Raw genomic sequence first — 144,179 nt, forward strand, 5'->3', positions numbered from 1 at the left:
TAAAACAGCTGGATCCAAAGACGGTTTCTTCAGAAGGGGTCTCACCACCGCTGCCTTAAGCTCGGTGGGAAAGTGCCCCTCCCGAAGAGATGCCACAACAACCGCTTGGATCCAGCCTCGTGTCACCTCACTGCTGTTGGCAACCAGCCAGGAGGGACACGGGTCCAGTACACAAGTGGAGGTACTCACAGCTCGCATAGCCTTGTCCACATCCCCAGAGGCAACTTCCTGAAACTCAACCCAGAGATGGTTTGCCAAGTCTTTCCCCTGTGTCTCAGCTGGCTCTGCAAGAGTGGAGTCCAGGTCCGCTCGAAACCGGGCAACTTTGTCCGCCAAGAACTGAACATACTCCTCAGCCTTACCCTGTAAGGGGTCCTCCGTCTCCCTCCTATTTAGGAGGGAGCGGGTTATCCTAAACAGGGCGGCTGGGCGGGACTCGGCGGACGCTACCAAGGAGGCAATGTGTGTTCTTTTTGCCGATCTTAAAGCGCGAGTATACTCCTTGGTGCATGCTGTTACAAGTGCCCGGTTCAATTCGGACCTGTCTGATCTCCACAGGTGCTCTAGGCGTCTCCTCCGGCGCTTTATCTCCCGGAGCTCCTCGGTAAACCAAGGGGACCTCCGGGGGCCGCTGACCCGGAGGGGCCGTAGTGGCGCAATCCGGTTTAGAGACCCCGAAGCTGCCGAGTGCCAGGCAGCGACAAGGGTCTCCACCGAACTGTGGGTGAGAGTATCTGGAATAACCCCAAGCTCCGTCTGGAACCTAACAGGGTCCATCAGTCGCTTGGGGCGGAACCACCTGGTCGGTTCCTCCTCCCTACGGTGGGGGTTTGGCCTCCGGAAGTCTAGCCTCAGTAGGCAGTGGTCTGACCACGACAGACCACTAAGATAGGCTAAGCCTATCTTTGTTATGTAGAGTAAACTAGCTCAGGGCCCCTAATGGCCCACTGAGAAAGGTGGGGGCTAATAAGAGTGAGTCTGTTTCCTGCCTAAAAACATGTTTCTCCATTTCTTATCCAGGGAAATATAATATTCTGCCTTTTCAATATTTCCCAGGATATTTCATTTTTCTAGGAGAGAGAGGTGAGTGCTAACTTCCTACACCACCTTCAAGGCTCTGGGATGCAGGAAGCTGGAATAAAAGTAGTAAGGCTTAAACACCATTATAGATATCTGTTACCTATAACAGGAGTGTCAAACTGACAGCCCGTAGGCCGGATGTGTCATTTGCAGGCCACACCCACCTCAGCTCCTCAAAGAGAAAAAAACATCGCCAAACGTCACGTGGTGGCAATGTGACGCCGCGGGTTTGACACCTCTGCCTTATAACAATAACACTAAAATGACAAGTAGGGGCTCACGCTAACTTATTCCCCTGGTCATCATAATAAAATATCATATCCCCAAAGTTTTTTCAATAGCAGATACATTTGCATCAGTGGTGGGATTCAGCCAGTTCGCACCTATTCGGGAGAACCGGTTGGTAACTTTCTAAGTAGTTCAGAGAACCGGTTGTTAGAAGAAATCTCCTTTTGTTTTTTCCCACTTTACAGGGCTGTAAGGAAGGCAGGAAGAAAATATTCTGGTGTTTCTAGCCTAATTTTTATTGTCCTGCTTACAGAAACTGCCTCTCCAGTTAACCCTTATGACATTGGAACAGCTAAGGCGAAGCGCCCATCAACCTGAGTGACCTTGAGTTGGCCACGCCCACCCAGTCACATGACCACCAAGCCCCACCTACCCAGATGGTTATTAGGGCAGAGAACCGGTTGTTTAAATTATTTGAATCCCACCTCTGATTTGCATAGGCTGCTTTTGTCAATTTTTACTAATCCAAAACTCCATCACATGTATATTGTGCATGTACAACTAAGTTCCCTGAAAATTGCACAGAATGTATTCCAGACAGTTGAAGTAAGTCGTCGAAACTCACTAGCAGCCCAAAAAGGAACAAGATCCCAAATATGCATCATGAGAGTCTGCATTTTGATCTTGCACCTAAGTACTAAGAGCCACATTTTGTTGCTCTTCTCACTCCATTCTTCCCTATGGCCAACTTTTTCTCCCTAAGTTGATGTGTACAGGTAGTCCTCAACCGAGCCCGAAATTTCCCTTGCTAAGTGAAACATTTCTTAAGTGAGTTTTGCCCCACACCTTTCTTGCCATCGTTGTTAAATGAATCACTGCGGGTATTAAGTTAGTGACACGGTTGTTAAGTGAATCCAGTCCTCCCTGTTGACTTTGCTGATGATGACCCCACGCGGCACTGCAACCGTCATAACAGAGCCGAGGTGGCGCAGTGGTTAAATGCAGGCTACTTCAGCTGACTGCAGTTCTGCAGTTCGGCTGTTCAAATCTCACCGGCTCAGGGTTGACTCAGCCTTCCATCCTTCCGAGGTGGGTAAAATGAGGACCCGGATTGTTGTTGGGGGCGATATGCTGACTCTGTAAACCGCTTAGAGAGGGCTGAAAGCCTTATGAATTGCTAACTGCTATAAATGTGAGTTAGTTGTCAAGCGTCTCATGATCATGGGGTTGTGTCAAAGGTCGTAAGTGTGAAAAACAGTCATAAGTCACTCTTTTTTTTACTGCGGTTGTATCTTTGAATGGTCGCTAAATGGACTGTTGTAAATCGAGGACTACCTGTTTAGTGTAAGGCTGCAATCTTGTGTCCTATACCGGAACATAAGGCCTACTAAATTTCATGGGTTCCACTACTCAATGAGTAATTAAGCGTATGGTAGCACTTTTCCCCTCACACATAAATATCGGACAAATGGCCCATAAACTTTACTTGCCTTAAATATGGCCTTCTGATCTTCCCCAGTCCCCACTTGTGGCAGCTTTAAGTCTTCTTAGCTTTTCTGTTTTATAGTAATTCTTGCTGAAGTAGATAAGCTGTGTTTGGGTTACTCTCTTTCAGACTACAAATGGGGAATTATGTGATTTAGTGCTGCCAGAAAAAATTCTCTGTGCACAGTGGACTAGTAGGTACCAAAAGCAAGTTTTGACTATAATATCTGGTTTTCTATACAGAGATTATATGCAATTCATGTTTTTGTATTGGGGGGTGGGGTGAGAAAGAGAGAGAAAAAAGAGGACATAATTCTTTACAGTCCAGGTAAAGCCTTGCTCCTTCAGCGAAGATTAAAATATCATCATTGCAGAAGATCAGCTATCAAAATCTCATAGGATTTTTTTTTTTAAAGTTAATAACAGTTGTGGAAAAGAGACATAAAAGCAGGATTATGGCCTAGAAAGGCGGAAGAACTTCGTGGCATTCTCCATGCTACTTTTCTCCAATTTAAGACTCCTCTATGAAATAGTCTTGCTTGAGTGATGGGGGAAAGAGACACGTAGGTTGACCTTCAATCGGAATAGAACTAGAAAGGACCTTTGAGGTTTTGTCGGCGCGCTGTTGTCGGGCGCGCTTTTGTCGGGTCACGCTTTAACTGACATTCAACTTTCTCAAATCATATTGTACTGCCATGGGTGGAGTTATTATATTAGAATTTACATATCAGCATAGCAAAAAGGGGGACTTAACTACAGTGCTAAGAGCACATGTCCTTTCATTTCTATCAGTACGTATTAGCGGATTACATCCAACAGTAAGCAACATCCTATAGATAAACTGTGGGAGAATACAAAAGGTTGGGTAAAAAAAACAGAGACCCAGGCCACCAAACCACTACCGGTTCGGCCGAACCAGTAGGAACCGATAGGAACCCACCACTGCACCAATTGCTTTTGGCTCGTGGACAATAGAATAAAACCTCAGGTTAACAGATGTTACCCACAGAGGCTTTAGCCTCCCATTTCCCCATCCAATTTTCATTTAGATTCCATCCTTCCATTAATTAAATTGATGGTTTATCTGTGAAATCAAAGTTTTATGTCAATTACACAATTATGCAGCCAATGCCAATTGACCCAAACAATTCAAAATTGGATTTAATGAACTTTCCCTTCCCGGAATGGTGTTACCTGCATCTATCTCCCTCCCCCCCACTACCCCAAGAACAAAGGCCCCTTAACAAACCAAGCCTTTGGTCTTCTAGGCTGATGTACTTAATTACCTTTGCCCTTTCAATTCTGCAATCTGGCTTGTCATTCTACAGGAGGTTAAATACCAGTGACTCGCCGCTAGCCAGGAAAATATTGAAATCCATTGGAAAGAAAGGATATGACTTTTTGGAATATTAGAACATTGTGTTTATACTGGCAAAAGGTAATACTATAACTGGACCCAGCAGGAGAGTAATCGAAGGTGTGATCTCTCTCTCTCTCTTCTTAATTTAATACATTTATGGACAAGGCCAGCAAGTAGCTTATGGCATCCCTCGCTGAGTTCTGCAACACACAAATGGTAAGGTGAGAAAAACCACAGATGTTTCAAGGACCACTGCAGAAAAGGAATGTTTGTTTAATGAAGCATTCCGTTTCTCATAGCACAAATCAGGGATGGCACCCTGGATGAGGAGCAGATGGCAGCCAGTGTGTTTGACAGCATGTTCAGACGTAAATCTAGGCAAACATGCTATTGTATTCTTAATCCAAAACTCATTGCTTAGAAGTAATAGTCAAAGGATGGAATATACCGCATCACATTTCCATGTAACAGCACTGGGGTTGGGACGTTAGAGTCTCCCAGCTGCGGTAATTTTGCTGGTGCAACACACTGCTGGAGAACTGCTGCAGAGTTTGTGTGCTCACTATCATCTAATGGAATTAATTTTATTACATCAAGATGAATATTTTATTTTATTTATTTAATTTGTCAAACCTGTCCAAGATAACAGGTATTAGTATAAACATGGAAAATGAACAAAGGAAGTAAATACAGATAAATGGGGGACAGTAGGACCGTAGCACGACAAAACCGCCTTCGTCAAAATAGCGGTGATAAAATTGCGTCACTAAAGCGGCGACGTCATCACCGCGTGTCATCACCGCTGCGACAACAGCGCGGTGACAGAAGGGCGCTTTAAAACAGCACGGTGGCAGAAAGCGGATTTAAATTAAGGTAAGTGTTAGGATTAGGTTTAGGGGTTTGTTTTAGGGTTAGGTTTAGGATTAGGGTTAGGGTTAGGTTAGGGTTAGGTTTAGGTTTAGGTTTAGGTTTAGGTTTAGGGTTAGGTTTAGGTTTAGGGTTAGGGTTAGGGTTAGGGTTAGGGTTAGGGTTAGGGTTAGGGTTAGGATGCTGAGTGCTTGGGAATGCGTGGATTTGCCCTCCGTGATTATGTCATTGCGGTAGGGTCGCATTTTTCCTTAGCGCTTCGAAAGGCGCGAATTAGTCTTTGCGCTTATGTCTCCGTGGATAAGGGCTTTGCGGATTTGTGGTGGAACCCAGTAGGACAGGGATGGTAAACATGCTGGTGCACTTATGCACACCCCCTTTACGGACCTCTTAGGAAAGGGGTGAAGTCCATGGTAGGCAGTTTGAGGTTAAAGTTGTGGGGGGGTTGAGGATGTAGCAATGGAGTCAGGTAGAGCATTCCAGGCATTGACCACTCTGTTGCTGAAGTTGCATTTTCTGCAATCGTGTTTGGAGCGGTTTACCTTGAGTTTGTATCTATTTTTTCCCATATATTATTGAGGTTGAAGCTGAAGTAGTAATTGACAGGTAGGACACTGTACTATGCTTAAGTCAGACCGTATGCGGCATAGTTCCAGGTTGTCCAAGCCCCAAATTTCAAGCCTGGTGGCATAAGGGATTGCATTGCAAGCAGAGAAGTGGAGTACTCTTCTCGTGAAATACTTCTGGACCTGCTCAATTGTATTAATGTACGATATACAGTGTGAATTCCAGGCAGATGAGCTGTATTCGAGAATTGGTCTGGCAAAGGTTTTACATGCCCTAGTTTGTAGTACAATGTTAACAGAGAAGTTTCACAAAATTAGGTTAACAACTCTTAATGCCTTTTTGGCAATGCTATCACAGTGAGCTCTGGGGCTTAGATTGTTTGAGATGAGGACTCCTAGGTCCTTGACAGAGTAAGGGTCATCTACGAGGTCGTATCCACCCAGGTTGTATTTGGTGTTTTGATTTTGTTGCCGATGTGTAAGACAGTGCATTTGTTAGTTGAGATTTGGAGTTGCCAGTGGCGTGACCATTCTGACACATAACCAAAGTCGTTTTGTAGGGCATCGTCAATGGTGTTAAATCATTTTATCTCATCCAATTCCCTTTCTGTTTTTTTATCAACAACAACCCTTTGAGTAGGTCAGACTGAAACATTAGCTGGCCAAAGATCACCTAATAAATTCTATAGGTGAAGGGAGAGGTGAAGAGTTGATAAAAAGTCTGGAGACTAAATCATACAATGAACCGTTAAGGAAACTAGGTATGTCTAGCAGCTAGCTTAAAGATGATGTGGTTTACAGAGACATGATAACTGTCTTTCAGTACTTGTGGGCCTGTTACTTATTCTCCAAAGCATCTGAGAGCAGGACAAGATGAAAACTCCTTAAAGAGAGATCCAAATTGGAACTAAGGGTAACCTTCGTGGTTGTGAGAACAATTAATCAATGGAACAACTTTCCTCTTGGAGTTGTGGGTGCTGCATCGCTGGAGGCCAGGAGAATGCTGGGAATTGTCATTTATTTTATGCTGCCATCGCATAAAATACTTCACATGGTTGTTGTGATGATGATGATGAGGCTAAATTCCATGAAAGTTTTATGTTGTGGCCCAGCAGGAGCCGTTGGAGCTGCCACCAGACTCCGACAGCGAGGGGCCCTATGAGTCGGCCCTGGAGGATGTGGAGGACCCTGGACAGGGTTCCGAGTCCAAGCAGGTCGCAGAGAGACTGGTTGGCCACCAGGTGGCGCCTGAGCCTTAGATCAGTGGGGAGGAGACAAGAAAGAGTGATCCAGAAACCACCATGAGTTGTTCCGGGATGCACGCCGCCGAAAGGCTACTCGGTGTCAAGAATAACTACGTAATTATAGGAGGTAATTACGCTCAGCTGATGGTCATTAAGCTTCTCTCCAGACTATAAAAAAGACTGCTTGTGCCACGCCCTTCTTGCAGAAGTCAATGCTTGGACTAAAGAGAAACTAACTTGGTAGGCTGGATTGCTGCCAGAGTTAGTCTGAATTGCTGCCAAGGTGTTGGACTTGCTGCCAAGGTCCTTATCTGTTTGTTTATTTGGCTTTTAGCTACCGAGATTCTCATCTTGTTATTAAAGGACATTCCATTTTACGCTTGTCTCGGCTTTCGTTACTGGACGGAGGAGGGGGTCTGAACAGTTTTGGCAGGAACAGGCACAACTTTTGTGCTGTTATTATTATTATTTACAATGCCACCACCAACTTATATAGCATTTGATATAATAACATTTGAAAAAGGCAGACTCTTATCTCAACGAAGTTGCAATCAAGTGAAAAGTGATGTTAATGATGTTTGTTCTATATGTTAAAAGTTTGTTCCCCCCCCCCTTTTTAAGTTGTAAGCCGCCCTGAGTCCCCCCAGGGAAAAGGGCGGCATATAAATAAATAAATAAATAAAAGTGGTGCAAGGATATGCCAGGGGATAGTGAACAAAAGTTTTGGATGCCTCCTCTTTTTTGAAGCTGGTATAAAACTTACCCAAGTCCTGTGTAATATAAAGGTGAGTGGAGAAGTTTGAAGATAACATCCAATTTTGTCATTCCAAACATGAATGACAAAATTCTTATAGAAGAAACTTTACTTGGGCTAATTGATTATGTACCATCAAGAAGGCCTTGACTCTAAGAGACCATATGGATAGTCCATTTCCTGGATGAAATTTTATTCATACTGGGGGGGGGGAAGGGTTGAAAGGAAATGCATTAGGAAAAGATCAGAAGAGAGAAGCAATGTACAATATGCCTAAATAATGCAAGATGTAGGAATAAAGTGGAAATATTCATATTATTGCCATTCCAAAGAATCTTTCTCCACATAACTGTTCGCTGCGATGGTATATGTATTTATTTTGAAATCCAATCAAGTAAGGAAGTGGATATGTGATTACAGTTTTTGCATAATATCTTTTTTTCAAAGCTTTCATTTCTGAAGTAGAATATTGAAGAATAATTATAGCCATGTATGCAGAATGTCATTCTAACTCCTTGTATTGTAGCTATTTGACATGATCTGGTAAAAGAGTACGTGCACTTAAAAGAGAAAATATCACTGTTGCGAATATACACCTCCATGGAAATGATTTGTACGCCTACGTGAACCAGGTTCAGTCTCCTCTGTACGAAGTGAAGTTTCAATGCTGAAGAATATTATTTATTAATATTTATTGTATTGATAATTTTTTTTTTAATCCCACCTTTACTACTTCACAAATAACTCAAGGTGGTGAACGTGCATAGTACTTTTTCCTCCGTCTCTTTTTCCTCACAATAACAACCCTCTGGGTTACGCTGACAGAGGGAGGCTGGCCCAAAGTCACTCGGCAAGTTTTCATGTCTAAGGTGAGACTCAAATTCACAGTCTCCTGGTGGCAACCTCACCATCTTTTCACACCCAATAAAAAATCAACAACTATATTGCCTGTGTTCACATGCTATTGCTAATAAGCACTCTTTCTTTGGAGTATAGCTTGTTCACTCTGTCATTAAACCACAAGTGACACAGTTCCCACGTTATACTATGCCTGCGATGGCGAACCTATGCGTGTGGGCTGGAAGTGGCATGCAGAGCTATCTATCCAAGCACACCAGCTGTCGCCCATTGCTCAGAAGTGGTATTCAGCTGGTTCTCTCCGGTTCGGGTGAACTGATAGCGGTGGCTGCGGGAAGGTGCACCCATGTATGCGACATAATGCGCGGCCGCTGTGCATTTACAAACTGGTAGGGAAGGTAAGCGAAGCCCACCACTGCCTATTGCTCTTTTGGTTTCTGGCGCGCATATGTGCGCCGGCTAGCTGGCCAGAAGCTGGAAGCTCAGCTTCCCAAAACCAGAGAGCTTGTACTTCTACAACTCAAATACTGAGCGATGCGATGAGTTAACTAAGGGATGCCATCTTTTCTCCCCAATTCACCATGATCAATTCATCAGTGGTGAATTAAAAAAATTAGCCAGGCATTCCCTTATCTTTGAAGTAACGAGGTGTAAGAATGCTAGCAAACTCCAGAAAGGTACAGGAGAAATCTTGGAGGATTTGGCAACTTGTCTCACCTTGAAGTAATGAGGTGTAAGAATGCTAGCAAACTCTAGAAAGGTACAGGAGAAATCTTGGAGGATTTGGCAACTTGTCTCACCTTGAAGTAATGAGGTGTAAGAATGCTAGCAAACTCCAGAAAGGTACAGGAGAAATCTTGGAGGATTTGGCAACTTGTCTCACCTTGAAGTAATGAGGTGTAAGAATGCTAGCAAACTCTAGAAAGGGTACAGGAGAAATCTTGGAGGATTTGGCAACTTGTCTCACCTTGATAGATTGCTTTCTGTAGGGGGAAAAACGTAGGAGTTGTGTTTACAGATTTGCGAGATGGCTCAATTTACATTCCTTTATGAAAAGGCAGAAGGCCTGAATCTTACTCTCTTCTGAGTCTCTGAGAGCTATAATAAGAGATTTTGTGTGTGTGTGTGTGTGTGTGTGTTTGTGTGTGTGTGTTTTGGCTGAATGTGCTTCCTCTCATCAAAGGTAAATGGAAGAAGCAGGCAGCCGGAATGATAAGAGAGAAAAACATCCCATCCAGGTCTCAGTGATGCAGGCCAGACCTAAACATTACACACCTAAATAACGTGTGAAAGACTCATTCAATCTTTCAGAAAACCACTTGTTTCCTGCTGAGATAATTCTACAGTTCGTGACAGGCAGGGGAAGAAAATGCATATGTTAAATGAACAAACTTTGTACTGCAGATCTCCCCCACGCACTCCTATCCAAGCCTTGACTTCTGCTGCCAGGGTCATTTCAGCCTTTGAGGGGACCCGGTAGTCTCATCCGAAAGCAGTTTCTCAAATTGCTTGACTGGTAAAAATCTCAAGCCTTTCTCATTTATTTATTTATTTACATCAGTGGTGGGATTCAGCCACTTTGCACCTATTCCGGAGAACCAGTTGTTAACTTTCTAAGTAGTTCAGAGAACCGGTTGTTGAAAGAAATCTCCTTTTGTTTTTTTTCCCACTTTACAGGGCTAATCCTGTAAGGAAGGCAGGAAGGAAACATTCTGGTGTTGTTTCTAGCTTAATCTTTATTTCCCTGCTTACAGAAACTGCCTCTCCGGTTAACCCTTATTACATTGTAACAGCTAAGGTGAAGCACCCATCAACATGAGTGACGTTGAGTTGGCCACGCCCACCCAGTAACATGACCACCAAGCCCCACCTACCCTGCTGGTCATTAGGGCAGAGAACCAGTTGTTAAATTATTTGAATCCACCACTGATTTACATGTATTATTTTTTTTATAAATAACTCAAAGCATCGAACACAGACAATACGTCTCCTTCCTCCTATTTTCCCCACAACAACAAACCTGTGAGGTGGATTGGATTGATAGAGAGTGACTGGCCCAGAGTCACCCAGTCAGTGTTTAGGCCTAAGGTGGGACTAGAACTCACGGTCTCCTGGTTTCTAGCCTGATGCCTTAACCACTAGGCCAGACTGGCTAATTCATAACTTTTGAAAATTACTGCACACAAAATGTGCACTACATGTATTTTGTCAACATGGTTCAGGGGTGGGTTGTTGTCAGCATTGCTGCCTGTTCTCTTCGCACAAGCGCAGAACATGAAAGCATTAGTAAAAAATAAGCCAGCCACGGCAGCAGAGACCAGGGAACCAGTTCGGGGGCATGGCTAGCCTGCCATCCCTACCAGTTCGGCGACCCAATCCCAATTTCCACTATCAGTTTGCCCTATCAGTTTGTGAACCATTGGCATGTGGTTGTAAAGAAAGCCACAGACACCGGGTTCCTAAGGGTCCAGCTTCTCTGTTAGCAGATTCTCAATTGTGGGCACACCTCGTGGCAGCGGCATTGATAGTAATTTTCATTTCCCAATGGAATCAGTGTTACTCTAGAGCAGAGCTGGCTGGAGAATTCTGGGAGTTGAAGTCCACAAGTCTTAAAGTTTGCCAAGTTTGGGAACCACTGCTCTAGAGCAGGGGTGTCAAATCTGTGTTGACACAGGAGTGTCATGTGACATATCACGGCTTTTTTCCCCTTCGTCAAATCGGGTGTGGGCATGGCTAGCGCATGACACATCTGTCCCCCACAGGCTGCCAATTTGACAGCCCTGATCTAGAGCATCAAGGGCAATTACAATGGTGGCCCAATTTCTGCAGCTTTGTCACTAGAATCCCACATGGGATCGTTGCAACACTGGAATAGACCAGACCAGACCAGACCAGACCAGACCAGACCAGACCAGACCAGACCAGACCAGAATAGAATAGAATAGAATAGAATAGAATAGAATAGAATTCTTTATTGGCCATGTGTAATTGGACACATAAGGAATTTTTCTCCAGTGCACAAGTTCTCGGTGTATACAAAGTGACAGGCCATATAGCTTGGATCATAGTTACAATCATTAATTATAAGATACCAGTGATAAATCACTTTATTCACTTGTTAAACCCTCATTCCTGTAGTTTTAAATGATGGTCTGACATTAGATAAAATAATGATCATTATTTATTGTATCCTAACACGAGTGATGTTCTCTGGACACGTTGCAATAAAACATCAATAAAAATGATTCTAATTACAACGAACAATAAAGGAATAATAGCCAAACCATAAAAAAGCCATGCCCTTTAAATGTCCACAAGAAGAAGGTCAATTTTGTATGCAAATTTAAATAATTCGCTTCAGCCATTTAAATCCCAGCCCTTTATAAGTATTATCGCAGCTCTCTCCAACTTGATCTTTTTTCAACACCTTGGACTGCAGTTTCAAGAATTTCCATCGAGTAAGGCCAGCAGTGGGAGGAAGTGCCACATAAACCATTGGTGCTGGTAGGCATTTGACAGCTGGTGTTAAAAACAGAAGAATGTTTGAGGGTAATCTTGTGGTTTGAAAGAAAACGTTTGGAACTCAACCAAAAATAAGGGTCTCTTAATTTTAAAATAAAAGCTATTATTAGATTTTTTTTAATCCCCCCATTTTTATATATAACTCAAGGCAGTATGACTATCACTAAGCGTTGTATCTTATGATTCTTGATGAATGCATTCTAGTTTATTTTTCTTTATGTACACTGACAGTATATGCATCAAAGACAAATTCCTTGTGTGTCCAATCACACTTGGCCAATAAAGAATTCTATTCTATTTTTTTCTAGTCTAGTCTAGACTAGTCTAGTCTTCTGTTTTCCCACAATAACCAAACTGTGAGGTGGGTCAGGCTGAGAGAGAATGACAAGCCTAAAGTCACATAGTCTACTTTCATTCCTAAGTGAGATCTAGAACCAGTGGTGGGATTCAGCCAGTTCGCACCTGTCTGGGAGAACCGGTTATTAACTTTCTAGGCAGTTCGTAGAACCGGCTGTTAGAAGAAATCTCCTTTTGGTTTTTTCTACTTTCCAGGGCTAATCCTGTAAGGAAGGCAGGAAGGAAACATTCTAGTGTTGTTTCTAGCTTAATCTTTATTGACCTGCTTACAGAAACTGCCTCTCTGGTTAACCCTTATTACATTGTAACAGCTAAGGAGACGTGCCCATCGACGTGAGTGACGTTGAGTTGGCCACGCCCACCCAGTCACATGAACACTGAGCCCCACCCACCCAGCTGGTCATTAGGGCAGAGAACCGGTTGTTAAATTATTTGAATCCCACCACTGTCTAGAACTCATAGTCTCTTGATTTCTAGTCTAGCACCTTCACCACTACACCACTGGCTCTTTTTAGTTCTACAACTAAATATATAAACTTCTCTTTTTATTGTTTAAATTCCTCATCCAACCATACCTTGTGTGTATGGGTGAAGCATTTGGCTAGTTCTAATTTTTTTTTAAACCCACCAATGGTAGGTAGACAGGCAGGCAGGCAAAGACTATTGATAGGGTTTAGGCTTCAGGTAGAGCTGGGTGTGAGGTGGGAAGATGTTTTTAGCATTGGGGCCTCCATTGTGATTGTACTGTCTGATCCAGCTATATAATTTCAACTGCAGCCTTTTATTTTCTGTTTTTGCCTCTCCCACCCCTAGCAGCAATTATATCAGTGAAACGATGAATCTGATTTTTCTACCACTGTGCTAATAATTCTCCCCCACACTTAACAAACACGATAACTGCAAAATAATTAACACTGCAATTATTAGAAATGGACTAACAATGTACGGAGAGTGGGGGGTGGCAGGAAAGAGGCATTAATCTAAAACAGTGGTACTTAAGTGGAAAGATAATGAAAAGGACCCTTTAAAATAGTAATTTGGTTATGACAGCCTTGAACCCTTCTGAAGAATAATCTGTTGAGAGTTGTGTGCTGTGCTTGTTGCAGCTCGTTATACAAGAGCTTCATTTTGACTCTTAATGAATCCCTTGAAATGTTAATTATATTCTATCCAGCAAATTCTTAGAAGTGATCCTTTACGGGCTGTAATAATTAGTACTTTCATTTTCAAAGAGCTTTGCAGATATATGTTTTCCTACTTTCGCTATTCAAAAAAGTGCCCTATTGGTAGGTGGAACAAACATATAACCCCTTTTCCAGTAAATGTGTCACTACAACTAGCCAGGGCGTTTACTGAAAATTCTGGGAAATGCAATCCTAACCCAATCAGAAATGTGCCAGTATGGGGAAACCTGAGCACAAGGGTGAAATGTCACAACAATTTCTTCTTTTCCACTGGGCATAACAACTTCCAGTATATGGCAGCATATGCGAAGACAGCAATACAGGCTTCCCAGAAGCTGCTGGACTGAAGTTCTCAGAAGTTCTGACCAGGGATAGGCAATGAGGCTAAAATTAACAGTTCAATTAACATCTGAAAGTATTCAGGTTCTTTACCCCCGTGTAAAGTTTTCTCTAACTTTGCATTTTGGAGACGTGTGATAATATTTAAACTCAATCGATGGAATTATTTGAGTGGCATTTCTATTTGCTGACCTATGTTAGGTAGCGCCCGTTATATTAGAGATGGCTGCTTAAATCCATTTGGGTCAGCGAGGTTTCTGATACTCTTCTGAAGAACTGGATCATCCATCGTCTGGATTGTGCTACAGAGCGACATCCTCTGCAGGTTGGTAATGCTACTGCATAGCTAGCTTCCAGTGCAGAAAAAAGACATTGCTTTTACAAAAAATATATTGTTTATGGGGGATAATTACTCCAATGGTACTAGGCAGTGGTGAGATTCAAAATATTTTACTACTGGTTCTGTGGGCGTGGCTTGGTGGGCGTGGCATGTCTTGATGGGCATGTCTTGGCAGGCATGGTGGGGAAAGGATACAGTAAAATCTCCATTCCCTCCCCATTCCAGGGGAAGGTTACGGCAAAATCCCCATTTCCTCTCGATCAGCTGGGACTCGGGAGGCAGAGAATAGATGGGGGCGGGGCCAGCCAGAGGTGGCATTTGCTGGTTCTCCGAACTACTCAAAATTTCCACTACCGGTTCTCCAGAACTGGTCAGAACCTGCTGAATACCACCTCTGCTACTAGGAGATAAAATGTGCTTTACACTCTGAATTCCAGAAATCTTAATTTACAGAGTATCTTAACTAACCTGACTGCTGAAAATTCTAAAGTTCGTGTAACTGGAGAATTGCCAAAGCTGATCTTGGCCGCTAAGTCGCATTTTGGAAAGGCTATCCATTTATTTTGCACAGTTGTGGTTTCTCTTTCTTAGGAAATAATCCCAATTCTGGAAAGGCTGATAGCTGGTAGAAAAAGCTCCGGAGGAGACAAAGCAAAGCGGATATTTAATCATTTATCACACTTTGCAACTGAGCTGAATGCAGATTATGGTCAATTCAGCCAAAGTAAAGAATTTGTTTTCTGTGGGAGGACTGTGCTTATATTTTCCACGCAGGAATAAAATGTTTTGCTTTGGTTAGATTTTGCCCCATCCTAAATAAATCAGAAAAAAAGGCATTTCACACAGGATCAAACTCGAGGATCAAACAATAATAGCAAAAACAACAACCCAGATATTGTAAAATGAGAACAGGTGAGATATCAAAATACATCTTTAAATACCAAGCTCGATTCTAATTTTCCAGCCCTTAATTCACATTAGGCTCTTGTCTCACAACGTTTAAGTGTTATTTCTCAAATTCTGGTTTTAAAAAAAACACCTATAAAATCGACAGTGGGCTTAAAAATAAATTGGCTAAATGGAGCAGACCGGTGCTATTATATGGTCTCACTGTGCAATTATCGGGACTCTCCCATTTACTCTTATTTCATTGGGGTGCAAGTGTGCCTGTCTACATTTCTCTCTGTTTGCCGCCCCCCACCACCCTCTTTCTGTATGAAATTCACTAAGGGATGAATAGTTGCATAGCATGTTTTCATTGGTAGCATTGGAGAGTCCCTATTTTGTCAGACACAACATTCGAATCAAATGCCGTGCTGTTAAAAGCGGTGCAAAGAATCCTTTGCCTGTCCTCTGAAATTGACCAGATAAAGCATCTGGCCTATGAACTCATGAAGGAGCGCCAGAAATGAGAGACGGCAACATCTGCTGACCTCTGTGGAGAGGTGGAGGCATTACGTGGGGGGTGGGTCAGGGCTCCCAGAATATCTGACTAGTGAAGAGTCCTTGAGGTAGGCCCAAGCCAAGGTGATTTAAGGCTTTGGAGGTCAAAGCCAATCCTTTGATCTACCCAGTCCTCTTCTTAAAGAACTGTCAATATTTTTTTTCCTTAGTACAAATACTGCTGGATAGCTTTGCCTCTTTCAGTAAATCAGTTCCTCATCTAGCCCTCAAAGGCCAGTAACAGATAGTCCTTGACTTACGACCACCATTGAGCCCAAACTTTATGCTGCTAAGTGAGACATTTGTTAAGCTAGTTTTGCCCCATTTTCTTTTCTTCCCACAGTTGTTAAGTGAATCGCTGCAGTTGTTAAATTAATAACCCGGTTGTTAAGTGAATTTGGCTTCCCCCTTGATTTTGATTGTCAGGAGCTCACAAAGGGGATCTGGGGATACTGCAACCATCATAAATATGAACCCGTTGCCAAGCATCCGAATTTTGGTTATGTGACCACCAGGCTGCTGCAAATGGTCGTAAGTGTGAAAAATGGTCATTAGTCTCTTTTTTGCAGTGATGTTGTAAGTCGAGGGCTACCTGTATATATCTTCAGCCTTTACTTTCGTTTTTTTATTCGAAGAGCTTATATAATTTGTTTTCTGCTTTTCGGTTACAAGGGAAGAGACCGGATCAAGTAGCTCAGCCCACGCTTGTTAAAAGCATGACACCAATTATTACAGAAATGGCTCTGCTCCTGAATTTGCCCATACAGCACGTTCACAGCCGATCAAGGTGCCAAGAGTCTGTAACATTTTCCACGTGCCACTGAGAAAGCACGTCTTTTCACATTTACATGCATAGTATGGAAATATCGCTGTGCGTTTTAAGGGCATCTGGCAAGTCTAGAATCAGAGCGCTATTATAATAGAAATGTGAAACTTCATGACATATTACGAATTGTTAGATCGAATGCCAAAGAAAAAAGGGAGGGGAAGAAAAAAAAATCAAAAGAATTAGTATTGTACCAACCAATTAAGAATTACGGGATGCGATGTTTCAGTGCCTAATGCAACTTGTTCACACAATGCAGAGCCACTCTTAATACGTGATCCTGAGTTAGCTGAGGATGCCTTAATACCTGATGAGTTGCAATACGCACTGGGCATGCCTTTCACGGCCCCTGGCTACTTGTTGCATAAGCCGAGATGAAGCCATATTTATTGCAGAAGAAATAACAGGCTGTTTGGTTAGGGGGGTAACAAAGCTCTGGAACATATTCTTGGTGGCGTAAACACCTGTAACTGAAATTTCAGCCTGTGTATTTATTCCTTTCCCATCGAAATCAAAAGAAAACGCCAACTTTGTAATTGTTAATTTCTCATTGCCAAACTGCTGATATGAAATGAGCAGCATTTTCAACTATTAATATATTAAGGGATATCGTTGTCAAGAGCTCTGTTTCCTACTGCGGCCAATTTTTTACACAGTTGGCCCTTCAATTTCCCCCCCCCTTTTTTAAATTTTAAAAAGTTTTTTTATTAGATAAACATTAAAAACATTGGACAAAGTGCAACATTTCTGGAATGAACGTTCCCATATAGTGATTAAATCTTAACAACAATTACATTTTATATCCATTACATAGATGTGTATACTCAGTCAGATTACCTGTCCATTGATCCTTTCTTTTATATAATTACTAATCATACAAATACATATCCAATTCTTACCTATCACACATTCTTAGTACCATATTAACCAACTCTTAACTTGTCTGTGTTTTTCTGTCCTGGCCTTTTCCCCTCATTTATAACCATCCGTACCATTTGTCCCAGATTTCGTGATATTCCATCTCACTCTTGCCTTTGAGCTCTAGAGTCAGTCAGTCGATCTCTGCGCACATCAGTGGTGGGATCCGGACAGTTTGCACCTATTCGGGAGAACCGGTTGGTAACTTTCTAAGCAGTTCGGAGAACCGGTTGTTGGAAGAAATCTTTTGTTTCCGTCCACTTTCCAGGGCTAATCCTGTAAGGAAGGCAGGAAGGAAACATTCTGAGGCTGTTTCTAGCCTAATCTTTATTGCCCTGCTTACAGAAACTGCTTCTCCAGTTAACCCTTATTACCATTGTAACAACTAAGGCGAAGTGCCCATCGACCTGAGTGACATTGACTTGGCCACACCCACATGATCACATGACCACCGAGCCACGCCTACCCAGCTGGTCATTAGGGCAGAGAACTGGTTGGTAAATTATTTGAATCCCACCACTGGCGCACGTCAGTATCTTATTTAGGCACTTCAATTTCATCAATACCAATTCTGACAACCGGTGCCAACTGTGGTCATTTCCCATATTTATCATCCTGATGCTCTTGTGCCTTTTTGAAGCAACCACTGTTCCTCCATATCTTACATCAAAAGCCTTATTTTATATACAATGAACATCACAACTTTTTGACAAAAGATTATGTTGGAATTGGTGCTACCACTACCAAAAAAAGCCAATGCAGTCCTAGGCTGCATTAGTAGAGGGATAGAATCAAGATCACATGAAGTGTTAATGCCACTTTACAATGGGTGGGTAAAACTAAAACTTGAAATATTACATCCAGTTTTGGTCGCCATAATATAAAAAAAGGCGTTGAGATGCTCGAACAGGACTGTAAAACTCGCAAGCCAGATGCAACATGCACTGACCACGCCCGCACCCAGTTTAGTGAAGGGGAGAAAAGTCCCAATATGTCACATGACATTGCCGTGATGCCGTGAGTTTGACTCCCCTGCTCTAGAAAGAGTGCAGAGAAGAGCAACACAGATGATTAGAGGACTGGTGGCTAAGACATATGAAGAACGGTTGCAGGAATTGTATATGTCTACTTTAATGAAAAGAAGAACTATGGGTGACATGACAGCAGTCTTCCAATATCAAAGAGCTTGCCACAAAAAGGAGGCCAGCCTATTCTCCAAAGCACCCCAAGGCAGATCAAGAAGCAATGGATGGAAATTAATCAAGGAGAGAAGCAACCTAGAACTAAGGAGAATTTTCCTGATAATTAGAATAATTAATCAGTGGAATGACTTGCCTCGAGAAGTTGTGGGTATTCCAACACTGGAACTTTTTAAAAAGAGATGGGATAACTATTTGTCTGAAATAATATTCCAACTCTGTTATTCTGTTATATATAGTAAAGCATTCAATACTGACTTAGTGGCTCTCGTGAGGATGATTCTGGATATGCTGTAGATCTGCCATTCTGTATTGGCCATCTGCCTTATTTTGTTTTCTTTTTTGGTCCTGTGGCTCCAGGGAGAAGAAGCATCAAGAGAAACTTGTAGAAAGTTTGTTTGATGGGGTTTGGAAATGGGTTGGAAGTCAACGTACTTGGGGTTCTTTCTAGGCCCCACGGTTTCTCTGAACTTTGGAAGAATACAGCTGTGGTACAATGAATGCCATCAATTTAAGCACTGCAAGATAAACACTTCATGAACTCAAGAAACCTCAACCTATACTTTGGTGTACCATACATGGTGGTAATCTTGTTACTAAGCAAAACCTTCTGTTTGTTTTCTGCCTGCATCACAGAGTAGAAATCAGAAGACGGAAAGAGAGTGTAATCAAAGAGGAAAACGTTGGCAAAAGAAAAGTAGAGGAATGTGTGAGAGAAAACATGGAGAAGTATCTTCATTTTCATCCTTACTTGAAACGGCTGAGGTTTTGAAGATGAGTTATCTGGTACTATCCATAAATGCTTAAGGCAAGAATTCAAGGGTATTAGAGATCACAAAATGAAGAGTGATTTCCAAACCAAGTAGGATTTACTCTATGCCAGATAGTATTCCCTTTCTTCCCCAATTCCTTTTACACCCCAACACAGACAGGGCCGAATACATAATCTGTGGTGTTCATTCTCTTGAATGGACATTTTTTTTTTCCTATAGAGAAATGTTTGTCTCTAAAAGAAGAATTTGGTGGAAAGCTAAGTTTGCTCCTTCACAAAGGACTCTGCTTTGGAAATATAGGAAATTATATCCTCCTTTGAAATATTTGAACAGGAGCGTTCTTTTATATAATTAAATGACAGCTGGTAGGGAAAAAATGTACCGTAGTTTCTTTGCCTGGAACTATTTTGAAGCCCTTGTCTCTTTTTCAACTGAGAGCATACACCTTTTCTTTTCATCTGTTCTCATAAAATATAAAAGGAAAGTACAGTGTATGGAAATGATCTAAAATGCAGAACAGAAATATAAATACATACACAAACACACACACACATACACACACACATTTTGAGGTTAAAAAACAGCACTACCTTTTAAATGGCTTCAGCATTCATATATCAATTGTTTAAACCAGTGTTTCTCAACCTTGGCCACTTGAAGATGTCTGGACTTCAACTCCCAGAATCCCCCAGCCAGCATTTGCTGGCTGGGGAATTCTGGGAGTTGAAGTCCAGACATCTTCAAGTGGCCAAGGTTGAGAAACACTGGTTTAAACCACCTTTTGGAGACCTGAAGAATATTTGTAGAAGAATAGTAAGCTCTTCCTACAGGCAGACCTATACTTTGCTTTGTACTTAATGGGAATAACTACAAGTAGTCTTACTCATGGCCACAACTGAGCCCAAAATTTCTGTTGCTAATTGAAACTTTTGTTAAGTGAATTTTGCCCCATTTTATGACCTTTTTTTGCCACAGTTGTTAAGTAAATCACTGCAGTTGCTGAGTTAGTAACACGGTTGTTAAGTGAATCGGGCCTCCTTTGCTTGTCACAAAGTTGCAAAAGTTGGTGACATGACCCCAGGGCACTGCAACAGTCATAAATATGAGTCAGTTGTCAGGTGTCCAAATTTTGACCAGGGGACAATGGGAATGCTGCAATAGTTGTAAGTATGAAAAACGGTTGCAGGTTGCTTTTTTTTTTTAGTACTGTTGTAACTTTGAAACAGTTAAATGAACTGTTGTAAATCGAGGACTACCTGTATTAGATTAGGATTTTCAGAGCTACAGTATGGCAGTGCTTTAAAACAATTCAATTCCAGCATACTCTTGAATTATACAGATACTTCAGCACTCTTGAATAGAGCTATAATGGAGCAAGATTAGGAGATATGGTAAAATCGATAATACTGAATCTGAAAAATCAGGACCAGGTTAAGGACAGATCATCGCTGGAAAAAAAAACTACCTGTTAACAACTCACACTGTCTCAATGGCACATAATCACTCAACTTTGTGTATAGACTTAAAAATTTTAGAACCTCTTCTGTTTTGTGGGAGTGACTTGTCAACCATGTAACCAGGTGGGAGTAGCTTGCCAGCCATGTGACTGGGTGGGAGTGGCCAATTTGTAAAATGTGGTGAAACTCACTTAACAATGCTCTTGCATAGCAACCCAAATGTTGGCTCAGAAACTCTGGCATTTGAAGCACACAAGTCTTAAAGCTGTCAAGTTACAAGACCCTTGCACCCCTAACCCTTTAGGAAAAAAAACCCTAGGGGTGTTCAAACTTGACAGCTTTAAGACTTGCGGACTTCAACTCCCAGAATTCCTCCTCTCGCTTTTCATCTTGATGATGTGCAGACGGGCGGTGGGAGGGAGCTGGAACCGGTTCTAAATGGCACTGTAGATTCGTGGAACTTCTTCTATAGAAGAGGTTAGAACTGGCAGGAACCCACCCCTCCTACCTACCTACCTACCTACCTACCTACCTACCTACCTACCTACATCTGTCTGTCTGTCTGTCTGCCTGCCTGCCTGCCTGCCTGCCTGCCTGCCTCTATCACTATTGTTTCTCCATTTTAAACAAGGTATTCTAAATATGTATCCATTTATATTATAATGATTCATTATATCATCTTCAATATATTCAATAATAAAGAATTTTTTATATCCTATTCTAAGTCATTCTATTATTTTAGCATTGATAACATTCTCTAATTTTCAATTCCATATTGTTTCCATTATTAGTATCATCAATCTAATATACATGTATACAAATTGTTATAATTGTTAAACATCCATTAAGCATAGCTGTTATTATATCCTTTTTATATGAAACATATTAAATTTGAAGTAAATTTATATTATGGCATTTCATTACATCATCCTGAAATCATCCAGTGATATTACATCTTTATATTCTATTCTATATAGAATTATTTATCTTTTATAAAAAGGTTTTTCAACATCATCTCCATCATCCTCACTTACAGTTTGTATAAAATTTCATATTATCAATCTAGTATATATAAATGCTTTATTATCATTATTGATCATTTATTTGACTATATCTATTATTACTTTGTCTTATACATAGTACTCAAAACTTAACTACATTTAACTAAATTTTATTGTCACATTTCATTTCATCATCCTGTATCCTTCCAAAAATAGTGCAGTCCAATATTTCTTGCCATTTGTAGAATCTGTATTTTAAGTGTTTTCTTGATAAATCTTATGTGGACTTCTCTTGACAACTTGTTATTCATTACATATCTTATAAAGATTCAAAACCCTCTATCTGTTCCTTTCATTAGCTTGACTTTTGTTATCGCTGGTGCTTCTGCCGAAATTACTCTCATTGTTTCTACCAAATTTTCTCCCCTTTCTTCATCTATGTTTTGACATCTGAGATAGAGTTCCAGTTCATTGATCTCTCCTTTCCGTATTTCACACTTATCATTTCCCTCCACTCTCGATTTGCTGTCAGTGTCAACAATTTTCTTATCACTTTCATATTTCTCTGTGTTTTTTTAACTCTGTCCTCAAATTTCATCGTTGTTTTATAAGTATTCTCAACTCTTCCCTCCAAATGTTCTGTATTTTGATCTATAATTTCAAGTCTCTTTTCAATTCTCTCTGAGATTATTAAGACTTTTTGAATTTCTAGCATAATTCTTTGCAATGTTAGTCCCTTTTCTTCTTCATATTGGGCCATTTTTCCAGGTTATAAACACTGCCACTAAAACATCCAAGGCTTTTGCTAGGTTTCAAACAAATTCAGTAAAGTTTTTCAGGTCAAAGCTTTCTCTTTCCTTCAAAGAAACACCTGTATAAACAAGACATTTTCCACTGACCCTTTCAGTAAACAAAGTCAATAGCTTTGTATTATCAGATGTTGCCAAGCCTCTAGCCTCTAGATGGCAGTGTTACATCCTTTCCGTCTGTTTTTGCCTCTCTTTCTAAGCTCCAAACTCCGGAAAAGAAGAAGAAAAATGCTTAAAGATTACGATACGGCCAAGCCTTGCGAGGAAAGAGATCAGCAGGACGTGCCCTTCTCTATCACCGTTCCTTCAGAACGGTTTAGATCCAAAAGGATCATCCAGCAACAGAGATATCGACAGCAATCCTGGAGCCCCAAGATTGCATGTTGTGTCATAGCAACGTCATGCTCCACCTCTCTCTATATTTATTTTCTTGACAATGAGGAGGGGAGATTAAAATGCCAATGGGTTGCTACCATTTATAAGGCTAAAATATTTAATATTTTAAGTGGGATTAAAATATTGTAATAAGATTAAAGTGTTACACAGCTGCATACACTTGGAAATTAGGATGCTGAACCTGTTGGATCTCTTGGAAAAATCTTTTGAAGTTGTTCTTGCTGTTACTGTTGCTGCTATCCCCATCCAATAAATCAGATTCAGACTACATATTTTATATGCAGTTCTAAAGTTCCGAATTGGCACTAGGAATAAATAGAGCAGCATCCATCTTGGGCTATGGGTATAAATGTATTAATGTTAATCTCACTTGCCCCACTCCACAAATCTACTTGCATTCAAACACACTTTCTTTCATTTTATTTTCTTCCCAAAAGACCTTTTAGTGCCTTTCTGCTTTATAACCTGGCAGATAGTGTGGGAAATCAGGTGAATCAGCCAAGGATGGAGATATTTAAGTTATAGCCTGGGGTATAGGACTGTCTTGTATATACCTGCTATTCACTATTCATAAGCAAGACTTGACCAAAATTATGCTACAGCCTGCCTTTAGCACAATGTACTTTCTGCTGACTTTTAAGTAGTATCTCTAAATTCAAGTAAAGAAAAAGTCTCATTAATAAAAAACTTGTCCATGTCTGAATCAAGATTATGGCCACTTTTCTCAGCTGGGACATTCTCCAGATTTATGAATTTCATCCCCTAGGAATTGGAAAACCAAGTATAAGGTTTCTTCTTGAGTAAGGGTTGGAACTAGAAAAACTTGCAATCTCTTCCAGCTCTGTTATTCTGTTATTCCTAATCCTTCAGAAAGCATTGTCATGGATCAATTCCATTAACCGAAGTACAGAAAATATAAAAGCCTCTCTTGCAGGGGGAAATGTTGGAAGATTGGCATTTTGAATCATGTAGAACAGTGGTTTCCAAACTCCCAAGCTCTGCTGGCTGGAGAATTCTGGGAGTTGAAGTCCACAAGTCTTAAAGTTGCCAAGTTTGGGAACCACTGATGTAGGAAACAACAACAACGGAACAGAACTCCCAGACGGGAGTTCACTGAAATTAAAGGAATTCTTCCTGGAAGTGAACTCTTTCCATGAAAAGTTGGAAGTTTTTCATTGGTCACTAAATCATTAAATTCAATGTAAGTGAAGTGTGAGAATCTTATCTGAATTATACCATTATATTTTTATGTGACTGCACACTGAAGACACGAAAACATATCATTATGCTTGCTGATGCTTTCTAGTGCAATCTAGCTATAGGAGGTAAACCAGTCAGTTGGACATTTTTTTGGGGAAAGTACAGGGCGGGGCATAATCTTTTCCTAGGGGGTCACAGCAAGATCGACAGCAGTTTACAACTTCCGCGACACCTCATTTTAAAGCCCATAAAAAACTGAATTGAATGAGCTATTAAATGTTAAATTTGCTTTAAGAATGGCTGGAAAATTCAATTCGGAAGAACAAAGGATCATTGACAGAATAAAATGCATTGCCTTTCGAGAGGCTCGCGATGCTGGAGCCAGATCTCAATTCGCCAGATCTCAATCCGGCAGAGAACATTGGGGCCATAATTAAGGATGAAGTGGAAGCTCTGATGATTCAGGAGCAAGGTCAAAATCGATATTCGGTTGAAACTTTGAGAATGAATTTGGAAACTGTGTTGAAAAATCTGGAAAATCGAACGGAACTGTTTGAAGATTTGTTGTGTTCTTATCCACCTCGTTTGAATGCTGTTCGAAGGGCTAATGGTGGTCATACTGACTATTAAATCGTGTCAATAAACTCAGTTTTTGATGGGCTTTCGAATGGTGTATGAATTATTTGTGTTGTTATTACAAGTGTTGCTGTGACCCCCTAGGAAAAGGTTATGCCCCGCCCTGTATTTGTCTTGTCCACAGAGCTGAATATTTTCTTTTCTCATTGTCATTGAGTGTAACCAGAGCTTTGTATGGATGGATAAATAACATTCACACTATCAACAAAGTAACCCAACATATGAAGTGCAAGTAACTGACCCTTTAGATTCATAACTAATTGTGCAAATTTAAGGTGTCATAACTACCATATTTTCCCGAAAATAAGACAGGGTCTTATTTTCTTTTGAACCCCCCCCAAAAAATAAGCATTTGGCCTTATTTTTGAGTAGGTCTTATTATTTTGGAGGGTGCAGGAGGTGGCGAGCATGGTCACCTCATGGCTGCTGCTGTGTTGCATGTCACTGGGCCTGCCACTCTTTTTTCAGCGGCCATTAGTGTGACAGAAGGGGCACGGTGGCTAGGGTTGTGGCCATTAGGCGAGGGCATGTGGAGTGCATGGGGCATGTTCCCCCTCCCTTTCCCCCCCTCCAGCCTCACCTTCTTTTTTTTTCTTCTTTTTTTTTGTAAATGTGTTTTTTATTTTCCATTTTCATTTTCGTACAGTCACATATATACTGTGCATAACCGGGGTCATATAACATTAAACAATAAACACAGCCATTCCTCTTGTCAACAAAACCCCCCAAAATAAAGACCCAATGTACCTCTTCGACCCTCCATACACCCTTTCTTTCGCCCCCCTCCAACTTTCCATCTTCCCTCCATCATTCCCCTCTACCCTACTTCCCCTCCCCCTCTACCACTCCCCTCTCCCGGTACACTCCCTCCCTTCCTTCTCACCCTCCCTCCAATCCTCTCTCCCACCCTCTCTACCCCTCTTTCTTCTATCCCTCTACTCCTCCCTTCGGTGTATTTCTACTATCTTTTAATATATTCAGCTTGACCTATTTTTACAGTGGAATTATAGAGCAACAGTATACAAGTGCAGTCACATTATTTTAAAATCTAACACATACTATATATCCCCCCTCCCCCCCCGTCCCCCTAACACCCCACCTCCCTTCCCTCCCCCCCGACTTCCCAGAGCCCGTACATGGTATAGATTTTTAACAAACACAGTCTAAAATATATTAAGACAAAGGAAATAAAAAAAGGAAATTAATAACATCTCTGCATTGAACTCAGCTTCTTCCTGTTACACTAACTTTTAGCAATAGCAATAGCAATAGCAGTAGACTTATATACCGCTTCATAGGCCTTTCAGGCCTCTCTAAGCGGTTTACAGAGAGTCAGCATATTGCCCCCAACAATCTGGGTCCTCATTTTACCCACCTCGGAAGGATGGAAGGCTGAGTCAACCCTGAGCCGGTGAGATTTGAACCGCTGACCTGCTGATCTAGCAGTAGCCTGCAGTGCTGCATTTAACCACTGCGCCACCTTGGCTCTTTGAGCAGTTTAGATTGTTCCTAATCTTAAGCATAGGCTATCTGTAATTTCTTAGTCCCGTATTTGTTTTGTATATAGTCAATCCATTTTTTCCAGTCTTGTTTATATCTCTCATTTGAATGGTCTTTAAGACATGCCGATATTTTAGCCATCTCGGCTAGGTTTGTAACTTTCAATGTCCATTCTTGAGTTGTAGGCAAGTCTTCCTTCTTCCAGCCTCGCCTTCTCACCTCATGTTGTTTGCGCAGCAAGCAACCAGAGGAACTGGCGGGAACTGGCTGCGCATGTGGTTAAATATTTTGGGAGAAGGCTTAATTTCAAGGGAGGGCTTATTTTAGCACATGCGCTCAAAAGCCTGATTTGGGCTTATTATCTGGGGAGGTCTTATTTTCGGGAAAACAGGGTATTATATTATATTACATTTCCTGTAATGGGGAAACCATCTTTCATATTGTCTATGGATATTCTCAGTCATCCAGGTCATGGTTGTCCCAAAGGTGCTTTTTCCAAAGGTAACTGGATTTTCTTTACTTTCCTAGAAGACGTTTCACTTCTCATCAAAGAAGCTTCTTCACGTCCGTCTTTCGTATTGCTGTGTAGGAATTTCAATCAATCGATCAGAATGGAGCTGGAAGGGACCTTGGAGATCTTCTAGTCCAACCCCCTGCTCAAGCAGGAGACCCTAAACCATTTCAGACAAGTGGCTGTCCACTCTCTTCTTAAAAACCTCCAGTGCAACACCCACAATTTCTGACGGCAAGCTGTTCCATTGGTTAATTATTCTCACTGTCAGGAAGTTTCTCCTTAATTCCAAGTTGCTTCTCTCCTTGATTAGTTTCCAAACTAATCCAAACCTTCAGGACGTATTTACAGGCATCAATAAATAGAAGCCATGTTTGAGTACAATTGTCCATAGATGATCTATATTAATCAATTCTGCAAATGATTTACTTGGAGCCATATATTTGCTTTTCTGATGCTGAACAATAAGTCTTTTATTCTAAGTCCATTTACTTTGCCCACAACCCAGAATACTAAATCTCAAAGTTGAGGTAACACATGTAATTGCTTTTTACTAAATTGGAACGATGGGTTTAAATAAAACATTAATTCCACTGCAGCTCCAACAAGAGAAATACAATGAGGTTATTTCTAAAACATTATTTCTTGTTGAACATGATATAATCTAAAAATATATTTAAATTTGAGCACTTTTTAAAGATTTCTCTTTTTATCAGTTAAGTAAAGCTTGCCAGAGATTCATCATGGATCCTTTGATTTTGCCAATGACATACTATGAAGCTTATATAATGGTTCCTTTAAAAGATGGCAAGGACTTCTGAATTGTGGTTTATTGTTTTGTCATCCAAATGTTTTGTTAAATGCTGATGCCAAATTAATAATAGCTATTTTTGTATTATAAAGAGTACTACTTCAGTAATATAGGTAAATCCTCAGATTACAACAGTAATTGGGAGCAGAATAGCTATCACTACATCATACAGCATGTCACATGAACACATGATGGCATGTTCTAATAGTGCCAGTTGGTGTTGTTAAACAAGGACCATGCATGTGGTTAAGTGAGGACTTCACATGACTGTGAACTTCCAACATCCTGATAGCTTCCTCATTGACTTTCTTATAGGAAGCCAGTAGAGGTCATCAGAAATCACAATTATGTGACCTCAGGCAGGCCACAAGGGCTGGATCTCTGAGGAGGGTTGTCAATCAGCTTACAATTCAGCTCCATCACAAATATGAACCAAGGTTGTAATCTGAGGACCACTTGTGAAACCGACATCAATTGATTTTATGAAACCTGTGATATCATTGGATTGTTGGTGAATGTTGCTGGTTTCTTTACAGTCAGTTGTAGATCCTAAGGTATCCACATTTCAGTAGATTAACTATTAAATTCTAAATCACCTGCAAACTGCTAGTGATAGTCAAAGAGCCCAGTAAAAAATGGGACTAAAATTAAATACAGAACCATGTAATGACAACAAGCGCCTCAACCCACCTTTCAAGAGCCGAGGTGGCGCAGTGGTTAAATGCAGCACTGCAGGCTACTTCAGCTGACTGCAGTTCTGCAGTTCGGCTGTTCAAATCCCACCGGCTCAGGGTTGACTCAGCCTTCCATCCTTCCGAGGTGGGTAAAATGAGGACCCGGATTGTTGGGGGCGATATGCTGACTCTGTAAACCGCTTAGAGAGGGTTGAAAGCCCTATGAAGCGGTATATAAGTCTAACTGCTGTTGCTATTTGTATCAAAGTAGTGTCAAAAGCATAGCCTAGTTTGATGTTTCTTCTCAAATTTAAAAACCATTTTCCTCTTCTTCCAATACGGGTTGCCTAAATATATATTCTGCATGTAGGTTGAACAGGTAAATGAACAGTATGCAGCCAGGTCTCACTCCTAGCGGAGTGAGACTTTACATTATGGATTTCGAGATGGTTACCAAGAGTAGTCTGCCTTACAGGAATAAATCAATACTGGATCAAATAAAAACTGACTGTTCCCTTGGGGCATTAGTCAGCAGGGAGACACTGACATACTTCAGGCATGTGATGTGAGCTAATGTTGGACTAGAAAAAAAATGCTTGGCAAGATTGAAGAAAGTAGGGAGGGAAGGCCACAGGTAAAATGGATGGATGGGATCCCTGGAATATCATTGGAAGAGTTAGTCATTACTGTCAAAGACGGGTCCAGATGATAGGCCTTTTACCATAGAATCATCAGGGGTCTCGTCCAACTTGATGTTATCTAAGAAAGCAACTACAGAGCAGTTTGAATAATTGATGCTGAGTTAATCATATTATTCTAAGCATTGCATTGACTAATGGATCAAATTTGGGAATGCAAAAACCAAGAGCAAGATTTTGAAGGAGGATTCAGACATATGGCCTATATATTTTGATATATTGTCATTCTCAAGCATACCGAATGCACAAATTCGCAAGTTGTGCTCAACTTCCAACTTTAACCATTGTTTCTCAACCAAGCAATACGTGATCTAGTTCATTCATTGCTCCAAATCATGAGTGTTAAACTCGCGGCGTCACATTGCTGTTACATGATTATCACAATGCTTTTTCACTGAGCTGGGGTGGGCGTGGCCTGCATGTGATGCATCCGGTCTGCGGGCGGCCAGTTTGACACCCCTGCTCTAAATCATCATTTTTGATTTACAGAGAATCATGGCTACGCTCATACCATGCCAAGAAACAACCACATCTTAGTGAGATGAATACATCCAACCAGCATATCTTATGTCCTTTTAGTAAGCTCACCATCCATTATGAAGTACCTTTTTCTTTTCAAAGGTCCTTTCTGAGCAGCAATGTTTCCACTCTCCAGTTCTGCCAAAGCATTTTGAATTTGGTTGTGTGATCATCCTTGTTTCTGCTGAACTCCAAATGCGGAGATTAAATAGGCAAGAAAAACCAAAAGTACACAGATAGACTAGGTGAAACCAGGCTTAATAGCAGTAACTGTGAGAGGGATCTTGGAGTCTTAGTGGACAGCCATTTAATTATGAGCCAACAGTATATGGCGGCAGCCAAAAAAGCCAATAGAATCCTAAATTGCATCAAGAGAGAGATACAATCAAGATCAAGTGAGGTACTAATACCACTCTTTAAAGCCTTAGTAAGACCACACTTAGAATACTGCATCCAGTTTTGGTAATCCCACTATAAAAAAGATGTTGAGACTCTAGAAAGAGTGCAGATAAGAGTAACCAAGATGATTAGGGGACTGGAGACTAAAACATATGAAGAATGGTTACAGGAACTGGGCACGGGTAGTCTAGTGAAGAGAAGGACCATTGGAGACATAATAGCAATGTTCCAATATTTGAAGGGCTGCCACAGAGAAGAGGGAGTCAAGCTGTTCTCCAAAGCACCTGAAGGCCAGACAAGGAATAATGGATGAAAACTGAACAAGGAGATTCAACCTGGAAATAAGGATGAATTTTCTGACAATGAGATCAATCAACCAATGGAACAGAAGTTGCCTTCAGAAGCTGTGGGAGCTTCATCACTGGAAGCTTTAAAGAAGAGACTGGACTGTCCGAAATGATGCAGGGTCCCCTCCTTGGGTGGGGGGGTTGGACTAGATGACCTATAAGGCCCCTTCCAAAACTGTTAATCTTTTAAGTCTAAAATGTAACCCACTATACAAATAGAATTTATGAGATGTTCCTCATTCATATGAATGATTTCAGATATCTAGTTGGCACTGAATGGATTCCTTACCCGATCCATATCCTTTTTGTGCCTGCAAAGACCTCACAATTCAGCTTCGCTGCTGGCCTCCACTTGTTAAGTGTTAGATCGGGTAAAGGAGGCACAAAAGGCTTCAGTAAACAACAACTCTTTATTGCAAGTCAAGTAAACATCCGGCTGGAGAACGGTCGGGCAGCATCCCCTTTTAAAGGGATCTGTCAGACCTCTTGACCAATGAGATTCAACCTCTGTTCCCGCCGGAACAGAGGACCTTGATGGAAACCTCTTGCAGTCTGTCAGCCTGGGGGGATAACTAACATTAAGCATAAATAAAGTGACCAGACAACCCACTTTTGGCGGGACAGTCCCGATTTTTAATAATTTGTCCCGTGTCCTGCGGTGTTCTTAAAAAGTCCCAATTTTTCGCCCTCCTTTCGGAATAGCTCCCCACTTGAAAGGAACTCTGTTCCAACTGCCAGGTGCCTTATATTAACACACTCCGATGCTAAGGAGTTATACATTCTACATTAAGTTTCAAGCTTGAAGTATCAAACCCGATCACATAGTTTTGTAGCGAAACACAGGTATCCAGCTAATCTTTCAATAAATTTAGAGATACCAGTAGTACTTTAGAGCTAAGATATACTTCTTCATAAAACTGATAATCCATCTCTCCCCCACATGCCTCTTCAGCTCAAGAAACTAAGAAGGGTCCCTTCTGATGTATTTGCTACACAATCATTGTTTCTTCAGGATAAACTGCCTCTTATCTGACCGTGTCTAGTCATGCGGCTCTTCCTCCTGTCTCCCAAGGTCATTCCCATATATGATTACAGAATGTTGCCTTTTGGACTTCAGGTGTCGGGAAACAGGGTGAACCAAATGTTCCCGTGTTATGAAAAGAACTTTCCACCTAAAAATCCATGCAACTGCAACACCAAAAATGACAGAAAGCTTTGTGATCTCAGTTGGACTTCAACCACGATGGGAGGAAATTGGCACAACTGCCTGAGATCAAGGTAATGGATATATGTAGAGGGATACACTGTGAGATCATGACATAAACCATGATCCTATCCCCTGTGTAGAAAAGTTGTATTTAATAAGCCATTAGACTTTCTAAAGAATAGCATTCCGATAGTACCATTGCAAGGAATATATAAGCATTCTTAATACCTATGAACAAAAGCAGTTATATAAGAAAATGAAGCTCTTTTCACTATTGCTAGTAATTAGAATGGTGATTAAGATATTACGTGTCATGGCATATAATAGTTAACAGCTGTACATAGGTTTCTTCAGGCCAGGGGTGGGTTTCAACCGGTTCGCAGCGGTCCCTGTGAACCGGTTGGTCAGCGAACCCGGAAGTAAGTAACTTCCGGGAACGGCGAAGGGCCCACCCGCCTGCCCGCGTTCCTTACCCGGTTTTGATGAGTTCTACGCTTCCACGCATGCGCAGGACGCATATAGTGCCTGCGCAATCCTCCAGGAGCAGCTGGAGCATCGCACAGACGCTAGTACGCATGCGTGCACTGCGTGCGTGCACGAGGACGCCGCCCGCCCCGTTCCAACCGAACCGAATCAGTTGGAACGGGGCAAGAAACCCACCCCTGCTTCAGGCCCAAAAGTATCACTTACACAATTTCATCAGTTTATTCGTTTTAAGGCCTTGTTCAATTAATTGGTTATAGCTTAACTTCTAAATTTAAACAGTTAATCTGCTCTGCGTTAGTTGCTTTTTTCCAGCTAATTCTTCCACAGCTACATTAGGTGGGAAGTGAAATGGATTCCCAATGTAGAGATAGAAGTAATTACAAATATAAATGCACTCTAGCAATTTGGAATAGATGAACTAGTTTAAATTTCAGTCTCATCCTGACTGATGCCTGGAGGACAAGCAATTCATTAAGTAAAGATTATACATGTAACTTGTTTAAACAGAGAAATCTACTCAAAGATAGATAACATTCTAATATCAATTCATATTTTAATGAATTAAAATTACAACAGTAATACCTTATACCCAAGTCCTACAAGATATCTAATCAATTCCTTCCTTTCCTCATACTTTAATTTTATGTATTGATTTTCTAACAATGTTTTTGTAATGACTCCATTTCAAATGGAAAATAAAGGCTTATTGTCAGGAAAAGCTTGTATTAATTATAACATTTTGAAGAAAAAAAATCAACATATTTTTAAATGAACCCTGTACTATATGAGAAACCATTACAACTATTTTTTGGTATTTGGTATTTGAAGTTTATTTATATGCCGCCCTTTTCCCTGGGGGGACTCAGGGCGGCTTACAACTCAAGAGGGAGGGGGGAAACAGACTTTTAACATATAAAACAATACATCATTAAAACACAACATTCATACCATTCGGGCGGGTTACAGTCTTTAGCCCCAGGCCTGACGGGATAGCCAGTTTTTAAGGGCTGTGCAGAAGGTCTGGAGGGTGGTGAGGGTACGAATCTCCACAGGGAGATCGTTCCATAGGGTCGGAGCTGCCACCGAGAAGGCTCTCCTCCGCGTGGTTGCCAGTCGACATTGACCGGCAGATGGAACTCGGAGGAGGCCTAATCGGTGGGATCTAATTGGTCCTAATCTACAACTGCTATTAGAGATATTTTATAAGCTTGATAAATGATATTAAAAATGTAACAGGGATAAAAAATAATAAAAAATAGGGTATAAATAATTTTAAAACTAACGCAACCTAGAAATGCTCAGGTTTTTCTACTTTAAAAGATCAATATAAAAAAAAGTTGCCATTTGAGAGTGAAGATACTGAAAAGAATTTTATTTATATAAAATTTGAAAATTATAATGTAATTTATATTATAAATTATTATTATTGGGCCGAGGTGGCGCAATGGTTAGAGTGCAGTACTGCAGGCCACTTCAGCTGACTGTTAGCTGCAGTTCGGCGGTTCAAATCTCACCGGCTCAGGGTTGACTCAGCCTTCCATCCTTCCGAGGTGGGTGAAATGAGGACCCAGACTGTGTGGGCAATATGCTGACTCTGTAAACCGCTTAGAGAGGGCTGAAAGCCCTATGAAGCTGTATATGTCTAACTGCTATTGCTATTGCTAAATACATTGAGTTAACGTTCAACGTTACTAGCTTCTGCAGAAATAAAATATATAGGATTCAATCAATTCGCACCACCACTTCAGGAGAACCGGCTGTTAATTTTCTGAGCAGTTTAGTAAACTGGTTGTTGGAAAAAATCATTAGGTCAGAGAACTGGTTGTTAAATTATTTGAATCCCACCAGTGTATATTACTAACATAATTGATAAAAATCAGGCTACTTAATCAAGTTAAACAAAATAATGTAGACATTAAAACGTTAATGAAATCAGAAACTACTTAGTAAATTCTAAGCTCACTACATCTATATATACTACTATCATTGTTACGATCTTTTACTGTGTGAAATGATACATCATAGGCAGAGGTGGGTTCCTATCAGTTCGCACCTATTCGGTAGAACCGGTTCGTCAAATCTACCGAACCAATAGGGAAGGAGTGAGAAATGCAAAATATCAGACCTAATCTAGAGCAAGACTTTTATTTCTGCAGCTGAGTGGCATTGGGGGGGGGGGGGGGGAGATAAAAGTGATACACTAGAGGTGGGTTCCTACCAGTTCGCACCTATTCGGTAGAACCGGTTCGTCAAATCTACCGAACCAATTAGAAGAGGTTCCACCAGTGGACCCGGAAAGCAGGCCACACCTACAGAAGAGGTTCCAAAACTTTTGGAAACCCACCACTGGTCCTTGGATATGATTATTCTATACTCTCATGCTCCTATTTATAAAACTCAGTGCCTCTGTGAAAGGTAAGGATGACTACTGCGTTTGTGGTCCAATCAGAACATTGCGTGTGTTGAAGTTGTTTTAACGCAAACCAAAGATGCCTTTTAAAAAACAAGTTTACATCCTATTCTTATGCATGCCAGTGCTGTGTGTGAGGTAATTTAAGGTGGTTCTGAGAAGTGTCGCCGGCATCTTCATATCCGGTCACATGGGCGGCAAGCCACTCCCACCCGGTCACATGGGCGGCAAGCCACTCCCACAAAGGAGGCCACACCCACAGAGTAGGTTCGAACAATTTTTGAAACCCACCACTGATCATAGGGCACTTTTTGAACCAAGGTACCTCAAGAGTAATTTCCTGAATGTGTTGAAAATCCATGATCCATGACTACTGAAGGAATGACATTTGGGGAGGTTGTGGCTTCTCTAGAGCTATTGGCTGCTGCTGGATTGCTGCTGCAGTCATGTAAACTTAATTTTTAATGTTCTGTGACAGTTTCTCAGTCAGTCTTGCAATCCCTCCCTCCCTCCCCAACCCAGCAGCAGCCACTTATCTGTTGGATGGGATGGGATGGTGAGGGGAAGGGGAGGGGAAGGGAAGGGAAGGGAAGAGTTCTAATATCCTTTGCCAGATTCCCACAAGGAAATTCAACACTAGTAGGAAGCTGGAAATGGCTCCTGTTCCAATTGATTTTTTGCTTACCTGTCATCATTCTGTTCCTCTGTTTATATAAGGAAGTATCTCTGAAACAACAATCCAATGAGAACGGGTTGCCTCATTAGTGATAAAGATAAAATGGATGAAATGGGGAGCCATGATAAATACATTCTTTTTAAACATAAACTTTGAAAGGTCTTACTATTAAATAAAACACCACGTAATTTATTTGTGGATATATCGATTATTCGTAAAAATCCAAATAAGAGTTGAAAATTCAATACATTTAGTCAGCAACAGGTGTAGAAGTTAACTTTGAAATGTATTCTGCTATGAAAATTAATCCTCCCAAAGAGACCTGCTAAAGTATCAAGATCTTATTGGACTTTGCAGCTGCCCATATGGATTTAGATATTTCGGAGTGATTATTGCAAAGGACTGACATCAGTTAAACAATATTAATTATAACGCTCTTCTACACAAGATTAAAACAAAAGATAAATCATAGCAAAAGCTTTCATGATCCTTGCTCAGTAGGATGGTTACAAATGAATTATTACATATCCTAAATTATTTTTGTTTTAAATACTCTCCGCTTCATTATGTATCACTTTCTCAAATGTTCTGCTGTTGTGGATTGTTAAGTATAAATTTTAAAAAAAATGAGAGGACCATCTAATTCACGAAATGTTTTTCTATATTCTCATTACAGGTTTTGAAAATAAGATCATAATTCCAGTTACATTTTTGGATCCCTTCACACCTCCAATATTTTAAAATAAAATTTAAAACTATAATGAACTGTGGGAAGGCCTCCTAGAAAAATGAAAATATCCTAGGAAATATTGAAAAGGCAGAATATTTCTCTGGATATGAAAGGAAAGAAACATGTTTTAAAAGACAGAATAGTTGCCTGTAGCTTCCTGCCCATACCCACTGTTAATGGGCCATTTAGAAGGCCAAGCTAGCCCCTTTTACATAATAAAGGCTTCTCCACTTCAACTGACCACATGGCATCTGAGAACTCATCTATACCTGGATTCAAAACAGCCTAGAGAGTAGCCCCCTGCATGGCCCCATGGGAGTCTGACAACCAATCAGAATACATTTCTTACACAGGAACAGGAAACAGAGAGGTGGGATTAAACAGGTTATAAAAAGCCTAGCAAGCCCCTTCCTCAGTCCTTCTCTTCTTCTCCACCAAGAATGAAGCATGTGATCCCCTTTTCTGTTCAGGGCTCAAGCCATGTGGTCCTGTCCACCAATAAACCATCTTTCCAAACAGCCTCCATGTCTCCAGTCTTTTTCCCCACTTGGAGCCGAACCCAGAAGGACATTTCTTTCATCAGAACAAAGGATGTGTTTATTTTGTCTTGGAATTATTTTATGCACCCCATGCTATAATAAGCAAATTTTAGCACTAATCTCCTAATCAAGAACACAGGATCTAACCGGGTGCCTACCCCAATCAAATATTATTATTTCTTTTATCACTCTGTTTCCTTTCGTCTCTTTCTTTGGTTTGACTGCCATGAAATCCCAATTCCACTTGATACAATGTGTAGACCAGTGTTTCTCAACCTTGGCAACTTGAAGATGTCCGGACTTCAACTCCCAGAATTCCCCAGCCAGCATTTGCTGGCTGGGGAATTCTGGGAGTTGAAGTCCAGACATCTTCAAGTTGCTAAGGTTGAGAAACACTGGTGTAGACCACCGTTTGCAATTGCCCTGGAGACTATTATTTATTCATTTCATTTATTTATATACTACCCAGCTCCAAAGGGCTCAAAATATTTATACAAATAAACATTAAAAACATAAACACACCAAACAAGCCAGTCCCTCTCCCTCTAAAAGTAACAGAAAAAAAAGGCCAATCATCTTTATAATACAACTAGCCAATAACCCAGTGTTGCCTGGGTATTTATTTATAGGGGGTAAATGTCCGGACCAAACGTAATTTCTAATGTTAGATTTTTCACCTCACCAGAGGGAGCCCCCTTGTGGAGTACTGTGAAGCTGTTACCATGGCAACTCCACTGCGCTGCACAGTAGAAGCCATTTTATAGCAGTACTTTAGAAGTCGTTTTAATGCACAACAGGCTGTATCTTAACAGAACAAACACCCTGAAGGGTTTTAGGGGTGTCTTACCCCCACAATGTTTTTTTTTTCAGAAAGCAAGTCATCTGTGTACCAAGTTTGGTTGAAATTGCTCAAGGCATTCCAGAGTTATGCTGGAACACACACAAACACACATACACATACACACACAGCCATTTATATATATAGATAGATTAGTTATGTGGCAAAAACATAGTATGGGTTGTCAGTTTTCTTAATTTTAAGTGCTGATAGTGCTACTATATGAGCATTTGTATGTGTCAATGAATAGTTGTTGTTTTTTCAGCCACTAATTGGTTTTCTTGAACCAACTGTTGAGTGGTAGATACAGATAGGATGCAGTAAATCACCTGTTGAATCTCTGCAGGTTGAAGTCCAAGAATCACTGGAATAGTAACTCGTACCCCCTTAATGAAACTTCGTGTCAAGTTCAGTTATTTCTCTACAAAAACTCCAGACCAGTATAGCTAAGATTACTGACATTTGAAAAATATCAATAGCACTTGGTCTTATACAGTGTTTCACAATGCTTTTACAGCCCGCTCTAAGCGATTTAGAGAGTCAGCATCTTTCCCCCAACAATCTGCATCCTCATTTTACTAACCTCACAAGGATGGAAGTTCTGAGTCAACCTTGAACCAGTCAGGATCGAACTGCCAAACTACTGACTTGGTGATCAGCAGAATTAGCCTGCAATACTGTATTCTAATCACTGTGTCATCCACCACAGCTCTTTTATATTATAACCTGCTTCATTTAATAGTAAGAGAATCCTAAATATCTAAACAATACGTAAAACTTTTATACTATGCCAGAAAAATAAATCTTGAAGATATTAAAAAAAAGCTTTGGAAAACATGGCTTGGCATTTGAACTTGATGAATCTTCTGGGCACTTTATGTGGTACACGTACTGCTATTAAATCAGTATTATATCTGCTCAAATTACCATATAAACACTAGTACTTCCAAATTATGTTGTCAGTATTAAAACAAATTGGCACATCTATGATGGAAGCGTCCATCCTTTTGGTTGAAAGATTATTATTATTTTTTAAAGTGGAACTAATCCAAAAGTCCGCTATAATGAAACCTGCTTTTGGATTATGGTCCACATTTTCTGCAGCATCTATTTGGATACAACATAAAAAATATTGTTAGCTGCCAAATTTGTTAGAGCAAAATGCCAGAAAATACATCTTTCATGGGAGCAGTGATATTTAAAAGAAGGAAGAATTGCCCTCCTGAAAAACTGACAAAATAATCTAGAGCAAAAAAACAAAAACATTCCACAGCGGAAGTTTGATTGATTGGTTATGTGCCATCAACTTGTTTCCAACTTTTAGTAAACTCATAGAACTTCTCCATGAAAATGTACCCTAGCCTGTTTTTTCAGGTCTCCCAAAACTGCACCAGTCACCACTATAACTGAGTCCGCCCACCTTGCCCTTGGTCATCTTCTTTGAAGGATTGTAATTGCACAATTTCTCTCCGGAATCAGTGTATGGTGTGTGATGCAGCATATTCTGGGCAGAATAACATGAAGCCATGATAGCGGTATTCCAATATTTGGGGGCCTGCCACAAAGAAGAGATGGTCAACCTCTAAGAGCTGAGGTGGCGCAGTGGTTAGGGTGCAGTACTGTAGGCCACTTCAGCTGACTGTTATCTGCAGTTCAGCGGTTCTAATCTCACCGGCTCAAGGTTGACTCAGCTTTCCATCCTTCCGAGGTGGGTGAAATGAGGACCCAGACTGTGGGGGCGATATGCTGACTCTGTAAACCGCTTAGAGAGGGCTGAAAGCCCTATGAAGCGGTATATAAGTCTAACTGCTATTGCTATTGCTAACCTATTTTCCAAAGCACCTGAAGGCTGAACAAGAAGCAATGGATGGGAAATTAATCAAGGTGAAAGCCAACATAGCGGAGGGCTTTTGCCCAAGTTCGCCTGGTGCACCAATTGCGGATCTATTTGGATCGGGATGCGCTTCTAACGGTCACTCATGCCCTTGTCACCTTGAGGCTGGATTATTGTAACGCTCTCTACATGGGGCTACCCTTGAAGAGCGTTCGGAGACTGCAGTTAGTTCAGAATGTGGCCGCGCGGGTGATAATGGGTGTGCCAAGGTACACCCATGTTACAACTATCCTCCGTGAGCTGCACTGGCTGCCTATTGGTCTCCGGATTCAATTCAAGGTGTTGGTTATCACCTTTAAAGCCCTACATGGCTTAGGGCCAGGATACCTTCGAGACCGCCTGCTGACGCATACCTCCCAGCGACCAATAAGAACACATAGATTGGGCCTCCTTCAGGTGCCGTTCGCCATACAATGTCGGCTGGCGGGCCCTCGGAGGAGACCCTTCTCGGAGGCTGCTCCGACTCTTTGGAACCAGCTCCCCCCGGAAATCCGGACCATACCCACTCTGATGGCCTTCAGGAAAGCCGTAAAAACTTGGCTGTTCCGGCAAGCCTGGGGCTGTTGACCTCACTATTGAGTTCCGGCCCCAACTAGAATGAATTTATGATGGATGATCATTGTTTTAAATTGTATTGTTTTTATGTTTTTTTATATTCTGCTGTAAGCTGTCCGGAGTCCTTTGGGGTTGGGCGGCATATAAAAGTTTTAAATAAATAAATAAATTAAATAAATTAAGAAGAAATTTCCTGCCGGTAAGAACAATCATTCAGTGGAACGGCTTGCCTTCGGAGGTTGTGTGTGCTCCAACACTGGAGGTTTTCAAGAAGAGATTGGACAGACATTTGTTTAGAATGGTATAGGGCAGTGTTTCTCAACCTTGGCAACTTGAAGATGTCCGGACTTCAACTCTCAGAATTCCCCAGCCAGCGATGCTGGCTGGGGAATTCTGGGAGTTGAAGTCCGGGCATCTTCAAGTTGCCAAGGTTGAGAAACACTGGTATAGGGTCTCTTGCTTGAACAGGGGGGTGGATTAGAAGGTCTCCAAATTCTCTTCCATCTCTGTTCTGTTACATCCTTCTCAGCATCAATACTTTTCCTAGCTTGCTTTTTCAAAGTTCACAGAGTTGACTTTTTGGAAAGTCCACAGATTTTCATAGAAGGTACTATGGATTGTAGAGTATTTATGAGGAATAACACTGATTCCAGAATTCTCATCTTTGTAGCTATAGGCACACCATGCATTTGTATCTCTTTTCTCACCCCCCCCCCCCAAAGCACTGGTCTGCAGTGTATTTCCTGACTGATTGTTCCATTACTGTTGAAGATTGATTCTAATTGCAAATCTGTCTACCACTTTCACGCAATGAAAGATAAATCTACTCAAATATAGCCATCAATGTTAGCTACTGCATAATGGCCAGCATTATTAGCTATATTATCTATGTTTGTTTTTTTAATTAATTGTCTGTGTATATGTCACAATGGAGCAGAAGTACTGAATACAAATGTGTGAAATAATTCCGTAAGTTTTCTTTATATGATACATTATATAAAACACAATGATTTTTATTGTGATATTTCTTCATTTGCTTTGCTTTTGGCTGATTTTTTATTTCTGCATTTTAACTTCAGATCTATTTATAACAGAAAAATAAATTAAAATAAATTGGCTATATAACCTTAAAGAATGTAAATCTCTCTCTCTCTCTCTCTCTCTCTCCCTCCCTCCCTCCCTCCCTCCCTCCCTCCCTCCCCCCTGTCTCTCTCTACATACATACATACATACATACATACAACTATAATTTGAATCCATGAGCTATAAATTTATATCTTAAATAAGATATTACTTATTCCAGAAATAAGAATAAATTGAAGATGCTATCAAGGGTTTTGAAATCTATTTTTGAAGAGTATTACACATAATTCTCAAATCAGCAGGAGTTTCAAGTAGGGCATCTAAGCAAACAAACCTATACACAGCCAACTACAGTATGCATTCAAAAGAAAGAAACCCTACATTTGGGGTCTACTCCCTTAAAAAGAAAAAGAGAGTCACATATTCTAGTGACCCCCATTTAAATCAATCAGTCACTCTATCAATCAATCAATCACTTCCGATTTTAAAGGTAAACTGCTTGGGGGAAAAAAACAACAACAACTAGTCGTCCTTTCAAGTAAATACAATACTGTAGCTATTCGGAATCAAACTTCTCATATGAAATTAAAAGATATAGATATATAGGATTCAGTATAGAAAAAAGCAAACTCTTAGGCTGGTGGGCATAATTGGAATTTGGAGGGCTTGCTGTGGTTTCTTTCACGCACAGAAAAGATCCCTCCTGAATACCACCAACCTTGAGATACTTCTATTATTATAAATCAAAACTAAGGATGTGGTTTTCATCCTCCGCCTGTGTTCGTTCAGAGAGTAATTTTATCACTGAAGCTTACCTTGGCATTTTCCCTGAGACATTGGACTAACTTCCAAACAAAGCATTAGCCTGTCACCACCTGTCATCTGTATTTCCTTTAATACCTAAGGGGTGTACATAGGATCAATAGGTATTTTTGTAAGGAAAGATTACAATGGAAGGAGGTGCCTTGTTTTGCAATATACCAACTTCCTCTCATTTTTAATTAAAAACCTGAAAAACAAAGCTATGCATAGCCAATACTTGAAAAGTATTGAAGGCAAAGCTGACCAAAAGCTAACTTGGAACTGGTTAAGATCAGGAGCACTGAAAAAAGAAACAGAAGGCTTTATTTTGGCAGCTCAAGAACAAGCCTTAGCCACAAACTGCATGAAGGCAAAAATTCAACATGTTACTACCAACAGCAAATGTCGCCTCTGTAATGAGAAAGACGAGACAGTCGGCCACTTGATCAGTGGGTGCAACAAAATTTCACAAAATGACTACCTACAACGCCATGACCGCGTTGCTAAGATCATTCACTGGAAATTGTGCCAAAAGTTTGGATCTGAGTAAAGCAAAAACCACTGGGAACATCAGGTTCAGAAGGTTTTAGAGAATGAGAAAGTCAAGATCTTGTGGGACTTCAGAATTCAGACTGACAGGCACTTGGCCCACAACACACCTGACATAACAATAGTTGAAAAGAAAAAAGCATGGTTCATTGACACTGCAATATCTGGAGATGCATGAATTGAAGATAAACAGCAAGAAAAAATCACAAAGTACCAGGACTTGCAAATTGAAGTTGAGCGACTGTGGAAAAAGAAATTGTGTGTTGTCCCAATTGTAATTGGAGCCCTTGGAGCAATACTTAAATCGCTACCTCGCTATTTGGAAATTTTAAACTTATCAGACTTGAACATTCTGATTCTACAAAAAACCACCCTATTTGGAACAGCTTATATCCCCCGACGTTACCTTAACAGTTCCTAGGTCCTTGGTTAGGACTCGAGCTGTTGAGCTACCAACCAGCCCCAAAGGCTGTGAATCTCACCAAAGATTAACCACATAATAATAATAACAATAAGTGGAGAGGGAGAAGAAAGAGGAAGATGACCAAATGGAAAAATGAGGAGAATATTTGGATCTTTTAACAGAGATGATGAAAGCAAGGATAATGGGATGGGGCTAAGAGGATTTCTGCAACTTAAAACCTGTTGTTTTGTTGAATTCCTGCTCCCATAGTCGCAAAGGACTTATTCAGAATATGTGTACACATGGCGATGCATGTTTAGAAACGCATATACAGTATATATTCCAAGAATTCTTGACCATTGTTTTAGTTAGGAATGTAAAACTCAAAATACGCCAGAGGTAAAAGTCTTGAGGTCCGGCCTACTCCGTGATTTCAATCCCTTGAGCTATCCCCCTCTCTCAGTGGCAATGTAATTCTATTCTTTTAGTTCTTCCAGGTAGTCCTTGACATGGAACTGGTCGCTTAGCAACTATTTCAAAGTTATGACAGAACACCCCCCCCCCCCCCCAAAAAAAAAAGTACTTATGACTCAGATTCAAAGTTACAATGATGTCTGGACTCCCCAACCCACTATGGTTACATGATTGCATTTGGGTGCTCAACTAATAGCTTGTATTTACTGCCATTTGCAGTGTCCCATGGTCACATGACTGTGATTTATCATGGGGTTTTTTTGGGTCAGAAATCGGTATTTACTTCAGCTTTCTGGCAAAAAATGCCATTACAGGCAAAGGCTTCACTTAACAACTATAACGATCCACTTAATGTCTGCCATACATTAGAGATTCTATTTTATTCAAACGAAAACGTAACTGGGCAGATTTATCTGCTCAATCCAGCAAGTTTAAAAGCAAAGACTTCGGGGAGATCCAGATCCATAGCGCTATACTCGGTTCCACCACAAATCCGCGAAGCCCTTATCCGCGGAGACATAAGCGCGAAGACTAATTCACACCGTTCGAAGCGCTAAGTAAAAACGCGACCCTACCGCGATGACATAATCGCGGAGGGCAAATCCACGCATTTCCAAGCACCCAGTACCCTAAACCTAACCCTAAACCTAACCCTAAACCTAACCCTAAACCTAACCCTAAACCTAACCCTAAACCTAACCCTAAACCTAACCCTAAACCTAACCCTAAACCTAACCCTAAACCTAACCCTAAACCTAACCCTAAACCTAACCCTAAACCTAACCCTAAACCTAACCCTAAACCTAACCCTAAACCTAACCCTAAACCTAACCCTAAACCTAACCCTAACCTAACCCTAAACCTAACCCTAAACCTAACCCTAAACCTAACCCTAACCTAACCCTAAACCTAACCCTAAACCTAACCCTAAACCTAACCCTAAACCTAACCCTAAACCTAACCCTAAACCTAACCCTAAACCTAACCCTAAACCTAACCCTAAACCTAACCCTAAACCTAACCCTAAACCTAACCCTAAACCTAACCCTAAACCTAACCCTAAACCTAACCCTAAACCTAACCCTAAACCTAACCCTAAACCTAACCCTAAACCTAACCCTAAACCTAACCCTAAACCTAACCCTAAACCTAACCCTAAACCTAACCCTAAACCTAACCCTAAACCTAACCCTAAACCTAACCCTAAACCTAACCCTAAACCTAACCCTAAACCTAACCCTAAACCTAACCCTAAACCTAACCCTAAACCTAACCCTAAACCTAACCCTAAACCTAACCCTAAAACAAACCCCTAAACCTAATCCTAACCCTTACCCTAATTGAAATCGGCTTTCTGCTGCGGTGCCGTTTTAAAGCGCCCTTCTGTTGCCGCGCTGTTGCCGCGGCGGTGATGACACACGGTGATGACATCGCGGCTTTAGCAACGCGCTTATGTCTCCTCGGATAAGGGCTTCGTGGTTTTGTCGTGCCACGCTATACTCCATATGTGCATTTGTACAGGGCTTTGAACAATCAGAAAGCCAGGGGTGAAATCCAGCAGGATCTGACAGGTTCTGGAGAACCGGTAGCGGAAAGTTTGAGTAATTTGGAGAACCCGTAGTGGAAATTTTCAGTAGTTCGGAGAACTGGCAAATGCCACCTCTGGCTGGCCCCAGAGTGGGGAGGGAATGGTTACAGTAACCTTCCCCTTGAATGGGGTGGGAATGGAGATTTTTCAGTATCCTTCCCCTGCCACACCCACCAAGCCACACCACACCCACCAAGCGACACTAAGAAGTAAGAAGTAATTACAGAACCAGAAGTAATTAAAAAAAAGAATTTTGCGACTGAAGAAAGCCCTCCAATACAGACATACACCCACAAACACACACTATATTGTGTAGGTATCCTTTGCTCCACCTTCATCCGAATATGTCTCTATTATGAACAGCAGCCTTTTTTTTTTCTTAAGATGCCAGAAAAATACATGTCCCCAAGGAAATGTCACCCCCCCCCCCGTAAAATATGGCCATTTGATTCCCATAACACACACACACACACACACACGCATCTTTTCTTCTTTGCAATGATGGAATCCAGAATCCACTTCATTATTTGTTGAGGAAATTTGTCACAGTGGAATTTAGTCCGATTGATTAAAGTACCATCATACATTTTCCAGCTTGGAGTACTTCGTATCCAGGGGTGGGTTTCTCGCCCCGTTCCAACCGGTTCGGTTGGAACGGGGCTGGCAGCGTCCTCGTGCACGCGCGCAGCTCACACATGCATACTAGCGCCTGTGCGATGCTCCAGCTGCTCCTGGAGGATCGCGCAGGCGCTGTATGCGTCCTGCGCATGCATGGAAGCACAGAACTCGTCAAAACCGGGTAAGGAACGCGGGCGGGCGAGTGGGCCCTTCGCCGTTCCCGGAAGTTACTTACTTCTGGGTTCGCCGACCAACCGGTTCGCGGGGACTGCCACGAACCGATTAAAACCCACCCCTGTTCATATCACTGCTCTTCACAGGACCCTTTTCTCTGTCAATTATGAGACCATTCAGCAATGTCCTTGGTGATCTGTCTGAAAATAGAAATAATGTAGAGAGAGAACTAAAGCTGATGCAAATGCAGCAAGAAACTCTATGTGTTAAAGCACAGGTGTCAAATCCGCGCTGTCACATTGCCATCACGTGACATATTGTGACATTTTTTTGCTGGGGTGGGTGTGGTCTGCGCGTGATCCAGCCAGCCTGCAGGCCACCAGTTTGACACCATTGTGTTAAAGCGTTAACAACATTTTAGCGATCCACATTAAGCATGTCGTTGTTCTGTTTCTGTGCCTGTTTTTAAATTCTGTCTTGTTTTAATCCCATCCAATTACACGAAATGCTTCCTCCATTTGCATAAATAATACTCTTTCCTACCATATTTTTCCTGAGGAATGCACCTCCTTTAATGAACAATTTTATTTCCTTAAACATGCAAATAATTATTTGAAGAATAATGTATCATTTCATGTGGTGTTAGCATGATTACTTTGTACTTTTTTAAAGTCTTGATGTGGTGAACCAAATTGCTTTTGATCTTCATGGTTTAAACTTCCTCCACCTAAGAATGACATCACGTTTATTTGTTATTTTTCTGTTGAGCTTCTTTAAGATGAAACTTGGAACAGAGTTTTCTGCTATGCAGAGGTAGCCCAAGCAAATTTGGTAAGATACTAGATGATGAAGTGTAGATATCTAGGTCCCAGTCCCAGGAGAGCCTTCTCGGTGGCAGCTCCGACCCTATGGAACGATCTCCCCGTAGAGATTCGTACCCTCACCACCCTCCAGACCTTCCGCACAGCCCTTAAAAACTGGCTTTCCTGTCAGGCCTGGGGCTAAAGATTGCAACCCGCCCGAATGGTATGAATGTTGTGTTTTAATGATGTATTGTTCTATATGTTAAAAGTTTGTTTCCCACCCCCCTTTTTTAAGTTGTAAGCCGCCCTGAGTCCCCCCAGGGAAAAGGGCGGCATATAAATAAACTTAAATACAAATACAAAAAATACAAAATACAATACAAATCTTCAGTCAGGTAAAACAGTAACTAGCATATTAGATCCGCCAATTTCTTTCAGGCTAACTTATCTCATAGAGGATTGTAGAGATCAAAATGAAAAGAGATTTCCATGCAAGCTGCCTTGACTTCCTACAGAAAAAGACAGTATGTAAACATAGTGTCACTAAAACTAGTCAAGTAAAAATAAACAAACTATATCTTGTGAACCAGAAATCACACTTTCACTGAAGACTGCCATGGTTCTTATAGTAGAAAATCCCATTAATTTTACTATGTATTGTAAGAAGTACTGTGTTCTGAATACACTACTGTTCAGCTTACGGGAAACTCTTCAGTTTCTCATACTATCCATCCCATTCACGGTGTTATACATTTTTAGTCATCTTTTTCCCTAGTGAAAACAACTCAGTGTAGTAAAGTTTTGATTCACCAGCTCTATATTTTTTTCAGCTTTATAATATTGTCTACGACATGTGCTCAACTGGAAATAAACATTGTAGACCAACCATGGTCACATCACACATTTTTATAAAGGATTTGCAGCATAACTATTGACAGTTTTATTACTTTTTTAAGAAACAAAAATGCTGTCCAGCATCAAAATTATCTTTTTCACCACATCCAGGCATTTGGACAAATTCACTGAATTTTCCCTCACAACTCAACTCAGTGTTGTGTTGTGGCCCAGCAGGAGCCGTTGGAGCTGCCACCAGACTCCGACAGCGAGGGGCCCTATGAGTCGGCTCTGGAGGATGTGGAGGACCCTGGACAGGGTTCTGACTCTGAGCAGGGCGCAGAGAGGTTGGTTGGCCACCAGGAGGCACCTGAGCCTTGGACCAGTGGGGAGGAGACAAGGGAGTGTGATCCGGACATCAGCAGTGAGTTGTTCCTGGATGTCCAGCACCGGAGAGCTAATAGGCGTAAAGAACAGTTGCGCAGTTACAGGAGGTAATTGCACTCAGCTGCTGGTAATTAGGCTCCTCTCCAGACTATAAAAGGAATGCTTGTGCACACGCCCCTTTTGCAGAAGTCAACGCATTAACGAATGTTGGAGAACAGTATTGTGAGCCTGGCAGGCTGGATTGCTGCCACGGCTTATCTGTGCCGGTTTGCTGCCAAGGACTGTCTGTCTGTTAATAAATTCCATAAAGTATCTTTGACTCGGAGTGTGTTGGTGTGGGACGAGGGCGGTCAGAACAGTTTTCTTAAGCAATCAGTTTCAGCTTATAACCCTGTACTGTGTATTTGATGTCAGGACTGTTGTTTTTATCCTAAAATATGTTATTTTCACTTGTTTACCGCACCTTGAATGAAAGACTGGTCATTGTATAGCTGTTTGCCGCAGTTTGTAGAGAAAGTTCTTGTGAGTTCTTTGCAAATCTTTTTACTTTAACCTTCCTAAATAATTTGATGCCATTAGTAGACCACAACCCTATTTATTCCAACCTCTCAACTAGTGGTAGTCAACCTTGTCCCTACCGCCCACTAGTGGGCGTTCCAGCTTTCATGGTGGGCGGTAGGGGTTTTGTCCGATACTGAAGGACTTTAAGAGCCGAGGTGGCGCAATGGTTAGGGTGCAGTACTGCAGGCCATTTCAGCTGACTGTTATCTGCAGTTCAGCGGTTCTAATCTCACCGGCTCAAGGTTAACTCAGCCTTCCATCCTTCTGAGGTGGGTGAAATGAGGACCCAGACTGTGGGGGCGATATGCTGACTCTGTAAACCGCTTAGAGAGGGCTGAAAGCCCTATGAAGCGGTATATAAGTCTAACTGCTAACTGCTATTGCTTTCCTTTTTTTAAATTTAATTGACTTTAAAAAAAATTCATAGCTTTATTTAAAAAGATTTTCGTTAGGTTTTCATAAAATCACCATTACTGTGGAACCGGTGGGCAGTTAGAAAATGTTATTACTAACAGAGATACAAAAGTGGGCAGTAGGTATAAAAAGGTTGACTACCCCTGATCTAGACCATTTATGGAGAAGTCAAAAAAAAACCACCACTCTCAATACAGATCTTTGGGTGATTTCTTTATTTACATCATTTTGTTGCAAATCCTATCCATTTGTGTAAACTCCCTGCTTTCAGTTTAAACAGCAGTAAATAAAAGGGCCTCTCCTCTAATCCTGTGGCTGATAAACGTGTTCAGGATTCTTCTTTGAGGGATTTTTTTTCAGAAGCTTTTTTGTACGTCCAAGTAAACAATGCCTACTAGATCACCCTTATCCGCGTGCTTCCTGAGGTACTTACCTCTGCAGTCAGTATATCATGTTTTGTCTGCGCTCAACTTTTCTTTGCTCCTCCCTACTAAAACCCATTATTATTATTATTATTTTCAATGCTGAAGCCAAGAACAGAATGTAGACACTAGAAACATCAAGAGGAAAATGTGTTTGATCTTACAATACCTAGTTGAATCCTTCTATGTGCTGGGTACTTTTATCTTTAAGCAAAGTTTCTACAAGGTCACCCAGAACACATTTAAGGCAGAGATACCAATCTTTTTGGACCAGTAGGTATTTACAACGTTTTGAGAATATGTGGGCTCTCAACAAAAATGCCTTAAGAATGTTGCCTGTTCATACAGTAGGTGTGGCTGTCAGAAAACACTATTGTTGAAGGCAAACTGATGAGTTTACTCATGGGCATTCTGTGTGTGTCTGTGTGTTTGTGTTTGTGTTCTGTGTGTGTATGTGTGTGTGTGTGTGTGAGAGAGAGAGAGAGAGAGAAGGGGGTGGGGAGAGAGAGAGAGAGGGAGATGGAGAGAGACCTTTATACTCATTTGAAGTGCCTGATCTTCTGATTTCCCTGGCACTTAACACATATTATCCCAACAACTTGTAATACAAAGATTGTCACTCCTATCACTTATGCCTATCTATGACCATAATAAAAAACTGTCCTGATTTGATTCAGTTCTATCATACTCCTCCATCAAACCTTCAAACTTTATGTACTTTATGATACAGCACTGGACCATAAAGCACCATAAATGGTAAATTTATATATAACACTCAAGGCAAATTCTATGTCTTTTAGTCCTAAGCCCATTGTATGGAGCAAAAGATGCTAAAAAATGAATGAGAAAATGGTCACTGTTCCATTAGGCTATTCACCCACCACTTGCTGGACATAAGTTGGTTCTCCTGAAGAACAATGACCCGCTTCTACTGCAGAGTCAGACCCAGATATCCAAAAACGTCTAGTTCACTTTGGATGGCCATTGCCAGATCTCTGTGCCCCCCACGGCTTGCTGAAGCTGATCACAAATTGAGCAGCGGCTACCTTATTGATGTCATTGTCACTGTGTCAAAATGGAAGATACAATCAGCTCTACTGCCCAAATTAGGGATGATTTTAGATCTACGGTGTCATAGAGTCGAGGTGGCACAGTGGTTAAATGCAGCACTGCAGGCTACTTCAGCTGACTGTAGTTCTGCAGTTCGGCTGTTCAAATCTCACCAGCTCAAGGTTGACTCAGCCTTCCATCCTTCCGAGGTGGGTAAAATGAGGACCCGGATTGTTGTTGGGGGCGATATGCTGACTCTGTAAACCGCTTAGAGAGGGCTGAAAGCCCTATGAAGCGGTATATAAGTCTAACTGCTATTCCTATTGCTATCCCTGGCTCAATGAGGAATCCCTCTGGTTGTGTGTCCTGGTTCATGACCGGAACTGAGCCACGATCCTTTATCAGCTTCTGGAACATTCTTCAGTCATCCAACAGATCACATCACCCACCCAAGTCAAGGCCATGGCCATTTTTTGCACCAGACTAGACTGAAAACATATGTGTCAGATTCTCAATCACCAACTTCCACCTCCACCAATTCCCCTCTCCAGCAATTCTCAATCATAACGTCATTCAAATTTGAGAGCTCCGGCAATAACCAACTGATCCCAACACTGAATTTAAAAGGGGGGAAAATGTACCCACTCTATATTTTATAAGTGGCTGGTGTAGATTCTTTATTGATTAATCCCTTAAAATGACATCATTTCTGAAAAAGAGGAAAATGGGATTCGGAATGGGCTTAATTATAATGCACATCTATCGTTTTATGCACCAATCCCCACAGCTAAACTTAAATGCTCTTCACTCATCTTTGAGTTGACACAAAGCTATCCTTGCATGAGATCTGCAGATTCCATTGCCAATCTCGATCCTGTCACTGCAATCATCTGGCTTCTCTCCAAGGCAATTGGTGACAAAGTCTGACAGATAATACATATCTGGGGGCTACTCTTGAACAGTGTTGGAATCAAGAAGAACATATTGCTTTAACACCCAGCAGCAAAGGAGAATTTTGGGCTGCGAATGAGACAAAGGTCATGGTGGCATGGCAGAGAAAAAATATATACCTTGCTGAAATTTATTTGTTTGGCATCTGCAGAAGGGGTGGTGGCGGTGGTGGCGGCAGGAGCAGAGTGTGCATTGTGCTATCACAACGCCAGCTCCACTTATTATGTGCAATATCACAAAAATGATAGGGGAAAGCTGGCATCGCAGCCAGCCACACCGCGCATATTTCATTATTTCGTTGTTATTATGGCCAGGTACGGATGCCAACATCTGTACCATGCAAATGTAACAAGCAACTTCAGTATGGAGAAACGACCATTGATTCTTTTTGATATTCAGAGAATACACTGTGCTTCCTGGGATGCAGAAATGCTTCTTTGAAAAAACAGTTGTTGGGATCTAGGCATGATAAAGTGCCTCTGAGTAAACAGCAAAAAAAAAAAGGGGGGGGAGGGGGAAATGAATATATTGATCAAAGCAACATTTCAGCAGAAATCTGAACAGATTTGGCTTGGCTTCCAGAAATTATTTTGAGACTAAAAGAACTGGGGCAGTAGCTGATGGCATACGCTTATACTGCTCATGTACTGACAAGAGGCATTTAAACTTGGTATTTTGTGTGAAAGAATGGGAGCTGGTTCTTTAAGCAGACATGCTCCACTTTCCCCGTGCACATATTTTACTATTGGCTTTCTCTTTCCCTTGTGTTTGCAATTTGGATAGCAGTTAACCTAATCTTATGAAGTTTCTCCTCCGGTAATATTGTATTGCTAGCTAGGGCATACAAAACCTTTGTTAGACCAATTCTCAAATACAGCTCATCTGTCTGGAATCCGCACTGTATATTGGACATTAATACCGTGACCCGTCAAAACCACGCTCAACTAAACTGCGCCAGATTAAACCGCGTCGCTGACATCATCAACAGGGCGACAACAGCCAGCGCAGAGAAAGAAGGGCGTTTTAAATAGCGCTTTGAAAGCAAGCCGATTCAACTTAAGGTAAGGGTTAGCTTTAGGGTTAGCTTTAGGGTTAGGTTAAAGGTTAGGGTTAGGTGTAGGGTTAGGTTAAGGGTTAGGTTAAGGCTTAGGGTTAGGGTTAGGGTTAGGGTTAGGTTAAGGGTTAGGATTAGGTTTAGGGTTAGCTTTAGGGTTAGGTTTAGGGTTAGGTTTAGGGTTAGGTTTAGGGTTAGGTTTAGGGTTAGGTTAAGGGTTAGGTTTAGGATTAGGTTTAGGGGGGTTAGGTTTAGGTTTAAGGGTTAATTTTAGGTTTAGGGTTTACAGTGTGCTTCTGTCTCCGCGCTGTTGTCGCCCTGTTGATGACGTCAGCGACGCAGTTTAGTCGGGCGTGGTTTTGTGGTGGAACCCATTAATACAATTGAGCGCGTCCAGAGGTATTTAACAAGAAGAGTACTACATTCCTCTGCTCGCAACAGAATACCCTACACCATCAGGCTTGAAATTTTGGCCTTGGGCAACCTAGAACTATGCCACCTACCGTCAGACTTAAGTGTAGTATACAAAGTTATTTGCTGCAATGTTCTCCAATGACTACTTCAGCTTCAACCACAATAATACAAGAGGACGCAAAAGATAAAACTCAGTGTAAACTCGATTGCAGAAAATACGACTTCAGCAACAGAGTGGTCAATGCCTGGAATGCTCTACCTGACTCTGTGGTTACATCTTCAAATCCCCGCAACTTTAACCTTAAACTGTCTACTAATGACCTCACCCCATTCCTAAGAGGTCTGTAAGGGGCGTGCAAAAGGGCACTCTTGTGCCTACTGTCCCTGTCCTACTGTCCCCATTTATTTGTACCCATTTCATTCATACTTGTGTTTATTCTTATACCTATTGTCTTGTAAATGATTGACAAGTCAAATAAATAAAGTTGGATGGTAGTGGGTGGGCTTGAAGACTGACATGAGTGGAAACAGAGTTCTGGAGGCTAACTTTGAGCAAACTCTCCCCTCCTCTGGCAGATATTTCTTGAGATCTCCAGAAATGAATGATTAGAGAAGATTTCTCCCCTGACAAAATGGTCCCCCCCCATGGCCAGGTTGCAAAGATTCTTGATTGTACCCCTTCAGGACTTGCTATATCTTTTTGAGGGGTAGAGACAGATATACTGCCAAACATAGTTCTAGATACTCACCATTTTTCTTCAATCCCTTTTTTCCATCTCTCTTTATGACAAATCTCCGTTCCTTTGTATTCTACAAAACGGTACCCATGGTTATGAAGCTACACTATCTGATAATGAATACCATTAAGCCAGTGTTTCTCAACCTTGGCAATTTGAAGATGTCCGGACTTCAACTCCCAGAATTCCCCAGCCAGCATTCGCTGGCTGGGGAATTCTGGGAGTTGAAGTCCGGACATCTTCAAGTTGCCAAGGTTGAGAAACACTGCATTAAGCTATACTGTAACCCACCCGAATTGTATGAATGTTGTGCTTTTAATGATGTACTGTCTTATGTGTTAATTTGTTTGTTTTCCCCTCCTTTCGAATTGTAAGCCGCCCTGAGTCCCCCCAGGGAAAAGGGCGGCATATAAATAAACTACTCATACTCATACTCATACCAGCAATGGAATACATGACAATTACACCAGAATGTGTTTTGATTAGAATAAAAATGGAGCAAGGAGAATGTTTTGAAAAGGCATTTTGTATTGGTAATAGAGTCTACGCATTGCATTCTGGATCTAAACACTTTCCAGCTATTGGCAAGTCGAGTTAAACAAATGACAGCCAATATTTAGGTCTGCTCTAGATCAATTGTAGGGTTTTTCTGATGATGGATCTATTACTACCACTTTTGCCCACTGAAGCTGTAACTAAAGAGCTGCCAAAGAGCCAGATCTCAACTTTACATTCTGAACAATTCTAGGAATCAGGCTCTTTCCACCTGCAAGGGGAACATCAAACCAGGATCAGTGCTCACCACAGGGGTCTAAGGTGCCATTGGGCTTGTGAGGATCTTGGAAAATTGAGGCCATTAAGCATTGGCTGATGTCCTACTCTAGAAGGAATGCTATAAAGAGTTTTGGAGAACTTCTGCTGGAGCTGTGGGACAGGTTATTTTCCCAGTGATGGGAAATCCTGACTCATCCCCCTCCCAGTTTATGGGGTTCATTGCCTTTCTCTTTTAGTCAAGATGCTGTGGTACCTTACTGGGATTCCCTCTCACCAATAATTTCAAGGCTGATTTGCCACTCCCCATAGTTAAGATTATTTATCCCATTAGTTTTCTTTGCCAACTGGTGAGATAACTGGTGGGTGTGTTCCTGCCAGTTCTAACCTCTTCTATAGAAGAGGTTCCACAAATCTACCGTGCCGTTTAGAACCGGTTCCAGCTCCCTCCCCCCATCGTCCGCACCACGCTCATTAATTGGCTGGCTCACCAATCGCCCCGTCCGCCTCTAAGAGTCCTATCTAAACCTTAAAGTCTTAAAGCTGTCAACTTTGAACACCACTGGGGTTTTTTTCTAAAGGGTTAGGAGTGCAAGGGTCTTGTAACTTGACAGCTTTAAGACTTGCGTGCTTCAAATGCCAGAGTTCCTGAGCCAACATTTTGGTTGCTAAGCAAGAGCGTTAAATGAGTTTCACTACATTTTTCAAGTTGGCCACGCCCATCCAGTGCCAAGCCACTCCTACTCGGTCACATGGCCGGCAAGCCACTCCCACCCAGTCACATGGCCAGCAAGCCACTCCCACAAAGCAGGCTACACTTACAGAAGGGATTCTAAAAAAATTTGAAACCCACCACTGGCTGGACAGCAGTGTGGAAACCTATGGCATTCTATAGCATTTGAGGCTGCTGGAAACCATTCGCTCTCTTAGCGATTCTTTCTCCTACAGTTTTCTTCTTTTGCTTTCAAGTTTCTCAAAGTTCAAATTAATTGGCTGCACTCATACAAAATATCAAATCAAGATTTGTTAAAACAACCTATCATGTGCCGATTTTCCCATAAGACTGCGCCATGGATAATTCAGGATCACTCAAAGTCCCAAAGTAAACTACATTCTGGCATAAATGACATGCAAACCCAGCCAATTTTTATATTTCATTAGTGAAATTTATTTTGGAAAGGGTTACATGGTTCCTCTCATTAAAAGCATGCTGTACTATTTTACACCGCCTAGAAATTCATGGAAAAATTGCTACTGAAGCCACTGTTGTTCCTATGTGCAGCTAGTGTATGACAACTGTGGTTGGAACTATAACAATGCAGCCCTTCAGCGATCTGATAGCTATTTTTGTCTCATTAATTTACAAATAGTACATTGAACCTATTGATATCTAGACAAGCTACACCATGAGCATGTAAAATTCTGGAGGTTTAAATGTGTGCACATTTTAAATGGGTATCACATGCACGTTGGTGAATGAATATATTATATGAAAATTTTTATTTGCAAACTGTTTTTTTTTTCTGGATCGTTTCACAGAATGGATCCAAATTGTTTGATGGATTACACCCAAGTAAGTATGCACTGGATTGCAATTTCAGTGTATTTTTACTATGCCACGCCCTCAATTCAAAGGCTCAATTCAAAGCCTTTATTGCCATTGTACATCATGTATTCAACAAAATTGATTTAGCCTCTACTGGTGCAATCCATACAAGACAACATGAATAATATAAAGAATAATCCTTATATAAGTAGTTGGGGGGGGGGGAACCCTAGTCATACATTTCCATATGTACATCATATTCTGTGCAACATGTATATTGCTCTGGTATATGATATTATAGCATAGTATATTCAGCCATTGCAAGTATGACAATACAACAATGTTTTGTTCTCTTCTAATGTGAGCAGCATTACACAGAGCTTCAGAAGTAGTAAGCGAAAGAAATTTAAGGCATAAGAAAAAGGAAACACTTCTAAAATTGCTGTTATGGTTATTTTCTGCCTTCAATTCAGTGTTGACTCCTGATGATTGCCTGGACGTATCCTTCCAGTTTTCCTGACAAGATTTCTGAAGTGGCTTACCATTGTTTTCTTCCTAGGGCTGAGACAAAGTGACTGGCCCACGATCATCCACCTGGCTTTGTGCCTAAACAAGACTAAAACTCCAAGTCTCTTGGTTTCTTGACTGGTGCTTTAACCGCCATTATACACTATGTTTCTTGAAACCTTCTTCCCTGTTAACTATCTTTCTTTCTACCATATCCATACACTTCATACATTGTGTTTTGCTTTTATAGTTTTCGCCTCTCTCTTCATCACGTCTCATCAATTTCATTCTGCCAGAACTTCCTCAGTCTTCTTCTCATTCCAGTAATCCTTCAAACATTTGTTTTGCAACTTAATCTTCATTCATTCCTTCTACATTACTAAAACACTTCATTCTATTTATTTGATGCTGGTCCCTCAATAATTCCATTATTTAGTCCATGGGTGGTCAACCTGGTCCCTACCGCCCACTAATGGGAGTTTCGGGATTCCAGGTGGGCAGTAGAGACTTCGGAGGTTAGAACCTCCTTTTGAGCGAGTGGGCAGGTGTGAGCGCACACATCAATAAACCAACATGCGCGTGCACGCAAGCAAGCAAACACGTGGGAAGAGGAAGGGGAGGAGTGGAAACTGATAGCAGGAACAGGCAGATAAGTTGTGTTATCTTATAAAATAAAGCAGAGCAGAGCAGTTGCAAAATAGGAGAAAGAAAAGTTATAGGCAGGAGAGAATTGTTGTTGGCTAATAATAATAAGTGGGCTAACTAGCTCAGTCTTACTTTTGTACATTGCCCTAAGGAAGGTAAAAAAAGGAGATAAAAAGGAAAAGATAAAAAAAAATTAACAAAAAAAGGAAAGAAAAATAGAGAAAAGGGGATAAAATAAAGGAGGAGAGTAAGCAGTGTTTAGTCTGGCTCATAAATTAAGTTTTGTTATCTTATAAAATAAAAGAAAGAAATAAGTAAAGGAAGAAGGAGAAAATAAAAAAGGGAAAAAGAGATCCTTGATATAGTGAAATACTATAAGAAAGGTAAAGAAGAAGAAGGCAGGAAAAGGAATTTTGTTTGGATGGTGACACTTAATAAAAATTGGCACCTAATACAGCATTGTTTTTGGTGTTTGTAATAAAAGGCATAAGAGGAGGGGAAAAAGCACTGTGTGGAGTCCAGATCAAAACGTAAGAGTAAAAGTAGTTGTTAAATTGTGAAACAAATTTAGAACCCACGTCTGAAAAAAAGAAATATGCTCATGTTCCGCACTTGCGCAAAAACTGGTGGGTGGTAAGGAAATTTTTCCATCAAGAAAGATCCATTAGTGGGCGGTAGGTAGAAAAAGGTTGACTACCACTGATTTAGTCCATAGTCACTCGGTACACATTCATTTTGTCCCATTCTCTTCTTACTTTACCTTATACCAGGACTTCATTTCTACTAGATTCAATTTATTTTTAACAAAATGGGCAGAAACTAACTTTCATATACAGCCATTTCCTTGTCTTTCAGCAAATGTTCTTTTCTGAAAACAGAGCATACACACCCATCCATCTTTCTACCAGCATTCACACATCTTTAAATTTCTCCATCCATTTTCCTATCTTCACTAATATTTGGCCAAGGTACACACATTCATCTACTTGTTCTAGACTTTAACCATCTGTATATAATTTACCACTGGACACTCCACTTCCCCTATAAAACACAGCTTGCCTTGCCTTTGATGCATCAATTTTCAGATCCATATTATGTGTCACATCATACAATTTTTCCTAATATTTGCTGCAAATTATACATCATCTACGTATATAAAAAGATTCCTATGGGGATGGGGATATTAAAATAGGCAAGATGGCAATGAAGGAACTACAATCAAAGCCATACTCCCTCTTCCTTTACTGTATACACACACAAACACACACACACCGAGACAGACAGACACACACATTTCACAGTCTCAACATATTTTTAATCTCCTGGTGACTATTCCTTATAATCCATACATCTATTAAATAAAGGGAACACCATATATTCTTTTTTAAGTTACTGCTTAATTCTGAACTATTCACAAAGTATTCTATTTATCATACATGCTTTAATAGTTTATTGTAATGGCTAACGCATGATAATGGTTAATGTTTCAGTATCAAGGACTGGAATTAAAATATATCAGGCACTCGGAAACCACTCAGAACAAGAAAAGGTGGAATAGCTGTAGAAATCTCTTTTTAAGTTGATTTTCTTATGCTACACTTAGCCTTTTAAAAGTTTCATACTCAAACTCAGACGCGTCACGGGACGTCAAACCAACTTTATAAGGCTAGGTATTTCTACGTGTCTCAGGATTCAAATTAAGCAATGCTAGCTTTGAAAGGAAGGGGGACAAATACCTTTGTTGTGTTATAAAACCGTGTTTTCTAAATGCAGCTGTGGGCATACGTGTTGGGTGTCAAAAGAGAAAGGAGGCAATAAGGCAACAGCATTGCTCCTCCACCAAATCTATGGCAACGGCCAGAGATAGCCCAATTATTTATGTGACACAGAAATAAACATGTTGCATTGATTTACTAAAGCTCGGCTGCCAATAGTAAAACCATCAATAGTTCAACATAAAGGACTTTAGAGGTTCTGAAGAGAGTTTCATTGCAGCAATAAGTGTGAGGCTGTTTCCTTGGTGGTTAACAGTTTTTATGGCAAAGCTTTGAAGAATGTTCCAGAGCTTATCAGGGGAGCCGTATCTGTGACATGTAAAACAAGAACAAACAGAAATAACTTTCAAGCTCTGGCCCATCATTATTAGTGGAATTGGTCTGAGCCAGGAGCTTCAGTAGGTTTAAGCAAGAAAGGCTTGATTGGTTTCAAGGGATCAACATCTGTTTATCCTGCCGTTATAAAACCTTTATCTCTCTTTTGGGGCAGATCTTATGCACAGCCGTGCGCACACACTGGGGGTCAGGCCCTCTTGCTTTCATTGGAACAATGTTTTCAGGAAGTTTCCTTGAAAAGGCTACTGTCTTTAGAAAAAAAAAAATCCATTAAGTGCCATATGGTTAATTTCCTAAAAAAGGATGAGTTGGAAACTGCGCAGATCTCACACCCTTTTTAACATCTCGAAGGAAGGTCTTTGGTCCATCATATACCCAAGTGGGATATTTTGCAACCTCTCTTCTTCTTGGCACAGATATGCATCTTTTATCCAGGATTTGATGCAGGAGCCTTTTCTAACTAGGCCTATCTGGAGATGTGGGATTTTCAGATGCACCCGTAGTTATTAAGTACTAACACAATGGGGGCATGCCATTCACTTACTGACTTCATAGGGACTTTCATTGAGTTCTGCATTGAAAACATACCACAAGGTTCACTGGAGATTACTGCAACGCGCTCTACATGGGGCTACCCTTGAAAAGCGTTCGGAGACTGCAACTAGTCCAGAATGCAGCCGCGCGAGCGATATTGGGTGTACCAGGGGTGGGTTTCAACCGGTTCGCAGCGGTCCCTGCGAACCGGTTGGTCACCGAACCCGGAAGTAAGTAACTTCTGGGAATGGCGAAGGGGCCGCCCGCCCGCCCGCGGTCCTTACCCGGTTTTGACGAGTTCTGCGCTTCCACGCATGTGCAGGACGCATACAGCGCCTGCACGATCGTCCAGGAGCAGCTGGAGCGTCACGCAGATGCTAGTACGCATTCGTGCACCGCGCGCGTGCATGAGGACGCCGCCGGCCCCGTTCCAACCGAACCGGTTGGAACGGGGCGAGAAACCCACCCCTGGGGTGTACCTAGGTACACCCATGTTACACCTATCCTCCGCGAGCTGCACTGGCTACCTATTGGTCTCCGGACGCAATTCAAGGTGTTGGTTATTACCTTTAAAGCCCTGCATGGCTTAGGACCAGCATATCTGCGAGACCGCCTACTGCCACACTCCTCCCAATGGCCGGTAAGATCCCACAGGTTGGGCCTCCTTCAGGTGCCATCAGCCAGACAATGTCAGCTGGTGGCTCCCCGGAGGAGAGCCTTCTCTGTGGCTGCCCCGACCCTTTGGAACGAACTACCCCCAGAAATCCGGACCTCGCCCACTCTCATGGCCTTCAGAAAAGCTGTTAAAACCTGGCTATTCCAGCAGGCCTGGGGCTGTTGACCTCATGGTTGAGGTCCAGCCCCAACTGAAATTAATGTATCTGTGTTGTTTTTTAACTTGTCTATTTTATTTTTATTTTATTTTATTTCCCCTCTCTGTAAGCCGCCTGGAGTCCTCAGGGATTGGGTGGCCTATAAATAAAATTAAACTTGAAACTTGGAGAAGAACGCCAGTTGCTTCAGCAACATTGAAGTCTGGTTGGCCCTGTTGGAAGAAACGTCCTTCTGGGTTCAGTTCCAAGTGGGGGAAAAGACACTGGAAACATGGTGGCTGTTTGGAAAGATGGTTTAATGATGGGCAGGGTCACATGGTTTGAGTTCCTGAACAGAAAAAGGAATCACATGCTTCCAGATGTTGGGTGAAGACGAAAAAGAACGGAAAAAAAGGGGCTTGCTGAGAGTTCCTGGGGGTTTTATACTCTCTGTTCGGCTCCACCTCTCTGTTTCCTGTTCCTGTGTTAAGAAATTTATTCTGATTGGTTGTCAGACTCCCAGGGGCGGAGCCTTAGCTAATTTTATAGGTTGTGTGCCTTTTTGAAGTCCCAAGTTTGGGTGAGTTTCTGTGGATGGCTAATCCTATCTTTGTTATGTAGAGTAGACTAGCTCAGGGCTCCTAATGGCCCATTCACAAAGGTGGGGGCTATTAAGTGTAAGTGTGAGTCTGTTTCCTGCCTTAAAACATGTTTCTCCATTTCTGATCCAGGGAAATGTAATATTCTGCCTTTTCAATATTTCCCAAGATATTTCAATTTTTTAGGCAAGGGGTGGGTGCTAACTTCCTACAGCCCCCCATAGTGGAAAGATGTCCGGATATCTTGACTGCAGGTTGCTGGTGAGGAGTTGCCATTTTGGTTGGGCTACTACATCTGAATTGCAAACATCCCAAGGACAGCAGAGAGTGCTCTCTATAGTTTTGCAACCCAGATTTGATAGCCTTAAATATGATAAAATCTAGAGTTTGCTGTCATTTCTGCAGTCCACATTCTACAAGTTCCGTGTTGCCACCTTCGTCTGCTGTGAGAAAATACAGGCCTAGGCAACTATCAGAGTGAGTGGGCTGTGATGGGTAAGCTACCGGACTAGTAATAATAGCAATAGCACTTAGACTTATATAGCACTTCACAGTGCTTTACAGCCCTCTCTAAGAGTCAGCCTATTGCACGCAACAACCTGGGTCCTCATTTTACTGACCTCAAAAGGATGGAAGGCTGAGTCAACCTTGAGCATGGAACCCCAGGCAATCGGCAGAATTAGCCTGCAATACTGCATTCTAACCACTGCACCACCGCAATCTCCTAGTAACTAGGAGAAATCTAGTTCTACCTTATGCGCAAAGCCAGTTGAGGGACTTGCACCAATCCTCTCTCAGCCAGTGGTGGGTTTCAGAAAAATTTGGAACCTCTTCTATAGCTGTGGCCTGCTTTCCGGGTCCACTGGTGGAACCTCTTCTAACCGGTTGGTAGATTTGACGAACCGGTTCTAGCAATAGCAATAGCAGTTAGACTTATATACCGCTTCATAGGGCTTTCAACCCTCTCTAAGCGGTTTACAGAGTCAGCATATTGCCCCCACAGTCTGGGTCCTCATTTCACCCACCTCGGAAGGATGGAAGGCTGAGTCAACCTTTAGCCGGTGAGATTTGAACAGCCGAGCTGCTGAACTGCAGTCAGCTGAAGTAGCCTGCAGTGCTGCATTTAACCACTGCGCCACCTCGGTTCTACCCAATAGGTGTGAACTGGTAGGAACCCACCTCTGCTCTCAGCCCTCAGAAGCAGGTGAGGGCAAACCACTTCCAAAATCTTGCCAAAACTTCAGGAAGTATCCAGGCAGCAAACAGAAGTCAACAGGGACTCCACCCCTACCCACCCCCACCCCCAAGGCTAAGTACTGAGTTTCTGTTGCTGAATAATTCTTGAGCTCCCAAGTCTGTAATAATATGCCCTTTTTTATTGAAATATACTGGCTACAGACGTAAATGCCCCGAAACGAAGAATCCTTGCAGGGATTTGTTCTTCTTTTAACTTGGATTTGAAAATGAGTTTCAGCTGCAGGAAATGAAAGCCTTCCCTTTCAGGGGGAAACAGATCAAGCAGATTCCAGCCCAAAGCTAAAAGGATTCCTGCTTCCAAAGCAGCTTTTCAGCGAGGATGTCTCTTTCCAATTATACCATTTGGAAATATTTGAGATGGCATCTGACTCTAATGATGACAAGTTTATGCATCTGGTTATAATCCTGTGTTTACGTTAGAAATGAAATAAATAAATAAATAACCTTCTATCCCCTTGCCTTATCTAGCTAAATATTTCCCTAAATTGTTATCATTTCAATATTCATGGAAGCAAATTATATTTTTGGAAGTGGGATAGGCACATAAGAATTCCCCCAAAACATAAAATAGTAATAATACCTTCTTCAAATACTCTTGACAATCTGAAGCAAACATGGGTGTATCTCAGTGGTGGGTTTCAAAAATTGTTCGAACCTACTCTGTGGGTGTGGCCTCGTTTGTGGGAGTGGCTTGCCACCCATGTGACCGGATGGGAGTGGCTTGCCGCCCATGTGACCGGATATGAAGATGCCGGCGACACTTGTCAGAACCACCTTAAATTACCTCACACACAGCACTGGCATGCATACAAATATGATGTAAACTTGTTTTTTAAAAGGCATCTTTGGTTTGCGTTAAAACAACTTCAACACACACAATGTTCTGATTGCACCACAAATGCAGCAGTCATCCTTACCTTTCACAGAGGCACTGAGTTTTATAAATAGGAGCATGATAGTGTAGAATAATCATATCCAAGGACCAGTGGTGGGTTTCAAAAAATTTTGGAACCTCTTCTATAGCTGTGGCCTGCTTTCCGGGTCCACTGGTGGAACCTCTTCTAACCGGTTCGGTAGATTTGACGAACCGGTTCTACCGAATAGGTGCAACCTGATAGGAACCCACCTCTAGTGTATCACTTTTATCTCCCCCCCCCCCCAATGCCACTCAGCTGCAGAAATAAAAGTCTTGCTCTAGATTAGGTCTGATATTTTGCATTTCTCACTCCTTCCCTCCTGAGAGCCGAGTTGGCGCAGTGGTTAAATGCAGCACTGCAGGCTACTTCAGCTGACTGCAGTTCTGCAGTTCGGCTGTTCAAATCTCACCGGCTCAGGGTTGACTCAGCCTTCCATCCTTCCGAGGTGGGTAAAATGAGGACCCGGATTGTTGTTGGGGGCAATATGCTGACTCTGTAAACCGCTTAGAGAGGGCTGAAAGCCCTATGAAGCGGTGTATATAAGTCTAACTGCTATTGCTATTGCTATTCCCTATTCTTTAGTGAATTTACACTAAGGCACACATGCCCTTGATTTCTTTTGTTCATTTTGCCTCGTAGCTTGTTTCGTATTCTTTTTATCAAGGCACAATGCGGTAAATGTATTGGGTACGCACATGCGGGATATGGTACAACTGCATAAAATTTAATAGCTATTAAGTGAATTAGACACACACACACGCACGCACGCACATGTAGATAGGCAGAAAATATAAATATAAATACAGTATACAGTATGGTCCAAGTCACAGAATACAGAAAACAAAAAGGGAGACAAATATGCATTTTAAGTAAGTTGCCTTACAGTCTCCATAGACAGAATGATGGGGGGATAATTTCGGAGTGTAAATGTCATTGATGGGAATCCCAAGCATCACCATCACCCTTGACCAAAGAAATGGTGTCAATACTGCAACAGCTCAAAAGCTGAGATGTTTTTTCCTTTTCTCCTGAAGCTTGTACAGATGCTCCTAATACAATCATTGCCTGTCTGATGGTTCTGGGTTTTTCATTTAATATAAGCAGTTGTTTAGCTACGAGTGCCGATATAAGCGGTGAGTGGAGGCTGCATGACCAACTCTATAGGTCAGTGTTCCCCAACTTTTCAGACTTTGCAGAATGGCGAGGCAGGGGATAACTTTGTGTAAGTGGTGTGCTGTTGCGTAGCTCCATTTGCACACTCACACAAATGGAGCTTCACACACACATATGCATGCCCGCCCGTTGCTTCCACAGCCCAGTTTTGAATGGGCCATGGCTCCAGATTGGGCTATAGCTTAGGTTAAGAACCCCTGCTTAGGTTTCCATTTTCCATTGATGAACACAACTATTTCTGCTTTTTGCAAGTCATGAAAAATATCACCTTCCTATCCAGCATGGGGTCTGTCTTTAGAGGAAGATTATTTCCAATCACTGAAAGAGGGAAATTATTTTGGTAGTTTACATTTTATCTCCCAGTGCCACTAAGTGGTGCTGCGTAATTAGGCTTAATTGACTTTTTGTTACCCTACAAAGGATCAGAAATTGTTCTGCAGTCTTGCTCATACAAAGGACAAATTGCTGCCTTCACCCAGGTCGGAAGCCCATGAAATCTTCCCCTGGGCAAGGAGATAGATTGGGAACTAATAGCTGGTGTTTTTCTGGAGGTAGGTGTATCCTGACACTGATGACACCTACTATTAATGAAAAAGAGCCGAGGTAGCGCAGTGGTTAGAGTGCAGCACTGCAGGCTACTTCAGCTGACTGCAGTTCTGCAGTTCGGCTGTTCAAATCTCACCGGCTCAAGGTTGACTCAGCCTTCCATCCTTCCGAGGTGGGTGAAATGAGGACCCAGACTGTGGGGGCAATAAATGCTGACTCTGTAAACTGCTTAGAGAGGGCTGAAAGCCCTATGAAGCGATATATAAGTCTAACTGCTATTGCTATTGCGCTCAGGCTAGAAGCTGTCTCAAATCTTACTTTGAACTGCAGACTTATTGCTAAATGAAACATCTGGGCTATTTTTTGGGGGGGGATTCCTCTGCTTTAGGTCTTGTTCTTTGCATGTCTTCTCCAGTGAAAAGTTCTAGAGGACTTGAAAGTGAGCGGGGGTTTGCATCATGTTGATCCTAATAATCCCATTATTGATTTCAGTTTTTTTTTTAAAAAATATCAGCAGGAGCCGAGGTGGCGCAGTGGTTAGGGTGCAGTACTGCAGGCCACTTTAGCTGACTGTTATCTGCAGTTCAGCGGTTCTAATCTCACCGGCTCAAGGTTGATTCAGCCTTCCATTCTTCCGAGGTGGGTGAAATGAGGACCCAGACTGTGGGGGCGATATGCTGACTCTGTAAACTGCTTAGAGAGGGCTGAAAGCCCTATGAAGCAGTATATAAGTCTAACTGCTATTGCTATTGCTAACTTCTGTTCCACTGCTTTCACTGGAATGCTGGAATACTGCTATTATATCCCCCTCCCCCCCCAGTCCTTCTTTTCTTTAGCCAAACCCAAATCCTGCAACCATTCTTCATATCTTTTAGTCTCCAGGCTCCAGAGCTGAGGTGGCACAGTGGTTAGAGTGCAGCACTGCAGGCTACTTCAGCTGACTGCAGTTCTGCAGTTCGGCTGTTCTAATCTCACCGGCTCAAGGTTGACTCAGCCTTCCATCCTTCCGAGGTAGGTAAAATGAGGACCCAGACTGTGGGGGCGATATGCTGACTCTGTAAACCGCTTAGAGAGGGCTGAAAGCCCTATGAAGCGGTATATAAGTCTAACTGCTATTGCTATTGCTATTCTTGCTTTTCATGAAATCCACCATCACTCCAGAAATACTTTTAAGAATTCTAGAGAAAGAGCAGCATTGCAAAGGCCCCATGATATGGCACTGCTCTCCTCCTGTTCCACTTGGAAACACTTGAGATAGCCAATGTGCATGTGTGAATGTGAGCTCTGTTGAAACGTGTTTTTTTTTAAATCATACCAAATAAATAATCAAATGAAAACTTCAATCCTTGTTTATCTTTTTCTCAGGCCTACCCAGCCCCCCCTTTATCTGGATGTGTCAGGAGAAAGTAAAAAAAAATATAGAAGTAATCGATTTTTTCAAACTGGAGCAATCTGATTCTCACCTCAGCAAGTCATTTTCCTCAACATTTAGCTGGATCTTGAGAAGGTAAGATACATACACCCACAAATGGCTGTTGTCAAAGTGTTTTAATTCCAAGTGTTTGTTTATGTTTCGGGGATTTGCATGTGTATTCACTGGGTGTGTCCCATATATAAATAAGTCACCAAGACACTTTGATGGGCTCAGGAACAATGTGGAACTAGATTCACTAAGAAAAGAAAGGAATGACCCTTGATAGCCTGTGAAATGTTTCTCCAGGAAGTAATTTAATGTATGCTATGCCTTCTCTCTCCCTTCCTTTAGAAGATTTTAGCTAGGAAAAGATGATTCTGACTGTGAAGCAGTGTTTCTCAACCTTGGCGACTTTAAGTCCTGTGAACTTCAACTCCCAGAATCCCCCAGCTGGGGGATTCTGGAAGTTGAAGTCCACAGGACTTAAAGTCGCCAAGGCTGAGAAACACTGCTGTGAAGGGTTGGGCGAGAGGCCTGTGGTTTGACGTGGCCATGCTCTATCTTTGAAGGATCTCTCCAATTTCACTTGCTTGGGAACCTCCATTTGGAGAAAGAAATGGAAACAGGGGAAATAGCAATAGCACTTAGAATTATATACTGCTTTTACAGCTGTCTCTAAGCGGTTTTTACAGAGTCAGCCTATTGCCCCCCAACAATCTGAGTCCTCATTTTACCCACCTCAGAACGAAGGAAGGCTGAGCCAATCATGAGACTTAAACTGCTGAACTGCTGGCAGCCAGCAGCAGTAGCCTGTAGTACCGCATTCTAACCACTGCGCCACCACGGCTCATGGGACCACATGTAGGGGTCTACCACCTCAAAACACTGTACTCAAAACACTGTAGGATGTTAGCACCCATCCCACTCCTAGAAAAATGAAATATTTTTAGGAAATATTAAAAGGGCAGAATATTTCCCCTAAAAAGAAATAGAAATAGAAACTCACCTCCCCCCTACATCCTTTGTTAATGGGCCATTAAGACCTGAGACAGTCTATTCTACATAACAAAGATCTACCCCATTTCATTGCCCTTCATTGCACCACCCGCCAAACTTATCACACAGACAACATACAAAGCTAGCTGACAGCAACCAATCAGGATACTCTTCCTAGTGGAGGAGAGGTAAGGGAAGAAGAAAGAGGTAAGGAGAGGTGGGTGGAAGGGAGAGAATGAGAAGGAGAGGAGGGAGGATGGGAGAGAAAGAGAAGGAGAGAGGGTAGGAAGGGGAAGAGAGAAGGTAAGAGTAGGGGAGAGGTAAGGGAAGAAAGAAGGGGAAGGAGAGGAGGAAGGTAGGACGTAGAGAAGGAAGGGAGAGAGAAGAGAAAAGAAAGAGAATAAGGTGGTGTCCATCCCTCTCAGGAGTCCCCATGCAGCCCCTTTTGGACACAGGTAAGTGCAGAGTGTATGCGGAGGCTCAGGGAGGGTGAAAAATTGGCCTATCGGAAGTTCAGAAAGGCCGGAAAATTGGCCCGTTTCCAGCCTCCGGAGCCTGGGGAGGCCATTTTTGCCCTCCCGGAGGCTCAAAGAAAGCCTCAGGAGCCCGGGTAGGGCAAAAATACCTCCCTGCCGTGCTGCAGGAGGCTGTCTGGGCCACACCCACACCCATTGCAGCAAGCGGAGAGAGAACCCCTTGCTAAAATTTTTGCAGCCCACCCCTGACACCTAGGTAGAGTTGCAATGGATAGGAAAAGACAGAAACCGCACAGTAGGAGGAGGGAGACATACAAATGAAAGATTTTGCAGACATTCAAAAGAACATTTCAGTTAAACAGAGGTAAACAATCAGCACTTTTCCGCCTAACAAAAGTTATTAAAAGGCGTTAAGTTTTTGTGAGCTCTAGCTAACTATAGACTTTTAATTGAAACCTTCGATTAAACTAAAGCATCACGTTGAAGTACTAGAGCCGAGGTGGCGCAGTGGTTAGGGTGCAGTACTGCAGGCCACTTCAGCTGACTGTTATCTGCAGTTCGGCGGTTCAAATCTCACCGGCTGAAAGGTTGACTCAGCCTTCCATCCTTCCGAGGTGGGTGAAATGAGGACCCGGATTGTTGTTGGGGGCAATATGCTGACTCTGTAAACCGCTTAGAGAGGGCTGAAAGTCCTATGAAGCGGTATATAAGTCTAACTGCTATTGCTATTGCTACTCTTCCTTTGAAGAGCTAAGGGTGGGAACAGCCCCACCACTTCCACCTTTAGGATAAAAAGGCGCTTCTGTGTACATCCTATTCCCATTTCTATTGGTGGATCAAACTGAATTGGTCTCCATCAGTGGTAATTAATTACCGGAAGTCAACATGGATCTGTCACGAATTAATCTCGCCATATTTAACCTTCTCTTTTTCATTCCGTAACTTTCTTAATAAATTATGGAAATGGTTTGGCATAATCTATCTTGACTTAACAAGACGTATTAGTTTGTGACAAAGAAACCCATGACAGATTGATTAGCAAGCTAGTCAAGTGTGGATTGGATGGCATGAAAATTAAGTGGATACGTAGATGGATAGTAAATTGAATACTCAAAGTGTTTATCAATGGCTCATCACACTGGAGAAAAACAGAACTATGTCCCAAAGGCGCTTTTTCATGAGGCAACTGGACTGCCTGGGGGTTTTTTTGGGAAGATGTTTCGCTTCTCTTCTAAGAAGCTTCTTGGATGAGAAGCAAAACGTCTTCCAAGAAAAACCAAGAATGTCCAGTTGCATCTTCAAAAAGCACCTTTGGGGCAACCATGACTTGGATGACTGAGAATCTCCATAGAACTGAGAACGGTGCTACAAAGATCAGTACTGGTTCCATAATTAAGAAGGGAAGTTTATCGAATGTGTTTCTATCTACATAACAACACAGTGACACACATAAATCCAATGTAAACATAATTGTCCAAATCATGAGGAAAATCATTTCACTTAATATGCTTTGATCAGACTCTCCCTTAAGTTACCGTATTTTTCGGAGTGTAAGACGCACCAAGATTTTGAAGAGGCACATTTTTCAAAAAAAAAATTTACACTCTGCAAACCTCCCAAAAACAGCAGGTTTTTTTTGCAAAAACGGGCCCATTTTTTTTTCAAAAAGGGGCATGAATAACCCTTAGGAGGGTTGTAGAGTGTTCCTGGGGGGAGGGGCAAAAACAAGCAAAAAACAGGCCCATTTTGTAAAAAAAAAGGGCATTAGGAAGCTTATAGAGTGCTCCTGGGGGGTGAGGGGGCAAAATTGAGCAAAACAACGACCCATTTTTTGCTTATTTCTGCCTTCCCCAGCCCCCAGGAGCTCTCTGAAAGCTTCCTAGAGGCTCTACACGGCCATTTTGGTGAAGGGGTTTCAGGAGGCAGGAAATGTATTCAGTGTATAAGACGCACCCAGATTTTCAGCCTCTTTTTGGAGGTAAAAAGGTGCATCTTATACTCTGAAAAATATGGTACTAACTCCAGTTAGGACCACCATATTTTAAGAAGGGCTGAAAGAAACTGAAGAGTGTCAGAGAAGGGCAACAAGAATGATCAAGGGACTAGAAACTAAGTTTTAAGAAGAAAGACTGAAAGAACTGGGCATGTTTAGCCAGGAGAAAAAACAACTGAGGAGAGATGTGATAGCAATCTTCAAGTATTTAAAAGGATGTCACACAGAACATTGTCTTGTTCTCTCGCTGGACAGCTCAAGACAGAAAAACAGGAAGACAGATTCAAACTGAACATTGGAAAAACTTAACAGAAATAGCAGGCCAAGAAAGGAACCTTGTTACCCATAGAGATACCACTGTTCTTAGGATTCTTCTTGACAACCATGGACAATTTAACTTGAATCTAGTACAATTGCTAGTCTCAGCAAGAGAAAAATATAGCATGAATCTCCTTGGTCGATTCCAATATGCCTTATGTGAAGTGCTAGCTTTTCACAGGTAACACAAGAGCTTAATGTCTATAGAGATTCTCCGTTATCCAGGTGATAATTGTTCCAACAGTGCTTTTCCAAAAGGCAACTGTATTGTTTTTCCTTGAATACATTTCACTTCTCATCCAAGAAGCTTCTTCAGTTCTGAACTGATTACAAGTTCGTCCATCTGTATCAAAACTGAACATGAAATAAAATGTGAAGAATTTCTTGGTACCTTCCCCTCTGACTTCTGAACAATGTGGGTCATGGCTGAATTACTGGGGACAGAAGCTATCTGTGAATATTAACTGTAGAGATATTAATCCCATATTGAAGAATGATAGGCACAAATGAATTTGCTCGATACATTCTGAAATTCAGGGTAATTTATATGAATTCAAAATTATACTTAAAAATACATATAAGAATTACAAAAGTATATGCTTAAAAAGGTAGTATCCAAATCAACCAGCTGTCTATATATAAAGTATATGGTGCAACTGTCCTGGCATTATCTCCACCATAAAAAAATAAAGTATAACACAAATATCTTATGCGTTCCACATGCATTACTAATTATGTACACATACTTAACCCCTTATCAACGTTATATTTACATAATATAACGCATACGTGACCCATCAAAACCGCGCTCGACTAAGCCGCGCCTGATTAAACCGCGTCACTGACGTCATCAACAGGGCGACAACAGCCAGCGCGGAGAAAGAAGGGCGCTTTAAATAGCGCTTTGAAAGCAAGCCGATTCAACTTAAGGTAAGGGTTAGGTTTAGGGTTAGCTTTAGGGTTAGGTTAAGGGTTAGGGTTAGGGTTAGGTTTAGGGTTAGGTTAAGGGTTAGGGTTAGGTTTAGGGTTAGGATTAGGTTTAGGGTTAGGTTAAGGGTTAGGTTTAGGGTTAGGTTAAGGGTTAGGTTTAGGGGGGTTAGGTTTAGGGTTTAATTTTAGGTTTAGCGTTTACAGCGTGCTTCTGTCTCCGCGCTGTTGTCGCCCTGTTGATGACCTCAGCTACGCGGTTTCGTCGAGCGTGGTTTAGTCGAACGCGGTTTTGTGGTGGAACCTAACGCATATACTACATCTTCTTCCAATCCTTGTTCTTTTCTGTTCCAACTTCTATTCCTCAAATCCAACCATTGGTAAAATCTATTTTCCAAATCTCATAGTATTCTGTCTCTCCTTTGTTTTTTAATTCCAGCGTTAGTCTATCACAGGGATGGCTAATCTTTTTGCCATTGCATGCCAAAGGGGGGGGGGACTGCAGGGGGGGGTCGTGCACTGGGGTGCCCACACCCATAATTTTGTGTGCGTGAACCACCCTGCGCGCATGAGTGCGCGACCCCCGCCCTCCCCCTGCTTTTGGCACGTGATGGACCCATTTTTCATCCTCCCCAGGCTCCAGAGGCTTTCTAGGAGCTTGGGGTGGGTGGAAATGGCATCTCCCGCCCGCCTACCCCAGAGGCTTCAGGAGGCTTCCCTGGAGCCTCCGGAGGACAAAAACAGCCAAAAATGAAGGCCAAAGTCAGCTGGTGGAGCTGATAGGGCAACGCCTTGCGTGCCCTAACAAATTGCTCCACATACCACCTGTGAAATGCATGCCTTTGGTTCGCCATCACGGGTCTATCACATTGTGCAGTGTTGTAATATAGTTCCTTGTGTAGGTGTGTGTCCCCCATGGCCCAGTTCATACCAGGGCATGCAGAGCCACGCTGAACCACACAGGAGAAAACAAACTCCTAAAACGCCAGAACATCCTGATAGTGCATAACATAACATTCTGAGATGTGCCCTATCAATGACGTCCAGGATTTGACCATATATAGACAGAACTTCTCTGAGCAGTAGATTAGAAATTGTACTTTTACAGGCTGTTTTTAATCACATGCTATTGCTCCTCCTGCCTTTGTCCTATCTCAATAAAAGGGGCTCTCAGACCCCCAATCTTGGTCGTCGCTCCATCCCGAGAAAGGTTGTGTCCTGTCTTTTCTCCACATTGGCCTCATGGACGACCCACGGGAACATCACATTTGGTAGCAGAGGATGGTAATGTTACAGCAGAGTCTAATACTTTCTTTCCCTTTCTAGAGGTATGTTCTCACTAATATTTTGTATATTCAATGTACCAAACGAAGATAAAGCTTCGGAATTCCATATTAGTCGCACTGAATAGATAGCAAATAAAGGATTATTATCAGGCCATCTGGGAAATGAGCCTCATCAAGGTTTTGGGCTTTCCCCACTTGTACCTAACCTCAGCAGAGACACACATTTTGTGCCCCACCCCGTGCGTTGATTTCATGACATTCCCAACCCATGAAGACAGGCTTAAATTGTCCTTATCTGCACCAGTGTTAACACGGTATTTTCCCCCTTAAGCCAACAGCATCCAGTGACAGCTGCAGGTATGTAAAATCCATGCCAACTCGTAATCCACTGAGAGCAAAAAAGCAGATGTTAAGATGAGCCTATGCAGATGAAGGGGGCCACGCTAGGCAGGTAGGAAAAAGATTTGATTCCCAAATCAAAGGTTTGATTTAAACTCTTATGGAATTTTTTTTTAACTCTCATTCCAATCGTGTTTCTGACATATTTACTTCATCTTTGTAGGTGAATGGATATTTATTGCCCCGGGAAATAGTAAAGTGCCATTAAAAAAAAGTTAAGGATTGTACAGGTAGTCCTCAACGTACAACAGAACATTTAGTGGCCCTTCAAAGTTACAACAGCACTGAAAAAAGTGACTTACAACACTTACAACATGGGTAGAGAGGGATGGGAGAGAGGGTGGGGGGAAGGCGAAAGGGAAGGGGGGGAGCCGATCTGGAGAGAGGAGTGGTAGAGGGTGAGGGGAATAGCAATAGCAGTTAGACTTATATACCGCTTCATAGGGCTTTCAGCCCTCTCTAAGCGGTTTACAGAGTCAGCATATCGCCCCCACAGTCTGGGTCCTCATTTCACCCACCTCGGAAGGATGGAAGGCTGAGTCAACCTTGAGCCGGTGAGATTTGAACCGCCGAACTGCAGATAGCAGTCAGCTGAAGTGGCCTGCAGTACTGCACCCTAACCACTGCGCCACCTCGGCTCTGGAAGTAGGGTAGAGGGGGAAGTAGGGTAGAGGGGGATGATGGAGGGAAGATAGAAAGTTGGAGGGTGGTGGAAGAAAGAGGTGTATGGAGGATGGAAGAGATATATTGGGCTTTTATTTTCTGGGGCATTGTCGACAAGAGGAATTGATGCAATTACTGTTTAATACTGTATGGGGTATACATGTGAGTGTATGAAAATGAAAATAAAATATACTAAAAGATAAAAAACACTTACGACCGTTGCAGCATCTCCACAGTCAAGTGATCAAAATTCAGACTCTTGGTAACTGACGGGTATTTATGACAGTTGCAGTGTCCTGGGGGGGTAATGTGATGCCCTTTTGTAACCTTCTGACAAGCGAAGTCCATGGCGAAGCCCGATTCACTTAACAACCACATTACTAAGTTAACATCTGCAGTGATTCACTTAAACAACGGTGGCAAGCAAGGTCGTAAAATGGGGCAAAACTCACTTAACAAACGTCTCACTTTGCAACAGAAATCTTGGGTTCCATTGTGGTCATAGGTCACGGTGGGCATAGGATTCATCTATCCTCATCTTAAATCCCAACAGCATGGTGTTCTTCGAGATGCTTCATCTTGTGACTTTCTAAGTGCAGACAGGAAAATGTGACAATCTCAACACACTCTTATAATTCTCAAACTTTGCTTCCAGACTTTTAATACCCTGTTTCCCTGAAAATAAGACCTCCCTGGATAATAAGCCCAATTGGGCTTTTGAGCGCATGCGCTAAAATAAGCCCTTCCCCTAAAATAAGGCCTCCCCAAAAATATTGCAACACAGCAGCAGCCATGAGGTGACGATGCTTGCCGCCTCCCGCACGTCAAAAATAATAAGACCTCCCCAAAAATAAGGCCAATAAGGCGCTTGTTTCAGGGGTCAAAAGAAAATAAGACCCTGTCTTGTTTTGGGGAAAACAAGGTAGTCTTTGTTTCGGGTCATGGTGAAACCACAGTGGCATTCTGGAAATATATTATGTTGTAATATAGTTCCTTGTGTAGGTGTGGGTCACCCATGGCCCAGTTCGTACCAGGGCATGCAGAGCCACGCTGAACCACACAGGAGAAAACAAACTCCTAAAACTCCATAACATCCTGATAGTTCATAACATAACATCCTGAGATGTGCCTTACCCAATGACTCCAGGATTTGACCATATATAGACAGAACTTCCCTGAGCAGTAGATTAGAAATTGTACTTTTACAGGCTGTTTTTAACCACATGCTATTGCTCCTCCTGCCTTTGTCCTATCTCAATAAAAGGGGCTCTCAGCCCCCCAATCTGGGTCGCTCCATCCCGAGAAAGATCGTGTCCTGTCTTTTCTCCACATTGGCCTCATGGACAAACCACGGGAACGTTACAATATTACAATACCAGAAGACCATAGAGCAGTGTTTCTCAACCTTAGCAACTTGAAGATGTCCGGACTTCAACTCCCAGAATTCCCCAGCCAGCGAATGCTGGCTGGGGAATTCTGAGAGTTGAAGTCCGGACATCTTCAAGTTGCCAAGGTTGAGAAACACTGCCATAGAGTAAAGAAACATTCTCATAAAAAGCTGGATTAAAAAAAAAACATGTTTTTAATCAGGACGTACATTTTTCAACTGGCTTTGTACCTTTTCTGTGTTTCGGAGGAAACCAAACCATGGAATCAATTACTACGGTTGCACCATCATTTTTCACAACATTACCTTAAAAATTCCTAATTAAGAGAGAAATCTTGTGTGTGAAACTAAGACAAAAAACGGAAAAGACTTGCGCATTTCCTTTCTAATTCAAAGAGCAAATGTGGCAGTTTGAAGTTGCAGATGCCTGCAAATGAAAGGAAACTTTGAATGCATTTAAAATTGAAGCTTTTGACTTCCAGGCAAAGAAGAGACCAATCATGAGGAAGAAATGTTTTAAAAAAAACCCACACATTTGACTGCTTCTCCCATTTTAAAGGCAAATACACAAGAACATTAGTCAATCACACCATCAGCCTACACACATGATGCTCTTGCAATGTGTGCAGTTTAACACAAAGCTACATGCACCTGTCAAGTCTCTCACCATGGAAGCCAGATTTTCTGCATGAATAAAAAGGAAAGGAAATATGTACTGGTAACAATAGTCTGTTCTCAGATTTAAAAGCTATGGGGGGAAAAGTGTAAAACAGAAGTTGCTGGACCCAAGTCTCTCTCCAGCCTGTTAATCATTCTGAGACAATATCTAGAAAGGATTTTTTTTTTTAAAAAAGAACAGCTATTATATATATAACACAACTGCCTAATATGTAATACAGCACAGGTTCAAATCCCAGTAAGGGTATGGCTAGCTGATGAGAGCTAAATAGCTTGAAATAGATCTATACTAGTCTCCCTTTATTTATTTATCAGCACAAATACAACACAAATGTAACAAAGGCAACAGTAAAAATATTGGGTTTCTGTCGTGATGGTCTCTTATGACGAGCCGATGGACAGAGAATGGAAGCAGTGAACTTCCTCCCATATTTGGGCATACCAGGGGTTGTGACTTTAAATATATACCTTTCTCCCTGGCTCAGCTGATAGGGAGAAGAACTCTGTGGCTTAATGATTAACACATCTGCCTAAGATGCAATACAGCACAGGTTCTAATCCCAGTAAGGGTATGGCTAGCTGATGAGAGCTAAATAGCTTGAAATAGATCTATACTAGTCTCCCTTTATTTATTTATCAGCACAAGTACAACACAAATGTAACAAAGGCAACAGTAAAAAATATTGGCTTTCTGTCTGGATGGTCTCTTATGACGAGCCGATGGACAGAGAATGGAAGCAGTGAACTTCCTCCCATATTTGGGCATACCAGGGGTTGTGACTTTAAATATATACCTTTCTCCCTGGCTCAGCTGATAAGGAGAGGAACTCTGTGGCTTAATGGTTAACACATCTGCCTAAGATGCAATACAGCACAGGTTCTAATCCCAGTAAGGGTATGGCTAGCTGATGAGAGCTAAATAGCTTGAAATAGATCTATACTAGTCTCCCTTTATTTATTTATCAGCACAAATACAACATACACACACACACGCACACACACACACACACACATATATTCAAGAAAATACAAAATTTAAAAACAAAAAGCCATTAACAAAATGAAGTAAAAAGTATCAAATAATGGCAAAATTATAAATGAATATAAAATAAAAGCTCAAGTCTCAAAACAACAGGTTAAAACTTTGGCTGCCCAAAATTTCCCCAGTCACTTTGTATGAGGCTAGTTTATACCTTGAAAGTGAACACACATCATCCAGGGCTTTAAATCAGGAGCACCAGCGTCCTTCAACTACAGTAGAAGCGAGAAATGACATTTTATTAGCTTCCAACACATGGGTAGATTTCTTAGCTGTAAAGTACTCCATTCGGGATCACGATCGCCCTATAGCAACTCCAGTTGTCCTCAACTGGATTGAGGAGCGCTGTTAGCTGCCGGAAGTGTTTTTGCTCAAGCAGTTCTAATAGAAGGTATAGATCTGTTTGGTGTCTAAATTAATGGCAGTGTTTTGTTTTAAACTGCGGAGAACGTCCTTCATCCATGGGCTTTCGATTCCTTGAGGTCCGGTGCTGTACATAGGATTTTTTTTTAAAAGTACTCTCATGGATATGGCCCACTCTTATAAAAACTCTGCCCTTTCACTCTGCCGTTTTGAACGCCAAACCCCAGTGACATGAGCTGCCTTAAATCCGTGGCACGACATAACCGCGAACGTCAAAAGCGTGCCGACAAAACCATGGCGCTAAAACCGCGATGTCAAAAGCGCGCCGACAACAGTGCGCCGACAGAAGCGCGATTTAAGGTAAGGTAAGGTTTAGGGTTAGGTTTAGGGTTAGGTTTAGGGTTATTTTTAGGGTTATGTTACAGCGCGCTCTGTCGTTTTGACGGCGCGGTTTTGTCACCACAGTTTAGTCACACGCGCTTTTGTCGTACGCGCATTTGTGGTAGAACCCCTTAAATCTGCAACTCTTGCTTTACGCAGATCAACTCTGAAGACCAATCCTAAATTTTTCCATAATGTTTACTCCTAAGGAAATGCCACACAGCCAGGGCTGCAGAACAGAGATAGTATTCCACAGGTTCTGACCAATTCTGGAGAACTGGTAGCGGAAATTTTGAGTAGTTCGGACAACATAATACTGGCTAAGGCCCATCTATTCTCTGCCTCCCAGCTGATCAGGAGGAAATGGGGATTTTGCAGTATCCTTCCCCTGCCACGCCCACCAAGCCAGCCCACAGAACAGGTAATCATAAAATTTGAATACCACCACTGCCCAGCCACTAGAACTCCCAAGTGAAAGCAAGGGACAGGCGCCTCCTCCAGCAAGGATGTAAAAGTTGCCCCTGATTTATAATAATGGGGATAATTAAAATGCCCCGAGAGGAATGATGCCAAGTGTACATTTCGGGAAATCAAGTTGCTTTTCATTCAATTGAATTCGACCTGTCCACTTTTTCCTCCTGGCCTATGCATTATTATTGGAACTGCTCTCCCCCACCTCCCCTACACAGAGTTATTCAGATGCCCACGCCAAGGAGCTTTCTTATGGCTTCATCAAGGCTGAGCAACTTCTTGACCCCCCTCAAACCCATCTTTTAAAGTTTCTTTCTTTCTTTCTTTCTTTCTTTCTTTCTTTCTTCTTTCTTTCTTCCTTCCTTCCTTCCTTCTTTCCTTCCTTCTTTCTTTCTTTCTTTCTCTTTCTTTCTTTCTGAGCCGAGGTGGCGCAGTGGTTAAATGCAGCACTGCAGGCTACTTCAGCTGACTGCAGTTCGGCTGTTCAAATCTCACCGGCTCAGGGTTGACTCAGCCTTCCATCCTTCCGAGGTGGGTAAAATGAGGACCCAGATTGTTGTTGGGGGCCATATGCTGACTCTGTAAACCGCTGAGAGAGGGCTGAAAGCCCTATGAAGCGGTATATAAGTCTAACTGCTATTGCTATTGCTATTGCTTTTCTTTCTTTCCTTCCTTCCTTCCTTCCTTCCTTCCTTCCTTCCTTCCTTCCTTCCTTCTTTCTTTCTTTCTTTCCGCACTCCTCTTTGGAACAGCAGGGCACAAGCGAACCCCTGGACATTTTCAAGGGGGGGGGAAAGAGGAAAATAGAGCGAGCCACCCACCCACCCACCGACCCGCGGCCGCCCTTATACTTAATCTACCTCCAGCCCCGGCTCCGCTCCTCCACCGGGGGGGGGGTGGAGGGGGACATCCGCAAGGTGTCGCTTTATTTTTTTAATTTTTTTGCAGTGCAAAGCCGGGGCGCCGTGCAAGCGTTCTTTTCCAGACGGTAGCTTGGGGGGGGGGGGTCGTGTGTGTGTGTGTATATCTGCGTGCAAAACCAAGGATGTACACAACCGAGGAAGCTTATCTAATCGGCCTCAACACACAAACACCCGTCTAAGCCTTTCGGGCAGCCCGTTGGACGAAGGTGTCGCTTTGCGGGGCGCAATTCCAGATCCGTTTACTCCTCGCACCCGGGACTCCCCAACTCTCAGTAATTAGGGTCCTCCTTCTGCCCGGAGGGTCTTGTTTCCCCCTCGCCTCCTCCTGTTTTTTTTTTTTTTAAAGGCTCGACTAAAAACATTTCAAACCCGAACGGGAAACCATTTAGGCACATGAAAACGAGGCGGGGGTGACCCCGGGATCGCTTCCCACCACCCCGCTGCAGAAAGCCTCGGTTGCAACAGGAGGAGGGGGGGCACTCAGTGCCCCCCCTCCTCCTGTTGCAGCCGAGGCTTTCTGCAGGGGGTGGGGGGGTGGGAAGCGATCCCGGGGTCACCCCGCCTCTTTTTTTGTTTTTTTTTTTGCAAGGGGGGGGGGTTCCCTCCCGGGGTATTCCGGAGCCAGGATCGAGGGCAAGACAAGCGCCTCGGCGGTTGCCAATTGCAGCAAACGGAGGGGGAGGGAGAAAGGGAGGCGGGGAGGGAGGGCAGCGGCTTCGCAAAGTGCGCGAACCCGCCCCGGATCAGCCGGTGGCATCGGGAGTGAAACCCAGCGCGGAGTGCAACGGCGGCGCTTTGCATTCCTCTCTTTTCCCCCCCCCCCCTCCTTCCCTCTTCTTTTCCTGTTTTCTTTTTCTTTTGCAAGCCTCTCCGTCTCCTTCCCAAGGAAAAAAAAAAAGAGGCAGTAGCAAAAAAAAAAAAGGGGGGGGGGTTGTTGTGTGTGTGTGTTGTGTGTTTTTGGCGCCAAATGCCTGGCACCTCCCCTGGCTCTAGTTCTATGGAAATCAGGGAGGTGGGGTTAAGTTTCTTTCGCTCGCTCGCCCCCACCCCCTTTCCTCCCCCCCCCCTCCTCGGGTGTGTCAGGAATTTTTTTTCCTCTCTTTTTAGTTAATAATATACAAGAGGTTCAAAGCCCCTTTAGTGACAGTCATCTGTCTGCAAGCGCAGGGGGAATGCAGAGGTTTTAAAACGCTGGGAAAGGCGGGTTGGGGGGGGGGGGGGAGAGGCGGCGGCGGCGATTGGGCTGCCTGGCGCTCTTTAAAGCCCTCGCTTCGGAGACCACCGCCTGCATTAATTCAAGCCCCTTCTGCTCTTTCCCCGCGGCCGCCCCTCCGCCTTGCAACCACCACCGTCGCCGCCAGCCGGGAGGTAAGACAAGGAGGATGCAACGTAACCTTTGGGGGGAAAGGAAGAGAATTTGGGGAGGGGGGCGTGAGAGAGAGAGAAAGAGGACCGGGGAGATCGGTGCCACCCTCGGGATAGGGAAGGAAGCATTGGCGATCCGCGTCTGCTTGGGGTTTTTTTTTTTTCATTCATCGGAAGCCAATGGAGTAAGAGCCGCTTTCTCCCCGGGAGAAAGCGGGTCGGCAGAACCTTTCTGCATCTGGCCAGATGTTTTGCGCGGCTTCTCCTCCTCCTTCTCTCCGCTTCCACCCCCCCCCAACACACACACACACACATAGTCCCCGCGCCCCCAATGTCTTGCTAGCCAATTCCTACGGCTTTTGAACGGGAGAGGAGGAAGACCACCGTACAATAGGGAGAGAGGGGGGGGAGGCGGGGCAGGCGAGCGACCGAGAGCAGCTGGGATTGCGGCTGCTGTTCGGGGGGGGGGAGGTTTTTTTTTGCGCGCTCGCGCGTGTGTTTGTGTGGATCCGCGCGCGCGTTTTTCTCCGCGGGGTGAAAAAAAAAAAAGAAAACACGCTTGTTTTGCTGTTGTGGTTTCTTGAGCAAATTTCTGAGCAACGGTTGGGAACCTGGCGGGGGCCCGTTCCCCCTACAATGCCCCCCCCCCCCCGAGCTGGCTTCTTTCATTCATCGCCCTCCCGGGTTTTTGTCTTAACGTTGCCCACCATTCCCTCCGTTTGGTCTTCTTCTTTGGCGCGGAGCAAAAGTTGCCCAGCCTTATTTCAGACTTGGGAGGCTTTGTAACGAACGAGGTTACTACCTAGGCGCGAACCCCGAGGAGGGAGATGGGAGGCGAGGTGGTGGCCGGCCGGTTGTTAGTAGCGTGTCTTTTTTTTTTAAGTACGGCTTTGGGGGGCTTTCGGGACGGGGAACAATGGGATAGGAGGGGGGGAAATCGCCAGCCTTCCTTCCTTTTTCTTTTTTCCTCTCCTCCTTTTGGAAAAAAAAGTAACGTGTGTGTGTGTGTGTGTGTGCAAAAGAGCATCCCGGGGGCGTCTTTTCCTCTCCCCCCCCCCTCCCCGCTTCCGCGTGTAATTTCGTGCTCGTGTGCACGCGCCCGCGAAACCCACCAAAACACAAGAAGAAGAATCTTCCCAGTTTCTCTTTATTAGAAAAAGGGGTTTGCGTTGTTTGTGTTGGATGTGGAGTGGTTGCGGTGCGCGTGTTGTGAATTTCCTTCTGTTGCATAATGCTGCTTGGCTGGGTGACTTCCTTTCCTTCCCGACCCCCCCCCCCTCCCCTTCCTCTCTTTCTCTCCCCCCCCCTCCCCAATCCCCGCTTTTCCTCCTCTATCTCTGCGTGTGGGTTTCTGGAAGCGCTCTGGCGAATGAATGGAATGGCAATTTGCAAAGTAGCCCTGAGCGCCTCTCTCTCTCTCTCTCTCTCCCCCCCCCTCCCTGGTTTCTTTTTTTTAAACATCCGCCGCCGTCCTCCTTTTCCCTCTCCTGCCCCTAGACTACGGATGACAAAAGGAGGAAGAAACTTCCTCTTACTTTGCTTGGAAGAAGCCAGCTCTCTTTTTCTCTCTCTCTGCGGGGCAAAATCCTGGAGGAATAATTTTGGGAAGCCCTCTTGAAGAAAGGGGTGCGGAGGCTCTTGCCCTTTCTAAGCTCCTGGTTCAGATTTTTCTCTGCGTTTTCCTTTCTTGGAAGCGAGTAAGTAAGCAAGGAGTAGGATGTGGGTAATGTTTCTTTCTGGGGGCTTCGGACTTTTTCGTTGAAAGGTTGATGCTTATCATGATGGATCTACATGGAGTAGGGCTTACCTTTCTGCCCTTTAAATCTAATTTGTATTTTCCCTTCCCGCTTCATTTCAGGTTCTGCTAGGAAGGGGGTGTCTTTCCTCACCCGGTGGGAAGAAACAAACATTTCTCTCTTCGGTTGTAATATCCTAATTCAAGATCCCGACTCAAGCAGCGACCCTCGGAGATGCCAGGGATGGTCAGCAAAAATTCCGATCTCGAATTCGACTCTTTGCAGCCCTGCTTCTACCCGGACGAAGATGATTTTTATTTATGCGGTCCCGACTCTGCTCCTCCGGGGGAGGATATCTGGAAAAAGTTTGAGCTGCTGCCGACGCCCCCTCTGTCTCCCAGCCCGGCGGGTCTGCAGGAGAACCCCCCGGGAGGAGCCCCCGTGACCTGGGGGGCGACGGCTCTAGGGGGATACCGAACCAGCGACCCTCTGGACTGGGCATCCGAGTTGCTGCTGCTGCCGCCCGAAGCTGACCTTTGGGGCAGTGGCGATGGAGGAGACTCCTTCGAGATGGGTTTGGGAGAAAGCAGCAACCTCAACGCCATTATTATTCAGGACTGTATGTGGAGTGGCTTCGGGACCAGTGATAAGCTGGAAAGGGCAGTCCCCGAGAAAGCACAGACTAAAGGAGGAACAGCTGGAGCGCCTGCCCCAGCTGGCTCTGCCATCCCCCCAGCTGCTCTCCCCTCCAAAACCAGCCCTGGGAACAATAGCGGCAGCCAAGCAGAGCTCAACAATTCCGTGTCAGAGTGTGTGGATCCAGCCGTGGTTTTCCCTTTCCCCGTTAAGAAGCGAGATCTCCCAGCCCCGGTCTCCTTGGGAGGAGGAGGAGGAGGAGTGTCAGGCGCCCGGGTGAGCGTGAACTGCAGCGGTGGCCTTGCTCAAGGGGTGACCGTCCCTGCACCCCGAAGCAGCCACCACCCAAGTGTAACTAATGACAGCCGGGCCAACAACAGTTCGGGAGACGACACACTCAGTGATTCTGGTAAATAACCACATCCTTTGTTATTGTGCGAGCGCTGGGAGGAGATTTCATGGGGACTCATGTAGACCAATACAATCTAGTCTAATAGGTGGGATTTCAGTGGCACTTTACATCTTTCCCAACAAAGGTGGCAAGCAGGAAATTGGTGGCCTAAGAGATGTTGCCTCCTTAAGGAATATGCGGAGAACATGCTTTTTTATTCTGCAATTTCTTTCCGTAGCCAGATTAAACTGAGCTTTCACTGCCCTACAAACAAGTAATCGTCCAGCATCCACTGAAGAATATAAATTTTAGCGAGCGCATTGGCTTTGGGGTGGGTTTGACAACTGAGTCTAAACGGAGGGAAGGAAGTTGGTGGCTGCTGCTTGCAGAGGGAATTATCCACTGCAGAACAGCAAATTTTATTAGGTGCAGATTTAAAGCAGCAATGGGACAGATGTGGGCAAGGAAGGAAACTCCTGTTAACTGAGTAAGATATTTCTGCAATTGTATGGGTTTTAAAATGCTGGTAGGGTGAAACTGAGCCAACATTAAATGAAGCAAGCTCTCCAGAGCTGGGTAGAGGCAGAACACCTAATGCAACTGCACGGATTTGATAAGGAAATGATGTAGATTATTAGTCCAGTTGTGTTTTTGAAAAGAGTCTAAAGTTCAAAACCAGCACAAGCCCCTATAGACTTTTAAGGAGTACCTTTCATTAGGTTCCTCCTAGATGTGTTGCAAAACCTTGCCAGTAGATGGCAGTATGTTTTTCTCTCCCAGCTGAATATGGGATTAAAAAAAGTTTTACTTATGGGGCTCCCAGAATTTGTGTCCCTTACAAGACATTTGAAGGTTGTTGATGGATGAATGAAATCTTATTTTAAAAACCTACAGCAGCACGATGTTGAGCACCGTTAACTGCACAAAATGGTACTTTTCTCGAGTATTGGACAAAACAGGCTTCTTTCAGCAAAAAATTACTTCTGCTAGTCATTTAACTTTGAATTTTACAATTTAATAAGGCTTCGAAAAGAACACTCTCTGTAAATTATATGAGGCTTTAGCAGGCTTGGAGGGGATTTTAGTGGAATAAAACGTAGAATGCTGGCTTTAAATTCAACAAAATGCTTATAATCCCAAGGGGGAGGAGTGGGAAGGAGAATCCAGTGTGACAATAAACAGTTTCTTGTCTGTAAATGAGAGGAGCCATATGACCATAATCATAAACTTGACGATCAGCCTCCTGTTTCAAAAGATTCACTGCCTCCTTCAAGTCTGAGGCTTGACAGCTTTCAGCAAGGCGGCTTCCTCCTAACAGCTGTCTTCTTGGCAATAAACCAGAACTTTAGCTTAAAGGGACCGAACAACTGGGACCACTCTGCATTTTCAGAGAGAACAATTGCTTAGTTTTCTAGCCCTTTTTTTCAAAGAAATGGGAATGGGTCCCAGGAGAGGTTTCATGTCTCTCTCCCCCACTCCTCTGTGTGTGTGTGAGAGAGAGGGAGGGAGAGGGAATGAGTATGTGTGAATGAGAAGGTTTGTTAACCTTCTCATATAATATAATGAATGTATTATATCTGCCTTGTGAATCAATTTTGTCCATGCAGTTCAATTCAATAGAACAATTCCATAAAAATCGGATTGAGGGTTTACTTTATGTTCTTTTTATTCTACAATAATTTTGGATTGTAATTTTATTTATTTACTTATTGGCCTGAATATCTTCTCTATCTCCAAGCATGTCTCCTTTACTGACAGCTTGATGGCATATATACATGGGGTCTGTGTCTTGGGCATGCAAATTCTATTCTGTATGCTCTTTTCCTGCCTGTCCTTCCTGCTTTAATATTCCTTATCCATTGGCCTTTGTTAATTAATGCAGAATGTCTTAAGTATGCTTCCCTGGAGTTCTAATGTCTTGACCTTTTGTCTTTAAAGATGAAGACGAGGAAGAAGAAGAGGAGGAGGAGGAGGAGGAGGAAATCGACGTGGTCACTGTCGAAAAGAGGCGCTCTTCCTCTTCCTACAAGGCTATCACCACCCTGACCATTGCAATGCGTCCCAAGAACGGCACCGCCTTTGCCTCGGTGAGAACTCAGCCCAGTGAAGTCATCTTAAAGCGCTGCGCCCCCATCCACCAGCAGCACAACTACGCGGCGCCTTCCCCGTATATCGAGAGGGAAGATGTGCCCCTGCCCAAAAAGCTGAAAAACGAAGCCGCGCCTCGTCCAGCCAAGCCAGCGACCCAACCAAAGCCCAAGAGCTCCAGCCCTCGCAATTCGGATTCGGAAGACAGCGAGCGCCGACGCAACCACAACATTTTGGAACGGCAGCGGCGTAACGATCTGCGGTCGAGCTTTCTGACGTTAAGGGACCACGTGCCCGAACTGGTGAAAAACGAGAAGGCCGCCAAAGTGGTCATCTTGAAAAAGGCCACCGAGTATGTCCATTCCCTGCAGGCTGAGGAGCACAACTTGTTGTTGGAAAAGGAAAAACTCCAAATCAGGCAACAGCAGTTGATAAAAAAATTAGAACACATGCAGACTTGCTAATGTGGGGGGGTGGGGGGGGGGTTGGAAAGCAAATAAAACAAACACCTGACCTTTTATATATTTGTCTGACCTGGACAAGCTATTGCCACTTTGCACATTTTTGATTCCTTAAAGAGAGCTATGTTTTTGTTTTTGTTTTTTTGACGTTAAGAATGTTGGTTTTATTTTCAATCCCGTCTCTTGCGTAATTGACACCACCTTGTTGTTATACCTGAAGAGGAGATCAAATGGGGGTCCTCCTCCTCTGGAATTGGAGAGACTGCCAAAAACCATGGTGGAATGGCCTTCACGTGTTTCATCTTGGAACTGTTGTCCTTGCAATGTTGTGAGCGTTGAGACTTGCTTATGACATCCAGTTGAGTTGGAAACATTCATTCCATTTTAATGGTGCTTTATGTTTTACAGGTGTTATGGGGGCAAAACCATGTTATACCCAGGGGGGAAGGGAAACCGCCTGTGTAAATACCATATACACGTTTGCCTTTTGTACACGTCTTGGGTTATGAGAGGTGACTTTTGCTACCAATATTAGACTGGAAGTTCATACCTAAGTACTGTAATACCTCAATGTTTGAGGAGCATGTTTTTTGTATACAAATATATTGTTAATCTCTGTTATGTACTGTACTAATTCTTACACTGCCTGTATACTTTAGTATGATCCTGATACATAACTAAATTTGATACTTATATTTTCGTATGAAAATGGTTGTGGAAAGTTTTGAGTAGATATTACTTTATCACTTTTTTGGACTAAGAAAACTTTTGTAAAGAAATTTACTATATATGCCTTTTTTTTCCTAGCCTGTTTCTTCCAGTTAATGTATTTGTTAATGTTTGTTGCATAGAACTGGGTAATTGCAAAGTTCTGTGTTTAATTTCTTCCAACGATGTACATTTAGTGCTGCATCTTTATAGCACTTTGAAATACCTCATGTTTATGAAAATAAATAGCAATTAAATGATATGCTACTTATTTCTGAAAATCTTTATGACGGAAGGTTTCCTATATTATTTTTATTGCTTTATTTATGGAAAATAATACCTATATGAATGCAAAAGATGTTCCTTAAGGACATTGCCCTATATTCAATTTCTGTCTGTCTGTCTATGTATCTATCTACCTACCTATCTACCTGCCCACCCATCATCTACCTATCTGTCATCGATCTATCATCTATCTGATTTTGGATTAGGTCCCAATATAAGAAATTGGCTTTGGCTTAATATACAAAGATAGGGGGGAGGGTATTATTTGATTGGTCCCAATCAAGTAAAGATCCAGCAATGGATTTTTTTAAGGTGTTGTGCCCCAGAATTTATTATGCTCAAATGAATCCGAAGTTGACCTAGAGATGGCCAGGTGCTCTTGCACCTCAAGTTTATAAATGTTAGTCTTGCTAAAGTAGTTTCTCTGCATACAGAACCAAAAAAGAAGTTGGGGACATCGCCCTATGACACATCAGCCAGTGTGATAAGTCACTATGTTTCCAGGCAAGGTTCATTCCTTGGGAGTTCTGTTTTCCAATAGATCCTCTGGCAGAATGCACGAACCTGTCATCTGAAGCAGCGCTTTCAAGCATCAGGAGCAAGCTTTTGCACTTGTTCAACATACACCTTTACCGTCCCCCCCGCCCCCCATCACGGTCATAGCGCTGATATAAGAATAACCACCACAACACAGCTGAATATTACAAGATCTGAGCTGAAAAGTCTCGCCACTAGGTGGCAACAAAGAGTTATGAATTTGGAGGCTCTTTACTGCCATCTACTGGCCCTATACAGTTTCAGTAGCTGTACTGTAAAACTACAGTATACCTAAGGCTGAAATGACAGCACTCTTCTTCCAACATCAACTGAACAAAAAGGTATCGAGCACTATTCTATTGGCAGTTCCACAAGCCTTCAAAAAGCTTTCCATGGCTCATTATCTGAAAGCTGCTAATCTTTTTATAAGATTTACTCTCGCTCTCTTATTTTTTGGTATCTCGGATCGTGGATATTAGAAATTTGTCCCCATTCCAATGACTGAAACCATGCCTCATTCTTATAAATCCCGTCCTTTCATAGAATGATAAGACTGGAAAGGAACTTGGAGGTCTTCTAGTCAACCCCCTTGCTCAAGTCTTACACTATCCCAAAGAGTGAGCAGTTACTCACTCTTTGAACTGGGATAATTTTAAGGAGCTGTGAAGCCTGTAACAAATAAACTATAGTTACTGTTATTCCTATTTGCCACTTGTGAAGGGTGGTTGCATGTCTGGTTCTGGTTTTGAAGCATGTTAGGGTTTTGTTCAATGAAGGTAACATAATAAACTGGCTGACTTCAGACACGCACACTACTAAACCAAGACTTTGTAATCAGAGTTGGATCAGCTAGGGTGGATGACTTCACACATTACATTATCATCAAAATAAATCACATTGTGCAAGACAACTTTCCCCAAATCGGCTGCCTTCAGGGTATGTAGATTTCAACCTCTAGAGACTTGGCCGTGGCCACTTGCCAGAAAACTGAAGTTTGGGGTTGAGTCCGCACATCTGGAAGCCACCCAGGTTGAAAAAGTCTTGATTTAGCTTGCCTAGGTCAGTCATAGCGATGACATAGATTTTCCCCAGGAGGGAGCCCTTAAGATCTTGGAATCCCATCATTGCTGTAAATTGAATCCACCCACCTTCTTGCTGCTGGATGTCTTCCCTTTCTTTTCATTCTGGATAGTCCATAGAAAATAGTTGGGATAGTTGAAAGGAGCACAAAAAATTAAGATTTAGAGAAGCAGGGTTTCCTTGCTGGTGTGGCAAGCTTTTTGTTGCTGTTGATTTGCTTTGCTTTGAGAAGGTCAGGCTATAGCCATCAAACTCAGAAGGTGGTTTGTCCTCTTAATATTGAGATACTGCGTGACCCGTCAAAACCACGCTCGACTAAACCGCGCCCAATTAAACCGCATCGCTGACGTCATCAACAGGGCGACAACAGCCAGCGCGCAGAAAGAAGGGTGCTTTAAATAGCGCTTTGAAAGCAAGCCGATTCAACTTAAGGTAAGGGTTAGGTTTAGGGTTAGCTTTAGGGTTAGGTTTAGGGTTAGGTTAAGGGTTAGGGTTAGGGTTAGGTTTAGGGTTAGCTTTAGGGTTAGGGTTAGGGTTAAGGGTTAGGTTTAGGGTTAGGTTTAGGGTTAGGATTAGGATTAGGTTTAGGGGGGTTAGGTTTAGATGTTAATTTTAGGTTTAGGGTTTACAGCATGCTTCTGTCTCCGCGCTGTTGTCGCCCTGTTGTTGACGTCAGCGACGCGGTTTAGTCGGGCGCGGTTTAGTCGAGCGCAGTTTTGTGGTGGAACCGAGATACTGAGCTCTGCCTAAGTTGTACCAAAGACCGATGGGAACACTTTGGCATTTCTTAATGCCAAACTGTTATTCCTGGAACGGATGTAGAATTTGGACTAGAGATGCTGGAACTTGGAATTTTGGATCTTACTTGATTCTGAAATTCTGTCCCGTAGATATTTCAGACCATTTGTATCCAGATGAAAGAAAAAAAGAGCCTTTTGTTCCTCTACAACTACTAGATTACTTTATTGTCCCTGCAGCCATCCCATCCTCCTTTATTCATCCTCTTGTGGTTATCTCCTGTTTAACACCTAGTCTGTAAACCCTGAATAAGAGGAAATGTCGGGTTTCTTATTGAGCTTACGGGGCCAATATAATTGTCTCTGATCCGAAAGAAATCTCTTCTCATCTGCTGTGGTGAATTGGAGCACCAGAAAGAGTCTTTTTTTCTCTCTCTCTCTGGAACACATCAGGTCAAAAGCAGTTATCCACCTTTCCTTTGGCTATGACAGCTATGGAAATGGGAAGATCCATCCTGTTCTAACCATTCAAACCTAACTCTACTTTTCTCCACTTTAGAACACAGTTTGTTGGCTGATTTGTTGCAGTGAGTTTTATGTGGCTTCCTCTGCTTGTGAAGTATTTTGTGCCTGAACAGCAGAAGAGGCTTTGAATTTAGTGTAATTTCTTCCATTAATTTATAAGATCCGCAGTCTTTTTATCAACAGAATCAGCAATACATCCCAAATTAGACGCGTAAAACAAGTGTTGAAAGAAATGTCCTTCTGGGTTCGGCTCCAAGTGGGGAAGAAGACACTGGAAACATGGAGGCTGCTTGGAAAGATGGTTTATTGTTGGACAGGGCCACGTGGCTTGAGCCCTGAACAGAAAAGGTGCTCACATGCTTTGATGTAGGTGGAGAAGAAGAGAAGGGCTGAGGAAGGGGCTTGCTAGGCTTTTTATACCCTGTTTAGTCCCACGTCTCGGTTTCCTGTTCCTGTGTAAGAAATGTATTCTGATTGGTTGTCAGACTCCCATGGTGCCATGCAGGGGGCTACTCTCTAGGCTGTTTTGAATCCAGGTATAGATGAGTTCTCAGATGCCATGTGGAGAGTTGAGTAATATCCTTTCCCCCTGCAGCTGCAGCGGGGAAGTCTTTATTATGTAAAGTGGGCTAGCCTGGCCTTCTCAATGGCCTATTGACAAAGTGTGGATGGGCAGGAAGCTACAGGCAACTATTCTGTCTTTTAAAACATGCTTCTTTTCACATCCAGAGAAACATTCTGCCTTTTCAATATTTCCTAGGGTATTTCATTTTTTCTGGGAGAGGGCTTGATGATAACTTCCCACACAAGATTTTAGATTGCTGGAAGGTTTAACTATGGTTAGCCAAGCCTAATCCCCTATCTATAGCCTTCACAAAGCTCCTGAGCCCTGATCCAGTGGATTAAATTTCCATACACCTTGACTTTGGAGAAGACATGCTTAAATCAGAAAAATGTATGGCAAAGACCCTCTAGATCAGGGCTGTCATGCCCATGCCCCTTTAGCGAAGGGGGGGGGAGTCCCGATACGTCATGTGACGACACTGTGATGCCGTGAGTTTGACACCCCTGCTCTAGATCTAATCAAATCCCTAATGGTTCCGTAAGGGATTTTTAAGCAAAAGGAGGAAAATGGCTGCCCATTGCCGCCTTCTTAGATTTGTTTTTAAACTTCCAGTATAATCAACTAATCTAGGAGGTCCTGCCTTGCTTTTTGAGGTTGGCTAGGTGCTGCCATGGTTATGGGCAAATCACAAAGAAATGTGCAACATTTAGGAGCCGAAGTGGCACAGTGGTTAAATGCAGCACTGCAGGCTACTTCAGCTGTCTGCAGTTCTGTAGTTCGGCTGTTCAAATCTCACCGGCTCAGGGTTGACTCAGCCTTCCATCCTTCCGAGGTGGGTAAAATGAGGACCCGGATTGTTGGGGGCGATATGCCGACTCTATAAACCGCTTAGAGAGGGCTGAAAGCCCTATGAAGCGGTATATAAGTCTAACTGATATTGCTATTGCTAACATTAATACCTACAGAACTATTGATGAAATGTATCCTTTTTGGTCCTTATTCAACTCACAGAGTTCCTCTGCTAGACAGGCGGAAACATACATCTGTTTGAGTTGAGTTGAGTTTATTGGTCTTGTATGCCGCCCACTCCCGAAGGACTCCGGGCGGCTTACAATAAACAAGGGAAGGGGATAAATAAACAAAACAACACTTTAAAATACGCAACATTCACAGTTACCGTGGGGCTGGATATTTCACAAGCCCCCCCCGGCCTGCTGGAGCAGCCAGGACTTGGTGGCTTTGCGGAAAGCCGGGAGGGTAGTAAGGGTCCGGATCTCCACGGGGAGGTCATTCCAGAGGGCTGGAGCTGCAACAGAGAAGGCCCTCCCCCGGGGAGTTGCCAGCCGACATTGGCTGGCAGATGGGATCCGGAGGAGACCTAACCTGTGAGATCTGATCAGTTTGGTTGATAAATCAATCATAAATTCTACCATTGAACACTACATCACAGTAATACTGCTATTGTTGAGGAAGTAGAGAACGACAGATGTGGGGTTGTAAGCAACACGTTGCTTACACCACAGTGGCAAGTGTTTCTACATTTGAAGTTCTCTGACCTGAAGCAGGAAGAATCTAACTGAGGCAATGAATTTCAGTGACCACAAACTTCAAGATAGATCATACTTTAGACGCAGTTCTCTAGAGAAGTCTAATATTGCTGAGAAAGGTGGTGTTAAGGTAATGATGATTTAATAGCTGACCAGCTGCTATAAGCTTGTAAACCAAGACGATGCAATGAAAATGAGTCAGCAGAACATGTTTGACATGTTCTTCCTCGAGTTTATATTCCAATAAAAATCTATACGGCACTTTGATCAACTTGTTTTCTGTCTCTATCAAAAGTTTATCTAATACTGTGTAATTTTTAGCAATACCTTCCTTCTTCCTGTCCTGTGCAAACCTTGATTGTATCTGTAAATAAGACCACCATTCTAATTGTACCCCTTGTGATGCCAATTCTAATCTAGTTTTAATCTCCCCCTGTCTGTTCAATAACTCTTTATATGTAACAATATTTTCCATATTGATTAAATTTGGGTATATTTAAAAAAAATGGAAGCAGTTAGCTTCCTCCCATAATTGGGGCATACCAGGGGTTGTGACACTAAATATATACCTTCTTCCCTGGCTTCAGCTGATAAGGAGGAGGACCTGTGGCTTAATGGCTAAGACGTCTGCCTAAGATGTAATACAGCCCAGGTTCGAATCCCAGTAAGGGTATGGCTAGCTGATGAGAGCTAAATAGCTTGAAATAGATCTATACTAGTCTCCCTTTATTTATTTATAAACACTCCCAAGAATTTAAAAGAGGAAGTCCTCTCCACACAGCCCCCCTCGATATACAGTGGGGCAGGTTCCTCTCTGTGCTTCATGAAGGTTTAGCATAAACAACCTTCATAAAAAAGATCTTGGAATTAAAAATAAAAGCTAAACAAATATGCAAATATATTCAGAAAGTTGTATATATCTCAGCAGCAAATTAAAAATGTGTCTGGGGATTGTAAAAGTGAAATGTGACTCTAATTTTAGTCATCCCCCCCCCATGTCCAAGTATTCTGTGTTTAACACCTTACAAAACAGTGGTCTAAGGCATGACCATCGCTGGCTTACAACTCTTTCTGTGTCATGGAAAAATGTACAGAAGGAAAATTCAGCCCCCCCCCAAAAAAAATCAATGGGATTTTTTTGGAGACTGAATACAGTTATTAAATGATCTGAAACTCCAGCTATGCAGTTCATCTATATTTATGATTTGCAGGCACTTAGTCCATGGGGATTTTTAAAGGATATAAATAAACAAGTTGTTAACAGTATCTCCAGTGTCTGATATCTACTCTGCAATGGGTGTGCAATACTTTGAATAACTTTTGCTATGTAACATGCATTGATTCTTTTGGGGTTGGGGGGGGGGAGTGTTGGATGTGCAAGAAATGTCAGCTCTTCATCTATTTAAAGCTCTGAATCATGTTGGAAGTAGTGAATTATTTAGAGAAAGTTCCTTGCAATAGCATCACTGTTTCCATTACAGTTCATTGTGGTGTCGATGTTTTTCTTTTCTAGCAACAAAACACATATAATTAATTAAACATTGTAATGAAGTAGGTTTCCAATTTTTTTTGTTCCTTAATTACTTTTCATTAAAATATCATTTTTTTATTGAAGACTGGTTAAGTGGAAGGTAAGTCTTTCATTTCTATCAATGTCAGCTAATAAAAATCTGAAAGGGATTCATTGCTCAACATTAAGATCATACACGTTTTCTATTAAAAATAATCTTCACTTTTTTCCCCTTTTCAACAAAATGTTAACCAAATTATTTTGTAAAGATGTGCTCTTATTTAAGTTCATTTACTTACAGATCAATCCCTTCTAGGCTCATCCGAGAATTTCACATCTGCTTAGAAATACAGGTCTATTCGATGGAAACAAGAATGACAGGGAACCAGCTCTTCTAAGTGACTACTTCAGGCTCTCTGAGCATAAAACAAAAATTCAATGGCTAGTTGGCCATGCGACATCTTCCAGCAGCCACGGTTGGAAGCATTGGCAGCCCTGATCTGCATGAAGTCATCATGAGCACCAACTTCTCATCTTGATTTTTCTATTATTTGGATCTCTGTTATTATTACTGTACTTTATCTGATATGACATATATACATGTCTGGGGCACTCTTTGGTAAACAAACTATTATTTGTTTGTTTGTTTGTTTGTTTAAAATTTACTGCCTACCAATCTTACCAGAGGGTAACTCCTGTGATAACTCCTGGGGTACCTGGCTAGCTTACGTGTGTGTGTGTGTGTGTGTGTGTGTGTGTGTGTGTGTGAGAGAGAGAGAGAGAGAGAGAGAGAGAGAGAGAGAGAGAGAGAGAGAGAGAGAGAGAGAGAGAGTACAAACATACACATTAGTTAAAACCAACCATTCAAATCCAATTACAGATAGGGAGAGGGGGACAGGATCAGGGGAGGTGGATCTGTTGTTACTTGATCAATCACCTCCACTGTCTGTTCCCCCATTGTGGGGCCCAAGTTAACTGGCAGAGCCAGGTCTTTAGGCCTTGAAGAAAGGACAGAATTTTTGAACTAACCTCAAATTGGGGAGCAAGATGTTCCAGAGAACAGGGAGGGGTGGGGGGTGGGAAACAGTCTCAAAATAATATTCAACTGCATAATATTGCCAGATATTGACTTATAAGCTTATAAGCTCTGAAAGCATTTTTGTACTTATGGTCAGTTACAGTTATAAAGTTATCATAAGTGTTATATTCAATATATTTATTACATTTATTACCAGAGGCGGAAGAGAGCGTGGGACGAGGATTGTGTTAATTTGCAGTCGAAAAATTCACAATGGTTCCTCTTGTAGGTTTCTACACATAAACAAACAATATCTAACAATCTGAATTGTTCTAACATACATTCACAGACCGAATAAGAATGTCAACTATCATGCTTTAAGGAAGTCACTCATAAGCAACAGAGGAAAATAATATTCTGCGCATTTTTGTGTGCAAACACAAAGATTTCTTGAAACCAAATCACGCAGAAATCCTTAATTTTCTGGGTTATGGAACTTCAATATGGGTAGAAGCAGAGTTGATTTAAAATATTATCTGAGCCACAAACAAATAACCACAAAATAATTATTTTTCCTTCACCTTACATTATTTGAACAGAAGAGGGTATGTCTCACTATTCTAGAACCTGAATTGCATTCTATTTTGAATCCGCCACAATTTCTTGCTTTTAGATCATCTCATTCTAATATAGAAATATCCACCCTAAATGAAAATCCTAAATACAAGTCTACTGAAAAGGCCAGAAGTGTTTGATTTATATTCCTGTAATTCCTGGCCAGCCAAATAGCCACTATTCAAGGTTTTATTTTGTTTCTTCAGTGTGGAAAATAAGGATGGGAAGATGGAGCAACATAATAAAAATATTCAAAAATAATTAATAACACAAGAGAGAGAAAGAGCGACAGAGAGGGAGGGAGGAGGAGGAAGGAAGGAAGGAAGGAAGGAAGGAATTCTTGCTTGCAAGGAATTAGTATTTCTTGTAAATATTCCACTGCACCTTGTAAATATTCCAATTGTTGCTACTTTGCCATGCACTGTTTGTAAGCAGTCTGTGTCATCTCACAGCAGCTAACTAGTTGGTTGTTGTTGTTATTATATGAGGGTAATCTACACTAATGGTGCCTAGGATGTAATTTGAAAACATCTGGAGCATCACTTCAACATTATTGGTATTGACAAAATCACTAGCAGTCAATTGCAAAAGATAGCTGTATTTGGAACAGTATACAACCTGCAACAATATCTTTAACACCATCAAAGAACAACGTCATCTTCAGAACATCTTCATATCCAGTCACATGGGCAGCAAGCCACTCCCATCCGGTCACATGGGTGGCAAGCCACTCCCACAAAGGAGGCCACACCCACAGAGTAGGTTCAAACAATTTTTGAAACCCACCACTGGAAGAGGGTGAGGGGTTTTTAATTATTCTTACAAGGGGCAACTCATGGAAGGGGACCTGGACTGAAGATGTTCTTTTGCACTCCCTTATTAGTCACCTGGAAGGAGTAAGAGTCATGCCTCCATTTTGCTTTGTTTTTTAAAGTTGGCAGAAATGAAGACAGCTGCAGATCAGTTTTAGATTGCTTTGTGGCTAAAACTGAAGTGGAGAAGGTGAATTTACCGTGGATGTATGAACGTGGGACTTAGCTAGTATTACCTATTTAAAAGAAGCCAGAAAATGAATCCGCCATCATAGTAAAAAACAAAGCATGGAACTTTCTGTATTATTTTGGGCAGAAATTGTCTCTCTGCATCGTGTTACTTGGCTAACAAAACCATGAGTAACTCATTAGCCACATCTCCTTGTAGGTAAGAGCCAAAAGGGACAAGTAACCTTACTAATACACCTTAATATGAGTTGTGAACTGGGCCAAATCATTTTACTGAGCTTCGCTGGTAGTCCCGTGAAATTTTTACAAAGTGCAAAAGTGTATTCTATCCAATCTGCTGTTTTAATATCTGTTTTGGAAAAACAATGTGGTGATTTTTCAAAACTATCTCCATGTATCTGGCTCTGGGACTTTTTTTTTTTTTTAAAGAAAGTGAGCAGATAAATAAAAATGATTGGACTATAAAGATCACATTTCCAACCAACCTAGACTGCTAGATAATAGAACCAGATATCGTTTTGTTGAAAGAAATGTCCTTTTGGGTTCAGCTCCAAGTGGGGAAGAAGACACTGGAGACATGGAGGCTGCTTGGAAAGATGGTTTATTGTTGGACAGGGCCACATGGCTTGAGCCCTGACCAGAAAAGGTGATCACATGCTCCAATGTTGATGGAGAAGAAGAGAAGGGCTGAGGGAGGGGCTTGCTAGGCTTTTTATACCCTGTTCAGTCCCACCTCTCTGTTTCCTGTTCCTGTGTAAGAAATGTATTCTGACTGGTTGTCAGACTCCCATGGTGCCATGCAGGGGGCTACTCTCTAGGCTGTGATGAGTTCTCAGATGCCTTGTGGTCAGTTGAGTAATATCCCTTCCCCCTACAGCTGCAGTGAGGAGAAGTCTTTATTATGTAAAGTGGGCTAGCCTGGCCATCTTAATGGCCCATTAGCTGGGGATGGGCAGGAAGCTACAGGGAACTATTCTGTCTTTTAAAACATGTTTCTTTTCACATCCAGATAAATATTCTGCCTTTTCAATATTTCCTAGGATATTTCATTTTTCTGGGAGAGGGCTGGATGATAACTTCCCACAGTTTCTAAAAATTCCTTCTTCGTGTATATATTTTGCTCCCTTCTGCAGCACTTTTATTTCTTTCCATTCATTTAGAAACAGAAAGTACTATCTCAGATGAAGTGAATAGGCCTTAGTTTTCAATATTTCCATCCTATGAGGAAACATTATTTTCCACCTTAAAATGGTATGGTTGGCTATATGGACGGATGGAATGTGAAGCCCAGATGTATTTCTCCATATACAATCCTTCTACTGCATATAACACTCTCATTGATGCCCTGGGAGGCTTGCAAGAGATCAGAGCACAATTAGGAATGAGAGCTTTATGCATATGGGGAAAAGCAAGTTGATTTTCAAACTTTTCTCCCCTCTCAAATAAACACACATTTCTTAGAGCAGGCTGGTTTTTCTCACCGCTGAGAAACTGAGGACAGGAAAGGCCACTGAAGAATCGTCCACACAAGCATTCATTATTAATTATTCCCTTCAGGGCAGTTGCTAGTCGTTTGCTATAGGTTTACATGTTTCAGACACAAAAGTTTCATGAACTTCCTTTAATAAGGTGACGGGGATTAAAATAGACATGCTTACATTTAGCAAAAGTAACTTTGTTCCCTGGGAAAGGAAAGATTTGGGGACAAGAGTGCAACCAAATGCATAGATTTTAGATTTTTCTCCCTCTGCTATTTGAAGGACTATGGTTAACACTGCATTTCCTCTCTTGAAAAGCCTGACCTAAAATATTAGTATGTTGCAGTTACTTGGAAGCAAGTCTTAATTAATGCAGGTTTGAATAACATATATTACATAATATTAGATATATAATAGATATATCTAATGTTAGATGATAAAGATTTATTTTTGCTACCTTGCAATGACCAAAAATTACATCAATATTCTCCCACAGTCCATCTTCCCATTCCTATTCTTATTTGCTAGTTTATATTCTCCATTTTTGGTCAGAATTAGCTATCAGCAAATATTGCAAGAATTAAAATTCCAGCCAAAGGACAGTGAAAGATAGCTTGTCAGAGGGGTAATGCACAGAGAAACAACTCAAATCTCTTCCTTTATATCAGTCTGTTCCTTCTCTTACTAATGCTTTGCCATAGCCAGCAAAACTATGATAGTTTTATTGGTGTGTTTTTAATTATAGTTTACTGTCAGAACTTCCTAAAATACACACTCTCGGTATTTTGAGAAGCTGAAACATAGAAAGTTGTTCTTATCTTCAATATGACCCTTAGTCAATCCAACTCAGTATTATGGGTTTGAGTCTTTCATCATCTGGTTCCTTCCAGATTTGTCAAGAATAACTCCCAGAATTTTTAGCAAGGACTATGGTGGCTGGAAATTTTGGAAGGAAGTCTATAGATCTGAAATGCTGCCCAGCTGGGAAAGATTGATGAATGCTGATGACAACAATTTCCCAAAGTTTGAAAAAGGAGACTTTCTCAATTAGAAACTAATTATGGAATTGTACGCAAATTGTCATGTTGACTGAGGAAAAGAAAGGGAGTTTGTGGAATGATGCACATTTCACAATTTGCTCTCCCTTGGCCTTTGCAAATGCCTTCTTGATCTTGGAGATTTGTGGAGAAACACAGTCATGTTTTTCTACACGGTATGTAGCAATAGCACTTAGACTTATGTACCGCTTCATAGCGCTTTACAGCCCTAAGTGGTTTACAAAGTTATCATATTGCCCCCAACAATTTGGGTCCCCATTTTACTGACCTCAGAGAATAGAATAGAATAGAATTTTATTATTTGTATGCCGCCCTTCTCCGGGAGGACTCAGGGCGGCGAACAATTCAAAAGGGGGAAAAAGGGGAACATAAAAACGAAATACAAATAATAAAAATAAGCAACAGTCGCACAACCATACATGTCGAGAGGGGAGGGAACTCATCACCCCCAGGCCTGCCGGCAAAGCCAGGTTTTGACGGCTTTTCGGAAGGCCTGGAGAGAGATGAGGGTCCGAATCCCTGCGGGGAGTTCATTCCAGAGGGCCGGAGCTGCCACAGAGAAGGCCCTCCCCCGGGTAATAGCCAGGTGGCATTGGCTGGTAGATGGCACCCGGAGGAGGCCAACCCTGTGAGATCTAATGGGTCTGTGGGAGGTAATTGGCAGCAGGCGGTCTCTCAAGTACCCAGATCCAATACCATGAAGAGGAATGGAAGGCTGAGTCAACCTTGAGCCGGTCATGATCGAACTCCTAGCAGTGGGCAGAGTTAGTGTGAAATACGGCATTCTAACCAAAAGTGTCACCAAAGAAAGAAAGCATCAGTTTCAGTTTCAGTTTCAGTTTATTAAACTTGTATGCCGCCCTATTCCCGAGGGGACTCAGGGCGGCTAACAAACCAAATAGGGAAGGGGGGAATACAAAGAAAACAAACAAGACAAAACAAAATACATATTAAAAAACTCATCAACAGCCGCAACAATTCGAGTGGGGCTGGGAACTCATCAGCCCCAGGCCTGCTGGAACAGCCAGGTCTTGACGGCTTTGCGGAAAGCCTGAAGGGTGGTGAGGGTCCGAATCTCCACGGGGAGATCATTCCAGAGGGCCGGAGCAGCACACTCTAATTTGTGAGCCGAGGTGGCGCAGTGGTTAGGGTGCAGTACTGAAGGCCACTACAGCTGACTCTGATCTGCAGTTCAGCGGTTCTAATCTCACCAGCTCAAGGTTAACTCAGCCTTCCATCCTTCCGAGGTGGGTGAAATGAGGACCTAGACTGTGGGGGCGATATGCTGACTCTATAAACCGCTTAGAGAGGGCTGAAAGCCCTATGAAGCGGTATATAAGTCTAACTGCTATTGCTATTGCTATTGTTCCTACTTGTTCATGCTTACAGCAAAACCACAAGTAGTAGATGCCAAATTGCCTTTTGACGTGCTTCTGAAGTATTCTTTTTCTTCTTTTATTCATCTTTCCCCAACAATAACCCGACAATTGAAAGATTCAAAATTATTGGACTTGCCCATTGTAAGGAAGTTATGATTGACTTGCTACATACTCTTACAGCACTTGGAGAGGTTAAGGTCAGAGCTACAGATGGTTGTCCATCCCTGGTTTATTGCAGAAAGTCAATCCAAAAACACTCTATATATGTTTGGTGTATTGTAGTGTGGGAAGTTATCACCCAGCCCTCTCCCAGAAAAATGAAATATCCTAGGAAATATTGTAAAGGCAGAATATTTCTCTGGATATGAAAAGAAACATGTTTTAAAAGACAGAATAGTTGCCTGTAGCTTCCTGCCCATCCCCACTGTAAATGGGCCATTAAGAAGGCCAAGCTAATCCATTTTACATAATAAAGACTTCTCCACTGCAGCTCCAGGGGGGATGGGAGTAAAAGCATGAAAATATTGGCCCTTTACTCAACTGACCACATGGCATCTGAGAACTCAACCAAACCTGGATTCAAAACACAGCCCAGAGAGTTGCCCCTGCATGGCTCTATGGGAGTCTGACAACCAATCAGAATGCATTTCTTACACAGGAACAGGAAACAGAGAGGTGGGACTGAACAGGTTATAAAAAGCTTAGCAAGCCCCTTCCTCAGCCCTTCTCTCTTCTTCTCCACCAACATTGAAGCATGTGATCCCCTTTTCTGTTCAGGGCTGAAGCCATGTGGTCCTATCCAACAATAAACCATCTTTCCAAGCAGCCTCCATGTCTCCAGTGTCTTTTTCCTCACTTGGAGCCGAACCCAGAAGGACATTTCTTTCATCAGTAGTATGCATGCTTTAGATGGTTTATTATTAAGAGATGTAACGGCTGGTTTTGACTATGAGAATTGGCTCATTGCTCTTACCAACTTAATAGCAATCTTGATTTACAAGCGGGAATCCCAATCACTCCTTTTTAAAAAAAATATATCTTCGGCTGCTTCTTTTACCAGTGCCCCAAAGGTGCTTTTTCAAGAGGCAACTGGACTTTCTGTTTTTTCTTTGAAGGCGTTTCGCTTCTCATCCAAAGAAGCTTCTTCAGAGCTTCTTCAGAGCAGAAGCTTCTTGGATGAGAAGCAAAACATCTTGAAAAACCAGAAAGTCCAGTTGTCTCCTGAAAAAAGCAGCTTTGGGACAACCATCACCTGGACCAGTGTTTCTCAACCTTGTCAACTTGAAGATGTCTGGACTTCAATTCCCAGAATTCCCCAGCCAGCAAATGCTGGCTGGGGAATTCTGGGAGTTGAAGTCCAGACATCTTCAAGTTGACAAGGTTGAGAAACACTGACCTGGACGACTGAGAATCCCCATAGACTTTTAACAGAGCCATTCTAGTTTATCCAAAATTTGAATCTGGACTCCTTATTGAAGGAGCCGTAGAGGAGGAGCCATGATGATTCAGTGGTTACAATTCAGTATTGCAGGCTAATTCTGCCAACTGCCAGCAATTTGATTCTCACCAGCTCACCAGTCAACTAGAGGTTGACTCAGCCTTCCATCCTTCCAGGTTGGTAAAATGAGGACCCAGATTATTGAGGACAATATGCTGACTCTGTAAACCACTTAAGATAGGGCTGTAAAGCACCGCAAAGCACTGTATACATCTAAGTGCTATTGCTATTGTGTGGTTTTTCAAAAAGCAAACCTAAATCTTGCTTATAAGTTTAACTAGCTTGATCCTATGATGATGATAATGCTTCAGAGACGTGTGAAGATATCTGCTTCAGAGTGCCCTACTGCAATTTTCCCATCATGGGGGTAAGAAAGCAAAAGATGCTAAAATTGCAACATTGGAATGGAATGGAATGGAATTTTATTATTTATATGCCGCCCTTCTCCGGGAGGACTCAGGGCGGTGAACAATTCAAAAGGGGGAAAAAGGGGAACATAAAAACGAAATACAAATAATAAAAATAAGCAACAGTCGCACAACCATACATGTCGAGAGGGGAGGGAACTCATCACCCCCCAGGCCTGCCGGCAAAGCCAGGTTTTGACGGCTTTTCGGAAGGCCTGGAGAGAGGTGAGGGTCCGAATCCCTGCGGGGAGTTCATTCCAGAGGGCCGGAGCTGCCACAGAGAAGGCCCTCCCCCGGGTAATAGCCAGGTGGCATTGGCTGGTAGATGGCACCCGGAGGAGGCCAACCCTGTGAGATCTAATGGGTCTGTGGGAGGTAATTGGCAGCAGGCGGTCTCTCAAGTACCCAGATCACAACTAACAACTAACATTCACAACTAACACTTCTCCTCCTTTTTCTCCTTCCCCTTTCCCTTTTTCTTCTCCTTCATCTCCTTCTCCCTCTCGAGATCTGCTGCTATAAATGTTCAAGAGGAAAGAAAAATAAAAAGCCAGGCTGAAATAAGGGGAGCTGCATTTTGGCCTTGACACCTTCATTTTCCTCCTGCCACATCAGCGTTTATCGGCAGCATTAAAATGCGAGATTGGTGGAAGCCTTTGTGGTAGAAAGGAAACCCCCGTGCAGTGCACCCTCTAGACAATAAGCTCCAGTTCAAACAGCAGACTGTCTGCTGTATAAATGCACATCCAGGAGCGCGCCTCCAACTCCCCGCATTCCTTATTATGCATCCCCAATTCGTAGCGCTGTTTATGCAGAAGGCGACGGTGAAAGCTCACATTGATTTCCCTTTCATAGGAAAAGGAGATGCTTGGCGAAAGGTCAGAGAGGCGGCCCTCCCCTCCCCTGCGACAGATCTTTCCCTGTGGTAGACGCCGATTGGCCTGGTGCCTGACAATCGGCCATGAGTGACATATTTTGGGCAGAGCTATGGCGAAATGGGAGCCATGTGGCTGATGTTAGTAAACATTATCTCGGCACGGTCTGGCAGGACACCCTCAGCAGCAGGAGGGTGAATGGCTGGCAGGCCACATGAACTGGACACACACACAAGCCGCCGCCGAGCTACCTAGGAAACCCAAGCCAAATCCTACAATCTAGCAGCTGCTCCGGTTGCCTTGGCAACGGAGACCCGAACAATGAGCTGGAAATTCAGCGGGCGAGCTGCTTTTATTGAAAAGTGGCCCCCTCCCCTGCTCAGGCGAGGTCAGAAACCCCCCCCCACACACACACACCACCCCCCACGTTAAACATGTTCCATTGGCAGTGGCAGGTCCTTATTGTTCGGATTGTTGTTGCCGTACATATATAAAAACACGGGATTTTCAAGGCTCGCTCCTTACATCCCCGAGTGACCTTGTGCATTTGATAATGGCTTTCTTTAATATTTGTTGTTGTTTGTTTGTTTGTTTGTTTGGTAGTACGTATTCGCTCCTACAAAATTTGGATTTCTGCGTGGATGATTTTACTTTGCATCCTCCCTGAGCTTCTATCATAACATTAAAAAGAAATCAGTCTGCGGTAAAACAAAACAAAAATTACCTACTAAATTTTTTTTTATTGAAATTTTTTTTTTAAAAAAAAACTTTTACAAATGCTTACCTGTTTAACTGTTTAACTGTTTATTTCATTTGTATGCTGCCCTTTTCCCCCGAAGGGGACTCAGGGCGGCTCACAACTCAAAACAAGGGAAGGGGGGATACAAACAATTTGACAACAACACAAAACAATACATAATTTAAAAGCGCAACAATCATACCATTCGAGATAGGGGGACGGTTCTTTAGCCCCAGGCCTGTCGGAACAGCCAGGTTTTAAGGGCTTTGCGGAAGGCCTGGAGGGTGGTGAGGGTGCGAATCTCCACGGGGAGTTCGTTCCAGAGGGTCGGAGCAGCTACAGAGAAGGCTCTCCTCCGAGTAGTCGCCAGTCGACATTGGCCGGTGGATGGAATTCGGAGGAGGCCTAGTCCCCCCCCTGCCCTCCCTGCTCGAACCCCACACCCCCCCAACCTTCCCCCTCCCCCCCAACTTCCCAGAACCAATACAGGGTATAAATCTTTAACAAAGATATTCTAAAATAAACTTTTTTTTTATTTGGAGATAATGTTTTTTATTTTCCATTTTTTCATTTTCCTACACTCACATATATACTGTGCATAGCCATAGAACATTAAACAATAATCGCAGCAATTCCTCTTGTCAACAATACCCAAAAAAATAGAAACTCAATATACCTCTTCCACTCTCCATACACCTCTTAAACTTAAAGAAAGTTAGTATCATCTTTCATTTGAGCTTTAACTCCTAAAAAAAAAATTACCTACTAATTTTAAAGTGCGAAAGAACTATGGATCTTAAACTTAAAGAAAGTTAGTATCATCTTTCATTTGAGCTTTAACTCCTAAAACAAAAATTACCTACTAATTTTAAAGTGAGAAAGAACTATGGATATATGAAATTTGCTTACAGATATATGGTCTTCAAGCTGATAGCAAAAAAGAGGATCAATACTGAAATATGAGGTGTTGAAAATAAAAAAGCAAAACATTAAAAGAAAATGAAGAATTCAGATTCCTTTGATCCTAGCCAGTAACCACTTAAATATTTGCACTTTTCTTGAAATATTGGAGATTGTTGCTTCTATTTGCTTAAATTGTTTTATCTGATAATTTAAATTAAGCGTTATCTTTTACTCTTAAGAACCGTATTCCAAATATGCCTGCCCTGGTATGTAATGTATCGGATGAAAAGGAAGTGTTCCTGCTTACATTTTGTTAAGGAAACCTCTATTACAGTGTTTCTCAACCTTGGCAACTTGAAGATGTCCGGACTTTAACTCCCAGAATTCCCCAGCCAGCGAATGCTGGCTGGGGAATTCTGGGAGTTGAACTCCGGACATCTTCAAGTTGCCAAGGTTGAGAAAGACTGCTCTATTATAAATATTTGCAGTCAATTTTGCCATTAGTGCAAGCTCTCTAATTTTGGTGCGCCGTTAAAAATTAATTTTTAATTCCCCTTTAAATTGTCCATAATTTCATCAATTTTAAGTATATGTCAGCAAGGCCATACGATATTTTTTTTCTTCCCTTCCCTTCAATCATGTCTGATTCTGCAAATCCCTGCAGTTTCTTAGTGAGGTTTCTCAGAAGTGGTTTGCCATTGTCTCCTCCTTAGGGTTAAATGAACATAACTGGCCCAAGATCACCCAGCTGGCTTTTTTTTTTTTTTAACCTCAGGTGGGACTAGAAATCACAGTCTCCTGGTTTCTAGCCTGATGCCTTAACCACTACCCCTATTTGACTCTTATACAATGACCAGTTTTCTTTACTTGTGTATTTATTTAACATAACACATTTGTATATTGCCATTGCCATTTGTTTAGAATGGCATAGCATAGAATCCTAGAGTTGGAGGTCATCAAGTCCAGCCCCCTGCACCAGGGGTGGGTTCCTGCCAGTTGTAACCTCTTCTATAGAAGAGGTTCCACAAATCTACAGTGCCGTTTAGAACCGGTTCCAGCTCCCTCCCCCCGCCCATCCGCACATCATCAAGATGAAGAGCGAGAGGAGGAATTCTGGGAGTTGAAGTCCACAAGTCTTAAAGCTGTCAAGTTTGAACACCCCTGGGGTTTTTTTTTCTAAAGGGTTAGGGGTGCAAGGATCTTGTAACTTGACAGCTTTAAGACTTGCGTGCTTCAAATGCCAGAGTTCCTGAGCCAACATGACTGGAGGAGGAATTCTGGGAGTTGAAGTCCACAAGTCTTAAAGCTGTCAAGTTTGAACACCACTGGGTTTTTTTCCTAAAAAGTTAGGGGTGCAAGGGTCTTTTAACTTGACAGCTTTAAGACTTGCGTGCTTCAAATGCCAGAGTTTCTGAGCCAACATTTTGGTTGCTAAGTAAGAGCGTTGTTAAGTGAGTTTCACCACATTTTACAAGTTGGCCACGCCCACCTGGTCACATGGCTGGCAAGCTGCTCCCACCCGGTCACATGGCCAGCAAGCCACTCCCACCCAGCCACAGGGCCGGCAAGCCATTCCCACAAAGGGGGCCACACCTACAGAAGAGGTTCTAAAACATTTTGAAACCCACCACTGCCCTGCACACTGCAAGTTTCATGATGCCATCTCTGATCAAAGACTGTCCATACAGATCAGAGATGGTATTCAGCCAGTTCTGACAGGTTCTGGAGAACCGGTAGCGGAAATTTTGAATAGTTTGGAGAACCCGCAAATACGCTGCCTCCCAGCTGATCTTCTTTTGTTGCCCTGAGCAGGAAAACGGAACTGGAAAGCAGGTTAGTGGGTTGGGGAGGGAATTGGGATTTTGCAATAACCTTCTCCTGCCACGCCCATAAAGTTACACCATGCCCACAAAGCCACGCCCACAGAACCGGCAGTAAATAAATTTGAATCCCACCACTGATACAGATGAATATATTAATAGTAGATGCATAGACTTTCTGAATTCCAAGCTTCCTTTCTTTGTTTTGGCCATTTTATGTAGATTTTCCCAAGTTGAACTCAATACTCTCAAGCGCTGTAGCAAACGTTTCCAAAAGAGACAATCACTTTTATTTGTTCATTTTTCAGCTCCTGCAATAATTTCACTCCCACTTTTTTTCCCTCTGCTACAGAAGACCCTAACTGAATATGGAAGAATCAGGATGTCTATTTGGAAAAACCAACCAACCAGCTAATGAATACTTGAGGAGAATGAGTGAGGACAGCTCACTTGGCTCTGCCCTCTTCCTCTGTTTTCAGCATTATTTCCTTCTTTATGTTGAGCCCTGTTTTTTGTGGGCTCTGCATGTCATTTCAAGACCTAAAAGGAATCTCCGCTTTCAGAAATAGGGGTTAACAGCTGTCTGACTAAGTCTGTCCTGGGAAGCTAAGCAGAGTCAGATCTGGTTAGTCTTTGAATGGGACACTACTGAGGAATTCTATGGCCGGCAGTGGTAAACACGCCAGTATCATAAGCAGCTTTTGAAACATTTCTGTTTGAAAAGAAGCTTGCTGTGCAATAAGAAATGACTACTGTTTAAAAAACAACAACCAAAACCCTTCCAGATGCTGAAGTAAGTTCACGGTATTATCCTTGGCATCTCTACAGGTCATTTTTAAAGGCTGCCTTTCTATCTCTGGAAGGTAAGTCGAGCTGTACTCAAACGGACGTGAATGGGATTGTAATAAGGTCCCAATTCATTAGTAGAATTGCATTTTTCCTTTTGCACTTAGGAAATGAATACCTATGTGGATTTTTTCATGACTGTAGCAAAAGGGCCCAAATTCCATGTTTGCATTTACTTGCAAATTAATATGATGCAATTATTATCGCAGCTGGCTAGCAAACATGCCAGTCCTGGAAAAGGTTGAATAGGTAGGTAATTTGAGTCAAATGGATTTTATCAGGGTTTCATTCCTTTTGTTTTGATACTGGATCCCAGAACATAAATATGTCTGATTTTTAAATGATTCCATGAAGTGCTTTCAATTAAATGATTAAAATGCAAATAAGAGCATCTCTACCGTTGTCAGTGCTGAGATTGTACAATATGTTAAATATGAAAAGCAAATCATACATTATGGATTTAAAGCGGGGCCGTTCAATGGTGAAGTTGACAGCGTTTCAAAGTGAACAGTGTTGGATTTATTTTCTCAGAAAGAAGTCCTCACAGAGCAAGGACTTTCATAATAATCTTTGCTGGATTTTTTTAACCTTGAGGCAAAAGCATAGGAGAAAAGAAGGAACACTTCTCCCCATGAATGGTTTAACGTTTGCCTTGAAATATGAAAGGCAATAGAAAGGTTTATTATGTTCTGTGTCCTATGTATGGTGTATTTGCACACAATTAGCCACTCAAAATGCAAGAGGAAGTGGGCCACGCTGAAATCCTTTTGATTCAGTGATCATTACGAAGATAAGTTTGAATGGAATTGAGCTTGGTTTAATCTTCGGTTCCACCACAAAACCGCGTTCGACTAAAGCGCGCTCGACGAAAGCGCGTAGCTGACGTCATCACAGCGCGACGAAAAAAGCACGCTGCGAACGCTAAAGCTAAAATTAACCCCTAAACCTAACCCCCCTAAACCTAACCCTAAACCTAACCCTAAACCTAACCCTTAACCTAACCCTAAACCTAACCCTAAACCTAACCCTTAACCTAACGCTAAACCTAACACTAACCCTTAACCTAACCCTAAACCTAACCCTAACGCTTAACCTAACCCTAAACCTAATCCTAACCCTTAACCTAACCCTAACCCTAACCCTAAACCTAACCCTTAACCTAACCCTAAACCTAATCCTAACCCTTAACCTAAACCTAACCCTAAACCTAACCCTTACCTTAACGTGAATCGGCTTGCTTTCAAAGCGCTATTTAAAGCACCCTTTTTTCTCCTCGGTCGCTGTTGTCGCCCTGCTGATGACATCAGCGACGCGGTTTAATCGGGCACGCTTTAGTGGAGCGCGGTTTTGTCATGCCACGTAATCTTCTGCTGGGGTTGGGTAAATGGGTGCTTTTCAACCAATCTTACAGCAATAGCTATTATAGACTTATATACCGCTTCACAGTGCTTTACAGCCCTCTCTAAGCGTTTTACAGAGTCTGCATATCGCTCCCAACAATCTGGGACCTCATTTTATTGACCTTGGAAGGATGGAAGGCTGAGTCAACCTTGAGCCTGGTGAGGTTCGATCTGCCAAACTGTTGGCAGCCTGAAGTATCCTGCAGTACTGCACTCTAACCACTGTGCCACCACAGCTCCTTATGCCTTCTAGTTATGCTGAAGCTCAGTTGTCAGAATTCTGATACTTTATATAGCAGGGCTGTCAAACTCACAGCTCGCGGGCCAAATGCATCACATGCTGGCCAACACCTATGCCCAGTTTAGAGAAGGGGGAAAAAGTTGTGGGACGTCACATGACGACACGGGTTTGACACCTCTGCTTTATAGCTTCTGGCAATGTTAAATGTTGAAATTCAGCGTATCTAATGTTGCAGATACCAAGAACAATACCACAGACCTGAATTCTGACACACTTAAGAGTACATTAATAGCAGGCCATTCTGGACACTCAGCTCTATCAAACAGAAGACAGTGTACAAGATACTTTGTGTTTCTTTTCTTGGTTTAAGAAAAAATACAGAATTGTGTGGTCTTTCTGGACTGCAGTATTTAACCTAGGGGAGCCTTGTGTTTTGTCCAGACTGCATTTAACATATCCTCTGGCTAATGGATTCTCCTTCTTCTTTAGAAGGTGGTGGACAGGATCACATGGCTTGAGGTCCTGAACAGAAAAGGGGATCACGTGCTTGAAGATGTTGAGTGAAGAAGAAAAGAGAGAGAAGGAGGAGCTTGCTGGGTTTTTTTATACTCTGTTTGGCCCCACCTCTCTGTTTCCTGTTCCTGTGTAAGAAATGTATTCTGATTGGTTGTCAGACTCCCATGGGGCCATGCAGGGGCAACTCTGTAGGCTGTCTTGAGTCCAGGGTTTGGTTGAGCATTGCTTTTTCCCAGGTGCTCTGTGGTGAGATGGGTAAAGGGCTAATACTATCATGCCTTAATCCTATCACCCTGGAGCTTGGGGGGACTCTTTGTTATGTAGAATAGACTGGCTAGGGCATTTTAATGGCCCATTAAGGAAAGTGGAGGATATTAAGAGTGAGTCTGTTTCCTGCCTGAAAGCATGTTTCTCCATTTCTGATCCAGGGAAATATATTCAATATTTCCCAGGATATTTCATTTTTGTAGGAGAGGGCTGGATGCTAACTTCCTACAGAAAGAAGGAAGGAAGGAAGGGAAGGAGGGAGATTTCCATTACCCTCGTTGCAATGTATTTTTATAGATTTCAGCAAAAGAGGTGGAATTTCTGCCAGGGGACATAGTAACTAGATGGAGTGAAGGTGTTTCCTTGCGATGAAATGAAACCCAGTGGGCAAACCAGAAAGATTTGGCATAAAACACAACTTTTGATGCACAACACAACATAAAAAAAGATGTGTGGAAGAGATATTCCTAATAGGCTGGGGAGGGGATCTATCTATGTGGCTGTTAAGAGAAAACAACAATTTGATGTCACAATTTTTGCATTAAATCTTATCTGATAGCACAGTTCAGCTACAGTTTCATATAATACTAAGCCATGATTCCAGGTTGGGGAATAGCACAGAATAAAATAGGAACAGGCTCAGGTACAATGTTAAGCCATGAATAAGCAATACAATAGGCCCAGAAGCTTCAGTGTCATTTGACATTGGAAAAAGGGGAAACACACATAAATGTATTCAATTAGATTATATAAAATCTGGAACAGGAGAGAAAACAATAATCATGGCTTTGTTGTATTTAATAAGTAAGTTTAAACCAGGTGAGGTAACAAAATTCTGTGTTGAGGCATTGCTATCTTTTTTTAAAATGATAAGCTGTTCTATTAGAACAATTTCCCAGTACAATTGCCCCCATACAGAAATATGGTTATCTTATTGTTATTAGTAAGCTAGCCATAGTAAGTACAATAACGTTGTTAGCCTTCCACTAGTTATTAAAGATCTCGATGTTGGTACTGGGGGTTAAGCTAAAGGTATTAATTTACAAGAGGGAAAGGCTGTTTCAAGCTAAGGCATTTATGATCCAAACTGTTTAAATTGTGGTTGTTTTTAAACTTTGTAAGTTATCGGGATGAGTATCATGAGATATGCAATAGCAATAGCCGTTAGACTTATATACCGCTTCATAGGGCTTTCAGCCCTCTCTAAGCGGTTTACAGAGTCAGCATATCGCCCCCACAGTCTGGGTCCTCATTTCACCCACCTCGGAAGGATGGAAGGCTGAGTCAACCTTGAGCCGGTGAGATTAGAACCTCTGAACTGCAGATAACAGTCAGCTGTAGTGGCCTGCAGTACTGCACCCTAACCACTGCGCCACCTCGGCTCTATGCGGACATCTTGAGTAGCATTTATGTCTATTTGGATGAAATACTGTGTATAACTCCTCTTATTAGAATGTTTGGCTGGCCTTTCATCAATCAAATTAGCACAGTCCAGGATTCGTTTAAAAAAATGACCTTCATATTTCTCTTGTTATCTGGTCTTCCCTTTTAGAAGAATAGTCTAATTGGCTATTGTGATCTTGCTCGAAGTCTTCTCCTATGATGGCATTTATAATAACTTTTCTATTTATTTTAAGGTAATGATAGTAGCTGCTGCCACACATGAATTAATGGTTAGAATTGTATCTTATTACAACAGGCATAAATGGTGAGGTGCAACCGTAATGTGATAAATTGCAGGAGTAACATGAAGGTCCCGGGAGTTATTCTGCTGGCTTCCTATTACGCTGAGCATGTAACCCAGCCTCCACTTTACGTTCTTGAACCAGCAGAGAGAATTTGCAATAGCATTTGTTCTTTTTATTATGTAGGGAGCTCTGTGTGTGTGTGTGTTTTCAGTTGAATTATAAGCTTCTTAGCGCTTGAATTCTGAGAAAACTGCTAAGGGCAGGGCTTAACAAACATTTGATGCCTCCTTTCTTCTATTATCGCCAAATTGTACCTGTTCCTATAAATATAGTGTGTGTAGTAAAGTTCACTTGCTAAAGCTAAAAGGCCAGGCCCTGTTCCATGGGGCTCTTGCAAGTAATCCAGCCAGGACTGAAGTTCAGTCTAATCTATTGTCTTGTAGACGTGCTGTGTGGGAATAAAACTGAGAACAGATACTGCAGAAGATGGATATCCGAGAATGGTCGTAACCAGGTTACGTCTAAGGAGGGAATTTTTTTTGAAACTTGTGGGAGAAAACGAATCTCCGAAGTAAAAGGGGAAATGCCTTTGCTTTTCATGTCAACATTATCCATGCAGGCATCAGAGAGAATGTTTCTGCTTTGATTGCGAGCCTCTGCAATTACGAAAGGTGCCAAGCAGGTAAACTACGATTTGGGATGACACGATTGTTGCGAGAAAAACCTTCTGAGATGTGGTTCTAATCTCTGAGGGACTGCTCATTGCAGCTTTGTTTATGCGGGGAGCACGGCATGGAGAACACTAATACAGTTGTCTGTGGCACAACTGTAACAAACAATCTGCTTATTGTGTATTTTCAAAGCAGTTTTTCATGCAGACTAACAGGTGGCAGATAGTCACTGTAGGCACACTGTTGGAGGAGAACAAATCTCAGTTAACCAAAATTGTAACATAGACATTGGCACAGGCAGAAAGAAGAGAGATATTTTAGGAATGACATCTCAGTATTTGTCACTGTGGCTGTTAACTCTACACATATTTATCTTGCAGCCCCCTCTCGGATCAAAAACCTTACATATCTTTGTATAAACCAGCAGCTGAGGTAGAGGAACATAATAATGTGCATGTTTGTTTGGTTTATTTTATGCGTGTGTGTTTGTGTGTTGACACACAGAAATTCACGCACATATTGCAACAGAGAAAATTTATGAATATGTATGAATCGAAGGCTAAGGTTGTATATACACTCTAGTGTACCTTCTTAATGCTTTGATAAGTATTAAGTTGTTTATACCAGGGGTGCCCAACACCCAGTCTATGGACTGGCACCAGGCTGAGGCATGTCAGAAACTGGGCTGCGCAAACAAGCAAAAGCCCCATATGCGGGATGCAGGCAGCACATGAAACCATGCCCTCTCCGGTCCGTGGAAAAACCTCTCTCCATGGAGTTGGTCCCCTCCCAGGGCCCAAAAGGTTGTTAAATGGAGCATCTTCATCCCATCAGGGATTAAACGAAATGTACCTGAAGACAATAGATCAGAGATGGCTTACCTTTCGGTCCTCACATGCTGAAATTGCGCGCACACGTGCCCACACCCAAAATGCAATGCATGACCCCCCTGAGCATGCATGCACAATCCCCACACGCTTCCTCGCCCCACCACACGCACGCAACATTCCTCGCGTTCCCCCGTACATGCGCGTGACACTCCCCCGTGCCCCGTTTTGGGCCTAGCAGGCCTCCCTGAGAGCCGAGGTGGCGCAGTGGTTAAATGCAGCACTGCAGGCTACTTCAGCTGACTGCAGTTCTGCAGTTCGGCGGTTCAAATCTCACCGGCTCAGGGTTGATTCAGCCTTCCATCCTTCCGAGGTGGGTAAAATGAGGACCCGGGTTGTTGTTGGGGGCAATATGCTGACTCTGTAAACCGCTTAGAGAAGGCTGAACGCCCTATGAAGCAGTATATAAGTCTTAACTGCTATTGCTATTGCTAAAATGCACCCCCCCCATGGCCCGTTTTGTGCCTATCAAGCCTCCCGCCTCCTGAAACCAAACATTGGGTGTGGGGGCGTGTGATGCAACCCCTGTGCTCCCCCCACTCCCTGCACATGCACACATGATGCCCCCTGCCTCCATGCATGCACGTATGACCCTCCACACATGCGCGCACATCTCCCGCATGCGCAGCAGAATACAAAGATCAGCTGGCCGGCAGGAGGTGTGCATGCATGCACGGTGGATCTCAGCTGGGCGACGGCTCGCATGCTTGCAGAGAGGGCTACACCTGCCACCTGTGGCATGCGTGCTATAGGTATGTCATCATGGCAATAGATCAGTGTTTCTCAACCTTGGCAACTTGAAGATGTCTGGACTTTAACTCCCAGAATTCCCTAGCCAGCATTCGCTGGCTGTGGAATTCTGGGACTTGAAGTCCAGACATCTTCAAGTTGCCAGGGTTGAGAAACACTGCAATAGATTAAAACCAAACAGATTTAAGAAATAGAGAGCGCATCCCTACACAGCTTCTTATCCCTGATGGTATGAAGGTGCTCCATTTAACATTTGTTGAGGTCACATCCTCACAATGGAGCCTCCTTCTCATCACCACCAGCCTAGAGTAAACAAAACTTAATATATCAACTCCAGGGGAAATGGGGGAGTTGCTTTAAAACACTTTTAAAACACTAGTATTTTATTGTTAAAGTTAGCATTATCAAACTGAATAATGTAACAATCGACTCCAGGTTTACGGAGAGGTTTTCAAACAGGCCCTTTGTTTTAGTGCATTGCTGCTATTTAAAATGAAACTGGGGCTAATGTCTATATGCAAGAAACAGAATGATGGTATTTTCAAAAATATCTGCATTAATGGAGAATCAAAGAATGTAATTATTCCAGAAATTTTAAGCATGAATAGTTACATTTAGTAAGGGGTTCCCCCTCCCCCGTAAAAAAAAATCCCAACTGTATAGTATTACAAAGGGGTAGCCAGAATCACAGCTTGCAATTCGTGAGAAGCCAAACTTGAGCTTAAAATATACCAGCTGCCACAGAGTAATGAGCACAAACGAAACAACTCACTTCTTTCCAACAAGCAAGTTCATTGGATAATTCATCTTTTAAAATCTAGGTAAGCTGGACTGGGAAATCAAAAATTATCTTTGCCAAACGGTAGTGGGGGGGGGCTCTCTCTTCTGCCCTGTTGTCAAGAATATGTTCCTAATACTAGGGGGGGTAGAATGATTGCTTCGATTTGATGTTTACTTTGATGTGTGAATCGGTCATTGTGGATTGTAAACCATAGCTTATAATTTAGCATTATCTACAAAGCCAGATCATTTATTTATTTATTTAGTGTACGGTGTATCATACTTTCACTAGTAATATTATTAACATTTCAACTAAATTAGAAAAACCTGATAAAATATAAATGTCAAAAAATAATCTATGTTCAAATAATAGCAATAGCAGTTAGACTTATATACCGCTTCATAGGGCTTTCAGCCCTCTCTAAGCGGTTTACAGAGTCAGCATATTGCCCCCAACAACAATCCGGGTCCTCATTTTACTCACCTCGGAAGGATGGAAGGCTGAGTCAACCCTGAGCCGGTGAGATTTGAACAGCCGAACTGCAGAACTGCAGTCAGCTGAAGTAGCCTGCAGTGCTGCATTTAACCACTGCGCTACAACGTCTAAACCACGGGTGTCAAACTCATGGGGTCACATTGCCATCCCGTGACTTATCGTGATGTTTTTTTTTCCTTTTGTGGAGCTGGCGTGGGTGTGGCCTGTGCATGACACATCCGGCCCGCGAGCCGCCAGTTTGACACCCCTGCTCTAGATCATCTAACCCAGTGGTGGTCAACCTGGTCCCTACCGCCCGCTAGTGGGAGTTCCAGCTTTCAGGGTGGGCGGTAGGGGTTTGCTGTAACTCTGCTTTATAAATTTTATAAAGTAAAGTTACTTCCCTACTTCATAAATCACCATTACTGTGGAACCGGTGGGCAGTTAGAAAAATCTACTACTAACAGAGATACAAAAGTGGGCGGTAGGTATAAAAAGGTTGACTACCTTTGATCTAACCATTGACACATAGCATTGTTTATATTTAAAAAAAATCAGATATTGGGCCAGACCACTGTCACTTATTTATTAAGCTAATGTTAAAACAGACCTCGACATGTATGAGCCTCACTCACTTCATTATCCAAGGTTCTTCCTTAAATGAAGCTTTCTCTATCTATAGCAATAGTAGTTAGACTTATATACCGCTTCATAGGGCTTTCAGCCCTCTCTAAGCGGTTTACAGAGTCAGCATATTGCCCCCAACAACAATCTGGGTCCTCATTTTACCCACCTCGGAAGGATGGAAGGCTGAGTCAACCCTGAGCCGGTGAGATTTGAACAGCCGAACTGCAGAACTGCAGTCAGCTGAAGTAGCCTGCAGTGCTGCATTTAACCACTGCGCCACCTCAGCTCTATCTGATCTACTTGAATTCCAAGCTTTCCTTTATTACTCTGTTGGTGAGGAAGTCAAAAATGACTGAAGGAAGGATTGTTCATGGAAGCAAGCCTAACAAAATACCTCTTCCATTTTCAACTTTCTTGCAAATTAGACTATTGACCGTGGGGCTACTTCATAACAATGATCTTTTGCGGCAAAGTGGTGTGGGAAGTGTACCCCAGGGGGACAGTGCCAGGGACACCATAACCTCAGAAAACAGTGCCAAGAGACTCAAGCCAGCCCTTCCCCCTTTAAGAAAACTTAGAAGCACCAGCTGAAAGAAAAGCACAAAGCAGCCTGCTAACAGAGCTGACAATAGAAATACTTAAGTACAGCCGTTAAGATAAGGGGAATCAGGCTAAAAATAACTCACCTGGAATTCCCCTTTTCCTCTTTCCTGGCAGAATTAACCCCCAGGATAAGAAAGACAAAGCCCAGGAACAGGATTAAATCATTAAGGCAGGAAGACAGAATTCAGAGCAATCACCTTAGCTAGAGGCAGATGCAAAATCTCATCAAATCACACCAACTTCAAAGGAAAGATGGGTATAAAAATCCATACACTTATCAGGCCACCTTGCTTGCAACTCAGGAATGCTTGAGCTATGTCACTACTCTTCTTGCCTTCCTGGATTAAAGGATCCCTTTTCTGGAAGCTGCTTTCATGTCTATTCACAGCATCTATGACTGCTTCCCAGCTGGGAACGAACCAGGGAAATTTCTTCCAACAGTGGGATGTAGTTCTCTTCTCTGGCATCTTAACCAAGTTGATTCAAGATACCTTTGGAATGATAGCATTCTGTTGGCTTCAAATCCATTTAAATTAGTTATGGTTAAATGGTTAAATTTAACTACAGTTTAATTGGTCATCCAAATATAAGTACTTGAGAGACCGCCTGCTGCCAATTACCTCCCACAGACCCATTAGATCTCACAGGGTTGGCCTCCTCCGGGTGCCATCTACCAGCCAATGCCACCTGGCTATTACCCGGGGGAGGGCCTTCTCTGTGGCAGCTCCGGCCCTCTGGAACGAACTCCCCGCAGGGATTCGGACCCTCACCTCTCTCCAGGCCTTCCGAAAAGCCGTCAAAACCTGGCTTTGCCGGCAGGCCTGGGGGTGATGAGTTCCCTCCCCTCTCGACTGTTGTCTACTTTTATTATTTGTATTTTGTCTTTTATGTTCCCCCTTTTTTCCCCCCTTGAATTGTTCGCTGCCCTGAGTCCTCCCGGAGAAGGGCGGCATACAAATAATACAATACAATACAATACAATACAATACAATACAATACAAGTGTGTAACACACTGCATATCAATACCAATCTTGTTGTTGTTTTCAGAAATAGGTTGGTGTGTTGGTATGTTTAGCGATGCATTCTAATCCTAACATTTTGCTAGTAAAGTATGCGATGTTGCCAAAAAAATAAGCATAAAATACACTCTTGAGATGTCTTAGTCTAGATAGCAATAGCAATAGCAGTAGACTTATATACCGCTTCATAGGGCTTTCAGCCCTCTCTAAGCGGTTTACAGAGAGTCAGCATATTGCCCCCAACAATCTGGGTCCTCATTTTACCCACCTCGGAAGGATGGAAGGCTGAGTCAACCCTGAGCCGGTGGGATTTGAACCGCCGAACTGCTGATCTAGCAGTAGCCTGCAGTGCTGCATTTAACCACTGCGCCACCTTGGCTTAGATGAAAGGAAAACTATAAAACTGGTAAATGGTGCATTTTGTTCTTCTGAAATCGTATTTGAGAAGTGCCGATACATTTCATAATACATATTCTACAAAGACATAAGATAAGAATAAATGAATCTGTTCAACCACTTGCCTAAATTCATATTTAAAAGTTGCTCACCAGATATATATATTTTTTTAAAAATCCTTGAAAGGAGAAGATTCCCAAATCTTCCTTAATTGATCTAAATTGTCTATCTTTTAACTTAAATCTTTCCTCTAATCTAAAATCATTGTTTTTGTCTCCCCTTCTTTTGTTCTTTTATTTTTCAAATAAACAGTTTGAAAAGTAATATGTAATAACAGTTTATTATGTCCATGTTGTTATGTTTTTCTTCTTTTATCATAAAGATCCATGAAAAGATCTCAGTGAAACTGAGATTCCATCTTGCTTTGAGTAAAGTCTTTGCAACTAATTGGGCTTTAGAGGATTCTGTGGTTTATTGATATGAAATAGAAATATCTCTGGATTTCACCCTAAATCACCTTTGTCAAGTGCATCTTCACATGTATTCATTGTTTATGCTGTACATTTGAATACTGCTTCCCATTAAAAGAGATAACATACAAAGCCCATTAAGATTTAATCAGGATTGTTTATGTATTTATATATTGGCATGGTGTCAGAATTCTTAGGGACTTGGAATAAAAGTGGTGGAGGGGGAGGCTATAGGATCATGTTCATAGGTTTGGGACCTTGGAGAAAAAATAGGAAATTTGGATGGCTGTTGTTAGGGTTTGCAAATAATGAGATCATGACAGTCCTTCAGGATTGGGCGGCATATAAATTTTATAAATTTTGTCCATATTCGTTCGTTCGTTCGTTCATTCATTCATTCATTCATTCATTCATTCATTCATTCATTCTCTCTCTCTCTCTCTCTCTCTCTCTCTCTCTCTCTCTCTCTCTCTCTCTCTCTCTCTCTCTCTCTCTCTCTCTCACACACACACACACACACACACAGAGTCTAAAAGCCTAGCATAATTTGAATTCAGAATTTTGGAGACCCCACCTGTTAACCCTAACCTGTAATATTTTTACTCTTTGACCATTTGCCATACTCCTACTTAATTTATAATATTCAGGATTCTGGGGAGATCTTAGCAATGTAGTATTTTTACAGACTTATAAGAATAACCTTGCTGCATCACGACAATCAGCTTCTTTTTTTCTTGCAAATCCAGGTAAATCTCTTTGGAAAGCCTCAAACTGAGCTTAGGATAGGAGATCAGTTAATATTCTCCAGCCTTTTCACATCAACTATTTCATCTACCCTAAAAACTTTCTCTTCCTTCTATTTTTCTGCACCTTTGGAAAAGCCATCTAAGCTAGTGGTGATCACCACAGCTTATAAAATAAATTCTACAAATGCATTATCTTTCAGTAGTCACTCTGGCATGTTAACAAAGGCAAGGGGAGAAAAATAGGATTAGCATTTTTTGCACCACTCCAGCATAAAAACAACTTTTTCTAAGTAAAATAAAATGGGACATTAACTGAAATATAATATAAAACATACCTTTTCCCTCCAGATATATTGTGACAGATGCTACGAACGATTGTTATGGGATCCTTGGGAGGAAAAAAAATTAATATTTAAACCTAGGGATGTTTCATGCTGTTCAAATCCAATGTCTCCACCATATGTTTATAGATGAATACTATACCTGAGGCTGTTCTGAGATGGTCAAACATCTGCTTAGTCTTAAATCAGAGTATATAGATATAAGCATATTCCAACGTAGGTCACAAGTTCTTGATAATCAGCTGCTGCCTAAGGCCTCATTTTTTTAAAAAAAAAACAGCTTTGAGTGATTTTCAAGTGGTATATTCAGAGGACTGTTCTTCTAATTACATAATATAAAATTATACTGTTTTTTATATCAAACCCTAATGCATACACACATATATAACCACATATCTCCCCACAAATAAAAGCAGCTTGTTGCTGAAATAGCCGTCTGTGCTGATTTATAAATGCCTTTTCTGGAAAACATTTTCTTGGCATGATGTCTATGAAACGCATTAGCATTCTCCAATATTTTAATTATTAATACCAAATGGTTTACATAATTATTTCTTTTCTTGCTCAACTGCTTTCATTTCCAAAGAAGCACATTCTTTTTTTTCCCTTTCCTCTCAGTCTCCCCATAATATCTCTCAATGAAGTGAATTTGGAAAGAAAAACTTCCTTTTTCATTCAATCTCCAGGACGCCTAACCACAGGTGTTAGAAAAAGCCATCCAGATCAGGGGTGAGCAACAGTGGCAATTTCTGGACCTGTGGACTTCAATTCCCACAATTCCTAAGCCAGACACGCCCAGGAATTCTGGGATTTGAAGTCCACGGTTTGTAAAGTTGCCATAGTTGCCCACTCCTAATCCTGATGGAATGCTTTTCTCTTCCCCTTCTCTTTTAAGATTTCTTTTATCTGTCACTTTGATAATGTGATATAAAGTAGTGAAGGACGTTAACACCCACTCATCTCCTAGAAGAATGAAATATTCTAGGAAATATTAAAAAGGCAGAATAATATATTTTCCCTAAAGGAGAAACATGTTTCCCCTTTAGGGAAAAAATAATATTCTGCCTTTTTTAATATTTCCTGGAATATTTCATTCTTCTAGGACAGGGGTGTCAAACTCGCAGCCCTGCAGCCCGGATACATCACCTGCTGGCTCCGCCCCCACCCGGTTTAGCAAAGGGGAAAAAAGTCCAGATATATCACATGATGCTGTCGTGACACCGTGAGTTTGACACCCCTGTTCTAGGAGATGGGTGAGTGCTAACTTCCTACAGTAACTAAACAAACATCTGGTAAGGTAGCTCGAGCATTTTTATCAACAAAATTATGAATATAGGAAAACAATGCATTGCTAGGGGAAAAGATGGGAAAGAGACCCTTTTCCTTGGGGGAAAAAAAGTCTAACTGTGTGTTAGGAATCATGGCATCTATGGAATTACAGGAAGTGACTTCTGCAGCTCCTTGCCCAACCCCTTCTCACGAATGATGGGCCTCTTCTAGAAGTCAGGTCTGATAATGACTTTAGAAACACTAGGAGGTTCTTGCTTGAGTTAATACAAAGGAATAAGGAAGTGCCTTATTTCTCCAAAGAAATTGATGGATTTTGAGTGACTTAGCTGGAGGGACCAAGTTGCTATAGTGATTGGAAGAATTGAAATCACTGAGTGGGGAGGGGGGTTTGGTAAGGACCAAAAGTATTGCAATAAATTCTTCTTCTTCTTCTTCTTCTTCTTCTTCTTCTTCTTCTTCTTCTTCTTCTTCTTCTTCTTCTTCTTCTTCTTCTTCTCCCCACTTCTCCTCCCTTCTCCCTTCTCCCTTCTCCTCCCTTCTCCCTTCTCCTCCCTTCTCCCTTCTCCTCCCTTCTCCCCCCTTCTCCCTTCTCCTCCCTTCTCGCTTCTCCCTTCTCCCTTCTCCCTTCTCCCTTCTCCTTCTCCTTCTCCTTCTCCTTCTCCTTCTCCTTCTCCTTCTTCTTCCTCCTCCTCCTCCTCCTCCTCCTCCTCCTCATTGTAAAATGCTCTTCGGATTTGCATCTCTCACTCCCTCTTTCTCCCCTAACTGCTCTGCTAGACTACTGGTAATCCACTACTAATCCTTTCTCCTCAGTAGCCACATAAAGGAAGAAAAGATGCCAGTTTGTGGCTTAGGCGGGCTACATTGAGGAAATGTCCCCGTTGCTGCCAAGAACGTCCATCTGCTACCTACTACAAGGGCAGGTGCCAAGGAGTCTCCTCTGTCCACAAAGTACAATAATAATAATAATAATAAAACAAAGGATTCGTGTGCACTAATCATTTGCCAAACACACCAAAAGGAAGCAGGAACTCTCTCTTTTTTTTTTAAAAAAAATGAAAGTTTACTTAGTTGGCGGAGATTTGCATACAGATGGCTAGGTCAGGGGACTGTGTACGCTGTGCCTGGACTGTGGAGGGCAGGATCGCATTCAGGCAGCCTTTAGAAGTGCGGCCCCGGCTTTTGCTAGAGCACCGGGCTGGGAGAGGCCTCATTCGGCACATACTGAATAGTCATTCAAGTAGCTTGCTTTGAAATGAGAAAAGACCTTGGACTGGGGGTAGGAAGGGAGTGGAGCGAAAGAAAGCAAATTCTTTTCTTTGTGAGAGAGAGAGAGGAGGAGGAGGAGGAGGAGGAGGAGGAGGAGGAGGAGTGTTGGGAATGAGGCCAGAGGAGTTACCAACCAAGAATTAGAGGGAAGTTTTGGTGGAGACACACAATTAGATATATGGCATTATTCACTCTCTCCTTCTAGTGGACAGCAAGAGCAAGCACATTTCAAAGGGTACCCAGTGCGCGTTTGGGGAGGAAAGAGAAAAATAAATAAAGAGGCAAGAAAGAGAGAGGGAAATCAGTAGGGTAGAGTTACCCTGTTTCTTTAGCCCCTGGAGATAAAGACCTTGGAATAATCAGCAAGCCAAACTTCAAGCAAGGAAGCTTTTTCGGGCGATGTCCCAAATGCTTCTTTTTTTTAATTTAGATTTTATTCCTCCCCCCCCCCCCCTCTGGACAATCCATCTTCTTTTATAGGAAAGCGAAAAACAAACAAGGCATGTCTAAATGCCTACTGGTGGATGGTCAACGGAGCCTGCTCTGGATGGATGAAACGTTACTTCTGTCTGCTTTTTTGGCAAGAAATGATGGTTTCCATCATGACAAGAGTCTTGGCTCCAGAATGCCGTGGAGAATCTTTCCTTTGACCACAAGGCACGCAAATACACGCAAATACCTTAGGATTTTTGAGACACGAGATAAAAGGACTCTTCTCTGGGCTTTTCTTGCCCCCAAAAATAGGAAGAGACTGGAATCAAAATCTGAAGGAAGAGGTTAAGTCTTTTCAGAATTTGTCTTCCACTATCCAAGCGTTCCGCCTTTTTCCAGGCCATGGATGGGAAGGGAACAGTGACCACACAGAGGTGAGGAATTCCGGAGTTGATAATGGATAAGCAAAAACAAGGCAGAACCATGTCATTACTACAGGTAGTCCTCGACTTACAACAATTCATTTAGTGATTGTTCGAAGTTACAATGGGATTGAAAAAAAGGGACTTATGACCGTTTTTCACACTTATGACCGTGGCAGTATCTCTCTGGTCATGTGATCAAAATCCGGATGCTTGGCAACTGGTTCATATCCCCAGCCGACTTTAGAACACCATTTGTCGGCTGTGACCAGGGGGACCTTTGCCCAGGTTCGCCTGGTGCACCAATTGCGACCCTACCTGGATCGGGAGGCCCTTCAGACAGTCACTCACGCCCTTGTGACCTCAAGACTGGATTACTGTAACGTGCTCTACATGGGGCTGCCCTTGAAGAGTGTTCGAAGACTTCAGCTAGTCCAGAACGCAGCCGCGCGAGCGATCATGGGTGCACCCAGGTGCACCCACGTTACACCTATCCTCCGCGAGCTGCACTGGCTACCCATTAGTCTCCGGACTCGCTTCAAGGTGCTAGTCGTTACTTATAAAGCCCTACATGGCATCGGACCTGGGTACCTGAGAGACCGCCTCCTGCCAATTACCTCCCATAGACCGATCAGATCACACAGACTAGGCCTCCTCCGGATCCTATCTGCCAGCCAATGTTGGCTGGCGACCCCCCGGGTGAGAGCCTTCTCTGTTGCAGCTCCAGCCCTCTGGAATGACCTCCCCGTGGAGATCCGGACCCTTACTACTCTCCCGGCTTTCCGCAAAGCCACTAAGATCTGACTGCTCCGGCAGGCTGGGGGGCTGTTGAAATAGCCAGCCCCACGGGAACTATGAATGTTGTGTATTTTAAATTGTTGTTTGTCTATTTGTCTATTTATCCCCTTCCTTTGTTTATTGTAAGCCGCCCGGAGTCCTTCGGGAGTGGGCGGCATACAAGACCAATAAAATACAAATACAAATACAAATAATTATGACAGTTACAGTGCCCCCCCCCCGTGTGTGTGTGTGTCACGTGATTCGCCTTTTGTGACCTTCTGACAAGCAAAGTCAATGAAGAAGCCAGATTCACTTACCAATCGTGTTATTAACTTCACGATTTCAGTGATTCACTTACCAAGTCTTGCAAGAAAAATCATACAACGGGGTAAAACACACTTAACAAATGTTTCAGTTAACAACAAAAGTGTTGAGGTCAGTTGTGGTCAGCTAACAAATGTGGCCAGAGTCATAAAACGAGGCAAAACATACTTAACAAATGTTTCATTAACAGAAATGTGAAGGTCAATTGTGGTCATAAGTTGAGAACTACCTGTATTGAGGTTTTCAGGACAGTTCAGTGACTGGGCCTCAGTCATATAGCATAGCAGTTAGACTTATATACCGCTTCATAGGGCTTTCAGCCCTCTCTAAGCAGTTTACAGAGTCAGCATATTGCCCCCAACAACAATCCGGGTCCTCATTTCACCCACCTCGGAAGGATGGAAGGCTGAGTCAACCCTGAGCCGGTGAGATTTGAACAGCCGAACTGCAGAACTGCAGTCAGCTGAAGTAGCCTGCAGTGCTGCATTTAAGCACTGCGCCACCTCGGATATGAATCAACCATGTCTCTTATGTTCAGCAGCATTATCCAATGTCTTTGTTTCCACTCACATTTTCTTCATAGTCTTCCAAATAGCAATGGATGCGATAGGTTGAGGGATTTTCCCAGTCATGACAGGATGCTGATGTGACACAATGGCATTTTCCTAGTGATAATCAATGCTCGGAAAAATCCATATCCCCCCGCATTAAAGGTGCCTGATAAAACAAGGAAAGCTTATAAATTCACATAACAGAGAAATACATTATTCTGTATTTTAGGTAGAGGAAAAAAAGTGTGGATTTGATACTGATATGGTGGCTTTGGAAAACCACTGGCTCTTGTAGACACATTCTAGACACAGATTTTATATCAATGATTTTCCGGCAGCTAAACTGTTGGTGGCGCAATACTGGAAGAAGGAAGATTTGCCTACTATTCAAGAATGGACATTAAAAGTCACAAACTTAGCAGAGATGGCTAAAATATCAGCATACCTCAAGGACCATTCAGATGAGAAATATAAACTGGAGTGGAGAAGATGGATTGACTATATTCAAAATAAATACGGGACTAAATAGCAATAGCAATAGCAGTTACACTTATATACCGCTTCATAGGGCTTTCAGCCTTCTCTAAGCGGTTTACAGAGTCAGCATATCGCCCCCACAGTCTGGGTCCTCATTTCACCCACCTCGGAAGGATGGAAGGCTGAGTCAACCTTGAGCCGGTGAGATTAGAACCGCTGAACTGCAGATAACAGTCAGCTGAAGTGGCCTGCAGTACTACACCCTAACCACTGCGCCACCTCGGCTCTTATAAATTCCAGATAGCTTATGATTGAAAAAGCAAGGAATGATTTAATTTGTTTATAATTAGCTTAACAAAAGAGGAGTTAAAGCACAAATGAAAGATGAAGCCAAGTTATTTTTAGTTTATTTTAGAATATAATTGTTAAAGATTTATACCCTGTATTTGCTCTGGGAAGATGGGGGGGAGGAGGTTGGGGGGGGGGCGATGGGCTCGGGTGGGGAGCGTGAGGGAGGTAGGTAAATATTTGTAAAATCTTTTTTAAAAATTTTCAATAAAAAAATGATTTTCCAAGAAATTAAATATATGAAATTGGTGATTTCATTGGAATCCAGATTTGAAGGGATCACAACACTTTGATTATGCCTAAATTAAGTTGAGTTTATATTCCATTGATATAGTGCTTGAAGCTAGTTGGAATTATACTAGGTCTTGCTGATTTCGTTTGGTTTTAAGTGCAGGCAAACTAATTTAGTCTGGATCCAGTCCATTGTTTTTTACCTGAACTAAAAATACTTGAAATTGGAAAGGAAGCAAACCCTGAAATCTCTTTTTTCATCTTATCCATTATTTTCAGTTTCTACTTCATTCTTTTAAATAAAACATAATTTAGATTAAGAGGGTGTGGAAAGTTATCACCCAGCCCTCTCCCAGAAAAATGAAACATCCTGGAAAATATTGAAAAGGCAGAATATTATATTTCCCCGGATGTGAAAAGTACCACATTCTAGCTATAAAATTACAAATCTATTTTAATTTTGTTCACTGCTCAGAGTTTCTTCTCATAAATGGGTGGCTATACAAATAATAGATACATATAAACTATATGATGATGGCTTAATAGACATTTTTTTTCATTTTTTTGTATTTCAATAAATAATGAATAGTGTTCAAAACTTTAGTTATAGTGGTTTTAAACCATTTAGAGTTCGCGTTTCAGTTTTTTAAAAAGTGTTCAGAATAGTTTAGCAGCACTTTTAGAGAACCAGCAGTGTAAAAGGGAGTATATCTTGATATTTGGGGATTTGCCCAAATCTAATGTTTTAGTCAATTATTTTTAGTTAATGAATACTAAAACAATATTAATAACAATTATATTAGCATGCATTTCTGGATGTATAATTATACAGCTTGTTTAATTTGTTGGATAACTCATTTTGTCTGGAAGGATAATGCTAGAAAAATCAGGCATAATTAAATGGAAGATATAAGCAATGGCTGAGAATCTGATTCCTGAATCTATTCAATTATTTCATTTCTCTTCTGAAGTCGGCCTTAAAAATATTGTAAACTAAGCAAAATTGAAGCAAAAAAACCAAACAAACCCTGGATTTCTTTTAGTAAAAGATTCCATTGCATCTAGTAGCCATCCTATGCTATCAGCTGATTTACAACTCCACACAACTGTCACTTCTTCAGTGGCAGAACCATAGCAGTGCATTCGATTTATCTCCCTGTGCATAGTGTGTGTTGCTTTTGTGTGCTCTGCATCCTACCACAACTCCCCTGGTTTTTGGTATTTTTATTATCTGATTTGCAATTTCAGTTCTTCTAAAAGGTGACAGATTAAACCTCCTTATCAACTGATATGCTGGGAAGGGAACAGCTATAGTATTTTCAATAGTTTTTGTCATTCATACATCGGCTCATAAACATAAATGGTTGCAATCCTGCATAGCACTCTATAAGATTTAATCTTTAGAATGTCAACAAATCTGTCTATAGGATTATAGCCTGAAACTTCTGGGTTTGTCTCTGTGTTTTCAAAGTTGAGTTTTACATAATTGCATAATATTTTACGACTCTTTTAGTAAATCAATGGGGAGAATAAGAATGTGAGGAGTTAGCCAATAGCTGTAGCCAAACTCCTGAATAGCCCTAACAGCTAAATTTCCATATAAATGATCCATTTAGGAATTAGGCATTTATTTTGAATGCCTTTTTGATCTGTGAGGTCTGAAATTATGCCAGCCTGAGGGATTCTTAGGTGTTTGCTATAAAGGTGGCTTGCCAGAAAGTTTGAAAAGGAATCTCAGGATTTTTTAAAAAAAATTATCTAACCATGTATTTCTGAGGATCACAGGACACATTATGTCCTTAAAATCTATCCAAGAATACTTTGATTGCAAATGTTGCCAAATGCTACAAAATGCTAACAAATATAAATAAACAAGATGGTTCATGAATAAAAATTATATATAGATTTTTTTAAAAACATTTGGGTAATTACTGAGCTACTGTTCTGAACACTGTTCAAACATCTATGCCTAACTTTTATGCTTGAAAACCAAGCTATATGTTACATAGAGTTATAGTGGATGAATATGTACATAATTTGCTCCTAGCAGTGATGAGTGCCTATGTTTCTTTTCATTTTAAGTTTTGGATCAAAACCGAACACATATTTTAAAGAAATGGACTGGTCTAACTAACAACATCTATCAGATGTTTTTAACCATGAGTGATTTTACTCCACTTCATATCTTATCCTGCTGAGTTCAGTTCAGTTTCAGTTCAGTTTATTGTATTTATATGCCGCCCTTTTCCCCCGAAGGGGACACAGGGCGGCTCACAACTCGAACCGGGGAAGGGGGATACAGACAAAAAATTTAAAACAAGCATAACAATATATAATTTAAAACTCACAACAGTCATACCATTCGAGATGGGGGGGGGCAACAGCTCTTTAGCCCCAGGCCTGTCGGAACAGCCAGGTTTTAAGGGCTTTGCGGAAGGCCTGGAGGGTGGTGAGGGTTCGAATCTCCATGGGGAGCTCGTTCCAGAGGGTCGGAGCAGCCACAGAGAAGGCTCTCCTTCGGGTAGTTGCCAGTCGACACTGGCCGGCGGATGGAATTCGGAGGAGGCCTAATCTGTGGGATCTAATCGGTCTAGTGGAGGTAATTGGCAGCAGGCAGTCTCTCAAGTACCCAGGTCCAATACCATGAAGGGCTGACCATGTGTATAGCTATGCAGAAGTGTGCAAATAGACAAGTTATACTGTAGTGAATGCCTTTGTAACCATTTAGAAATCCTTAAGAAATACAATTTTGAAGGTCTGTAATGTTTAACTATATCTGACAATTTCCCCCCAAAGGATAATTATGCCCTTATTTGACACTTTAAAATGTAACTAGTCATGAATTTTTGAACAGAATGAAAAATACTTCCATCTTTGCAGTTAAGTAATAGATAAATTATAAAAAAGTTATTTCCAACTTATTAAAATATCTTCAAGTTTCTTATGCTAAGTTATTAGTTGTTAAGCATATTGCATTTTATTTTAGAGCAGTTCTATAAATGTTAGTATGGAATAATTTTCCAAAAAGGAAATTAGTATTTTTCTGTTGTGTTCATACTTATATTCCTTATGGCAGCAATCCAGATAATTATATAAAAACATTTTATTTAAAACTACAACATAATTAGAAATGTAAAGTGTCATAGCTGGTTTTGTATTAATATCATAACAGCTTCAAATTATAGCATTGTATATTTGCACATACCTATTATGAATAGCTATTCTAATTTCCAGACTTCAGTGAATCCAGACATTAAAAGTTATCTACTTAAAACACAGAAAAATTGATTTTGTATTTAATAATCTTTAAAGTAGACCACATTAAATCAGCAGGGTGCTTTGATGTAGGACTAAATCTTATTTAAATTTAGTCTAAATCCACACAATGTTTGCTTCCTATAAATAAGAATATTGTAGCTTTCATCTGTACATTGTAATAGTACAGAATATTATTGTAAACTGTCTCTACTATCGCTGGGAGAATAATTGTAGTAATTGTTTTCTTTGATCAAGGTAACATTTCCTTCAAATCAGTCTTAACACTCTCTCTCTCTCTCTCTCTCTCTCTCTCTCTCTCTCTCTCTCTCTCTCTCTCTCTCTGTGTGTGTGTGTGTGTGTTTCTGTGTGTATGTGTATGTGTGTATGTGCGTTTGGCAACATCAGGGTAGCAGATTGTTTCTGCATTTTTCTGGATCTGTTTTTTGTTTTCCTGATTCCTGGTTAATTCTATATCTCTTGTGGTGTCTGATCCAAATACTGACCAGGCATAAACCTGTTTCGCCTCTATCCACCAAAAAGATCCAATAGATGCTGCCATCTGCTGAGCCCCACAATAGTAGGGACATATATTGTACATACAATGAAACATTTCATCAGATCAATTTCTGTACAATGAAAAAGATAAATAAGAAGGAGCTTTGGAATGCTTTAAAAGCATTAGGGTATAATTTTTGTGGCTGATGCTAAAGATGCTTAATATTTGTTATATCTGCTTTAACAGACAAAGAAGCTCTTTCTCTTTTTTAAAAGGAAGGACTTGCCATAAATAACTATAAAAAATATCTGCATTCCAAAAACAAGAATATGTAACCTTTTAAATTCTTTTATAAGGACAGTGATCTCATGGAAGAGATTTGTTTTTGTTGTGCATTTCCACTGAGAGATACTTAAACTAGATGCCAAAGCTGCACCTCTCTGTTATTCAAACCATTCCTTTTCTTTTGGCACAAATGCCTCATTGACAATGAATACTGATTAATGGATGGTCCAGGGAACCATCACTACAGACATTTGGATGAGCAGTTCACACCTGCTTGCTGGGAGGGAAGATGCTGTGAAACTTAATTGGCCCAATCTGAATAAGATCTGTGGACAATCTTGCTCATCCCAAACATAGAGATTTGGGAAACTACCTCTAGGAGAAACAGTATTGTGGCCTATTTCGTGGGCACAATCTCTTCTTTGGAATAGTGGCATTCTACTCATCAATGACCTGCAACTGACAGTATGGCATTAGATAAATGTAAAGGTTCCCCTCGCACATATGTGCTAGTCATTCCCAACTCTAGGGGGCAGTGCTCATCTCCGTTTTCAAAGCCGAAGAGCCAGTGCTGCCTGAAGACGTCTCCGTGGTCATGTGGCCGGCATGACTTAATTGCCAAAGGAAAACAGAATGCCTTTTCACCAAAGGTGGTCCCTATTTTTTTTCTACTTGCATTTTTACGTATTTTCAAACTGCTAGGTTGGCAGAAGCTGGGACAAGTAATGGGAGCTCACTCCATTGCACGGCGCTAGGGATTTGAACCTCCAAACTGCCAACCTTTCTAATCAACAAACTCAGCGTCTTAGACATTGAGCCACTGCATCCCTTTTAGTATGGTATTATCAAAGCAAAAAATGGTCCTACAAGGAGGGTAGAGATAAATAGATAGATAGATAGATAGATAGATAGATAGATAGATAGATAGATAGATGATAGATAGATAAATTGATAGATAGATAGGTGATAGATAGATGATTGATAGATAGATAAATAAATAGATAGATAGATAGATGATAGATAGATGATTGATAGATAGATAAATAGATAGATAGATAGATAGATAGATGATAGATAGATGATTGATAGATAGATAGATAGATAGATAGATGATAGATAGATAGATGATAGATAGATAGATAGACAGACAGACAGAAAGATAGATAGACTGACAGACAGAAAGATAGATAGATAGACAGACAGACAGATGATAAGTAGATTGATAGATAGATGATAGATAGATGATTGATAGATAGATAGATAGATGATAGATAGATAGATAGGTAGGTAGGTAGGTAGGTAGGTAGGTAGGTAGGTTGGTAGGTAGGTAGGTAGGTAGGTAGGTAGGTAGGTAGGTAGATAGATAGATAGATAGATAGATAGATAGATAGATAGATAGATAGATAGATAGATAGATAGACAGACAGACAGACAGACAGACAGACAGACAGACAGCTGGAAAGATAGATGATAGATAGATGATAGATAGATAGATAGATAGATAGATAGATGATAGATAGACAGACAGACAGATAGATAGATAGATAGATAGATAGATAGATAGAAAGATAGATGATAGATAGATAGATAGATAGATAGATAGATAGATGATAGATAGATAGATAGATAGATAGATAGATAGATAGATGATAGATAGATGATAGATAGATAGATAGATAGATGATAGATAGATAGATAGATAGATAGATAGATAGATAGATAGATAGATGATAGATAGATAGATAGATAGATAGATGATAGATAGATAGATGATAGATAGATAGATAGATAGATGATAGATAGATAGATAGATAGATAGATGATAGATAGATAGATAGATGATAGATAGATAGATAGATAGATAGATAGATAGATAGATAGATAGATAGATAGATAGATCTCTATGGTGGCTTTGTGCATTGCTGACACACTAAATAAGGGTTCTTTTGGGAGGGGGGCAGGCAGGGGAAGCATTTGAATTCAACCAGAGAAAGACATGCTTTGTTTTTGCAGCTGGCTGTCATAAACTACACAAGTGCTCATGCTGTGTTGGGACTAACACTGCTTGTCTGTGTGTCTGCATGCTCAGTGTGTATAGTTGTAAATAGTCAGTTTATTACACACACATGCTCAAAACACAATGAGATTCCCGGGTCCTTTCCTCAAAGGAGGAACATAACCTTGTAAAGTTGGTTTAAGTCTTCTTCTTACTGCTTATGGAAGTGGGGAACACAAATGGTGGAAGCAATAATTGATTAATGATTCCAAGTTCAGGGCACATAAATTGTTTCTTTGATCCAATGCTTTAAGATGCCCTCAAAACTTCTATTGGGAGAACAGTAGTCATTGATGATTCCAAAACCCAAAATTTAAGCAAAATCTATGCAAAAATGATTACTGTGACTTGCTCATGGGAAATTCCTATGAACCTCAAGCTATATCAAGGAAGGAAGAGAACTAAAGAAACTGATCTACAGAGAATGATGCAATTCTTTGCCATTTTCCTTCTTGCAAATCAACCCTATAACCAGGGGTGAAATCCAGCAGGTTCTGACAGGTTCTGGGGAACTGGTAGCAGAAATTTTGAGTAGTTTGGAGAACCGGTAGTGGAAATTTTGAGTAGTTCGGAGAACCGGCAAATGCCACCTCTGGCTGGCCCCAGAGTGGGGAGGGAATGGAGATTTTGCAGCATCCTTCCCCTGCCACACCCACCAAGCCACGCCCACCAAGCCACACCATGCCCACCAAGCCACGCCCACAGAACCGGTAGTAAAAAAAAATTGAATGTCACCATTGCCTGTAACCATTAAGTATAACTACTTCTACTTCATGAATGTTTTTTTTTGGGTGGGGGGGAAATACGTAACATTAAACTATTATTTGTTTGGTTGGTTTTGGATCAGTGTGTTGTGTAAGCCCATCCGTCATGGCTAATAAAGCAAAGTTTATGGCCTTAGCAATAGCAATAGCAGTTAGATTTATATACCGCTTCATAGGGCTTTCAGCCCTCTCTAAGCAGTTTACAGAGTCAGCATATCGCCCCCACAGTCTGGGTCCTCATTTCACCCACCTCGGAAGGATGGAAGGCTGAGTCGACCTTGAGCCGGTGAGATTTGAACCGCTGAACTGCAGATAACAGTCAGCTGAAGTGGCCTGCAGTACTGCACCCTAACCAACTTAGCAATTTCATGTAACACAGGAACCCATCCAGAGAGTTAGATAAGAATGAAATTGGATAGAGACGCGTAGGATCGGACTCATGAAATTTGCCTCTGGAATGGGAAAATTCAAGGGTTCCAGAGGTGTTTTCTGTATTCTGGAAATATATTGTTCAGAACAGAATAGATTCTGAATGTGAAATATTAAATCTGCTTTGCACCTAATTAAACCTGTTCAGCTATATTCCCCAGTATGAAAATAACAATGATTTTGAAAATAAGGATATATCCAATTTATCTGGATTATATTGTGTAATATCCACCTCTAATTGGACTATTGTGTTTGTGAGAGGGCTTTCCCCAAGATAGTGTTGAAAGAAATGTCCTTCTGGGTTTGGCTCCAAGTGGGGAAAAAGACACTGGAGACATGGAGGCTGCTTGGAAAGATGGTTTATTGTTGGACAGGGCCACATGGCTTGAGCCCTGAACAGAAAAGGTGATCACATGCTTTGATGTAGGTGGAGAAGAAGAGAAGGGCTGAGGAAGGGGCTTGCTAGGCTTTTCATACCCTGTTTAGTCCCACCTCTCTGTTTCCTGTTCCTGTGTAAGAAATGTATGCTGATTGGTTGTCAGACTCCCATGGTGCCATGCAGGGGGCTACTCCCTAGGCTGTTTTGAATACAGGTATGAGTTCTCAGATGCCATGTGGAGAGTTGAATAATATTCCTTCCCTCTGCAGCTGCAGTGGAGAAGTCTTTATTATGTAAAGTGGGCTAGCCTGGCCTTCTCAATGGCCTATTGACAAAGTGTGGATGGGCAGGAAGCTACAGGGAACTATTCTGTTTTTTAAAGCATGTTTCTTTTCACATCCAGAGAAATATTCTGCTTTTTCAATATTTCCTAGGATATTTCATTTGTCTGGAAGAGGGCTGGGTGATAACTTCCCACAATAGAATATTAGATCCGGGCTCAGCTTCTTGGTTTATTGAAGCCTATCAGGAGACGTTGGGCATGCGCTTAAGTCCTGATGATTACAGAAGTATCAGGCATCTGAGAAGGAGTTAGGATCAGAAAAAGAAGGCTTCTGCTGAAGGAGCAAGAGAATATCAGTGGCGAAGAAACTGAATATTTAAAGATAATTCAGTGGGCAAAATCCCAGCAGCAGCTAGTGATCAACCTCAAATCGAGTACAGATCTTGGGTGCAAAGATCTGATCTATTACCTATACCAGTGATGACTAACCTTTTTTTCCCTCGTGTGCTGAAATTGCGCATGTGCGTGCCCACACCCATAATGCAATGCGCCCAGCCCCCTGCACATGTGCGCATGACCCTCCATGCTCCTCCATCCCCTCGTGCATGTGTGTGACCCCTCGTGCATGCACGCGACACCCCCTCCCCGTGCCCCATTTTGGGGCTAGCAGGCCTCCCTAAAGCCTCCTGAAACAAAAAAGAGGTGCAGGGGGGGGGAACTCCCTGCGCTCCCCCCACTCTGCACATGCATGTGCAACCCCCACTAACCCCCACTCATGCACAACTCTCCACATATGTGTATGTGACCCTCACACATGCACGCACAGCTCCCGCATGATCCAAAAATCAGCTGGCTGGCGGGAGGCGCGCACACATACATAGTGGAGCTGATCTGGATGACGGCTCCGTGTGCCCGCAGAGAGAGCTCCGAGTGCCACCTGTGGCACGCGTGACATATGTTCACCATCATGGACCTATACTTTTCTTAGCTGGCATACGTAGTTTATATTTCATTGACTCCAACAGAGTGTAAAAGAACTGGGAGAAATTCTGGCAAGAAGTATCCATCCCCACCAAAACAAAAAGAAAAAACACCTTCTGTCCTACCACATTTGTCTACAAGGCTTTGGATGTTGTGATGGTTTGGCTATAGTTCTTCTCTCCTGCTTCAGTTGGGTTTACTTTTTAATCATCTAACAATGCAGCTCTACTTTGAGAAGTGAAACCAAATTAATTCACTGAAGGTTGGTCACCAGTAGAGTCTAGCTTTCATCTGGATCCAATCTGTAATCCAAGCACACTGAAAGAGACTTGGAAAGTAGATCCTTGTTGGACTCCTGATCATAGAGCAATAGCAATAGCAGTTAGACTTATATACCGCTTCATAGGGCTTTCAGCCCTCTCTAAGCGGTTTACAGAGTCAGCATATCGCCCACACAGTCTGGGTCCTCATTTCACCCACCTCGGAAGGATGGAAGGCTGAGTCAACCTTGAGCCGGTGAGATTAGAACCACTGAACTGCAGATAACAGTCAGCTGAAGTGGCCTGGAGTACTGCACCCTAACCACTGCGCCACCTCAGCTCCTGCTGATATTTTTTTTTTAAAAAAAAACTGAAATCAATAATGGGATTATTAGGATCAACACGATGCAAACGCCCACTCACTTTCAAGTCCTCTAGAACTTTTCACTGGAGAAGACATGCAAAACACAAGACCTAAAGCAGAGGAATCCCCCCCAAAAAATAGGCCAGATGTTCATTTAGCAATAAGTCTGCAGTTCAAAGTAAGATTTGAGACAGCTTCTAGCCTGAGCGCAATAGCAATAGCAGTAAGCAATAGCAGTTAGGCTTATATACCGCTTCATAGGGCTTTCAGCCCTCTCTAAGCGGTTTACAGAGTCAGCATATTGCCCCCAACAACAATCCGGGTCCTCATTTTACCCACCTCGGAAGAATGGAAGGCTGAGTCAACCTTGAGCCGGTGAGATTTGAACAGCCGAACTGCTGAACTGCAGTCAGCTGAAGTAGCCTGCAGTGCTGCACTCTAACCACTGCACCACCTCGGCTCTCTAGGAACAAACACGGTTTTGAATCCGTTCAGAATCAACTTCAGGGCATAGCATTGGTCTTGAGCATAAAACCATTGGGTTCCATTTCTTTTCTGGAAGATTATGGCTACCATATTTAGTTAAATTTGGTAAACGCAAATGCATGAGGTGGCATCTTACTCCCCGGAAAATGCTACCTGCAAATACACCTCACAAAATAACTGCCAAAGTGATGTTCAATTTTATGGCAATTAAAAAAAAAAGCGCGACTCCACTAATCAGGAGGCTCTTTGATCTGTTTAACCCCCAAAGGTCAATGTGCCTTGACCCCATCAGTGCTCCTGCTCAGCTTGGGTCATTTCTTCCATTGTTTTATTCATTTGTATTAACTTCAAAACGAAGCAGCCAAGTTCCAGTGTACCTTGCAAATCCTCCTGATCTCACAATAGGTGAAGGCCCATTGTTTCATTCCCAATCAGGCCCCATTGTGTCCATTCAGCGAAATCCCGTTCATTTCCTAACTCTAATGACTACATCCTATTTCAGATGGAAAGCATTTTGGTCATTCTGCCGGGAGAAGTTATTCAGGCCCTGTGATCTCACCTGTTGACAGCTTCCATTCGTTAGCTGCCTTGCTGGAAAAAAAATGAGCTGGAATTAAAAGAGGAACTGGGTCTCCCTGTGTATCTGCACGCTCGCACATAAAACCTTTCCTATTTATGATGGTGTCGTTGGGAAGGCGTAACTGTTGATAGAGAATAACCCATACAATCATCCACTATTTGAGGGAGGTGTTTTCCCTAAATGCTTCATTTGGGTTGGTCACTCCCAGGCTGCTAATTAGCTCCCGTGACCCGACAAAAGCGCGAACGTCATAAGCGCACCGACAAAACCGCGGCGCTAAAACCGCGATGTCAAAAGCACGTCGACAACAGCGTGCCGACAGAAGCGCGATTTAAGTTAAGGTAAGGTTTAGGGTTAGGTTTAGGGTTAGGTTTAGGGTTAGGTTTAGGTTTAGGGTTAGGGTTAGGGTTAGGGTTAGGGTTAGGTTTAGGGTTAGGTTTAGGGTTAGGTTTAGGGTTAGGTTTAGGGTTAGGTTTAGGGTTAGGTTTTGGGTTAGATTACAGCGCGCTTCTGTCGGCGCGCTGTTGTCGGCGCGCTTCAGGGCTCATTCATCGCTCCTTCGTCATGCGGTTTTGTCGGCGCGGTTTTGTCACCGCGGTTTAGTGAGGCGCGCTTTTGTTGTTCGCACATTTGTGGTGGAACCATTAGCTCCACTTAAAAGTAATCACATTAAGAGTGGGCCCAATCCATCCAAGGCTAAATACATTTAATTCACCGAGGACTGCAGTGGGTAATTCAATTGGCAGGTGAAATTCAACACTGCCTGCCTGTTTGCTGCTGCTCTTGGCCCATTTTCTATTTGCTAAAGACGTAACACATTTAAGCACATAAATCAGGGGGGGGGGAACCATATATGTGAGATGGTTTATGTGCATAAAGGCATAATCACGTCATATCTCAGCCTACAGTTCCCCGGCCATTCCGTCACATTATTCATGTGCTTGTTTTATTATGTTCAATTCCCAGAAAGGTTCAGCTTTTCTTGCTAGTGATCTTCTTCCATGTTTCTTTGTTAATCCACTGTAATTGGATTCACACACACCATAAAACATACTGTAATATTTATTACCATAACTTGTTGAATAGCCGCAATGGACTAGGATCGCAAAAATATTGTACTCTGTATGTTTGTTATAATAGCAATAGCACTTAGATTTATATACTGCTTCGTAGTGCTTTTACAGCCCTCTCTAAGCAGTTTACAGAGTCAGCCTCTTGCCCCCAACAATCTGGGTCCTCATGTTACCCACCTTGGAAGGATGGAAGGCTGAGCCAACCTTGAGCCTGGTGAGATTCGAACTGCCGAACTGCAGCTAGCAGTCAGCTGAAGTAGCCTGCAGTACTGCACCCTAACCACTGCACCACCTCGGCTCTTTGTTAATGTCATTAACAAATTAAAGTAAATCAGTCCACATAATATATATTAAGCCAACCAGACAGATCTCAAATTAATTTAATATGCCATGTAAAATGTAGCCTGTATCTCCTTTGTTAAGTCACTTTTTTATAGATTCTCTGAGCCTTAAGATTTCTTCTTTCTGAGACCGATTTTTGCTTCATTTCCTCCTCCATCTTTTTTTTTTTTCATTTCAGCCAAAGAGATCAGGTCTCTTATTACAAATCCAAAATGAATGACGTTGAGCGTTTGGATTGCTCAAGAAGATTCCCTATCATCACACCAGCTCAACTGATCAACTTCAGACTTTTTATGTACATCAGTGGTAGGATTCAGCCGGTTCGCACCTATTCAGGAGAACCGGTTGGTAACTTTCTAAGCAGTTCGGAGAACCGGTTGTTGGAAGAAATCTCATTTTGTTTTTTCCCCACTTTACAGGGCTAATCCTGTAAGGAAGCCAGGAAGGAAACATTCTAGTGTTGTTTCTAGCCTAATCTTTATTGCCCTGCTTACAGAAACTGCCTCTCTGGTTAACCCTTATTACATTGTAACAGCTCAGGCGAAGCGCCCATCGACCTGAGTGACCTTGAGTTGGCCACGCCCACCAAGTCACATGACCACCGAGCCCCACCTACCCAGATGGTCATTAGGGCAGAGAACCGGTTGTTAAATTATTTGAATCCCACTACTGATGTACATCGTACAAGTGTAATACATATAGTCTTTGACTTATAACCATTCATTTAGTGACCATTCAAAGTTGTAACGAGATTGAAAAAAGTGACATTTTTATCACCCTTTATGACCATTGCAGCATCTCCACGGTTACATGATCAAAACTCAGACACCTGGCAACTGGTGTTGCCAAATTGCAATATCCGGGGTCATGGAGACAACTTTTGGGACCTTTTGACTAGCAAAGTCAATGAGAAAGCCAGATTCCCTTCACAACCATATTACTAATTTAACAGTCACAATAATTCACTTAACAACTGTAGCAAGAAAGGTCATAAAATGGGGAAAACTCACTTAACAACTGTCTTGCTTAGCAACAGAAACTTTGGGCTCAATTGAGATCATAAGTTGAGGGCTGTCTGTATGTATTATAGACAGTCAGTAGAAGAAAATATTTTTTATCTCAATTGAATTGTGGGGTTCTTGGTGCTCTCTGAGGTTCATTGTTTTCTTGTAGACTTTCGATACCCAACTAAGTAATATCATCAGTGTTAGAAGAGAGTGAGTTTTGCTCTCTGTTTATATACTAAGGACAAGCCTGTCAGTTGTTAGGAGTTGTCTTAGTGTCTTTCTTGATTAGGCTGTTGTTTACGATTTGCTTGTTTTTTGAGTTAATGGTTGCATGATTGGGGTATAGTTTACTTTTTTAATATATATTTTTATTCTTTTTAAACAAAACAACACATACAAAACAAAGCAAGAGAAGAAAAAAGAACAACTTTCCTCCGTTTCATCGAGCATGCCGTTTGGTTACAAGTTTTTGTGCATCAATTCTTAAGCTCAGGATTAACATCACTGGTTTACATTAAACATAACTGAATATTTTGCTGTCATTGAGCATTATGTGTTCAAATTACCATTAATATTCTTTCATTTGTAACAATCCTTATTTCCTTGAATTCATAATTATCTATCAAAGAACAATGAGTCTTTAAAGTATTATAGTGTCACCTATCTCTAAGGAGAAAGAGCAAAGAATAGAACAAAGAATTCCCATTAATTTATAATATACATTCATATTTTCAATTGACCATAATGTCAACAATCATCCCATTATTAATTATTAATCCATATAGTGGTTAAGTATTTCAATTCATGTATATATCAATTGTTCCTTACATCATCATTGATCCGTTTAATATACAAAGATATAGTTTACTTTTTGATAGTTGCTCTAATGTTCATCTTGGTGTTAATATCTGCTTATCTGGGTGTTATTGGTGGGAAGGAGATGTTTTGGTTTATGTGCCTGTTGATGGCTGGTTTGTCTGAGTACCAAGCTTCCAGCATTTTTGAACTTAGCTTGGTCTATTATTATATTATAATATTAGTATTACAGACATAGTATTAATAGTACTAGCATTATAGACAGGATTTCATTTTGAGAGTCAAACACTTGCCATACATTCTCCTGGTGAACCGTAAAGGTACATATCTGCTAGTCGTTCCTGACTCTAGGGGGTGGTGCTCATCTCTGTTTCAAAGCCAAAGAGCCAGCGCTGTCCGAAGACGTCTCCGTGGTCATGTGACCAGCCGAGGTGGCGCAGTGGTTAAATGCAGCACTGCAGGCTACTTCAGCTGACTGCAGTTCTGCAGTTCGGCTGTTCAAATCTCACCGGCTCAGGGTTGACTCAGCCTTCCATCCTTCCGAGGTGGGTAAAATGAGGACCCGGATTGTTGTTGGGGGCAATATGCTGACTCTGTAAACCGCTTAGAGAGGGCTGAAAGCTCTATGAAGCGGTATATAAGTCTAACTGCTATTGCTATTGCTTTGACTAAATGCTGAAGGCGCACGGAACGCTGTTACCTTCCCACCAAAGGTGGTCCCTATTTTTCTACTTGCACTTTTTACGTGCTTTCGAACTGCTAGGTTGGCAGAAGCTGGGACAAGGATCGGAAGCTCACTCGGTTACGTGGCGCTGGGGATTCGAACCGCTGAACTGCTGACCTTTAAGTATAAGTATAATCTTTATTGTCATTGTACTTAAATACAACAAAATTTCTGATAGACAAGCTCAGCGTCTTAGCCACTGAGCCACCACGTCCCTGGTGAACCTATGCAAATGTAAACTATGTATTACTTTTCATCATGCTAATTGCTTGTTTATGAAACAGTGGCATTCCAAAACCTAGAAAGGAATTAAAAATTAAAGAATATCCAAATTACGTATTACGATGTCTTGCACAGGTGTCGAAATTTTACCACCTCAACAGTGTGAATCTGGCATTTAATGGTAGAGAGGACAGAAGGGGGAAAAATCAAGCAGACTCTTTCTTATGCTTATGACAATCTGTGATGCACGATCATTCAGAAATTGTCTAGTGTCCTGAATGACATGATTCTTAACCAATGCTAGCCTAGAATGTTTCTTTTAAGTCAATGTCAGCATTTTGCTCATTGAATACGAAAGGTGCTTTTAATTAAAAAAAAATGTTGGTTTGGTTATTTTGATTTGGTGACTGTAATTTTAAGTTACCCATGATCGTGGTGTTCGAAATCTTAGAGCTTGTGTTTCTCAATGTCAGAAGCAGTCCTAGAAACCCTGTTACAATGTCTGTTTTGTAAGTGGCCAGGATCCCAAGGAAAAGATATCAGTCTATGAAATCTGGGACAGATAATTAAAATATCAAGAGGAACCAATAACAAAGGGGAGGGAGCCAAGACTATACTGACAGGCAATAAATTATTCATTATAAACTGTGTTTTTGAAAGATTTAGTTGTTTTATTCATGAGCTTGCTCCCCCCCCCCAGAAGGTTCAGTTAGTAAGCTGGAACTCAGAGTAATAAAGCAAATTATAATTTTTTTTAGTTGAATGTCTGAGATCATTTTAATTCGTTTTGTAGGTATCAGTTTAGATGGAAATTCCAATTTTCCATATTTTTCCTATTCTTTAAAAAATATGGGGGGAATCAAATCTTTCTCCCCCCCCCTTAATCGTTTAAAATGGAGTATTTCTTTGTTCTTAAAATCTGCATTATATAAGGATCTCATTGAACACGTGGAATTCCATTGCAGAATAACAAGAAGAAAGTGGTATACTAAAACGTGAGTCTTCTATTGGTGCTGAAATGCAGCCTGCAACATATAGATTGGTGAATTATTATCTACAAAGATTATTTGGTGCTTTAATTAAAACAAAATTAAAAAGGAGAATTAATGGAATGTTACATATTCCTTTGTTTATTAGTGATGATTAGATGCACCATAGAAAAAAGGGAGTTATATCTATCCACAATCCAGTTTCTACATTTCTTTCACGTTTCATTCTGATTAAGGTAGACTTAAGGCAACTTAAGATCTACTGTTGGAGCCATATATATATATATATATACAGTATATGCAGCTTTCAAACCAGCCTTTGCAGACTTACACAAACACAGCTGCTGAAAATCATGAAGTGCAGTCTCCCAATACTTTGAGGAGGAGAACAAAACCAAACCCGGAATATAACCTCTAAAATAATAACTATTTTATTATTATGCTATGCAAACCAGACCCACAAAACACCCTGATCTAGGCCATATTTGTATGGCAATATATTTGCTTGCTTTCTACCATATGTTTAGCAATAGCAATAGCAGTTAGATTTATATACCGCTTCATAGGGCTTTCAGCCCTCTCTAAGCGGTTTACAGAGTCAGCATATCGCCCCCACAGTCTGGGTCCTCATTTCACCCACCTCAGAAGGATGGAAGGCTGAGTCAACCTTGAGCCGGTGAGATTAGAACCGCTGAACTGCAGATGACAGTCAGCTAAAATGGCCTGCAGTACTGCACCCTAACCACTGCGCCACCTCGGCTCTCTGTTTCCCCATTCCATCCAGTCTCCTCAATACCCAGAAACGGTGTGATTCCCAGCCTCTAATTGTTCTGATCCCCACTTCCGATCAATATAGTGGAAAGCTTTTGGCTAGGTTTTACACAATCTACTGATCCAAAATGGGTTTTCTTGTGTGAGTGCAGCTTTTGGCCACCCAAATCTAATTATAGATACAATTACAAAGATGGACTTAGAGCAGGGTTGTCAAACTTGTGGCCCACAGGCCATGCTCACGCCTAGTTTAGCAAAGGGGGGAAAAGTCATGATACCTCACATGACGCCGACATGGTGATACGAGTTTGATACCCCTGACTTAGAGTGTGATGCGAACTTTGCCACTGTGGTTTATTCAGTAAACCATGCCTTAAAACCTAATGGCTTGAGGCAGCGGCCCCCAAACTTTTGGGTACCTGTAACCAGTTTTGTGGAGAGAGGTTTTTCTGTGAACCAGAGGAGGTGTAGTTTCATGTGCTGCCTGCATCCCATGGATGGGGTTTTGCTTGTTCATGTGTCCCAGTTTCTGGCATGTTACGGCCCAGTGCCTCTCCACAAACCAGGGGTTGCTGATCCTTGGCTTAGGGTAACTTAGAGGCAGAGGTGGGTTCCTACCGGTTCGCACCAGTTCGATAGAACCGGTCCGTCAAATCTACTGAACCGGTTAGAAGAGGTTCTACCAGTGGACCCGGAAAGCAGGCCACACCTACAGAAGAGGTTCCAAAATTTTTTGAAACCCACCACTGCTTAGATGGCTTAGTGAAATATATGAGCTCAGTAGAGGGCTGACTCATAGCAGCGGAAGTTAAAAAAAAGCTGTTTTCCTTCCACCATATTTCTTCCTGTACTCTTTTACTTTCTCCAACTGAGGCGAATGTCTGGCTTTCATTTCTATGAGGCATTCTTCATTTCATGAACAGCCATAGTGGTGATGGACAAACTGGGATGTGGTTTTGCTACAACACCTCTCATAACTAAATATGATTTTGAACCTAGGAGTGCCTGTGGAGTGACGCTAAGCCTCACTGTCCCTCACCATAAACTGCATCACAGCTGGAAATATCTGAACAGAAAATGATGGATACCAACTCTACTAAAAAGTCCCGGAAGCCCATAAATTATCTATGTGTATTTGGTAAATTTATCTAATGCAGATTCAAATATTAATTTTTTTTAAAGTTCTGCAAGGAAACATGGCCAGTTGTCCATGTAGTCCAGTAAAATCTGCAACATGCTTAATTAAGTTAATTGCATAGTATGCTAAACTTGATTAGCCATATTTTTCAGAATATAAGACAAACCTTTTTCCCCCAAAAAAGAAGGTGAATATCTCGGCGCGTCTTATACACTGAATGCAGCATTTTTGGACTCCCCAAACTCCACCCCATTAGCAAAAATGGACGTGCATATACTTTGGGACGTGCATATACTTTGCAAAGTGCTCCTGGGGGCTGGGGAGGCTGTTCTTGCCTCCCCCCCACCATGCCCAGGAGCATTTTACAAGCCTCCCAAAGCATACTCATGCCTTTTTTTAAAAAAACGGGCCCGTTTTCATGAAAAACGGGTTGTTTTTTGCTCGTTTTTGCCCCACCCCCAGCCCCGAAGAACACTTTGCAAGCTTCTCACACTCTCCGCATGCCCCGTTTTTCACAAAAAAACAAGGCATGCAGAGGATTTGGGAAGCCTGCAGAGTTCAAAAACTTTTTTTTTTTTAAATTTACCTCTTCAAAAATCTTGGTGCATCTTATAGTCCAAAAAATTGTATAGTATGCTAAACTTTATTTAGAGCCGAGGTAGCGCAGTGGTTAAATGCAGCACTGCAGGCTACTTCAGCTGACTGCAGTTCTGCAGTTCAGCTGTTCAAATCTCACCGGCTCAGGGTTGACTCAGCCTTCCATCCTTCTGAGGTGGGTAAAATGAGGACCCGGATTGTTGTTGGGGGCAATATGCTGACTCTGTAAACCGCTTAGAGAGGGCTGAAAGCCCTATGAAGCGGTATATAAGTCTAACTGCTATTGCTATTTATTAGTTTTTACTTTTCCTTAGGACTTTTTACGTGGCTTTTGAAAAGATGGTGCACAAACACTAAAGATGGGTTAATGAAATATAGTAAGTATATAGTTCTATATACTATATGAACTGCAGCTCCTCACAGTTTCAGGAAAAGAGTTCTTCCAACATCAGGCCCAAAAGCAAAAAAAAAAATCAATTAAACTGATTTATTGCTACTCATGCCTGTTAGCACCTGTTTGGAGGTAGATAAGAGTCCACAGAATTCAAGAAGGGTTGGACTTAGTTCTCTTGTTCAACTCTGCTACATACAGATTCTATGCTGATCCCAGTTTTAACTCAACCCTTGGGTTCTGCCACTCCTTCTTTTATATCCAATTTTTATATGAGCACTTCAAACATGAACTGCTATGCGAACCTATTGTACCTTATGAAAGAGTCTTTTCTTAACTACTTCCCTCAGCCAATGTTAGCAGAAGTGTTAACTACAGTTCACAGAGTTATCAGCTAGCCCCGGCAGTTTGCCCCAACCTGTTATTCACTGCACCTGATTGTAGGTGACAGTTCAACATATCTGGAGATCATTTCCATAGGATATACCTTAGAGCAGTGTTTCTCAACCTTGGCAACTTGAAGAGGTCCGGACTTCAACTCCCCAGCCAGCATTCGCTGGCTGGGGAATTCTGGGAGTTGAAATCCGGACCTCTTCAAGTTGCCAAGGTTGAGAAACACTGCCTTAGAGGTAAAATATAGCCCTCTTACCTGGGAGAATTGCTAATGAACTCAATAGGATCAATTTTTAATAGAAATGTTGCAAATTGCTGCCTTCGTGTTATTCAGAAAACAAAGTAAAGTACACACCTATAAAAATGAAAAAAAGAGAGGTTTTTCTGTATTTACAATTCTGTCAAAATGTTGGCCTTGTCCATATTGATGTCTTCAGAGATATTGGACATAAATTTCCATGACAGGTGGCAGACGCAGTACCAGCAAATGTTGTCTGTGTATGCACTCACACACATACACAATTACAGAGACAGACTTAACATATTATGTGAATACACACACACACGCACACACCAATACAAAAATAAAAAGCCATTCTCATCCTATAAAATTACTTGAAATTGGGGCTCTTCAAATCCAACTTTCTTGTGGCTGCAGTGCTGCATATTTTTAATTCAATAAGCAGGTACTATAAAGGAATATTTTCCCCTTTCTTTCTAAAGGTGCAGAACAAATTGAAAGTGATCAGTTTCATTAATGACATGATAATACTAGGTTCATTATTTAAGAATAGCCTGAATTAGCTCCTCAAAGGAAATTGCTTTTCTCATCTGCTGAGCTGATATAGAAAATGAATGCATGATTGCAAGGAATAAAAAAAACAAAACATTAAACTGTACCTTCTCATCTGTGAAAATGTGCTCCCCTGATGTATATCCGTGTCCTGCCTCTCCCTATTGGATCTGTTCCATCTCAAAATCAAATGGTACCGTCCCAGTGGAACGTGGCACGACAAAACCGCGAAGCCCTTATCCGCGGAGATATAAGCGCGTCGTTAAAGCCGCGACGTCATCACCGCTGTGACAACAGCGCGGCAACAGAAGGGCGCTTTAAAACGGCGCTGCGGCAGAAAACCGATTTCAATTAAGGTAAGGGTTAGGATTAGGTTTGGGGGTTTGTTTTAGGGTTAGGTTTAGGGT

The 144,179-nt window shown here is 42.0% G+C and overlaps 1 protein-coding gene across 1 annotated transcript; it reads left to right on the top strand.

The window, feature by feature from the left end:
- Positions 1-81,420: 81,420 nt before the first annotated feature.
- MYCN (MYCN proto-oncogene, bHLH transcription factor) lies at positions 81,421-84,765 on the top strand. Its single transcript, XM_032214656.1, has 2 exons — positions 81,421-82,231; positions 84,152-84,765. The coding sequence occupies exons 1-2, from the start codon at positions 81,421-81,423 to the stop codon at positions 84,763-84,765; spliced, it is 1,425 nt and encodes a 474-aa protein (XP_032070547.1).
- Positions 84,766-144,179: the final 59,414 nt, after the last annotated feature.

Source organism: Thamnophis elegans, chromosome 3, assembly GCF_009769535.1.
Source record: "Thamnophis elegans isolate rThaEle1 chromosome 3, rThaEle1.pri, whole genome shotgun sequence".
Lineage (NCBI taxonomy): Eukaryota > Metazoa > Chordata > Lepidosauria > Squamata > Colubridae > Thamnophis > Thamnophis elegans.

What these genes read in the sequence shown, in the direction of transcription:
- MYCN (XM_032214656.1), top strand. Translation starts at nt 81,421, where the DNA reads ATGCCAGGGATGGTCAGCAAAAATTCCGATCTCGAATTCGACTCTTTG. An exon ending in CGACACACTCAGTGATTCTG is followed by an intron (nt 82,232 to 84,151) that starts GTAAATAACCAC and finishes TTGTCTTTAAAG; the next exon opens with ATGAAGACGAGGAAGAAGAA.